Below are 121,896 nucleotides of genomic sequence, written 5' to 3'. Positions count from 1 at the left end.
ATTTCAGCCATCCAGATTGCCTTTTTGTTGTATGCTTACGTTTTAGGGCCTGTTTAGGAATGCTTAGTACATAACTACTCATGCTCATAAACGTTGTTAAGCAGCATTCGCTTGATATAATTGATAATTAATATCAAAACATTCACTTGATATAATTAGAGCAATTCCACCGTGGGCAATTGCCCAGTGGACTAGCTCTCAAATAGGGCGAGAAAGCCTGAGCAACTTGGTACAGCGTGTGCTAGAGACGGGGCCCGAGCTAGCCCGAGGGAGAGGCCCGGCAAGAGTTGCCAACCAGAGAGCTTGAAGGGCATGTGACGCAAGGCTAAAGTCTGGGCGACATCAGCCACGTGGTGGACGGGCCTGGACAGCTCTTCGCAGAGCTCGATCTTGACGTCGATATCCCGGAGACGGAGGGCGAGCTTCTCGCCGACGCCGATGACTCCACCACACTACCAGGCCTTCCCATTTCTTGATTCTCTTTCCTTTTCTTCCCAAAAAATAAACAATACAATTTCTTCAAGTTCACAGAGGGGAGAGAGAGAGAGAGATGGTGCGGATAATTCCCTTGGCATCTTCAATCAGACCCTCGCTATTCACGCTGAGGTTCGCCTGGGCTTTTCCTTCACTTCCTTCACTCCTTCACGGCAACTCGCTTGCTTCCAACTCGGCTTCAATGGTGATTTACACCGTGATGGTCCGATGACGCATGCAACGGTATAACTAGGATCCTTTAGTCCCAGAGATTAAGGTTTCTTGGTTTTGGAGTTTGATTTGTTTAATTTTCGAAGAAGAAAGTGGGTAAGAGCCCTCGGAAAGGGAAAACAATGAGGAAGAGAGGAGTGAGAGAATGGGAAGGAAGAAGAAAACAAAAATGGTAGAAGTTTCGGGAAGAGGATTAGAAAAGATAAATTAATAATATAATATTAATTTATACAAATTAAATAATATAATATTAATTATAAATTAAAAAAATATTAACAATACAATTTCACGGCAACTCGCTTCCCAAAAAATAAACAATACAATTTCTTCAAGTTCACAGAGAGGAGAGAGAGAGAGAGATGGTGCGGATAATTCCCTTGGCATCTTCAATCAGACCCTCGCTATTCACGCTGAGGTTCGCATGGGCTTTTCCTTCACTTCCTTCACTCCTTCACGGCAACTCGCTTGCTTCCAACTCGGCTTCAATGGTGATTTACACCGTGATGGTCCGATGACGCATGCAACGGTATAACTAGGATCCTTTAGTCCCAGAGATTAAGGTTTCTTGGTTTTGGAGTTTGATTTGTTTAATTTTCGAAGAAGAAAGTGGGTGAGAGCCCTCGGAAAGGGAAAACAATGAGGAAGAGAGGAGTGAGAGAATGGGAAGGAAGAAGAAAACAAAAATGGTAGAAGTTTCGGGAAGAGGATTAGAAAAGATAAATTAATAATATAATATTAATTTATACAAATTAAATAATATAATATTAATTATAAATTAAAAAAATATTAACATTTTATTGTCTATTGCCAGAGCTATTGAAGTGCAACGGTGGAGATGCAAAAGGCGGTTACTGTTCATTAAGGGCAGTTACTGTTCACTGGTGGATAGCATAGTGTATTGCCTGAGGGGAGGGTTCCCTGGAACTGCTCTTAGGGGCAGCGGCCTCTCTATCTCTTTCTCTCTATAAATATATTACATCACAACAAAACTGAAAATTGCTGCAATCAGACAAGTTCAAAGAATTGTTACAGCCATTTTCACTTGCATTGGTGATTGGATGGGAACTTGACCGAAGTTTATAACATCGACCCCTCAGCAAGATGTGGTGACACCTCATATGTCACATTATAGTTCGCATAGTAAGATATTTTCCATTTTGGGCCACGCCCTCACGGATTTGCTCTTGGGTTTCCACCCAAAACGCGTCTTATTATAGGGAGGTGGACATGTACATATAAGGCACATCACCTCCTCTCCCCCGGGCAATGTGGGATCTCACAATCCACCCCCCTTAGGCGCCCGACGCCCTCGTCAGCACATTTCCTGACGGGGAGTGGCTCTGATACTAAATTGTCACATCCCAGTTCGCATAGTAAGATATTGTCCGCTTTGGGCCACACTCTCACGGATTTGTTCTTGGGTTTCCACCCAAAACACGTCTTACTATAGGGAGATGGGCATGTACATATAAGGCACATCACCTCCTCTCCCCTAAGTACTCCATGGTTACCTTCTTCCACAATTGCTTGTAAGCGAAGACATAAACCTGGTCATGCAGTATGTTACTTGTTCCAGCTGTCGTTTTACACTTGTTTGTAGATGAGGACATATGCCTGGTTATGCAATACTTTACCAGTCCCAATTGCCGTGACCGAAGCATCATCAAAGCGTAGCCACTGACCATTGGCATAGAGAGCATTAGTTGTATAATGCCCCTTTGACGGCTCTCTCCCGTGATGAGTTATTGTAGCAACGAGTTTGTATTTTCGACCCTACATAAACAAAGCAAAAGACAAAAAATAAGCACCAACGCAAACCGCAATTGAAAACACCAAGATTTGCTACAACTAGGCCATAGGGAAAATTCATTATTTCTTATCTTCTTTTCCTCGGGTGAGGTTTAGAGTAATCATAATGTTTAGTTGTTTACAGATGTGACTGATTTCTGAAGCCCCAACTCTGATCATAAAATGACAGAAGGTGAAGTAAAGAATACACACTCTATCTACGGACAGGTCGTTCATCACGAAGAAATAAGGGTCACAGAAAAAAGTTTGATTAGATATAACAGAGCATCACCTCAGTATTTGGAGAAACAAGCAATTCGCGGCCCAACACCAATTCAAGTGGAAAATGCACAGGCTTATGCAGCGTAGTCCTTCCTTGACTTCCATAACCAAAGCGCATCAAGTGCAATATCATTATCTTTGAAAGTGTCTTTATCTTTATGGATTTGCTCGCAGTCACAATACCGGCCTCAATAGCAGCTACTCCGCTTGTCGAACCAGAACCACCAAATTTCTTGGTTCAACCACCAGTTGGGGGAGGGGGTGGCCGCTCAAAACGTACATAACATAAACACCACGTCATATTATATCCTGCCTTCGTTGCTACAGTACTACGACATTATATGTTGCCTTCGCTCGTCGCTAAAATAGTACATCGACCATTTGGACAAAATCTTTTTATGTGTACTCAGAACAAAAAGTGGCACTTCGAGTGTTATAATATATAAGTAGACAACATAATTGATATATCCTACTTTAGGGTAACATTAATTTCCTAATATTCTTCCACTTATGTTGTAACAAGTGATATCCTTTTGTTCTGAGTATTAAGATAATTATGCGGAAGGAAACTACCAGCTAAAGCGACAAACATCTTTTTTAAAGTAGAGCTTTATTATGTTCACCCCAACATTAAGGTGATGTTTTGATCACTTCAGTTTTGTCTTTTAGATTAATGAATTATAAACTGCTCTCTAATTTGGACCATCCTACAACTATTAGTGGAAAAATCAACTAATCAAAGCAGCAGAAGCACCTTTTAGAGCAAAGGAACCACTGCTCAAGTAGAAACAAAGCAACTGGCTGGCTGGGTTAGGCACATTTGGCAGAAGCACCTTCCAGATGAATTCTGCATTTGGAATTTGAATATTTTATTTGGCTTTCGAATTTCGATTTGCTTGTTTTAAAATGCATTGCACAAAATATTTGACTGCTTTCCTAATAAGGGATTACAGCCATCCATATTTGACTGCTTTCCTAATAAGGGATTACGGCCATCCAGATTGCCTTGTTGCTTCATGCTTACGTTTAAGGGCCCGTTTACAAATACTTATGCACATAAACGCATTTTACTGAAAATACACAAAAAATAATTATCACCCAAAATGTTGTGACATATTTAGTAAATGGTCAATAAAAATTTTACTAATGAACCATATATCAATGGTCAATTTTTATTTTGGACTTAATCAATGAAATATTTTTGTTAATTAGATATTGGTCAATAAGGAATGTTACATAGGTTTCAAGCCCATATAAATAGTTATAAAATTACTTTTTTGCCCCAAATTAAATCATATAAAGGTTTATGATCACCTCTCCAAAAAAATCCTCTCTTTTTTTTACGTGAAGATAACCCAAATGTCTCTCTCTCTCTCTCGTTGATATATGAATCAATACAAGCCATGAATCTGTACTTTAAAGGCCATCAATAAAAATCTCTTCGGTTGTAGCAGTGGGCACAAAAATCTCATCGTCGCCACTAAATTTATCGTTCAACTGTTATATCTCATCGATTTGCCACTCATTTCATTAATCCATGGCTAATCTCATTTATCATTGGCTAGGCAAGAGGTTGTCAATCAAGTTCATAATAACAATGAGAGATCAAGAGGGGAGAATGTTGTTGATTGAATTCACACGGAGACAAGTGATGGAGGAAGGAGAAAGAATGGAATTTTTTGTTGGATTAGAGGTTTGGGATGAAGAACGAAAGACAGATTGGTTTTCAACATGTTTTAATTGAAGCCCAAATCAAATAAATAAAAAACAGAACCAGAAAACGGACATTGCATTGCTTTGCAGTATCTAAATAAAAATGTCCAAAAAAAAAAAAAAAACAGAGTCACGAAATGAACACTGCATTGTAGTGTTTGAATCAAAATGTCAATATATATATATATATATAGAACTAGGAAACTGACACTGCATTGCAGTGTTTGAATCCAAATTTTAAAAAATAAAGATAAATAGAACTAGGAAACTGACACTGCATTGCAGTGTTTGAATCCAAATTTTAAAAAATAAAGAAATAAAAAATCCAAGAAATAGCCAATACATTGCAGTGTGTCTGAATCCAAATGTAAAAAATGAACCAGGAAACGAACATTTCATTGTTGTGGAGCCAAAAATAATTAAGAGGCGACACATAGATTTTTAGGTGAAGAGGACAAAATTACCCTTGAGACACACCGGGTTTCCTACACGCGAGCAGTGGAGAGTCAAGAGTGCCCAAAATAGGTAACAAGTTCAAATTTATCTCATCCATCCTTACTCTATATCCTCTACAAGGAAATCATTCCATAATCTTCAAAACCTTCCATATAAATTAAATTAATTAGGCTAATTAATGGATTAATTCCTAATTAATCCATTAATCACCAAATTAATCACCATTACACCCTAAAAAACATCCAAGGCCCGGCCATGCTCTATAAATAGGACTCCATTGTCTTTGAAAGACTAGTTCCACACTCTTGCACAACTCCCAAAAACTCTCAAACACTTTTCTCTCTAAATTCTAACTTTGGCATCAGAGGTTCTTCGGCCAAAGCGCGCCCCCCCCCCCCAACAAAAATTCTTCATGGGCGCGTGAGGCTCTTGGCCTTGACCTAAGGTGTTATTTGTTTTGAAGGTGCAATTTTGTCCAAGATCAAGGAGGAAGAAATTTGCATCCACAAATTGGTGTTTTCATTGAGAGTTGAAATTCACACTTGTAGAAGACTCTCGCATAAAAAGGTTTTTTCTCTATTTTCTAGTCCATTTGTATTTTTCGTACGTTCTTATTATTGAATTTTTTATTTGCAAAGATTCTTTGATAAAACGAAAAAAGAGAAATACAATGGCTAGAAATTTAGAAAACTCCATGAGTGAAAATTCCAATGTTCAAGAAATGGGACCGCGGCGATCCACGAGACTAAATGTGATCCTAGGGGGAGCGGCACCACCACCACAAGGTTCCATATGAGAACCACCGCGGTGGCCACCCGTGGCGAGGTCCATGGCACCACTACCACAGCCCGAGCCGTGCCACCAAAGCAAGCCCAGGTCCTGCCATCCAAGGCTCATGGCACCAAGGCCATGACCCAAGCCATGCCACTCCAAGCCCAATGTGTTGCCAAGTCGAGCCCTAGACTCGCACCCACGTGTGCCACATGCCGAGCAGCCCACTCCTGTGGCTCAACCTGCTTCCACCGAGCAGCCTGCTCCCGTGGCCCAGCCTGCTCTTGTAGCCCAGTCTGCCCCCGTGGCCTTCTAAGCAATCCAAATCGGTCCAAGACTAGTTCAACCGTCCCAGCTCCAAATTTCTGGACCGATGATCAAACCGAGAGCATTTTCACCATATTTTTCTGTGAATTTGACATTTCCCAGCTCAAATCTCGCTCCTGGAGTCTACCATACTTCCACTACTCAAGGAAAAACATTCCTTCCAAGCTCTTTCAATCCAAATGGCGAACAACACTTGTCTCGACAAGTCATAGAGTTGACGAGCGCCCTAGCACAGCATACGACCTTGGGGAACCAGCACTTGCAGCGCACGAAGATGCAACGTGTTCCAAACGAGGTGTCCCAAAGAAGAACAAGGGCAGACGAAGAACCTCTCCAGCAGCGTCCCGACAAGTAATCATTCGACCTGCCACAAACCGAGCGTTTGGGCAAAGTACACTCTCGATTGGGCCCTTGAGATAGCGTATACTCATGTCTTAGCACGTGGAGGAGCGTGCATTCTCGACTAGGCCCACGGACGAGCATACACTCACGATTGGGGCCACACTCCGATAATCAACATAAGCAGCCTTCCAAGCGAAGTGTTCATTCGCGGCTAAGCCCGTAAGGAGCATCCTCCAAATCACATCGGGGTAGGCATCATGACGGGCGGAAAGAAACAGTCACTCAATCCGGCTCAAGTTCAACCAGCAGCCTGCGAAATCCCTCGCCTACTAGGAATCCACCACATGCATCGCTGCCGCAGCATAGATGAGCTGAGCATGTAGAAGAGCAGCCTAAACCGGTAGGTCAAGACTGGGGCAACCGAGAGCTTTGCCACTCCTAACAAAGGCAAATTTATAAAGAAGTAGAAAGGCTCATGACCGAGCGATCACGCAATTTCCCCCGCAACGAAGGTATTGACAAAGCGCTCCAATAAGACATGACCAACATGAGCGAGTCATCTTTCAATGACAAGATCGAGCAGACGTGACTACCCCCATATAGATTGTTGGATATAAAGACTATTTTTGTTCCGACAAATGTAGCAGCTCAGCCTAATGGCACGCCGGGGGTAGACGAGTACCAAAATGACACACCAAGCCCAACTACCAAGAACCGATGGAAGGTTAAGGATTATTTCGGTTGTCCCAGTAGTCCAGCTTTCCTCAGCTGCACTCACGACAATGATTTCCATGCTCTCCAGTGCGAGAGGGTAAACCAATTCCCTGACACCCAAAAGGGTATGCTCTCCAGTGTGAGAGGATAAACCAATTGATCTCCAATGTGAGAGGGTAAACCAATTCCCTAACACCCAAAAGGGTCTGCTCTCCAATGCAAGAGGATAAACTAATTGTTCTCCAGTGCGAGAGGGTAAACCAATTCCCCGACACCCATATAGGTATGCTTTCCAGTGCGAGAGGATAAACTAATTCATCTCCAGTGCGAGAGGGTAAACCGATTCCCCGACACCCATATGGGTATACTCTCCAGTGCGAGAGGATAAACTAATTGCTCTCCAGTGCGAAAGGGTAAACCAATTCCTCGACACCCATATGGGTCTGCTCTCCAGTGCGAGAGGGTAAACTAATTCCCCGACACCCATCTGGGTAAGCTCTCCAGGACGAGAAAGCCACATGGCTTAAAGGATCGAATGCTTGAAGATCGAGTAGGAAGCTAAATGGTCAAGAGATAACAGCAATTTTTCGCACTCAAAAATTTGCTCATCCAACACTTCATCTTCAGCTGGTCCGATCTTGGCAGTTCCATCCTTGAATGCTTCATCTATGGCAAGTAAGAAATCAAACTCAAACAGTTTCCTCATTTCCTACAGGCAGCCCAAACCGTAACCCATGCCACGCCATTTCCTCAACCCATGCCGAGCTAATCCTTGGCTTCAATCAAGCCGAGCAGCACAAGCAATGGCCCCTGCCACACCACCTCATTGGCACATGTCAAGTTGACTCCTGGCCCTTGCCAGCCAATGTGCCGCACTACCCTGACGGCTGCACCGCGACAGCACTATCCAAGAAGAAGATAAGGAAAATTAAATTTTTACATCGGTGCGGCGTAGAGACGAAGCAATCAACGAAAGATGATCTTTTGCACGGGCAAGATGTAGAAGATTGCTAGAGGAGGGGGAACAAATATCCTCTAAGCTTTCTCTTTCTTGTGGGGTAGAATAAATTGTTCTCCAAAGTTGATTTAACAACCCACTTAAGGTGGACTTAAATAGGCTTTGAGAGAAATTTATTTCCCTTTCCTAGAATGATCTAATTTCATATTAAAGTGAGAATCTACATCAAAATAGGAACTAGTCCTAGAGCAAGAAGATCTCTACACTTGCTGCTCTTTCCTACAAGCAGTCCTGCAGGTTTGGGGGCATTTGTGGAGCCAAAAATAATCAAGAGGCGACACATGGATTTTTAGGTAATGAGAACAAAATTACCCTCGAGACACACCGGGTTTCCTACACGTGAGCAGTGGAGAGTCAAGAGTGCCCAAAATAGGTAACAAGTTCAAATTTATCTCATTCATCCTTACTCCATATCCTGTACAAGGAAATCATTCCATAATCTTCAAAACCTTCCATATAAATTAAATTAATTAGGCTAATTAATGGATTAATTCCTAATTAATCCATTAATCACCAAATTAATCACCATTACACCCCAAAAAAATCCAAGGGCCGGCCATGCTATATAAATAGGACTCCATTTTCTTTGAAAGACTAGTTCCACACTCTTGCAAAACTCCCAAAAACTCTCAAACACTTTTTTCTCTAAATTCTAACTTTGGCATCAAAGGTTCTTCGGCCAAAGCCCCCCCTTTCTTCGTGGGCGTGCGAGGCTCTTGGCTTTGACCTAAGGTGTTATTTGTTTTGTAGGTGCAATTTTATCCAAGATCAAGGAGGAAGAAATTTGCATCCACAATTGCAATGTATGAATCCAAATGTAAAAATCAAGAGTCGCATGATGAGTGATGGAAAAAGCAGAACTAGGAAATGGACATTACAATGCAGCGTCTGAATCCAAATGTGAAAATCAAATTCAGGAAAATAGACATTGCATTGCAAAGTCTGAATTCGTCTTGACCTATTCCAAAATATAAAAATATGAGAAAGAGTGTGTCAGTTCAAGTGGGTGATAGTTGTAGTGGTAGATTTTGTAATTATTGTTTATTTTTAAATGCATTTAAGTATCATAATACATAATTGACCTATTTATAATTAACATAAATATTGTTGATCTATTGTCAATATTGTAACTTTTTATTGATTTTATACAAAATTACCCTACATTCTAATACATATTGCGTTTGGGTAAATCCTAAGTAAAGATATATTAGGAATCCTTCGGGATCTAGAAGATCTTTCTTTTAAACTTTTTTTTTAGTACATCGATATTTTTACACTAAGGGGAGGGGGAGTTCGGCTAAGCCATAAAATGGGCAGCCTAATTTGGTATCGAATTCGCCATCCACGAGATTCGAACCTAAGACCTCTCACTTCCAAGTGAAGAGGAATACCACCAGACCGTAGGACAAAGTGACATCCTTCTTATTAAACTTTGTATTACTCGTAGAACTAGTTTCTCTCCTCCTCATTACTACAAATAAAGGTACAAGGACTGAGGAATAAGACACAGGATTCCTTAAGCCTATTCTCCATCTTTCCCTCCCTCTACCGCACCCCTCAATTGAATATAGGCCGCAACACATTATCAACACAATCTTGACGCTGCGCTAAAAAGAATTTATTCGTCTTCAATCAGGGTAAATTGTTGTTTGACTCTATGAATTATTACCACATTCAAAATTGACCTCATCAATTAATTTTTTTTGAAAAATTAACCAATTAACTATTTGAAATTAGCCAATTAAGCCCTCATAGTTAGATTCGATCATTTCATCCACGTGTTGGTCAAACAGTAATACAACTTTACTCTTAAGAGTGAATCACGTGTTGGTCACGTGCCAGTATTCAACGACATTGCTACTTTCCTAACAATGATAATGTTAGAAGTGAGAATACATGCATAAACATTGCATGAAATGTTTGATTGCTTTTTGAACAAGTAATTTCAGCCATCCAGATTGCCTTTCTGCTTAATGCTTACGTTTAAGGGCCTGTTTAGGAATGCTTATGCACTAAGTACTAAACACTGTTAAGCAGCATTCACTTGATATAATTGATAATTAATATCAAAACGTTCACTTGATATAATTAGGGGCAGCGGCCTCTCTCTCTCTCTCTCTCTATCTCTCTCTCGCTCTCTCTCTCTCTCTCTCTCTCTCTCTCTCTCTCTCTCTCTCTATATATATATATATATATATATATATACACCTCGGCAAGAGAAGTGGTGACACCTCATAAACTAAGTACTCCATGGTTACCTACTTCCACAATTGCTTGTAAGCCAAGACATAAGCCTGGTCATGCAGTATTTTACTTGTCCCAGCTGTCGTTTTACACTTGTTTGTAGATGAGGACATATGCCTGGTTATGCAATACTTTACCAGTCCCAATTGCCGTGACCGAAGCATCATCAAAGCGTAGCCACTGACCATTGGCATAGAGAGCATCAGTTGTATAATGCCCCTTTGACGGCTCTCTCCCGTGATGAGTTATTGTAGCAACGAGTTTGTATTTTCGACCCTACATAATAAAAGCAAAAGCCAAAAAATAAGCACCAAAAGTAATATTTGAAATCTGGCTACGACATTGCAATCCGCAATTGAAAACACCAAGACTTGCTACAACTAGGCCATAGGGAAAATTCAGTATTTCTTATCTTCTTTTCCTCGGGTGAGGTTTAGAGTTATCATAATGTTTAGTTGCTTACAGATGTGACTGATTTCTGAAGCCCCAACTCTGATCATAAAATGCCCGAAGGTGAAGTAAAGAATAAACACACTATGACAGCTACGGACAGGTCGTTCATCAAGAAGAAATAAGGGCCACAGATAAAAGTTTACAAAAAAAGTTTGATTAGATATAACAGAGCATCACCTCAGTATTTGGAGAAACAAGCAATTCACGGCCCAACACCAATTCAAGTGGAAAATGCACAGGCTTATGCAGCTTAGTGCTTCCTTGACTTCCATAACCAAAACGCATCAAGTGCAATATCATTATCTTTGAAAGTGTCTTCATCTTTATGGATTTGCTCGCAGTCACAATACCGGCCTGAAAAACATTAATATACACCAAAGTCAAAACAACACTTTAACTGTATGAAACCAAAGTATGTTCAAGGTTAATACTTAATACTGATACAAAGCCTAGGCTGGGGCACTTATGTGGCATCTCAGTTGCGTTACCTTTAAATTCAAACAATTTTATGCTGGGTAGAAGTATACATCAGAAATTAAAAAATCAAACTGAGAGTATACATTCCCAGCTGCTGATGTTCGATACCCCTCAAGAGTTTCTGGTGCAGAATACAACTTAAGTGCATCTTCAATGGTACGAACAGCGTCAGGGTAAATATCAACGTGGAGCAATAAATATGGCTGAACAGTAGCGGAAGCTTTATTTCCTGCTCAACAAAAACCAAATGAACACATAAACTCCAGATTGAATCAACAGTGAGTGGCAAAAAACTACAGAGCGAACCAAAATACAATTGATTCAACTCAGCTAGCAAATCGTATGCTGGCCGCTGATCTCAGAAACATTTTAAACTACATTTCCAATTATGAATTCCATTACACTTGTATACATCATCTAGACTGCCAAATACTGCATCCAACTTTTTAACTACAGAAAGAACCACGAATTCCTGCTAAAACTCATCCATCTTAGATAAATAAATCTTTTGATCAGTTCATAAGCACATAGGAATTATGGTTAAAAATCTTGAGAATAAGAAAGACATACTGTTCAAGCTGTATTTTAGTTTAAATTTTCAAACAATAAAAACGTGTTAATCAACTGTAATTGTTTACCTATTTGAATTATGAAGAAAAATTTAAGGACTCTTAGCCTCAGAATGTAAGTGTGAACGGAAAGAATTCTATAACACAAAGATGTATCTATTATCTGACAAAGCTTCCAGCAAAGCTTTATAAACTTAAAACGGTGATAATAATAAAACGCAATCGCCACACCTCTTGCCTTCACCACACTTCTCAATTGTCCTCCAAAAATAGCACTCAATTCTGAAGGAACAAAACTCTGTGTCCTGGTTACTGCAGATGTATTCTTCGGGCCAACTGTCTCCCATTCATCATCTTCTGCTGAAGATATAAGAGATGATTTGCCCCCGTTAATGCTTGGGGATTGTCCTTCAAGCTTAAGTAATTCATCATGTATCTGATCCATGATAAAGCTAAGGAACTCCTGAGCATCCTCTTGTCTGAAAAACACCAACAGTTTCAAAAGGAAACTTGAAACAAATCAAAAGTGGAATATATACATAATGGACACAGAAACATATCCCAGGCAGAAAATATTGACCAAGATCAGACACAAACCTTGGCCTGCCGGAGATGCTAGTCAGAACATCTGGAGTGAAATTTTTAAGAACGCCTTCAAACATGGCAGGGCTAAAAGGCCTACCAGTCTTGAGAACACTTGCATCTCTGTCCTTCGAACTTGAACCACTAGGCATGTCAAATTCAGACACGAACTCTGCAAATGCACTCAATGTCGGATAGCCAACCTAACAAACTCAAGTTTAAATGTGCAACATATCAGTCAAAGTGATAAGCCAGAAAGGGAACAAGGGTTAGGCAAGGTAGCTACTCATTTCTGAGATCCGTATCATTCAGTGCACATAAATTTTGTCAGCGTTATAGAAATTCTCCTCAAACCAAAAACGCAAATAATTGAACAAACAGATCATCTAAAAAATGAGGAAGGAACCTTAGGTACTTCAAGAGTTCTCAATTCCTGCAGAAGCTGAACAAAAGGAGAGCAGGATAGAAGAGCCTGCAGGGTTGCATTTAGAAAGCATAGATTTCCTGAATTGATTAGACCACGAGGCAATAAGCTTTTAGAAACTGTAACAGGCGCATTTGAAGCCTTCTGTAGTTCCCCCTTAATCTTAGAAACAGACAAATCATCAACACTGCCATTCTGCTCTCTATTCTGCAATTCCAGACTTGAAAATTGATTGGAGAGACCACCTTCGTCCTTGGATAAAGGCAAAGAGGTTAAGTTAACTTTATTAGTTGTCACCTCTTTCACACCTTTACTATGGGCAGAACAATTAACATAATTATCAGTGCATCCATTATCTGCCGGAGTTGCTGACGATACAGGTAAATTACCATCTACTGCTTTTACAGCCTTAACTTCATCCTGCTTATTAAGTGAACTTAACGGCTGAAGTTTGGTGGGCGCTTTCAAAGAACTTTTCTGTCCGCTTGATTCGCCATTAAATTGAACCGAAGATTTTGCAGTAACAAAATTTATACTACTCATCTGCTGAAGGAGATACACTTTCTTACAACTAAGACATATATAGTCGCATTAACGATTCAATAAATATTTTTCACGCATTCAAGAAGTGCATTACTCGTCCAATAAATACTTGCCACGTGATTACCAAAGTTCTCATGTGGAAGACAGACTGAATTCGATGAGACGAATCTTGAGAGACAATGATAGTCTGAGAATATGGCAGGTAGGGCTAGATCACCAACAAAGAATACTAAAAGCTGATGTTTAACCCCAAAACCCCACCCGATAAAAAAGTTTGCTTAGTGTAAGAGCCAAAGAATCTATTCTTTCACTAAATATTCACTTACACATATTCTTCTCTTAATCAGTGGAGTCAATGGCAGAGCCAGCATGGGGTCATTGGTTGTCCTTGACCCTAATAACTCCAAAAATCCAATATATATTTGTCTGTACGTTGTATTTGACCCCTATAAATAGCTGAGATAAACTAAATTACAACCTCCTCCTCCTACTTCTTCTATTTTCTTCTATCATGTTTGTCTTCCTTTTCTCTCTTCTTATATGAAATACTTTAGTTGAAAAACCTTGACAGTCTTCAACATTACTTCACAGTATCTTGCATCCACCCTCAACAAGCCTCTACAAATAATAGGTGTTGGCGACATATGTTGGCTAAACTTTCAGCATATGTTGTCAGGAATTAGCAAGTGCCTACTAGGTGCTCGACAAAATGGCCCAATGAAACTTTTTGGTTGATATTATGACCTCATTATTTGAAATCCTGTCTACGCCACTAATTGTTTGTTGCACTGTCAATCATGCATGTGGCACATCATATAAAAGAACATAACATGTTACATTGTCCGGCAATATCTTGCATAAATGATCATCTTTTTTGAGTTCTTTTTTTCTAGATTTGCATTATGTAGATTCTTCATGTCTTCCACTTGACTATTTCTTTGTTAATCACAACTTCTATAGTTCTATGCTTTATCTAATTAATTATTCTAAAACAAACATTAATGCATTGCAATTATTGTCCAACAAAAAGAAGTGAATGTTGTTGAAGGTGCATGAATTAAAAGACGTTTAATTACGAAATTGAGTGACACAAAGAATGACTTTCTGATGGCTTTTCACAAAACTTGACAACCCCAACTTATGGGGAAGGGCTTCTATAATATGGATACACTATTGTTGTGGCGTTTCGTGCCAATAATACAATGTCATGTTAAAAAAAACTCACACAATGCTATATTATTGGCACAGAACGACAAAGTGGCAATGTCTTGATGCAATGGAATTTGATCTCCTACTTGTTACTCTTCTTCGTAGACGTTGTCGAATAGTGGATAGATATGTAAATTATACTATCGTGTGCATTTTTATTAAAGCTAGGATCTGTTTTATCGATTTGGGGACCCTAGATCTGACAGTGCCCAAGATTCGAGCCAATTACCCTACTAAATGAGAGATGCTCGTATGTAACCAATTCACTATGTATCAACTATCTATTGGGCATGTGATGCCATTAAAATTATGTATTAGTTGTAAGAAAGAACCTCTCCTGCTTCATACACCATCGTTAGTCATCATTGTTAAGCTTGGGCAGAAAAGAATTACATTTAAAAAATTCAAGCTTTAATAATGAAAGGAATGCCTCTATGATTTCATAATTTTTATGCTTCTATAATTTCATACACTATTTGGGCTCATCTAAATAGCAGCTACTCCGCTTGTCGAGCCAGAACCACCAAATTTCTTGGTTCAACTTCAACCACCACCTACACCAAACTCAATCATGGGCTAAATGATATTTTTTAGGTTTTATTCTCTCCTCTTAAACCTAACTCAATTCATGCTAAATGTGTAAGCTAAAAGTTAAAAGATGAACAAAAGCCAAATTCTCCCCCGAATTTAGCCTAGAAAATGGTGTAGGCACCACCTGTTGGACCCCACCCACATGGGCATGTCTTCCAAAATTTATTGAATCCAACAGCTGAGATCAAATATAATCAAATCTAACGGTAAAAAAAAAAAATTTTAAAGACCCAAATTTAAATCCAACGGCTAAAATAATTATAAAAAAAAATTAGTAATTTTTCAATATTTATCGGAATTTAAATATTTTTAGGTTAAAATGTTCATAAAATTAAATTATAATAGTGTACATAATTTTTTTTAATTACTTTAAAAGAAAAAATTAGCCTAAATTTATTCTTTAATAATCTCAGGCTAAAAAATTTAAGCCAGAAGGGTTGAAGCAGAAAAGTTGTTTCTGGCTTAAAACTTTTAGGTTTTAGCTCAAGCGTTGGAGATGATCTTAGGGAATACCTCTCAAAACGTACATAACATAAACACCACGTCATATTATATCCTGCCTTCGTTGCTACAGTACTACGACATTATATGTTGCCTTCGTTCGTTGCTAAAGTAGTACATTGACCATTTGGACGAAATTTTTTATGTGTACTCGAATCAAAAGGTGGTACACCGTATCTTATAATATATAAGTAGACAACAAAATTGATATATCTCACTTTAGGGTAATATTAATTTTCTAATGTTCCTTCACTTATGTTATTGCATGTAATATTCTTTTTAGTTTTGAGTACATTAAAAAAATCCTAAAGTGAAGATAATTATGCGGAAGGAAACTACCAGCTATAGCGGCAAACATCTTTTTTAAAGTAGAGCTTTATTATGTTCACCCAAACAATTAAGGAGGTTTTGATCACTTCAATTTTGCCTTTTAGATTAATTAATTATACACTGCTCTCTAATTTGAAAGAAATTTTTCATTGTGATCGGAACACCGGAGGATACAACACGTGTTTTTATATAAGTGGTGGGAAATTTTATGTTTTAAGTTATTAACTTTTTAACACACATATCCCACCATTTATATAATGACACGTTATACCATTCCGTATACCGGTCACATTGAAAAATCTCACCTAATTTGAACCATCCTACAACTATTAGCGGAAAAATCAACTAATAAAAGCAGCAGAAGCACCTTTAAGGGTAAAGGAACCACTGCTCAAGTAGAAACAAAGCAACTGGCTGGCTGGGTTGGGCACATTTGGCAGAAGCACCTTTCAGATGAATTCTGCTTTTGGAATTTGAATATTTTATTTGGCTTTCGAATTTCGATTTGCTTGTTTTAAAATGCATTGCACAAAATATTTGACTGCTTTCCTAATAAGGGATTACAGCCATCCATATTTGACTGCTTTCCTAATAAAGGATTACAGCCATCCAGATTGCCTTATTGCTTCATGCTTACGTTTAAGGGCCCGTTTAATACTATAGTATTAAATACTTATGCTCATAAACGCATTTTATTGAAAATGCAAAAAAAAAAAAAATTATCAAATACCTAAAATGTTGTGACATACATTTTAATACATATTGCATTTAGATAAATCCTAAGTAGAGATATATTAAGAATCCTTCGGGATCTAGAAGATCTTTCTTATTAAACTTTTTTTTTTTTTAGTACATCTATATTTTTATAGTAAGTGGAGGGGGAATTCGGCTATGTCACATTATGAGCAGCCTAATTTGGTATCGAATTCATCATCCATGAGATTCAAACCTAAGACTTCTCACTTCAAAGTGAAGAAGAATATCATCAGACCGTAATACTGCATGGCATCTTTCTTATTAAACTTTGTATCACTTGTAAAGCAAGTTTCTCTCCTCCCCATTACTATAAATAAAGGCACAAGGACCGAAGAATAAGACATAGAATTCCTCAAGCCTATTATCCATCTCTCCCTCCCTCTGCCGCACCTCTCAATTAAATATAGGTGACAACACGTTATCAACACGCTCTTAACACTACATTAAAGAGAATTTATTCGTCTTCAATCAGGGTAAATTGTTGTTTGACACTATGAACTATTACCACATTTAAAATTGACCTCATGAATTAATTTTTGAAAAATTAACCCATAAACTATTTGAAATTAGCCAATTATTCATCGCAATTAGATTCAATAAATTTCATCCACTTTGCTATCAAACACTGACACAACTTTACTCTCAAAAGTGAGTCACGTGCTAATATTCAACGACATTGCTGATTTCCTAACAATGAGAATGTTAGAACTGAGAATACATGCCAGAACATTGCATGAAATGTTTGATTGCTTTCTGAACAAGTAATTTCAGCCATCCAGATTGCCCTTCTGCTTAATGCTTACGTTTAAGGGCCTGTTTAGGAATGCTTATGCACTAAGTACTAAACACTGTTAAGCAGCATTCACTTGATATAATTGATAATTAATATCAAAACATTCACTTGATATAATTAGGGGCAGCGGCCTCTCTATCTCTCTCTCTCTCTCTCTCTCTCTCTCTATATACATATTACATCACAACAAAACTGAAAACTGCTGCAATCAGACAAGTTCAAAGAATTATTACAGCCATTTTCACTTGCATTGGTGATCGGATGGGAACTTGACCGAAGTTTAAAACTTCGACACCTCGGCAAGAGAAGTGGTGACACCTCATAAACTAAGTACTCCATGTTTACCTTCTTCCACAATTGCTTGTAAGCGAAGACAAGCCGGGTCATGCAGTATTTTACTTGTTCCAGCTGTCGTTTTACACTTGTTTGTAGATGAGGACATATGCCTGGTTATGCAATACTTTACCAGTCCCAATTGCCGTGACCGAAGCATCATCAAAGCGTAGCCACTGACCATTGGCATAGAGAGCATCAGTTGTATAATGCCCCTTTGACGGCTCTCTCCCGTGATGAGTTATTGTAGCAACGAGTTTGTATTTTCGACCCTACATAATAAAAGCAAAAGCCAAAAAATAAGCACCAAAAGTAATATTTGAAATCTGGCTACGACATTGCAATCCGCAATTGAAAACACCAAGACTTGCTACAACTAGGCCATAGGGAAAATTCAATATTTCTTATCTTCTTTTCCTCGGGTGAGGTTTAGAGTTATCATAATGTTTAGTTGCTAACGGATTTGACTGATTTCTGAAGCCCCAACTCTGATCATAAAATGCCAGAAGGTGAAGTAAAGAATAAACACACTATGACAGCTACAGACAGGTCGTTCATCAAGAAGAAATAAGGGTCACAGATAAAAGTTTACAAAAAAAAGTTTGATTAAGATATAATAGAGCATCACCTCAGTATTTGGAGAAACAAGCAATTCACGGCCCAACACCAATTCAAGTGGAAAATGCACAGGCTTATGCAGCTTAGTGCTTCCTTGACTTCCATAACCAAAACGCTTCAAGTGCAATATCATTATCTTTGAAAGTGTCTTTATCTGTATGGATTTGGTTGCAGTCACAATACCGGCCTGCACAGCATTAATATACACCAAAGTCAAAACAACACTTTAACTGTATGAAACCAATGTATATTCAAGGTTAATACTTAATACTGATACAAAGCCTAGGCTGTGGCACTTATATAGCATCTCATTTGCATTACCTTTAAATTCAAACAATTTTACACTGGGTAGAAGTATACATCAGAAATTTTAAAAAAAATTGAAATGAGAGTATACCTTCCCAGCTGCTGATGTTCGATACCCCTCAAGAGTTTCTGGTGCAGAATACAACTTAAGTGCATCTTCAATGGTACGAACAGCGTCAGGGTAAATATCAAGGTGGAGCAATAAATATGGCTGAACAGTAGCAGAAGCTTTATTTCCTGCTCAACAAAAACCAAATGAACACATAAACTCCAGATAGAATCAACAGTGAGTGGCAAAAAACTACAGAGCGAACCAAAATACAATCGATTCAACTCAGCTAACCACATTTCCAATAATGACGTACACATCATCTAGACTGCCAAATACTGCATCTAACTTTTTAACTACAGAAAGAACCATGAATTCCTGCTAAAACTCATGCATCTTAGATAAATAAATCTGTTGATCAGTTCATAAGCCCATAGGAAATATGGTTAAAAATCTTGAGAATCAGAAAGACATACTGTTCAAGCTGTATTTAAGTTTAAATTTTCAAACAATAAAAACGTGTTAATCAACTGTAATTGTTTACCTATTTGAATTATGAAGAAAAATTTAAGGACTCTTAGCCTAAGAATGCAAGTGTGGACGGAAACAATTTAATAACACAAAGATATATCTATTATCTAACAAAGCTTCCAGCAAAGCTTTATAAACTTAAAACGGTGATAATAATAATAATAATAATAACGCAATCGCCACACCTTGTGCCTTCACCACACTTCTCGATTGTCCTCCAAAAATATCACTCAATTCTGAAGGAACAAAACTCTGTGTCCTGGTTACTGCAGATGTATTCTTCGGGCCAACTGTCTCCCATTCATCATCTTCTGCTGAAGATATAAGAGATGATTTACGCCCGTTAATGCTTGGGGATTGTCCTTCAAGCTTAAGTAATTCATCATGCATCTGATCCATGATAAAACTAAGGAACTCCTGAGCATCCTCTTGTCTAAAAAACACCAACAGTTTCAAAAGGAAACTTCAAACAAATCAAAAGCGGAATATATACATAATGGACATAGAAACATATGCCAGGCAGAAAATATTGACCAAGATCAGACACAAACCTTGGCCTGCCGGAGATGCTAGTCGGAACATCTGGAGTGAAATTTTTAAGAACGCCTTCAAACATGGCAGGGCTAAAAGGCCTACCAGTCTCGAGAACACTTGTATCTTTGTCCTTCGAACTTGAACCACTAGGCATGTCAAATTCAGACACGAACTCTGCAAATGCACTCAATGTCGGATAGCCAACCTAACAAACTCAAGTTTAAATGTCCAACATATCAGTCAAAGTGATAAGCCAGAAAGGGAACAAGGGTTAGGCAAGGTAGCTACTCATTTCTGAGATCCATATTATTCAGTGCACATAAATTTTGTCAGCGTTATAGAAATTCTCCTCAAACCAAAAACGCAAATAATTGAACAAACAGATCATCTAAAAAATGAGGAAGGAACCTTTGGTACTTCAAGAGTTCTCAATTCCTGAAGAAGCTGAACAAAAGGAGAGCAGGATAGAAGAGCCTGCAGGGTTGCATTTAGAAAGCATAGATTTCCTGAATTGATTAGACCACGAGGCAATAAGCTTTTAGAAACTGTAACAGGCGCATTTGAAGCCTTCTGTAGTTCCCCCTTAATCTTAGAAACAGACAAATCATCAACACTGCCATTCTGCTCTCTATTCTGCAATTCCAGACTTGAAAATTGATTGGAGAGAACACCTTCATCCTTGGATAAAGGCAAAGAGGTTAAGTTAACATTATCAGTTGTCACCTCTTTAACACCATTACTATGGGCAGAACAATTAACAGAATTATCAGTACATCCATTCTCTGCCGGAGTTGCTGACGATACACGTAAATTACCATCTAATGCTTTTACAGCCTTAACTTCATCCTGCTTATTAAGTGAACTTAACGGCTGAAGTTTGGTGGGCGCTTTCAAAGAACTTTTCTGTCTGCTTGATTCGCCATTAACTTGAACCGAAGGTTTTGCAGTAACAAAATTTATAGACCCAAACTGCAATACATTCTTCTCCACAGGCTTCTCAGCCTTGAGGCCCTTGACAGGTGATTGCTTTAGCAGCAATGACCTGGTCTCGTCTTCAGAGAATGACCCAAACACTAGTAACTGCAAACAAGGACTAGCAAAATTCAGCAGGTTTTAGAGCATATAAAAGAGTAAATCCGCCCCAATGATAACATTAGTATTCAAAATCACATTTTAACCTAGCAGTAAATCAGTACAAGCTGTTGGGCTACCAGATGCTAACACAGAAATGATCAAAACAACTTTAGTTCTGCATTATTACTCAAAATCAAACTCAGATTCTAGTGAGATACAACAGCTTTTTTCGAAATAGAGTCACCATTGCCATCACAATAAATTCTCAAAATTCATATGCATTTCATTATTACACTTAAAAAATGGTGGTAAAAAACACCCAAAAAGTTCACATTTATGAACAAACTAACCATACCAATAAAAGTTCCATCAAAGCATGAAGTAATTCACAGCTACAATACCCAAATTTTCGATCTTCCTAACTACTAAACTTCACAAAACCAGTGAAAAGTCATCGAAATTATCCACCTCGAACGAAAATCACAACGAAAATACAAACTTGTCAAATGTGAAAGAGAGAAAACCACCTTAGAATCACTCATTTCGTGCGCAGAACCGAATTGGAAACCCCAGAAACGCCCAAAGAAAAGCAGGAACTTTGTGTGCGAGAAGATTGAGAGCGAGGAACAAGTATGCCGAAAACGTCAGAACCGGAACCAAGAATTAGGGTTTTGTGAGGCCCTGAACGAGCAGAGGAGAAGAGAAGGAAGTCGACTGAAGACATGAAAAGAGAGGGAAATGGAGATTGGTGAAGGGAGAGAGCATCTAACGAAGAAACCCTCTTCAAGAACCTGCTCAACAAACCCTAACATCGACTGCATAGAGGAAGGGATAGAGAGGAGAGATGATTAGGTTTAGAGGATGAATTGGAGCGTTGTTTTTGTTGCTGTGATACTTAGCAAAGGATTTAATATTTAAAAAAAATTATAATTATTTATATTATAATCATTTATATTATGATATTTAGTGTATCAAATTATATTTTATTATTTTGAAAATTTTCTTGAGAACTTGTTGGGCAATAGGGGGTAGGCTGCCTATTTCCGCTTGTGCCTAATTTTATAAGAAACATTTTTATTGACGAGGCCTTTTGTTAGAAGGGAAATCAAGATTTTCATACACCGCTTTTAGTTTTTTACATATCTTGCTCACTTTTGTTTATTTATTTTTTGTTGTTTTATTTAATTTAATTAATGACTATAAATTAATAAGGGCGTGTAAGAGAAGGATAAGAGTGTGAATAAATGACACACTATAACCCGGAATGCCCACCTGGACTCTAAATCGAGTTGTGCTGGTCGACACCAAGTGGGTGACAAAGCCATAAAGTATAGTAATGTAGAAAATGTGAATAAATTTAAACCTAAAAGTGTTTAAATATAAGAGTGCGCTTGTAAATAGAAATGAACACATTTCACACATGATGTCAGAGTATAAGTAAAATACAGTAAAGTAGGATAAGAATTACACCATCAAAGATAATCTCCAATACCAAGATTTGCCAAGAATCCTCGTCGACACGAAAGTACAACACTAAAACCTGGAGGAGTGAAAAACAAGGATGAGTGGGCCTAAAATAAAGCTTTGTAAAAAAAATCTTTTCGAAAACATAATAACCCCTCGCCGTAAAACAAGTATAGTTTCCAAAATATACATATAGGGGTGCAACTCGGACGGGCTGAGCAGGTTGGACGGTCAACCCAATCCTAACTCAACTTTTACAATTCGGACTCGGGTTCGGGTTGGGTTTCATTCGGGTTCATTTGGGCTCAGGTTTAATTGGGTTAGGGTTTACTTGGGTTGGGTTTGGATTGCCCAACTTTTTCAAGTTTAATCTTGTAACAACTTAGTTTCCAAGAATTCTTAAAAAAAATTAAGCCAAGTACCATCAAAGCTAGTTAACTCTAATTTCATAAATCAATCTACTATAAAGTTGTAGGATTTAGAGGCTACGAATGTAGGCTAACAAGTCAAAGTCTCTTATTCCCTAAAAGCTTAGGTCATTATAAAGGGTAATTTATTAAAAAATTACTAGAAAGCGTGTTGGTTTTTGGACTTGGCACACTTGGGTGTAGTATGAGCATTAATTGATATGGGTTACAATCTAGTTAGATTGGGTTTGGTTAGTTGGGTTAGGTTGAGTTGGGGATGGACGGGCAAATGATCAACCCAACTCAACCCAATCAATGAACGAGTTGAAATTGGGTTGGGTTTGGACAGGTTATAACTAAAAAAAAATCCACTTGTTCGGGTTTAAAGTCGGGTTGTACATGACCAAGTTCGGATTGGGTCAACCCAAGTTGCACCCCTATATATATACTACGTATAGTAAGAAAATACTTACCGTAGCCTACAATATCTCAAGAATTTAATACGGCACAATATTTCGTAAGTAGACACATGACATCCGTAATCACATAATCTCGCATAAGCAAACATATCATATCAAGTGCTTATTGACACATGCTGACACACGAGTTCATACAAAGATTATTATATGACATCCCACATCGTCCAGGGGAGTGATCCTTATATGTATATTCTCATCTCTACCTAGCACGAGGTTTTTTGGGAACTCACGAGCAACTTCCCAGTGGGTCACCCATCATGGGATTGCTCTAACCCCCTTATCGCTTAACTTCGAAGTTCCAATAGAACCCGAAGCCAATGAGCTCCTAAAAGGCCTCGTAATTGACACATCCCGGCCCAGGGCGGATCACTTCACGGGCCCGCTCCACCACCGTAGCATGATATTGTTCGCTTTGGGCTTACCATTCCCTCACGGTTTTGTTTTTGGGAACTCATGAGCAACTTCCCAGTGGGTCACCCATCATGGGATTGCTCTAGCCCCCTTCTCGCTTAACTCCCAGTAGGTCACCCATCATGGGATTGTTCTAGCCCCCCTTCTCGCTTAACTTCGGAGTTCCTACGGAACCCGAAGCCAGTGAGCTCCCAAAAGGCATCGTGCTAGGTAGAGATGGGAATATACATATAAGGATCACTCCCCTGGGTGATGTGGGATGTCACAATCCACCCCCCTTAGGGGCTCGACGTTCTCGTCGGCACACTCGCGACCAAGGTTAGGCTTTGATACCAAATTGTCACATCCCGGCCCAGGGCGGATCACTTCCCGGGCCCGCTCTACAATCGTAGTACGATATTGTCTGCTTTGAGCTTACCATTCCCTCACGGTTTTGTTTTTAGGAATTCACGAGCAACTTTCCAGTGGGTCACCCATCATGGAATTGCTCTAGCCCCCTTCTTGCTTAATTTCGGAGTTCTCATGGAACCCGAAGCTAGTGAGCTCCCAAAATGCCTCGTGCTAGGTAGGGATGGGAATATACATTTAAGGATCACTCCTTCCCTGGGCGATGTGAGATGTTACATATTATGACATGAACAAGACTGGGTGTAACAATAATATACGCTCTAGTACTACAATTACGTGAAGACTGGAGATATGCGCAGCACATACGAGTTCTAATTACCTATAACAATCTAGGACAGGACTGACACCTACAATGGATCCAAAGTGAGCGTACGGTGCGATGTGCATATACATGTGAAAGATTGGCCCTGGCCCGAGTGAGTACTAACACCGGTGTAGCAAACAATGAGCAGATAATATAAATATAGTCACGCCACAATGATTCAATAATTCTAGTCAACATAACCTTCATCATAGCTGTAAATTTAATTACGGCATCCCATAATAGTATGCATACTTGTGCATCCCACAAGATTCGGAATAATTTCGTAAATTCCGTCATTTCGCTAATTCTTATAAACATTAGGCTGATCTAGGCATGCGTAGGAAATTCTTTTTCAATGTATAAATGGAAACTAAATAAATATATAATATTTAAAAGCAAAGATCCACTCACAGTTGCGATGTCACATCCGTTCAAGCTAGAAAGCTAGAGTCTCCGATAGTAATTGCACTTAAGCATAATATTGGGACCCATTAGTAAACTCCACTAAGACAATTAAATTTGGGAAAACGGAGTGCGAATTTGGAATCAGGACGTCGAAATACGCTAAGGAGGGTCTCGGGTAATTTTCATCAAATCACTCTTTTAAGATTTATAAAATTGTAAAATTAGGGACGGGTCGTCATAATAAATCACATCCCCTATTAGAATTTTTTTAGTAAACATGTTGAAATTTATACTACTTATTGAGGGTTTGTTTGATAATTGCTTAATTTTCACTTTTTTAACTAAATATCTTTTGAAAAACTGAATTGTTATTGGTACTTCAAAAATCTCATTTTTCACTCTTGTATTGTTTTTTTTCATAAATATCGAAAGTTTGGAATGCCAAACGCGAATTTTGAAGTATCAATAAAAATTATCTTGAAAAATATTTTCAATTTTTAATTTCAAAATAAAAATAAAAATATAACATGCAAGCTATTTTTTTTAAAATTTTTTTATTTTGAATTTCAATTTTAACTTTTTCAATTGGACTTTTCTTTGTATATGTGTTTTTTTATTTTCTTTTATAAGAGTTTTTATGTTGTTTATGCGTATGGAAAGTCCCAGTAAAATTGTTAATTCAAGTAATGTCGGTGAGCTTTCCAAAGTACTTGCGAACTTCCATCCATCGTTGAGTCCAAACAACAATTATTGAAAACAATGCTGCTTATGAATCTTTTGGTAAGTGTTCATGTATGTGTGATTAAAAAACAAGGTATGAAAAAGTACTCAATAAATCAAAAATTTTAAAATAAAAGGTACAATGCAAAAGAGCATTGGGCACTTAGCAAAGAGCATTGCACACATAGCATATATCAAGATGCTAATTTAGTTTGAATACAAATGTAGATTAAATCTGTCACATCCTAGGTTCCTAGAAACAAAATCGTGAATGCGTGGTTGAGATCTAAAACGGACAATATCATCTCGTGTCCGGATGTGACAAAATCTAATATCACGAAGTGTCTATATATTTTATGACAGTTAATTGATTAATTGATTTTTATTTTTATTGAATTTTATGAATAAGATTTTTATATAGTAATTTATAATATGACAGATTGTGATCATAAACACAAAATTTTCTAAAATGACTAAGAAAACACCTCTCAAGGAAAAGGAATATCACTAACTGCACAAGAGGACTACAGTAAGAGTTGTGCTATCAATACATCTATTTTTACATTTCACACAGACTTTTTAATTTCTAGTTGTAGAAATTTTAAATAAGTTTAAAAAAAATAATAGACAAAAATTAATAAAAATGCTTAAAAGGTAAAAAAAAGTTACGTAAATCACATTACCGTTCAGAAAAGCTTGGAACGGACACAGTAAAGAAAGACCATCCCCGACTCTCACAACTGACATAAAACGACCATGACCGACCACCACCACCACCTCCATGCTCCCCCTCCGCTCAGCGCCAGCATCCTCCTCCTCCTCCCCTCAAACCTTCACATCGAAGCTCCTCCTCCTCCTCACTCTCCTCCCCCTCTCTCTCGCTGCCTTAGCTTTCATCCTGCAATGGCGTGGCAGCATTCCCGACCCCACCACTCGCTGGTCTCCTCGCGGTTCCCACCACCTCTTCCCTGGCATGGACGCCTCTCCTCTTTCCTCCGCCGTCGTCCACTCCTCCTCCTCCGATTGCCTCAATCTCGGCCCTTCAGCTTTGCCTTCGATTCCCTACTATCAGAATTGGAAGTTTGATTCTGTATCCAATTTACGACCAAAGGTATGATTTTTTTTCTTGCTTTCATGGATTTAAGGTTGATATGGTTCTGGGTTTTGCTTGTTGTAGATTTGGGTTTAGTGGGTTTTTACTGCTGTATTTGAAAATTTGAAATTTATCAGTGGTCGTGTGGATCTGTATCTGGATTTCCCATTTGTGGATTGAAGTTTATGGCTTTGAGACTGTTTATACATGTACTGTGCACTCCATATCAAATGCTGTGCATTTTTGCTTACAAATCTAGAACGAATCTCGAAATTTAGTTAAACTCGTCTATAGGGAATTAATGGTGTGGTGAGCAAAAATGTCGTCTCATTGATCTGGGTAATGTGAACCAACTTCATCCTGCTTCTGGCAATATCCAACCTTGTTTGACTTGTTAATGCAATAAACTATGCAATATGTTTTATACTTGTGAAGGAGCAATCTTCTGCTACGAATTATAAGTATTAAACCCATGGAGTCCCTGCTCTAGATGAAACATTGACAATGGCAACTCAAGTGATTCTGCACAGCTACAGAGTGTTATGTATGGTCTAGTGTTTATGCATGAGGGGTTTGGTTGTCCAATAGATAAACATAATACGATTGTTTCATTAACGACCTGTGATTGCAGTGAGAAAATATGATAACACCACCATTTACTTATCAGACTTTATCATACCAGTATTCAGAGTAATTTGCTGGGTAGTGGAACTTGATTGTGTGAGCTACATATCATTTAAATCTTCCTGTTCTAATTGTGTTATATTTTGGGAAATATCCCCCTTCCAATCCTTTTTAACACGAGTGATGCTCTGCATATAATGTAATGTCCTGTTTCATTGTTTATAGAACTTAAAATTTTATGTAACTCAACTGTTTGGTTGGTCGGTGATGGCTTGTTAGGTAATGAGTGCTGCATACTAATATCAAGACAACACGCATTTTGGTGGAATGAATTTTTCATTTCTTATTAAGTAAGAGTTTTATGCAGATATGTTTTACTACAAGTACGTCAGCTGGTTTAGAACAGATTTTGCCGTGGATGTTTTATCACAAGGTTATTGGAGTTACTACCTTTTTCCTATTTGTGGAAGGAAAGGCTGCATCCCCTGAAGTATCAAAAGTTCTCGAGTCTATTCCTGTAAGTTAAATAATATATCGCTCTGATTGCCTAAGTTCTGTTCAGTTTGCCTTCTTCTCCCCTTTATTTTTCTTTCTGTGGTTTTGTTGTTTTGTTTATTTTATTTTTTAATTTTTTTGCAAATACATTTTTACAATGCTTAATAGAGTGAAAATTGTCGAGCATAAATTTTGTGGTACTGTGTCAGGGAGTAAAGGTGATATACAGAATTAAAGAGCTTGAGGAACAACAAGCTAAAAGGTGAGTTGATTCTGCCGCTGACACATGGTGTATGTCTTGTGCTTACTACAAATATAATCTTCTAGTATTTTTAAGACTTAAGACTCCTGGATATTTTGACTAACATAATCAACATATCTAAATGCTTGAACATCTTCTATTTGTTTATCCTTTTTCAGTAGGCTGGTAGATACACACACAGACACACACATTTATACATACACACAATCCGGCTTTGGGATGGTAGCTGCAATGTGGTACCTGGATGATTCAAATGACCCCTCTGGCCATTCCATTTTCACAGTAAAAAAGAGCAAAAACAGTTGTTTAGGGCTTAGGTTTTAACTCCTGATTTCAGGGCTACTAAGTTTGTGAAGGAGAGTTAAAATTTAAAGCATAAGCCCTAAAATCGACACCACACAAAATTATAAACCTTGTAGGGAAATGGATTGTAAACTAGACTAAATAAAAGAAACACAACGTTACTGTGCTGTTTGAACAGCAAGCACAGCTGTCCAAATGGTGGTTCTGCGGTTGTCTGCTTCTGAGAAGAATTCTACATACATTTTCGCTTAAATCACTTGTATTTTATGTTTCTTGATTTTTGGTGCCATCAGCCGGATTTGGAATGAGACTTGGCTGTCCAGTTTCTTTTACAAGCCTTGCAATTATGAGCTATTTGTGAAGCAATCTCTCAATATGGAGATGGCTATTGTCTTGGCAAGGGTATGAAAGATTCTTCTCATGTTACTGGTGCCTCTGTTGTTATTTTTACCTTATGGTGAGAGGTGTTCTTAATTTATTAATCTTTTTTGTTGCTTGGGACTTTGTGTTGCCTATAAAAATACTAGGATGCTGGAATGGACTGGATAATTCATCTTGACACCGATGAGTTACTGCACCCGGCTGGGGCCAAGGAGTATTCTTTGAGGCAGTTGCTGCTTGATGTGCCTGGGAATGTGGATATGGTTATTTTCCCGAATTATGTATGTGAAATATTTAGTTAATTTTAGGTTGTGTACATGTAAAGATGATTAAGCATGCAAGTCTTGTTACTTTTTAGGATTGGTGCCTGTTTCGGCCTTGATCCATGTTATTCGGTGATTTAACTAATTTGTTTGTATTGTGTAGGAGAGCAGTGTTGAACGGGATGATATTAAGGAACCATTTACTGAGGTGAATTTCATCTGTTGTCCATCATTATTGCTTCTTAATTGCTTCAATAAAGTTCATTAGATCTCTAAAGTTCAACAATTACGAGATTGATATTTGCTATTCTATATGGGCAGTCCACTTGGTCCGCTTGATAAGGTCTTTAACCTGCATACCATAATGAGTTTGTAACCTTATCTGTACTTTTAGATTTAACATGCTGGGAAGCAGCGGTATATTGTTGCCCTGTTGAACTATCAAGGATATGGTTGTTAGACAGTGACAAGCATATATCCCGGATTAATGGATCCGATCAAACATGTTATTCTAAACTTTTACCAAGATCTGCATCTTTTCAAATCTATACATAAAGCTAGGAAGTTAATGTGTTAGTTCGATTAAGGGCATATTGTTTAAGGGCAAGTACGTAGGTGTGAGACTAGAGTAAGTAATATTTATGATACAGATCGTGCTGCATTACGATATGGTAGTTGCGAGCAATTGGGTCGAAGACAAGGTCCTTCTGACTAGTTTGTACTGCCAGAATGAGAAATAGTACTTTAAATAAATAAATCGCAGTTGATTCTAGGAAATGCTTCACATCATCTTCATCTTTATTTTTACATTTTAATTAGTATGCATGTACTTTGACTTATGCCTTGCTGTTGTATCTATGCAATCAGGTTACCATGTTCAAGAGGAATCATGACCATGTACCAAAAGACACATACTTTGGCATGTATAAAGAGTCAGTTCATGGTAACCCAAACTACTTTTTGACTTATGGAAATGGGAAATCAGCTGCTCGAGTCCAGGATCATCTTCGTCCTAATGGTGCACACAGATGGCACAATTATATGAAAACTCCGAAGTACAGTAATTTCATATTGGAATGAGCAGTGTTTTTGGTTCAACTTATTGCTCATAGTAATCATATATATCCTAATTCCTTTTAGCGAGGTCAAATTTGAAGTGGCTGCTGTTCTGCACTACACATATGCCAGATTTTCAGACTTAACATCTAGGCGTGATCGGTGTCGCTGCTAGCCTACAAAGGAAGATGTCAAAAGATGCTTTATGTTGGATTTTGACAGAGCTGTGAGTTCAATTCTTTCTTTAGTTCTTTCTAAACTCTTTAACTACCGGTACAAGATCATCGAGCACATAATGTGATCAGTTAACTTTGTAAAGCTACCTAGTTGGTCCATGCAGAAAAAAAGTTTTGTAATTTGACTGTAAGGTGCTGAAGCTTTAAAGGGCCCAATATAGAAACTAAAGATACTTGTACAACTGGAGTGGAAGAAATTCCTGATGAGAAGGGTAATGTTGGAATAAGAAGAGATGATATTGCAAATGAATTGCAATCTACTAGGTTTGAAAAAATTTATGTCAGTTTAAAATGGTTTTACTATTTCATTCAAAGCATTCATGGGGACTATTTTGATATATATATATTCGGATTCAGTAGCGACTGCCATACATAGTTGGTAGAAATAGAATTCTTGAAAATTTAAATATATATCTATCTGTCTATTGGTAGAGAGGTTGCTTGGAAATCTAAACAGGAATTAGTTTTGTTGTTTTCCAACTCCAAGTGTAAACTTAAGGTGCTGCATATCTGGCAAAGTGGTTTTCTAACACCATTTTGCAGATTTGGCTAATATTCTACGAAATTTGTAATAGAATAGCGGAATTTCCTTTTCCCTTACATTTATTCTTTATTCTGGTGTAATAGCTGTCAGCTCTTGAACTTGTTTTTTCATTGCATCTCATCTCGCTAACTCTTTCATACACTGACAACATTTAGCATTGCAGGCATTCATAATTGCTTCAACTGCAACTAAGGAGGAAGTGCAGAAATGGTAAGGATTTCTTTACAAGTTATTACATTTATCTTGATCCTCCTTTAACTATAAAATTTGAAACGTGATGATTCAAATGCTGTAAATTAATGAGATAACCTTGGGAATTAACTTTGTTTCTTTTTCCCTTTTCAATCCTTTATTGTGAATTAAAGTTTGCGCTTGGCTTTTGTTCTAGGTTCCATGAACACATTGTATGGGATGACAAAGACGTAAAACTAAAACTTTTGAGAAAAGGCATTTTGACTCGGATATATGCTCCCATGGTAAGCTGATCAACTCATTTAAATAATGTATTTAGTAAATGATTTTCACGAAAGTATTGACAACCTCAAAACCTAGAGTTAATTATGTATTTACTTCCGCCCAGTCAACAGATACTTTCTCCCAATCTGGATTAAACTCATTCTGTAGCATTTAATCCATCACTTATTGTCATTTCAGGCCATAATACAAGGACTAAGGGAGTCGGGAGTCTTCAGCTCAGTTATTGCGTCTGCCCCAACAACTCTCTCAAAAGAAATTTTTTTGTTGACTACATCTGAATCCTTCCCATCGTTGAGGAAGATTGGTAGAAGCAGAGAGAGTAAGGCTACCGCCAGGAAGGCATTGGATATCGAAGCTGCTGAATTCAAGAAGTGGCTGTTCCACTGTTGCCCCCCCCCCCCCCCCCCCCCCCCCCCCCCAAGGAATGGACGATAACCAAGCCGGTGTGGAAGTGTAAAGTAAGGTCTCGTTTCCAAGATTGGCTCAGCTGTTCCTTCTTATTAGTGTGACCTAGTTAATATATATATATATATATATATATATATATATATATTCATATACCACGAGTGTAATAACGAAAGATTTGGCGCAAAACTGAGCGCAGCAGCATGCGAAGATTCATCTAGTGACTCCACTTAGTGAGATAAGGCTTTGTTGATGCTGCTGCTGCTGTTGTTGTATGAGTGCAGTCTATTCTTTTCAATTTTGTACAATCAAAAGTAACATTTAATTGAGAATTTGAGATTCACATGTGATGTCATATGTGTAAGCTGGTAGACAAAACCTTAACCTGCTGTAGCCGCAAGTTTGTCACAACTACAGATATTTCATGTAGATATTGAAATTCTCTACGAGGATTTGGTTCCCAATTCATTCCAACTCATAATGTTTTTCAGTTTTTTATGAAAATGGGAAATTGTAGTTAAATCTTACCGTGTGTCAAATTTTGATTGAGTAGTAATGCCATTAGGCATTGTCCGTGGCACGTTGAGACTCACACAAGTTTTGTTGGGTTTATGAAGTTCTTTACAAAAAAGGAAAGGATCTGAGTGTGGTAATTCTCATACGTTTACAAACAAGTAGATCAAACTAAGGGTTTGCCAAAGAAGGGTCATACTCCCAACCGTCAGTCACACCAGTGTTTATCCACAAGGGTACCCTGCTGCACAATAAGAACGGATGGATTAAAGGTTGAAGAAACTAATAAGTCCCCAAGAGGTCCCAGTTCGTCGTAATCGCTGCAATAATCCAATAATGACCACGCCGGCGATGACTTTTCGTATCTTCTTCCCACCAAGTACAGATCATATACACTCTGCAGGCCCCTTACAATATTTACAGTTTCTTCCCAGCTCTTCACATTCTCCTCCACGAATTGTGTGCTGGGATTGTGCATCGACTTGAGCCTAAACTCATCCATGCACGTGTCGTCGAGATGCTTCTGCATCCGATTGTTTACCGCTTGATGGATGTCCCCGTCGTTGTCGTTCTGGTCATCGCATGTGAATTTGCCTGATGTCGCATTACTTGGGACCACGATAAACCGGACAACCCTTAGGTTAACCCGAGGATGCCCAGCCATCCTCCATGCATACGTTAATGCCTCGCGGTCATCTGCCCCTCCAAAGAAAAACATGGCGAAGAGATGGTACCTTGGGGAGGAACCGCTGCCATTTCTGGACTCGCTAATTTGGGACACACTAAGCCCACGATCAACGAAAATACCCACCGTGCACGGCGAATTTTTTATCAAGTTGTTGTTGACCCCCTTCAAATTAGGGTTGGTATCCTCCATGGTTCCGTCAATGGAAAATTGATTGTGGAATGGGGTTATAATAATGTTGATGAACTTCTCGTTGGCCAGATTGCATATGTACTCATGCATGGTGTTGTAGGAAGAAAAGGCTGTGAGTGTTTGGATAGAAACGTTTTCTCTATTCTTCGCGTATTTTTCGAATCGATTTTCGGATATGATGTACTCGGGTTGCATCTGGTTGCCTTGGTTAGAGTTTTCTTTGCAAACTTCCTGCACGATGAGCATGGCCGAACCATGGTCTGTGATCTCCACAAGTTGAACGGCGAATATGCAGATTGGGGACTGTCTCGTCGGATTTGAAGCCTCGAGGAGGTCGATGATGCCGGAGACGCTGCTTGAGGTATGGGTGCAAGTAAGGATTTTTAGCTCCATCTCAGGTCCTACGCTTTGTATGTTCCTGAGTTTGTATTCTGCGGTGTTTTTGGTGGGCTTGAACACGAGGGCTAGAAAGGGTCCGACCGGAACCGTCATTAACCACATCGCAATCATCATTACTCCAAACGTTCGATTGTCCAAGACCTAGACCATATTTGCACGTAAGTAACAGACTTCAGAGGTATAGCATATGGTTCTAATAGTATAAACGGCAAATGTTCCCTTAATTGCACATTTTCTAACATGCTTTGCAAGACTGCTACCGAGGAGCTAACCTCACTTAACTTCTTTTATATATGGAAAAAAAAAAAAAAAAAAAAACTTTATGATACTCATTTATCTAGAGTGTTGATGATATCAAGTATTGTTTAATGTGTATGGTTCATATTTATATTTTTAGACGTACGCATTTGTTTAGCAACGAAACAAATAAACGAGTACAGTATTTCAAGCGATGCATGTGATGAGTCAATTTCATATTATATATTTTACTCTATTCTTAATATATTTTAGTTAATAATTTGAAGAATTTTGATACTTTGAATTGTATTTCCAATATAAGACTTTCGACTTCTTCTGAAGCAAAACATGGTCACATGGACGAATTTTGGAGTAATTCCAGTTAGAGAATGATCGTGAGTCACTTAGTTTGATCGTATCAAAATATCAGATTTTTCTACCAAGCAATGATTTTCTGGCAATAAAATAAAGGAGCGATGCGCAGTGCTGGAATAATGACGTTTTGGGCTTGAATTACATTTTTGGAGCCCAAGATGACTTTGGATGGGTTTGTGGCCTTCTGGAGATGTGTTCAAAACATCCTGATCTTCAAAATAAACTATTATGGGCCGGAATTGGAGGAGATTTGAGGCTAAAATGTGGCTGGACAGTTTCTGTGTAGTTTATCCTAACTTAATTAGGACTTTATGTTTTAATATATTTTATTATTATTTAGTTCCTTGTTGGAATAAGAGACCTTGGTTCCTAGGGTTTGTGCGGCTGGCTTTGAGGGAGATATTTAAGGTTTTAGTCAGCCCTAGTTTGAGAGACACTTACTTTTATGAAACTTTGGAGAAAGAGAGTTATTGCTAGGGTTATTGGAGATTTTCTACTTTAACGTGTTTTCATTCCTTTTATTCCAATAATATTTTCTATGATTTTCATTATGAATATGCGTAACTAATTGCTTTTGTTAGGGCGAAGCCTTAAGCCTTAAGCCTTAGTATAAATATGTAATTTTTATTTAATTGCTTATGATTGATTGCATGCGTACTTTGAATTATTGATCACCGTGATTGAAACTATCTAATTATCTTAATGCCTGATCACCATTAGGATCTTTAGAAAAGTAATTTGATGCAGTTTTGCTCGGAAGGTTCCCTAAAATTGACGCTGGCTTCTTGTGATTAATAATTGTAATTTCACTTAAGATGAACATCACGTCTTAAGGGTTGCATGATTTTTCAAAGGTTTTTCATAAAGCATAATGAGTCTTTCATGTTCAGATTTGATTCAAACATCCGGACCTGTTGCATGTTAGATATATGTTCTATGTTGGAGGTTCCAAGTAGAATATGAATTAGGAAAACCTAACCTTCAAAGTGGCATGTGTAGATCATAAGTAATTAGTAAAAATACATAAGGATTGCTAGGTGATGGTAGAACCCTAGTGCTTTTATAAATTGGTATTTAAAACTCTTTTCTTTTATCATATTTGTTTTTAATTAAAATTCGTTTTTAATGTTACTCAAGTCTAAAATCTCTTTTCTCAACTTTTAATTTTAAGTATTTAATTAGGAATTGTTTCTGCATAAATTATCCAAATAATCCTTGAGGAGAACGACCTTGCATGAGCATCTATACTGCAACATCCTTGTATTCTTGCAAGTATTTCATGTGTTTTTATCCCTACTTTTGTAGATGGTAAAAAATGCTATCAGCATGCGTGCAACGTAATCGTACGTACCTTTATGTCTTTGCCAGTGCCGAGTATTATGAGTCCCATTAAGCCTTTGGTGTTCATGAGTACCCCAAGAGCAAAACTATCCCCACGTGACATTTTGTACATCAAGCCGATGATATAATTACTCAAAATCTTCGGTATGTTAGCAAGAACGACAACCGCCACGACACGCCACAGGTTAGTATCTGCACGGCTGAACTTTGGATTTTCGTTGGTTAAAATGTAGCTAAAATTAGTTCTTAGCCCGACGGTTAAGAAGTATAGAGGCATCAGAAGGTGACTCACGAAGGTTTGGATCCTGTCAACCAGGGCCTTCTTCAGCTCTCCACTAGGAATAATGGTTCCCAGCATAAAGGGTCCCAAAATGGAGTGCGACCCAAAATTGTCACTTACGTACCCGAAAAGCACAACCACCGACAGAATGAAGCGGACTTGCTGCTCGTTGTATCCGCTGCTATCGTTGTCGGCGGTTGTATTGCGGATGAACCACGGGATAGCCGGACGTAGTACAAAAACGCATAGTAGTATGAATATCACGGCGCTCATGGCCCCGATCGATTGGTCAGTATATGCGGAAGTCATGCCCGCAAGGAGAAGAAACCAGGATAACACGTCGGAGATAACCGCCGAGGACAAGGCGAGGCGGCCGAAATCAGAGTGGAGGAGCTTTTTGTCAGCGAGGACTTGGGCAAGGTCGGTGAAGTTGGTGGAGGCCAGGGCAATGCCCCAGAAGGCGTAGCCGTTGTCGTTGGCAATTTCCTCAGCCAGTGCCCTACCATAATCATTGAAGAGTACGAAGCGATATAAAAGCCAACCCCAGATCAAGGAAACGAGACTGCCCACTACGGCAACGCTAAGAGCCTTTTTTCCAGTCCGGATTACAGGTACAAACTCAAGCTCTAAACCCATGATGAACATGTGATAGCCTAGCCCTAAGTTTGCCACGGTTTCTATGTTGACCAGGCTGAAGAAAGGGATTACGTATTGAAGAGCAAATATGATAGTACCAACGAATGCCGGACCCACCATCACGCCACCCTGTAATTAAATTATAATTTAGTCATTTTTTTTTATAAACAATAATGTTTTCGAGTTAAATTGTTCAATATAAGGAGGAGAATATCAGTAGTGATCTAAGCTGCATTAAAGTGTATAGACATTATTACTTTCCGCTACTATAGTATGCTCTATATGTGATAAATATATTCATACATATGCTGCCCATTTGTGACAGGTGTATAACACAATGAGTTCAAATTTTCAATTCTCATATGTATGGTAGCAGCCTGAAACTCGATTGTTAAAACTTAAATCTAATCCCTAATTCGCTTACAGCCTTATTAAGCTAATGTTATAATTTAAATTCAAATATCAAGTTCGAATAGCAGCCCCGAAACTGGAGAGTTCAACTTTAAAATCTAATCTCTAAATTGCTAATTAAGATACGATAATTTTGAACACATAAAATTAATACAGTAGCTAATGATGTGTCAATTTTGTATCTAAATAACTTTAATAAGAATTAAAAGAGTAAGAACATGTTTGAAAGTGCGTTAAAATAACCACAAACACGGAGATACTACAATATAAAAAAAAGAAAAAAAAGAGAGGTTTCTGACCGTATATGGTGAAAAAGTTAAAAGCTCTTATGTATTAAAAAAAAAAAACACTTGCATTTTTATTAATCATTTCATATTGCTTCTATTTTTTTCTTTTTTGTCGAACATATTGCTTGTAATAGAAGCGCTGTTGCTAAAAGCGCTTTTACGCAAAAGTACTTTTTAAATAAGGATTTCTAAACGGGTGGTGTATGCAGCATAAATAATTAAATATTAAAAAAACACAATTTTGACCTGAAAAGCCTATTGAACTTGTGTTGTAAATTTCAAATCATGAGTTCTTGGAGTTAGGCCTAGTAATTAAGAAATATGGAAAGAATATTTATCCTGCTTAATAGGAATAGCAAATTAATGAATTAATTAATAGGGACATGAACCGTTGAACTCACAAGAATATCAGAGACAATACGAGGTTGGTGCAAGGACTTGAAGAGATGATAAAGAAGGCGAGTGATGGACATGGCGGCGATCAGCTGGACAATGATCATCGGAACAGATCTGAAAAATGTACTCTGCACACGCCATATCTCTCCTGTCTTGTACACTGTCATGTTATAACATATCTCCCAAGTACCTTCCTGAAATGAAGTACCTTTTGCTATCGCTGGTGGTAGCGCATGCACGCTTGGTTGTTCTTTCATACTTGGCTGAGTAAAATTGATCGTTAAATGGCTAATAAATAATACGACGCTAACAACTCGCTTGTTCTTTCTCTTGCAGTATTGATCTAATTAAATAGAGCAAAAAAGAAAGAAAACTGTGGCAAGGTCGCTTAGTTGTAACGTAAGGTGTAGATATCAATTTATACAAGGTGTCGTCTCCAATTATTGTTATTATTTGAGGGTGTTTGTTAATCTTAATTTTTAATCTTCAGCTATAAGCGGTTAGTTGTTAGTATTAACTCAATATTGATCATATTTACATGACCAACTAATTAACCCTCTTAACATAATCAACCAACTAATTACCATCTTCAATATTTCGTCTTAGAAGCTGTTCTGTTTTCCTCTCTTTCTCTCTCTCTCTCTCTCTCTCCATATATTTCTGTCATTTGTTCTTGAACATTCTTCATTCGGAGATGATTTATATGAAATATAACGGGTGCTTGAGTTCTACACAATCTGTCAGATACCTGGAGAGTCAGATTTTATTTTTCTCTTCTTTTTCAACAGAAAATTAAAAGGACGTATGTCATCAAATTAAGTAATCAACAGCTGCATTTGTTGAAATGATGAATACCTGTTTAGATGCCAAAACAAAATCTGGCAACATCTTTGTTGAGGGATAATATTGCGAGGGTGGTTTCACAGCTAGAAAGTAAAAGCCACCAGCAGGCATCGTAAGGGAGACCTCAAACAATGTAATTGGATGCTCAAGAAATCGTTGAATTTGTTAGTTGATCATTTAACGGTGCCTGCCACTGGTGTGAGTATGCCGCGCAGTCAGCTAGTCCGATAATTTTTGACATTCAAATTTCTTCTTACATAGGCCACAAAAAGGAGAAAGATATGACACGGGTAGACCACTACAGTGAGTCATTAACGTTTCATGTCAATAATATTAGAACAAGTGATACATATCTTTAGATTATTAACATGAGACCCCATTTAATAGTGTATGATTGCCATACAAGTTACTCCCCACAAAATCATATACTTTGAGCCATACATTGATATAAGGGACTACATAAATCTACGCATCAATTCCATATTAAAGCTCCTGCAATGGGGCAAATAGATAAAAGATTGTCCCCCACATTACACGTAAACAAAACACGACTTCTCTATACAATGCCAGGTGTTTTTATAACAAATTCTTTTTGTGTCTTTCTAATAACGTAATGAGTGTTGTAAGACATATCTATCTTCGGAACAACCAAGTATCTCCCCTCGTCTCTAAAAAAAAGTCCTCCCAGCCACTTAGCACTACTATTTATTAATATTTTTCTTTACTTGAAAGTTCGATTTTCGTTAAAGAAGAATTCAAACCAAATTATTATGGCTAACTCATTGTGAGGCTTAGCTCACTCCCTCACCCCTTAGTATAGATATTATCATATAGTATAAACATAAAATTCTCCCCATTAGAAATTTACTTTGCATCGCATGTCAAGTACATGGACTCAATTAGAAACCGGAACTGATATTTACACTCCTATTTTTTTCCTCCCTCACTCCTCAATTTAATTCTATTCATTGATTTTGCTTTTACTACTCAATGGTACGGCTAGGGGCAAAAAGTCCTTAGTGCTAAAAAAGAGTGTAAAAATCATTTCCTTTTTATATATATATATTTTTTTAATGCATCGATATTTTTACACTAAATAACATACAAAGAGGAATGTTTGATTCTTAAGATTAAGAAGAAGTTTCTCCTCAAAATATATTGTGGCTGATTTACAAAATTTCATGTTTATGATAGAAACTTTTAATATTATAAATTGTTATGTAGAGATCGTCTCTAAAAAATCAATTAAAATAAGGTGGTTTAGTTAATTAACTTTAACAAATAAATAGACAGCTCACAATACATTTATTGAATCCAATCATCTGAGTTATATAGTATTGGATGGTTGTTTATTTGAAGTAGGGTTGGAAGTAGGGTTCCTAAGAGTTGGAAGCATCATGGAGTATCATGGAAGAATAGAATAATGGAAAGCTAGCTAATGCATGGATTCAAACTTTCGGCTAAAACTTAAGTGATGCTTTAGTGCATCTTAGTTTAATATCTACTTTAGGCATAATGCAAGCCTTGATGATGTTTAGTTAGGTAGAGTGGAGACCTCATCATCATTGTAAGGATTAATTAGTGGTTTAAGTTAGGTGGAGGTGTCATGGAGGGGTCTTAACTCTCCATTGTTTCCGTAGCTTTCCTCTTAGTTTTCTATAGGTTCCTCTATATATGTTTTGTTGTTCTTGTAACTAAATATGATGAATGAATGAGATACAATTCATTTCTTGAAAATCAACATGGTATCAGAGCAGGAAAAATAACCTGCTTCTGCTTCATCCGAACGTGATCAATCCTCAAGATGGCTGAAGACAATCCTCTTAGGTCAGATGCTGAAAGTTCACCGGTTCTTTCTTCCGGAAATATGTCTGAGGTGGATGTCAATCCAAATCAAAGGTTAAGCTCAGTCTTGTTAAATGAGTTTAATTACTTACCTTGGTCGAGAGCAGTGAGCCTTGCTCTAGGTGGAAGGTCCAAGCTAGGGTTCATAAATGGAAGCATCGAAGTTCCTGATGCTTCCTCACCAACATATGAAAACTGGCTTTGCAAGGATCAGCTAGTTATGTCATGGCTCCTAAATTCCATGGAGCGTAAACTAGCTGAAATATTCAGTTATTTTGAATCCATGCATTAGCTAGCTTTCCATTATTCTATTCTTCCATGATACTCCATGATGCTTCCAACTCTTAGGAACCCTACTTCCAACCCTACTTCAAATAAACAACCATCCAATATACAGCTTGATGACAAAATGATCTCATATCTATTAAATTTTTGTAGAGACATCTTTACAAAGTGATATTTAACATGAACAGATCATAAACACAAATTTTCGTGAATTAGTCAGAAAAAACTTTGACCAAGAACTTCTCATTGATTGAGTAGCCAAGTTTACTGGCACACTTACCTGCAGTTATTTTATAAAAAGCAAGATGAATCGATGATAACATTATCCACTACGAGCGGAAGAGCTCAGTTGTTATCAACTTATCATCATGGCAAGGCTTCTCATCTCCAACACAGCCTCACTCACTCTCTCTCCTCCACCCGCCCCACCCTCACGTGCTTCATTCATCCCTCCGTACGTGCCCATATCGCCGGCATCACGTCTTCCCGGCCGGCAAACCAGAGGCCTAGAGGTGGTGACACGGGCGGGGCCCACCACGAGCCAGTACGTGTTCGCATTCGTTTTGCCGCTCTCTCTGATCGCCGTCACCGTTTTCACTTCCATCAGAGTCGCCGATAAGCTCGACCGAGACTTTCTTGAAGAGGTTCGTCGAATTTCTGCAAGTCGGTTTTTTGATTTGCATGCTCTTTAATGCTTTTGAATATTTGAATTCGTGTGTTGATTCAAATGGACAAGGTTGCCAATGTATGTATATGTGAGTGCGCGCGCCTAATAAATGCTGTTATTGCATTCATATAGCATATGAATTAACTCGGAAGAGTCAAGTGCTTTCCGACAATAAAAAATGCTTCTGACTGCGTGTGTGGCAGTAGAAGCGCTTTCTAGAGCAGGTAGTGCTTTTCAAGGAACGAACATACGAGGATTTTTGATATATTTTTTTTGATATATTTATGAGCAGAAGTGCTTCCTACCCTAGCAATCCCAAACGCGCTCAATCTGTCTTGCTTTGTTCTGGATGAATGATTTCTTCAGTAGTCATAGTGTTTGTGTTCTTGATGTAGATGGCAATTAACCAAGCGATCCGGGAAACGGATGAGGAAGGCGAAGCTGACAAGTCGATAGAAGAAAAGCCTGCACTTTCCCGTACTCGCAACCGACCCAAAAGGGAAGTCTAAGCCTCATTTTCTTGCTCGGTAAAGCTTTAGTTTTGTACTCAAGATCAGCCTGCGGCCGTGCATTACGAATCTGTGAATGTTAGCATTTTATGGACAAGCTTTTGAGAACAACACCTTCTTTTCCTCGAGAATAAGAGCGAAAGGCGAGTTTGAAGGAGATCCCCGTGAATGCGTGCGCTGTGTATTTTGTGTGTAGAAAAAGAAATATGGAATGAACAACAGGCACAGAACATTTTGCTATTAGTGTTTCCAATATGAAGGCCTTTTGTTTGCCAAATGGGATTGTAGAGAAATAATCCTTTCATATTCACGTAAGATAGTTGTTGGTCTATTGATACTTCTCTTCTCAATATTAGACGACGGCCCTAATTCAAATCAATGCATTTATGCAAGGATATGATCGAATACATGAAATTAGCAATACAATTGCAGTCGCAATTTCTCTAGACAGATTATGAACATTATATATCTGGAATCTTCGACCGGTCATTAAAAAATTCAGGGTACCTCGCTCTTGCAATCTGGAACTGCTTCTCTTCTTTACCCTCACAGATGAATTTGCATATGCTGCGTCTTTAGCACCAGAAGAGTTGTTTATCTCCCACTAGGAAACGATACTTGCGTTAGTTTACAAGCAATGACCAAACTGAACGACCAGCAAGCCAACATACAGAGTCTCAACCAGGGTCTCTGAGCCAAATTGTACACTGAAGACTGAACCTCTAAATCACAACGAGACCAAAGGCGATAAAGTTGTAGAGAAACAAAGAAAGCATTCAGTAGAATCATACTGGTGAGAAATACACTTGCTGAGCAACCCGAATGACAACCTGCCAAACCAAAAAATCTAGCTTCCATAAGAGTTCACTAACCTCTCCTACTATTTAGCTGCATGCGTTTCTACGATCTTGTAGCTGAAGTAGGTTAAAAAACAGATTTTTCTTTCTGTGGTTGCATAATAATTTGAGTCCTAGACTTTCTGATATAAAAAAAATAGTAACAATAATATGACTGACAGAATAGAAAGACGCATCACCACTTATACACGGATGAAGTTTCGAAGTAAACATAGCCCATCAAAAACTACATGCAGGGCTCTCTGCTACTGAAAACTTTTCAACCCATCATCTCCGCCATTTCGGATTTGCATTATTGGCAATAACTTGAAGTTAACATGAACACTTCTTTGTATTTGATCTCTAATCCCAAAAGATGCCGAACTAAAAGCAGAACAAGCAAGAATCAGCTAACTAAAACAAATCAACTGAACATAAACTGTAACAGTATTGCGGCAAAGGTTTAAAACAAGGCTTTACGGTACAAAACTAACCTGGAATATTCATGAGACACCCAAAAAGCAAACATCATTGGCAATGACAGCTAACAAAATGCCTCACCAAAAAAAAAAAAAAAAAAAAAACCGGTGTACTTCCTCCGTAGATGCATCCTAAATGGAGTGTTCTCACCACTCTGATACAATCCATGCATTATAAGCAAATTGCAACAGAAGGAAAGTCCGAGGTAACCAGTGACTTCAGTTCCTGCCTTTATAGTTTATAGTTTCATCCTGACAGCAGCTTTGAACCCTTTGCTTTCAACTTTTTTTCTAATCCGAAAAACTTCAACCCAGACACCACCAGATCTGCGGTCTTCTTCTTCATGTGTTCAATTAATACTTCATTATACACAATCATGTTGGCTTCTGTTAAAATATTGCGCTCTTTCAAATTTGAAAATATTTTTCTTGCCTCCTCTATTGTGCCATGCTTACACATGCCAGAGATTATAGCTGAGTATACAACATCATCTGGAAGACAACCCTGCTGCAGCATCTTGTTTAGCACCTCAACCACCTTCTCAGCATTATTTGATTTACATGCATGGAGAATGGTAAGAGAATACTTGAATCCTATGGGCCCACTTGTCACGCTGGCTAAGCGGTCATGAACTAACAGCATAACTGCATCGACCTCTCCAATTTTGCAAAGCCCTCTAGCACGCGAACAGTAGGCAGCAATCGAAGGAACAAAAGACATCTCAATTATCTTATTATAACAGGCACAAGCCTCATGGATGTCACCATCTTCAACAAAACACATTATGCCAGTGCTATAAGTACAGGAGTCGGACTGCAAATCCACATCCTTCATTTCTTTAAAGAGAGACAATGCTTTCTTTATTTCCCTGGATTTTTGGAGGGCCTCCATAAGGATATTGTAGATTCCTAAACTATAATAACCATTAACTTTCAACTCTTCAAACACTTCCAAAGCCATCGTTACTCCATCCTCCTTTCCTACCATAAAGGAGAAGAATTTCGAAAGATCATCAATTACAGGAAAACCAATTTCTCCATCTGTGCAAGCATCTCGTATAACTTATCCATTCTTCTTGTCTCATTGTAGAACACCAAAATGGGATTCACCGTAGCAAAATCTGGCTGAAGACCCTCTTGAACCGTAACTCAGAAAATCTTCTAAGCCTTATCAACCCTCTTCACATTACATAAACCCTCGGTAAGAGAATTATATATCCCCAAATCTGCCCTATACCCCGAATCCACCAAATCCTTCAACAAATCACGAGCCACCCCAACCTCCTTGTCTGCCATAAACCCCTCAACCAACACCCCATAAATCGCTCTATCAATCAAGAAACCCTTTGCCTTCATCTCCCTAAACAACTCGTACCCTTTCTCCACCCTTCCACCCTTACACAACCCTGTAACCAGAGTTGCATATGCCATAGCGTCTGCCTCAACCCTATCTCTCTTCATTTCCTCCCAAACCCTCAAACACCCATCCAAGTTTCCCACCGAAAGCAAAACCTTAATCATTGCTGTGTATGCAAACACGTCCGGTTTGCACAATTTCGCCCTCATTCTCTCCAAAAGCTGCAACATTTCATCAATTCTTCCCATTTTACACATACCCTTTATTAAGATCATGAAAGTAACACTCTCCTCCACCAATCCATCACCACGCAAATCTTTGTAAACCGATAAAGCCAAATCCAAATAACCGGTTTTCACCAATGCATCCATGATCCTATTGTACAAGAAAACCCTAGGTTTAACCCCAACTTTCTTCATTTTTTTATACACATAATAAATCCTAAGACCTCTATTGGCATCAGAGTGCATTCTGATGAGAATCTCAAACTGTTTCTCGCTGGGCAGTTTGCCCTGCAAGTCCATCAGCTCGGGGACTTGGTCCGCCGACCGGAACCGGTTGGACCGGTTCAGGCAATAAGCCAAGGCATTGTATGAAGCATAAGTGTGCTTGAAACCCTTTTGCTTACCTGCCCAGTGGAAGAACTTGGAGGCTGAAACGGAGTCGACATGGACCTTGAGCACCTTGGCAACGAGGTCGGGTGTGACCCGGCGAAGCTTCCGGAGCTCCGAGACGACTGGAGGGTCGTGTCGTCGGGGTTGGGCGATGAAGTGGAGGGCAAGGAATGGCGCAGGTGTGGGTCCCACTTGGAGACATCGAAGGGTCGGGATTGAGGGGCGGTGGTGGGGTGTTTGGAATTTGGGTGAGAGACGGGGTTGGAGAAGAGGCTGCCGCGGACGGTGGGGCGGTTCTGTGCGGGCTTGCGGTGGCCGTGGAAGAAGGTAAAGTTTTGGAATTTAGGTGGTGGGGACTGAGGTGGCATTTTCAAAATTTGTTACTATTGAGGTTCCAAGTTACAACTGACTTCTATAAAATAAAAAAATATTATCGAGGAACTACTTGTATACTATACAGAGATGAAAAATTGTATTCTTGCAAAAGAAGAAAGAGCATTCGAAGAGAGAGAAAGAGAGAAGTTTAGACAGAGAAAGGTATTCTTCACTATTTTTCTTAACTAATTACAAAGGTAGTTATGAGAAGTATATACAAGATGATTACACATGTAACTAGATTGCTCTCGTTCAAATCCAGAACATATGGTATCCGTTTGCACATCAGGACGGTAAGCGGATACCATATGTTCGGATACCAATTGCGTGATGCTATAAGTGGAAAGCTGCTTTTGAACAAAGCGATACCACATGTTCGGTTACCACTTGTGTGAGCTATAAGCAGAAAGCTGCTTTTAAACAACGCAGAAAACCAAACAAGCATTCAAAAGCAGAAAATCAAACACAGCAATATCCAATCAAAAAATTTATAAACTTTGCCAGTCAATTTAGTATTGTGAGCTTATCCAGTAAACACTACACGTATCTCACTCCTTTCTGGGAAAGTAGCTGCAGGGCAACGGCCTGATAATATAACATTCAAGGAATTGTACAATGATACATGCTGCAAAAGTTGAGAGTAATCATCAAAATTCAAAACTCTCAACACCATAGATTGATCCGATAGATTCTGTTCACAAACCGGGAAGGTCGGAAGATCCATCGAATTGCATTCTGTGGAAGAACATAATTACCCGTTTCCTATCGCAGATGAGATAACAGAAATGACATGCATATAATATGTAGAGCATGCCTGCATATCTGCTTCTATTATGACCAGCTGGTGATTCAAAACACACGAACAAAAAGCAACCCCTTGTTTTTTATCACTCGCTACTCTTAGGCGAAACTGACCCTCTTTCTGTTATTTTCCCTACTCCAGTAGTTACCTGTTTGATAATCACTCCCTTGCAATCTTGAGCCTTTATAGCCTGATCTATACTGGTGAGGGTGTCCCCTCTTATAGCCACCATCGTTCCTTGCTCCCCGACCACTATTTGTTATCCCAAAATCCAAATTATTTTTCTGGTTATTATGGCTCTCCCACTGTTTCTGACCCCATTCATCTCCTCCACGATCTCTCCATTCTCTATCTTTTAGAGATTTGCTGTTTTGACTAGGACCATACTTCCAAGAATTTTCACCACGACCCAAGTTCTTTGACTCCTGGTCGCAGCCCCAAGAATTAGACACCGGATCAGCCCATCTACTACCTTTCACAGAGGCAACATCCTGACAGCCTCCTTCCCAAGGATTGACACCATTATCCCAACTCTTTGGCGCGGTGATACCGTCCTCCATCTGGTTCCATCCCCGCGACTCATTCCTTCTATCTTCCCATGCATTCTTCTCCGTCTCAGTAGTTCCATTGCCCTGAGTAATTCCACGTTCCCAAGGGTCGTCACGATTAGTTTTCCACTGGTTCCTGCCTGGAGCTTTATTTATCAAATGTCCATTACCCTGAATGTTGTCACATTCCCAAGAATTTGTATGAGTATCTGGGACAGTGTTATGTTCATCGGGAGGAACAAAATCTGAATATTTTGCCCTCTTGTTTGTTTGCTCAATCTTGCCTTGCCCTTCTCCCTCATCAGGAGCAAAGTACTCTCGATCCACTTCCTTAATGAGTGCAGGATTGATGTTAGGGTTCCAATCTATTGCATCAATATAAATATTTGGATCAGGCAGAGATGCGTCAAAGGGGAGACCATTGATGTCTGCCCAAAAGCGCTTTTTTGCATTTTGAAATGCCTCCTCTGCACCTGAGTCATTCCAATTGAGTATAATACTGCTTCCATACATATAATTCTTTGCATCTACTACCTTCCACCATGGTATAGACCCAACCAACGTGCAGTACTGCTTTTCCCAATAAGGTATACCATCCTGCCGACTCCCTATGAATGAAAAAAACAGAGTATTAAAAATTCAAGTAATATCCAAAGCCATTGGTGCTGCCGGAACTCCAACATAAGTTGTGGGCATTTCATGACAAGGAATGACTATTACAATGACGAAATTATTAAAACATACAGAATTAATGCACAAAATGTCCTGTGCCACATGACCAACAACAAATAAAAGGAAAAGGAAAACAGAAAGTAGAGCACACACATCTCTAACAACTTTAAGAAAAATCTATTTGAACAATTTCAAGAATCTAAGCAGTTTTGATAGAAACCTTACAATGCACGAGACAGAACTAGTTATGTTATGGTTTCTTCTTTTCTTCACAATGAACTATTAATGGAACCGAAAAGCCTACCACAACTCGAAATAACGAAAATTTGTATCCACAGATAACAAAGATCTAGAAATGAAATAGCCGCCTTTCGAAACAGCACGTAACACACATTACTACACAGGAGCCCAGTAAAATTTAGTGTATAATGTAGAATCTGTATCCAATTACCGGTCTTTAATCCAAACGAGTGTCATATAATAAGTTCTTTCTAGCATTGCCCTCCAATGTTATCAAACCCACCATACATTTTCAATAATTTTCTCAGTTGAACAAATAAACAATCAAAAACATCAATGTTCTCATAACTCGATATTTTCTCGGCAACCAAACATAAATCACTGTTTCATTACCGGGAAAGAAGGGTAAAAATTGAAACGATAAAAACCCACCAAGAAAAACCCACAAAAACCAACAATTTAAGAAGAACCCAATTCAATTTTAATCATAAGATACACAAAAAAAATAAAAAAAATAAAATTAATTTTACCAGAAGGAGGAGGAGGTTGAGGGTGAAATGGCAGAGGCGATGGGTCCGGAAGCTTTTCCTGACGGCAGAATCTACGGCGGGGACGATGAATCCACTTGCCCATTTGCTCAATTCCAACAACACATCCACCGAGAGGCAGAGAAATTGGATTCAAATCAAGAAAATCTAGCGTTCAGAAGTACTATTGCAGGATCTTCACCTTTTTGCAGAGAGAGAGAGAGAGATAGAGAGAGAAGATTTTATAGTTGAGAGCTGTTGAGTTCAGAGGGAGGATAATGGGCTTCAGTTGGGAAGATAGTACGCTGTAAGTCTGGCAGGCGGCGACTCAGGAGGTTTTGACAGCGGAAATGGTGGAAGTCGGTGCTCTACTCGATCCGCTATTCAGGCCCATCTTTTAGGTCCAACGGAGTCCACTGGCTGATGACCCAATTTTAGGCCCAGCCCAAATTTTGAGTTTAACAACTAGCACTGGGCCCACACAAGTGGTGGGGGAAGTTATCTATCTCACCTTAAAACGCGGGGACTTTTTTTTGTTAAATTACTTTAATGTCCCTGATTTTTTTTCTTGATATTTATTTCTTTCAATCATGCATGGAAGGTATAATAGGGAAAAAAAAACATCATGACACAAGGGAACGGGAAGCTCAATAGCAACGCATAAACTTTACAAATAGGGGCATTTCATTGATAACGATAGAAAGAGCGGTCCACATAAGCCATTAAAACCAAAATAAGAGCACTCTAACTAACACGAATAGGACCGGATCAAACATCGCTCTATTAGTTTTCTTTAATTTTTTTATTGACAAATAAAGTTTTATTAATAGATAGTATAGATGTTTGACAAAAAAATTGAAAGTATTGTGAAAACACTTTTTGGAGGAGCACCTACAATGTGCTACTTCAAGAAGTACTTAGGGCCCGATTTGAAGTGCTTATGTAAGAAATACTTACACTCATGAGCACTTTTGGCTAGAAATTCAGTTTTTCAGCCAAATATAATAAAAACACTTTTAGTTATTAAAAAACACTTTTAACACGTGCATAAATAGTCCCAAATAAGTCATTACATATTTTTTATGATTTTTATGTGATTCTATTAGAAGTGCTTTCTAAACAACATTTTTAATCAAACTAGCATTTAAAAGTTAGGAAAAAACAAAAATTAAAGTGCACAAACTCACAACATTGTAACAATAATGCTATAAAGATCAAATTTAAACAATAGAGCTATAAAAATCAAATTTAAATGTCTAATTCTTACTTAAATCAACGTGAAGTATGCCTTACAAAAGAATCTCAATGCCCATGTTTTTCTTTAAAAGAAAAATGATTAATACGAATTGCATGTATAGATTTTTCGTTAGCCTGCCTAGTCTTGTAATTCTACAGTTCTTGAGTAAAACAGGCATACAATCTATTAAGGCTTTTTAGTTAAAATTGTCTCTGAGATTTACATAACACATAACTTTGGTTCTTGAGATTTAAAATCAATAGAAGTGGTCCCTGAGATTATCCACCATCCATTATTTTGGTCATTCCGTTAATAAACTCCGTTAAGTTGAGGGTATAACACATAACTTTGGTCCCTACGATTTGCATAACAAATAATTTTGGTCCCTATGATTTGCATAACACATAACTTTTGTCCCTAAAATTGTCCACCATCCATTATTGTGGTCCTTCCATTAAAAAGCTTAGGGATCACTTAATGGAGTTTTTTAATGGAATGACCAAAATAATGGATGGTGGACAATCTCAAGGACCACTTCTCTTGATTTTAAATCTCAATGACCAAAGTTATGTGTTATGAACATCGCAGAGACCATTTTGACTAAAAAGTCATCTAGTAATTATATAGGACCATAGGAGAAGGCTTAACAGTTAAGAAGTGTTCGCCTCACTAGTTAATTTGTAAAAAAAAAAGGCATGAGAAGATTGTTAAGGTATATGCATTTACTTAGTACATTTGTCATCTAACGGTTAAACTTACAACTCAAAAAAAAAAAAATTATATATAATCATATCTGACCGTTAATATATTGAGTAAATTCATATACCATAGCCAAACCCGAGAATGTAAATATGACAAGACGACTCCTTAGAGAAATTTTTCAATCTACCCGAATCATAAAGTGGTACATCACATGTTATTGTATAATTAAAGAGATACTTGAAAAAAAAAAAAAAAAAAAAAAAAAAAAAAAAAAAAGAAGACATATTTTTTACTCATTGTATAATAACATGTGATGTACTATTTCACGTTCCAAACGCACTGAAAAATTTCCTGTCTCTTTGGGCCCTTCAACAGCTGTCCTCCCTCTCTCACACAACCTAATAATAAGTATTGTTTCCTTTGTTTTTTCCCCCACATTGGCACATTCTCTCATCTCATGCAGATTTGCACATTGTGACTCCCCCACTTCCTTCAATAATTCCTCTCTCTCTCTCTCTCTCTCTCTCTCTCTCTCTCTCAATAGTGGTGGGGTGTGTGGATTTGGGAGCAGTCTATATCCGCCTATTTTTTTTCTATGACTCTAACGCTTAGTCACAAATGTATACATTAAAGTAGTTGCGTATGGTACGTTATATTTAAGCTTTGAGTCCCACATACTTCCAACTAATTGGTACAACACTACTGTTTTGTGAGACTGACTAAGATATTACTCATCCCACAGAAAAAATAACGAACCAAAGTTCTAGTCAACAAGGAAAAGGAAATATCCAAAGCTTCCACTTCAACCAAATAAGAGAGCCTCTGGCACAAGAACGCTGTCACAATTGTGTCTTACATTAATAATACAAAAACACGTGAAGAGAAATTAATACTGCGTATGCTTGTATTATTGGAATGGAAAATTAACGTAAGAGTTTATTTGCGCCATAAGAGTATTTGAACAGAATGAAGATTCATATTCATCCCAAGAATTGAGAATGATGAAGAGTTTTCACACGTGTGTTTTAAACCTTTGTCCTGATAGTTGGTAATAATGTCACATCAACTATAGTTTGTTTATTAAGTGCTTTTCGCGCTCATTTTCTCCTTCTACACTGTACATGTAATTATTTATTTTGTTTTGAGTGATTTTCACGCTCATTTTCTCCTTTTCTTTCTTCTCTTGACTTGTAAGTGAGAGGTTTTATGTTCAATTCTCGCCAAAGGTAAAGTTGAACCATATTATTATGACAAGTCCATTGTAAGGTCTAGTCTACTCCCTCATCCCTTTAGTTTAGATATTATTGTTTGTTAAAAAAAATTAAAACAAACACGGATGTCCAAGGAAAGAGAATGATTGTGTGAAAATCATTCCCCGTAATTTTTTTTGTTTTGTTAAACGATAGATTTGTTAGATTATTAGTTAGAGAGCCGACGGGGTTCGAACCCATGCTGTGGTGCAAGAACAACACTCTTCTCTATCACTGTGGTAGATGGTCACTGGCCTAAAACAGGAACAAAAGGAAAGAAAAATAAACGGTGGCAAGATAGTTTTAGTGGTTAGCGCTTGAAACTTGTACATTATCATCTATTTAACCTCTTTATCTCTATAATCACATACAACTGTAATAAAAAAGGGGGGACCCGGTGCCGGGGAGGAGGAGGGGAGGGTTAACTTTAATCATTGAAGAAGTTTGAAATTTAAAATAAATCTGTTGTTAGATTACATATTGATTATAGTCCCTTGATGTGTCCTTAATTCAAAATAATTAATGTGTATTTTATTCAATATCTCTTATTAAATATTTAAATTTATTAATATACACATTCTAATTTATTTTTTGACCATTTTTTTTAATTTATTAATTTTATTTAACATTCTTCAAACTTAAAAGATTTAATTAATGTACCTAAATGTTAGTACTAAAATGTATTATATTGAATTAATGTATTTAAACGTTAGACCAAAATGTATTATATTAAATTAATGTACATAAATGTGTGTACCGAAATGTATGCATTGAAATGTTAGTACCGAAATGTATGTACTGAAATGTTTGTACCTAAATGTTTGTATCGGAATGTATGTACCAGAATGTGTGTACCTAAATGTATGCACCGAAATGTATTATAATTAATTTAATGTACCTAAATGAAGAAGACCAAGTATATCGAAATATATTATATAACAAAAATTAGTTTATCTAAATGTTTACAACAAAATATATTACAATGAATGAAATGAAAAATTAATACATTAAAATTAGGAAGAAAAAGAGAAATAACTAAAACATCAAAATGTAATTAATAAATGAGGTGATGAATGTATCAAGGAACTAAAATTAGATTTTTGATCTTACTTATGATTTTAATCTAAAATTTATCTTTACTACGGATTAAAATGAAATTTCCTTAAAAAAGGAAAAAACTCTCTCCACGTCAGCTAAACTGACCATAGCTAATGTGGCATAATCACTAGTTATTCTCGTAAAATATTCAGTTTGAACTTTGAAGTGCAGAATTCCACATCATACATGATGGATTGCAGTTGCATGGTATCAAAACTGACTCAAGTAAATGAAGGGGATATTTCAGTAATTTGATTCCTGGGAGACATTTGAACATGTTTTGCTGCAGCAGCTGTGAAAATGGAGGGCTGGAGAAAGATGAGAAGGCCCCATCAAAAGCGTGCTTCTCATAATTCAATACGACCCTCCCTGGCTCCCTTACTCCCTCCATGAACACATACTTAGGTCCACTGAGTGAACAGAAGAAACTCATCATCAACAAGAAGAATATACATATATATATATATATATATATATGTGTGTGTGTGTATTATGTGAATTATAGTGATTCGACGTGAAAAAATAGAGTGTCAGCTAGGGGTGCAACTTGGGTTGAACCAACCCGAACCCGCTCATATCTAACTCGACTCTAAATCCGAACAAACAAATTTTTTTTTTCTAGTTATCACCCATCTGAACCCAACCCGATTTCAACCCGTTCATTAATTAAGTTGGATTAAGTTGATCATTTAACCAACCCAACCCAACCCAATCCAATTAACCAAATCCAATTGGATTGAGCTGTGCAACATGCTTCTCGCGATGACCTTTGCACCTTCGCACCTTCATGAGAACCTACTGATATGATATACAATTTGACTTGAAAGTAATCATATTAAGTGTATTCTGCTTTTCACATCACATCACATCCTGTAAAACAACTTCCTTTATTAAATTAATATTGCAACTATTCGACCTCTCTTTGAGATCTGCTTCACAGTTTGACTTGTATGCTGCTTCCTTGTGCCGATTCAGACGAAGCAGGCTATTGAGCAAGTAAATTTGAGGGAAAGTGATTTTAAGGTCAGTTGTTTGCTAATACAAATAGGTTGATGTCTTTGTGGATGTATACATGCATGTGCGGGTGCTTTCAGAAACATAGGATTTAAAATTCGATGCTGACGCCTAATTAAAACTTGAAAAAGTTAGGCAACTCAAACTCAATCCAAATAAATTCGAACCCAATTAAATCCGAACCCTAATGAACCCGATTAAAACTCAATCCGAATCCGATCTCGAATTGTAAAAGTTGGGTTAAGATTATGTTGACCTTCCAACCCACCGAGTTGCACCCCTAGTGTCAACTGTTGATATCCGACGCCCTCCCCCTCCGTCTTTTGATTGAAAAACAAACATACCCTCTTCAGAATTTAGACTGTCTTATCAACTTGGAAATTTAACAGGACCTTCTTAGAGTCTGATTACTCAGTTTCCAAATAATAAACAATTGTTTCTCTTCCTCCTTCCCCCAACAAATTTCTTAATGAACACCCTTTCCCGTATACTTGTACCAAGTATATGAAATTATGAACTTTTGAGTGCATTCTAAGTGATCTTCCCTGCACTTTATAAAAGTGGCATTCAAATTCCTAGTTGCTGATGCTGTGATTCGTGTTCGCTAATCGAATGGCGCGATTTTCGGGAGAGGGGTGAGATTCTGTTAGATCTCAGTTTCACAATATCTGCATAGAGTTTAGTAAATTTACCCTTTTTGGTGACTGTTTCAAGCTATGATGTATGAATTCATTCGCTTAATTTAGTATTCTTTGCTTGATTGTTTGTGCAAATGGATAATTGCTTCTGCAAAACCAGCTTCATATATTCTTCCATTCAGTGTGGTGTGATGTGATCAATCTGGTTCATCAATGGCAAAGAGGAGCTGGCTCAGTATAGTAAAGAGGTTCTTTGTTTCAGACACACAATCCAAGCAAAAAAATGTAAGCATTCTGCTTGTCTGCTTTTTTTATTTATTTTTTATTTGCAGTCTGGGAAGTGATTTTCGCACACCATGTTTATTTCTTTCTGTTAAGTGTATATTTATTTATTCAATCCAAAGATTAGAGAGAAACACGAGTATGCAAAGGGAAAAAATGGTGTATGTAAATCGCTTCCTTTAAAGTTTTGAGTTTCAGTCCTCATTAATTAATTTGCTCAATTATTTTAAGGAGAAGAGAAGGAGATGGATTTTTGGAAAGCTTAAGATCAAAGGACGACCCTCACTAACAGCACCTTCACCAACATCGCCGTCGAAAGAGAGGACACGAAACGAGTCAGATGAAGAACAGAGCAAGCATGCAATGTCTGTGGCTATTGCCAGCACTGCTGCTGCAGAAGCAGCAGTTGCAGCAGCTCATGCTGCTGTTGAGGTTGTACGGCTCACCGGCACCCAACCATCTTCTTCTGACCAATGTTTGGAGGAGGAGGCAAAAGTGTTGTCAGTCACTACAGCTCAAAGAAAGGCAACTGAAAGGGTACAAGAGTTTGCTGTTGTCAAAATACAAACTGCCTTCAGAGGTTACCTTGTGAGTTTAATTTCTCTCTCTTATACAAAAATTACATGATTTTTTATCAGTTTTTGCTAAATGGTTTCTGAATCGTTCTACTATACGTCCATGTATGGTATACATCGCATTTTAAGTGATTTAGACTCGCCTATTAACTTCTCTTGAATTCTTCTGTGCATATCCAGCCATTATATTCAGCTATGTATGTCATACATTGACGTCTACAATTTTTTTTTCAGTTTGAGTTGGTATTGGTAGTTCGAGAAACATGGAAATTAATGTTACATCTTATGCGAACATTGCAGGCAAGGAAAGCTTTGAGAGCACTGAAGGGTATAGTGAAGCTACAAGCCATTATCCGAGGACGGGCTGTGAGACGCCAAGCAATGACTACGCTCAAGTGCTTGCAGTCCATAATAAACATCCAATCGCATGCCTGCGCAAGGCGACTCCAAACCATTGAAGACGCTTACTATGGTGATGAACACAATGAGTTTGAAAATTTGAGAGACAAGATAATAAGGGTAGGTCTCACAAATGGCTTTCACAATGTTAGCAAAAGAAAATGTATTCCTTTTCTCCATTTAGGGAAATCTTTGCATAATGTGATATTTGATGAAATTGTGAAATTTTTAGATGGATTCAAACAGCCAAAGAAGGTGGGATGACAGCGTTACTTCACAGAAAGAGGCAGAGGCCATGTTTCTAAGCAAGAAAGAAGCTATGCTCAAGAGAGAACGGATAAGGGAATACTCGTATAGTCATCGGGTACGCTTCTCTACTTTATAATCTTCATTTTGTTTCTCCTTTAAGATGACAAGTGATTTCCACAATCGTTTCTCCATATACCCTTGTTTATTTTTGCCTTTGGATTGAATAAATCAGAAGAAAATCAAGGGACGTAAATAAATGGGGGCATACATAAGGAGAAAAAAAGGCGTATGAAAATAATTTCACTATAAGAAATAGCTTCTCCTACTAAGTTGTCTACGAAAGTATTTTGCAGAAGTCAGCAGAATCAGAGAGAAACAAGGTGAACGGAAGATGGAGATACTGGTTGGACCAATGGGTAGACACACAACTTACTAAAAGTAAAGAGCTTGAGGACTTGGACACAGTTTTTGCTTCAAGCGCAAGGCAAAAAGAGGAATTTGGGGAAAAACAACTTAGGATGAGAAACTTTCAGAAACAAAAAATTCAGATCGAAGGAATGGATTCTCCGGTTTTTGTTCCAAGAAGACCTTCGTACCACAAAAAGCAGTGCTCGTTAGGGGATGAGAATTTGTTCGCAAGCTCTCCTGTTGTTCCAACTTACATGGCTGCAACAAAATCTGCCAAGGCAAAAACAAGGTCTCTAAGTTCCCCCAAGGTAAGGGCAGGGAATTTTGATACTTGTTCAGAAAGCTACTCGCCATGCAAGAAGAACATCTCTCTTATATCTTCTGTAGTCAGTGAAATGCCGATAAGCAGTACTACCGCACGAAGAATGGGAAAGTCCAGTAGTCTCCAGCAACGATCTCCGAGCTTGAGGGGCCTTGCAAGTCCTATAAAATCAAGGCAGACTCCGAAGGATCGAAGCTTCGACTCAGAGTGCTCAATCTCATATTGGGATAGACAAAGCACATGCAGATGATGATTTCAGTTTGCATTAGAGAAAGATAATTTGGTTAGTGTGTTGTTTGGGTTGGATTGCAGAAGTGATATTTATAAATTACAAGTGAAGCCCTCTATGAGCATTGCTTCGAGTTGTAACATGAAGAGAAATTAGCTCAGATGATCAATTCACAAATCTCAGTTGATGAAATAATCATTTGTAGTATTTGATCAATATGTTGTCAATGTTTGGTCGATACGTCATTAATGTTTGATTGATATGTCGTCAATATTTGATTTTGATCGATTTCAGAATTAAGATTTCTAAAATGATCATTTCAGTCATTTTTCAAAATATTTTCACATTTCAGGAAAGAAAAGGCAGCTATGCATATATTTGTTTTAAAAACTTTGGTGTTTGAAACTTGCAAATCACATGTTTTAGAAGCTGTCGGCTTAATGTTTATGTTCTCCTGGGCCCAAGATGGGCCAGATACAAGCAAAAGATGATGTGACGAGAATTTCACATTAGATAAGTACAATAATAATCTAAGTTTAAAAATAGATGGTTCATTTAAATTCGCACCGATGCTTTTTGTAATAAAAACCTCACACTTAAGGTCTATTGGGCACAGTATTAGGCCTAGGTGATTAAGTTAGAGACAATATCGATGTGTGGCAGCCTTAGACCCTTAGTAGTAGACGCTTATGGAGTCAGTGACACAATAGAATACTTGTCGTCCAAAGATTTCTTAGGAAAAAGAAGGGGGGCTTTTGGTTGAAATAATCCACTTTTGATTGCTGAAATGTTTCTTTTTTATCATCTCATTGTTATATCGTCATTGTATTGTCGATAAATGATCGATTTGTCGTGGATACTTAATTTCCTTTATTCAGCGGCAAATGTTAAAAATGGATCAGTTTAGTTAATTGCCCGAAAAAAGGCCTAGGAGAGCCCACGCAAATCTAAAAAGAGGGTACATGTTGGGTGTGATTTGACCACCTCAAACCCAAAGGAAAGACTACCATAACAATAAGCCCAAACCTAAACCTTTTTTTTTTTTTTTTCCTTTTGCTCTCTCTCTCTCTCTCTCTCTCTCTCTCTCTCTCTCTCTCTCTCTCTCTCTCTCGAGAGAGAGAGAGAGAGAGAGAGAGAGAGAGTCTTTCTCACCTCTCTGTGTGAGTTTTTTCATCGTTGCTTTTTTTTTTTTTTTTTCTCAGCCACAGGCCCAAGCTCTGGCAAAGGGTCGGTGGCAATCCTCTGTTTGTTTTCCTTGTTCTTTTTCATTTCTTTTTGCTTCAATTTTCCACTGCCTACTTTTCCTTTCCGCCTTGCTCTTCCACCCTTTCCCCAGCAAGGGTCGTGGATACTTAATTTCCTTAATTCAGCAGCAAATGTAAAAAATGGATCAGTTTAGTTAATTGCCCGAAAGAAGGGCTAGGAGAGCCCACGCAAATCTTAAAAAGGGGTACCTGTTGGGTGTGATTTGACCACCCTAAACCCAAAGGAAAGAGTACCATAACAATAAGCCCAAACCTAAACATATTTTTCCCCAAGGGGTCAAGGGTGTGGAATCCTAAAGAGTGATGCTGTCCTTAATACGTAAAATCCTCCCCTAATTACCATCAACTTGGCAGGCGATTCTTTACATTTTGAGTATAATTTTCTAAAGTTATATCCATCTGCTAATTCTCCAACGCAAGCCAAAACACCCTACACATCTAGAGCAAAAAGAAATAAAAATGTTCTCTGTCGTTGGCCCTTGTCATTAGCCTTGGGGTGGGCAGCAAATTTCTTGACAATCGCTATTAGTCTCTTTTCTCTCTCTCGTTTTGTTTATATAGTCGTCATTTTTTAGCCCACATACAACGTAAATACAAGGTTTTGGTCCAGTTATCTCCTTCGATATGGGGTTGAAGCTAGAAGTCATGGAAGATGTATTGCATCGGAATTAGGTTTAGCTAGTGCGACATTATGGGTTTAGCCGGCGTGGTTATATGGATGTCGGAAGTCCGGAGAATATGGAGCGACGACATGGTTTTTTACCTTTTATTTTGATTTTGTTTAGTTTCCAAGAATTGTCTTGGAGTTAAGTTTTGATTTCTCTGTTTATGAAAGTTTCTAGTTTGATTTCTCTCTATAGGAGGGTTGCTTCATATCAAATTTCAATCTACATCTCTTTTGGATCTTTGTGTGAAGGGTGGAACTATTTGATTTGCTGGATCTACTTGGTGTTCTGGGATCGTAATGGTGATGGGGTGATGCTTGTACTCCCTATCACAATATATGATTTGAGATTTTTGTTCTCACATAATCTCCGTGTAACACGTGGTTTAAAGGTTTTATTAATCTGTGTAATATTGCATTTTCCGATGAGCTTAAACAAGTACTTGATGTCTACTTATTACTTTGCAATTGATGATGCTTTATTATAATATTTTTAGATATAATTTACAAAGACCCTTTGGAGCAGAATTCTTCAATATATATGTAATGCTCTTTTTTTTTCAATGACTAAAATATCGTTTTAAAAAAATAATAACCTATCATCTATTTTTTTAAAGAAAATATCCATCTCTACTTTTTTTAATCAAGTCAACTAAACAGTTTGAAACAGTTGTTACTTTGACCATGTCATTCAGACAAAAGTGGTTAGTTAAAAAGTCTATATGAAATAAATAGAAGGCTTACCTCTTTTTTTTTTTTTTTTTTTTTTTTTTTTGGTAAACATAGAAGGCTTACTTGTAACTACAGCACGTCAACACCTACACTTATTGGCGGATCCATTTAAGGGGCAAGGAGTCAACCGACCTTTCGAATTCCGTTATGAATTTACATGGATGGCTTGGGCACTGTTTTTTTTTGAGATTGGATTTGCCCTTCATACATGTTCTTTACTTACTTGATAAAAATGTATGTCCTTCTTATTATTATTTTTAACAGAAAATGAACACATACTTTGTGTGTGAACAATTTCATTTTCTTTTTTGTTTTTAATTAAGGAGCGTGATTAGTTTTTTTTTTTTTTTTTTTTTTTTTTTAAGTATGAGACAATGATGATGAGATCCCTTAATAAGCGCATATTTTTCTTAATATTACATAATTACCATTTTACCCTCTTTATGTAAAAAAAGGGCAAAAAATTGACAATGAGGGTTCTCTTAATAGAATAGAATAGATTATCAACTTGGGCATTATATTCTGGGGGGTAGGGGGGTGAGGGGGGATAGGAAGGCAATAGAGTATATAATCATGTGAGTTTGCAAACTGCACTGACTTTGGTTCCAAGGGTTGCTACTGCTTTAGTGAGAAGAGTCTTTTCTGCTATGAATATTGTGAAAAGTCTAGTGCATAACCAAATAGGAGATTAATAGTTGAGTGATATCATGATATTTTATATTGAGAACAATGTATTTTCTTCTATTGATACTTTAGCTATAATGCAATGTTTTCAAAATATGAAAACGCGTTGTGGACAATTCAACTTTTATTGTCATTTGTTCTATAAATTATGAATGGTGCAACTATGGCTTAATTTTTAAGGTTATTATGTCTAAGAAATGTTTGTGAATTTTACATGTGACCCTCTGAATACTTTTTCTTGGATCCGCCACTGTCTATACTCTTCACTAAATCTCACTTTATTCTCTACATTCTATATTGTCTCAATTTACCACCTGCATTTTTCCTCTGTAACTCACGTTACTCTATTCCCTTTAAGGATGTCCTTATTATGCTGGTGTAGTGTGGTCTGTGACATGGCATGTTATTAGAACCCATGGGTAAAGGAGTGGGTTAAACTCAAGCAAAGTTTATTTTGTTTAGATTAAGAGAAGGGAAAAAAAAAGGCAACAACAGAGGGAAAAATTAAGAGAAGGGAAAAATAAACCCTTGTTTGAGATTAACCCACCCTTTTACTCTTGGGTCCCACTAATACGTCATGTCACTTGCCACACAACCAAAATAAGTGAAAAGACTAAATTATCCATGCCACTCAGCATAACTAACATCATACTTAGCTTTTTTAACGGAATAGAGTAAAGTGAGACACGGTGGAAAAGTGCAGGTGGTAAAGTGAGACAATAAAGAGTATAAAAGGTAAACTGAGATTTAGTGGGAGTACAATTGTCGTAGCTAAAAATAAAACTAAATAAAATATAGAGCAATCAAATATAAGATGAATTTGAATTTGACATTGTCATATTTGGTGAATCACTCAACCTAATCATGTTAGACAAGGAAAGGAAGTTGGTTTGTAATTCATAAAGTGTTGAACACTAGTTTATGCACAAAGCAATAATATAGTGTTGAATTTACTTACATTTTGGCCTCTAACTGATTAGTATCAAAGGCTATCATGTTTACAAGAGAAAGTGATGGTCTCGTACATTGGACCGTTGCAAGTCAATTTCACACAGAGGTTAATTAAGAGTGTACGCATAATACATTCATCTTCTGGAAGATCAAGACTTTCGATTCAACCTTTTCAGATTGCATATATGCACTACAATTTCATGCTTAAAAGGAATTATAATTGAATTGTCTACCACCATCCATGAATATACAATTAGAATTCGGACATCCAAGCTTTTGACATATATTTTCACGCATATTTTATAGGGTTCAGTTCATAATATATTTCAACGATCCAACCGTCTATTTTTTATGTCTTACCTCAAAGATCATATCTACCAAAAATCACTCAAATCCAAAATCATAGGACTGTTGGATTATTTAGTGTTTGTTGTAGAACTGTATTTGTCTATTTCTTAACTACAAATGAATGTCTTAATACTTTTGGATTTGTCTAATTTTTTGCAAAGATGATCTAGAAATTGTGTACTAAAATATAGACAGTTCGAATCGTTGAAATACATTATGAATTGAGCCTTACCAAAACATGTGTCAAAATTGGTTTGTCCTGTACTTCCAACATTGGCCATTGGAGTTGGACCTAACCAGTCTTAATTAGATGAAGCACGTGGAATTTTCCGAGAGCTATGTTTTATGCGGCCGACAAATGTTATTACTTAATCAAAGAACGCAAAATGGCTCGTGGGAGAAAGAGACTGTGAAAGTATTTTTGGTCCCAAAATTAACATGGTTGCTTCTTTGGCTATTAAAGTTTTTGAAAAAAACTAGTTGCTTCTTTGGCTATTAAAGTTTTTGAAAAAAACTAGTTGCTTCTTTGGCTCCACCATTGAAATTTATAGGCTTTCATCTTATATATATATATATATATATATATATATATATATATATATATATATATATATATATATTGTCATTTAAAAGAACGTTCAAAGTTGTCACTTAGTACTACGATCTAGTGGTATTATTCTTTAATTGCAAGCGATCAGATGTCTTAGGTTTGATTCTCGCCAAATGTAAATTCGAACCATATTAATATGGCTAGCCTATCGTCATACTTAGTCCATTCCCCACCCCTAATCAAATGATTCGGACTAAGCCCAAGTTATTGAAATAGTGAGAGGTATTGAGAATATGAATCATACATCGGAGAATTAAGTGATTGTACATGTGCTTATAAGGAAGGAGTTGAATTATTCTTCGCATTATCACTTAATTTTATGGCCGAACATCAACTTCTTTCAAAAGGAGCTGACCGGATCTAAAGATTTCACGCTGAAGATTGAATTCTTAGCATCCCATTACTGCATGACACACATCAGTTTTCATGAAAAGGGACGGAACATGAGGCTGCATTGTGTGACGGAGAGGGAAAGGAAGAGATCGATCTCCTAACCTATATATTCATTGACTTGATGAGCACATGGCATGATCAGAAAGAAAAGGATCACCCTATGTGTACTAGGGGGATTCATATCCTCCTTTGTTGTCTTTTTCTTTAGAAAAATTATTGGAATTTCTTGTAGGGTTGGACAACTAGCTGCAAGTATAAAGACACATGAATTTTATTCTCTGTTGTATTGCTTTCAAGAATCCAATCTTCTTCCTCTTTCTTTTTTTTTTTTTTTTTTTTTTTTTTTGGAAACAAAACGATAGCGTGATTCTATTGATGAACAAAAGAGCTACAAAAGGTGCTTATATGGATACACATATTTACCAATTTATTAATCTAGAAGTAAATTTGTACAAACAATTAAACCCCTGCAATGCCACTACATGAAAAAATGCCCACTAAAGTTACGTCACAATAGTAACATACCTATTTAATTGAACTGGACAGAAATCAAATCATCACTATATAAAGAGACCATATCAAGCCATTATTTAGGGTTTTGGGTTGTAGAATCCAATCGACTTGGACAACATTGATAAAAATAGGCTAAATTTTTTTCTTGATCCTTGTGGTGAGACACTACTTTTAAATCGACCTCTGTGGTGAAAAAAGTGTTAATCTTAACCATGTGGTGAAGTTCGTTATCAATCTTAGTCCAAATTGAAATTTCTGTCAAAATCTCATCCACATGCAGGGGTAAAAAGGTCATTCCATTCTTTTTTCTTTTCTTTTTGGTAATTCTACTTTTTTATAATCAACAAAAATAGAAGAAAAGAAAGAAGAAGAAATCCCTCCCCAATCCCTAGCCTTGTCAGCCACAACCCACCCACCACCTTCCCCCCTCTCTCTCACATAACCCTAGCCATCATGTCCACCATTATTCTTAAAATGAAACTAAATTCAATGTTTGCATAATAACTTATATTCTAACCTAAACATGGCTAGGTACTTTGTGATTTTTTAAATCTTAAATTTGAACTCTTGACTCTCTTGAAATGAGAAAGTTTGATAATATGAACCTTGTAATTTTATTGTTTATTTATTCTTTTATTGTAGCTCTAAAAGTTTATAAAATAAAAATTTATGTCCATATGATGCTTTATGATTGGTTGATGGAATCAATAAAAACGAAAATAACAATTTTGCCCCTACAAATGATAGAAGAATGAGGAAAAATCCAATTTAGACTATGATTGATAACGAATTTCACCATAGGATTACAATTAATAGCTTTTTTACCACAAAAGTCTATTTAAAAGTAGAGTATCACCACAAGGATCACGAAAAAAATTTGGCCATAAAAATAAAACTAAAATCTACTTGGACAGCGAGAACTAGACACACGTATGCTTGGTTCCTCTGTTTATTACATACACCATTATTTTAGAATTTAGGGTACATAATAAAAAAATATTAAACTGAAAATGGAAGTATTTAACTTAATTAATTTGATGTAAGTATGCATATGTCAACACAGAAAACAAACGTAGAGAGCATCCAAACTCGAGTAGTTATACGTCCATTACTCCATCTCCCACCTTCTCTCTCTCTCTCTCTCTCTCTCTCTCTCTCTCTCTAATTTGTTTATGTGAATCTCTATCCAAAGTGTTGTTTCAATGTGTCGTTAGAAACTTCTGCTGAATCTGGTTCTGCATTATTATTCTATGGGTCTCATTTCACGTGAGAAGTTAAGAAAAGAGTTCGATTAAAAATTGGGGCGATTAGTTTGGAAAACCTTTACTATAGCAAACTAACAACATAAATTTAATTACCTAAACCTAGGAAATATGCCCGCAAATTCAAAGTTGAAAATTTGAAGTTATTAATTAAGTGCTACTTGTCTCAAGCCCGGATAAAGGAGGAGAGAGAGTGCGTTATGCAGTCAATAATCGATACTCCGTTTTTCACGTCGAATCTCTATAAATTAAGTGCTAAAAAACCAAATCTAATTATTCACATGGATGTGCAAATATTCTCTATCCAGATATATACATACGCAATTTCTTGTGACTTTGATGTGGTAATGTTTTCATGAAAAGGAGACTGATGAACTGAACATGAAGCTTCATTCTGTGACAGAATTGAAAAGGAGAAGATCTAGAGAATATCAATCAATCCCTTCACAATATACTTTGACTCAATCAATGGTAACCGTAGCATCGGATGAAAAGTAGCATTGAGCACATGGGATGAGTAAGGATCACACTAGGATGCTGCTTGGCTAGGGGTCACATTCGTTTGAAGAAAAAAACAAAAAAAAACAAAAATTGTTCGGGCACGAATTTCGCATGGCAGAGTCCCTGGCTCGAGTACACAGCTCTCCGAGGAGTTGACACTTCGATTAATTGTCAGGCTCCTGCTTGTTAAGAGGCTACAAGAGGAGGATAGAGTTAGTTCTGAAAGGTGTCTTTGTGGGGCCTTAGGTGTAGGCCTTGAGGCTTGCAATCAAAACTAACTAAGTGCTTAGGCGTGCCACTGCCATCTAAATATGGCAGATGTAGAACAAGTGTGTTTAAGTCGATTACTTGCTCCCCAAGTTATTCTGACTTCTTGTTATCAAAGGATTTATCATAGATGGGTTAAGTCTACATTAAGTTCTTTTCCATGCCTTGAGACCAAGGACTTTTAGTTCATTATCTTGTATGCTTAACGGGTGGAAGTCCAGATCTGACTAAGTCATTGGTTTAATTCCTGTTTAGCCCTTTTATAACAGTAAGACCGCTAAGTGAACCAAATCTGAGAACCAATAGAACTTTGAATCATCGAATGACTAGAAATGACTTGAATACATACTGGAGAATACATCATAATACCAGATCTACTATTTGAAAGACAAGACAAAGAGAGTCGGGCAAGAGTTCACCTTCTCGGGCAAGGTTGAACGTCTTGCAACTTCTTCTTTTTGTGGTTACAGAGGGTTGTATACTAAAAAAATGGATGGATGGTAAGTAAGTTTACATGAGGGAATTGATATTACAGCATCTAGAGAGGGTAGCAAAGCTTTTACACTGGACAAAAGATGTCTTTCTAATAGAACTATTGCTAAAAAGGACTTGGAAGGTACGAACTGGCTTGAGAGCAGAGTTTGTATGCTTGTTTGATTGGTTGAGTGTCCTTGTCTCTGGGGCATCTTCCTTCTTTTATAGACGAATTAGCCCAACCATTGTGCCTTTGTATTTGCCCGAAAGTAACTTAGGGGTAGTGAGTCATCAACATTTTACTTGTATTGCCACCATAAAGTGCTTTTTGGCTGATAATAGGTTGATTTCCACCGGTTGTCACTTTTCTTATATAGCCTTTTCATTAATGAGGAGCCACCATATTGTCTTGAGATGGATGGCTGGTCTTGGTGCTAGGCCTTGGGAAAGTTCCTTCACTATAGCTCTTTTGGGCTTCCATTCCTTCAAGTCCAAAGTTCAAATATTAGCTCAAACATAAACTTTTATTTAGGGTTTGCTATTTCGCAGCAGTAATGATATTTCATTATCTTTGCAAGTCTTTTAATTGTGGTCCTATTGTTTTCCAATATATAGGAGAAGAGTGAGCTACGTATCTGTACGGCTAGTGCTTTACGTATATGTTCAAAATAAGGGAATGATTTATATACACATCATTTTTTTTTATGGGTAAATTACACTTTACCACCTCAGGTTTGAGGTCTATTGCAACCTCATACAACATCTTCAAAACATTTCATTTTCATACCTCAAGTACTATTTTATTTCAATATAATACATCTGTTATATTTTTCATCCATTGATCCATTAAGAGCTGACGTGGCTGCCACATTTGTGTCATGTGGCTGCCAAATTTTTGCCACATGGCAAAAAATAATTTTTTATACATTAAAAATATTATAATAATTTACCCTATTAAATAAAACATTGAAACCCACTCCCCTGACCCACCTTCTCCTCCTCCACTCTATTCACTTCCCTTCCCATCTAAAAAATCCACCCCACCCCCACCTCTCCCGCAACCCTCATTCACCCTACATCTTCTCCACATCGTCTTCTCCAGCAACCTCTCTATTTCACTGTGCATCTCCATCTTCCAGAGCTAGTCCACCAAAATCACTCAGATCAAGTCGTTGGGGATGACATCTCCGTCACTAGGGACGACTACATGTCATCAGGTCTATGAGTTTCGCTGGAAAAAGGCAAACTAGGACTACTGCCGCGTCAGAAAGATCAGCGAAGACGATGTCAGCATTTTATTTTGAGAATCGACACTGCTAGCATTGTATAATTTTGAGTGTTGGGTCCGACCAATTTAAAAAAAAAAAAGGTCGGAACAATCAAATCGGAAGCTTCGACTACAACACCAGCACCCCCATAAGCATCACCATCCTCACTGACTTGTGGTGGTCCAGAATAGCACACACCCGTCAGCACAAATGGTGGGAGGGAGAGAGAGCTTTGCAACAAGGAATTTAGAGTTGCTGGGTTTTGATTCAAGGTGTGTGGGAATTGTAAGGATTTGCAGAGTGTGTTGGTGGGAGGGAGGGAGGGAGGGAGGAAAGAAGAGGTTGAAGATGAGGGGTAGGTGAAGAGAGTGGATGAAAGGGAGGTGGTATGGTGGAATGGGTTTCTGGGTTTTCAGTTCTTTTTTGTTTTTTATTTTTTATTTTTTTATATAAATAGGGTAAATTATTATAATATTTTTAATGTATAAATTTTTTTTTTTTTTTTTGCCACGTGGCACATATGTGGCAGCCACGTTAGTTCTTAACGGATTAATGGATGGAAAATGTAACGGATGTATTATATTGAAATAAAATAGTACTTGAAGTATGAAAGTGAAATGTTTTAAAGATATTCTATTAGATTGTAATAGACCTCAAACCTGAGGTAGTAAAATGTAATTTACCCTTTTTTTTTATTTGCAAATCTTGTTTGTTTTAGTTCATAGAATTTCTTTACATTATTTCAATGGTCGAGCCAGAAATTTGTTAAGAAGGATGATTTTTTTTTCTTTCTTTTTTGATATAAAATATAGACTATAGAAAATAAACTTTTTTTTTTCTTTTCCTAATACTACGAAAATATCGACTTAAAAAACTATAAAATTAAAAGAATCGAACTCAGTGTTCAACAACAAAAAAGAAATAACTCATTCGTAGTACAAGTTATCGACGCAAGCTTTGATGGTAGTACACATGTTTTTATAGTACAAAGGGTACTGTAAGTTCCTTATCTATCGTGAGTTCAAATGTTTTTTTTTTTTAAGCTGAATAAACCTACCCTAATCTACTTCAACCAAAAACCCAAAACCATGTCGGTTGGTGTTCAATCCACAAACTGAAGGTTGAGAAGGGTCAATGCAACAAGGAAAAAGGAAAAAAATTAGAAGAAAATATATGTTAAGTGGGGATCAATGGGAGAAGGATAGGTTCAAATCTTCTTTCCTAAATTAAAGTGGTAATATGGTTTATATTTAAAAATAGAGAATTGTTATTAGCACTTTAAAAATCTCATTTTACACTCCAAACTTTCTATATTAGGAAAGAAAAATACACTTTGTGAGGAGTGTAGAATGAGATTTTTGGAGTGCCAATAACACTTCCCTAAAAAAAATTAAAAAGAGATTATATAAATGAGAGGAACAAAGGATTTTAGGTGAGATTGTTCATCTCCTAGTCCTTGACACAATAAAGGGTTACTGTTAATGTTTTTATTAATATTTTTTTTTGTTGATTCAGGAAAAAGGTGTGTATTGATATTGTGGTCCATGAATCTAAGAAATAGTGAGAATCCTAGATATCTCTTAATTCGAAAATCCCCTTTTTTTTTTTTTTTTTTTTTTTTTTGGTTAAAGAAAATCCAGGATTTGAATTGATGTCCTTTCATTGAGTCCTCCTAAACTGCATTGATTTATCCTAAAGATTTCATTTAAATTGGAATTTGGTTATTCAACATGTACGAGGATCCTTGTTAAGCATCCATGGCTGGATGGTTAAAGCGCCCAATGTCACATCCCGGCCCGGGACGGATCACTTCCCGGGCCCGCTCCACCACCATAGCACGATATTGTCCGCTTTGGGCTTATCATTCCCTCACGGTTTTGTTTTTGGGAACTCACGAGCAACTTCCCAGTGGGTCACCCATCATGGGATTGCTCAAGCCCCCTTCTCGCTTAACTTCGGAGTTCCTACAGAACCCGAAGCCAGTGAGCTCCCAAAAGGCCTCGTGCTAGGTAAGGATGGGAATATACATATAAGGATCACTCCCCTGGGCGATGTGGGATGTCACAATCCACCCCCCTTAGGGGCCCGACGTCCTCGTCGGCACACCACGACCAAGGTTAGGCTCTGATACCAAATTTCACATCCCGGCCCGGGGCGGAACCACTTCCCGGGCCCGCTCCACCACCGTAGCATGATATTGTCCGCTTTGGGCCCCGACCACGCCCTCACGACTTTGTTTCTGGGAACTCACACGAAAACTTCCTGATGGGTCATCCATCCTGGGATTGCTCAAGCCCCCTTCTCACTTAACTTCGGAGTTCCTACGGAACCCGAAGCTAGGAACTCCGAAGCTAGTGAGCTCCCAAAAGGCCTCGTGCTAGGTAAGGATGGGAATATACATATAAGGATCACTCCCCTGGGCGATGTGGGATGTCACACCCAACTCATAATTGGCAATTTCGTAGGTTTAATTCCTATTGGATGCATGCCAATGGGACCCTCCAATAAGTCTAGTGGAATTGGCTTTGTATCAACGAAATCTCATCATCCATACATAACAAATTAGTGTAATATATATCATAACATATGAACAGTAAAAACTGGCATTCTTATTAAGGCTAGATCTCATAGAGAAGAAAATGGATTTATGGAAAAAATAATTCAATAACAGCCTAAAACTGAAAGAATGATGAAAATAATATGTATAGTGAAAAAAAAAATAGAGAACAGAATGAGATGAATCACTTAGCCAAATCATTAAGCAATTGTAGTACCATACTCAGACAAGACATTCATGCACTACTTGATACCCAAGACAAGTTCACATATATAATTAAGTTTAGGGTTCTTTAGATTTAAGTCATTGCAACTCTTAAATTCTAGACAAAAATCCACATATAATATAACTTCTAAATAAAATCCAAATTTTAAATATGATGTAATGTTGTATAAAAGATGTCCATAAATTTGTGTTTATTTACAAAATCATGCCACCAAATCTCTTACACGTTTCTTTCAAACATTTAATTTGTTTAATATTTTTTTTAATTTTGTGTTAACTCCTCCAATCCAAAACCTAATTAGATCAAATATATGGACATATATTCTAAATTTATGTATACTAAATTACTAATACCAAAAAAAGAAGTAGGTAAATTAATTTTGTTACAAATTTAAAAAGTAGGCACATTAATTTTCATGTAATTATATAGTAGGTAAATTATTTTTATAAAATTAAATGATAGATATTGTTTTCAAAAAATTAATTTTCATAGTAGGTAAATTTTTTCATGTAAGTATACAATAGGTAAATTATTTTCATAAAATTAAACAATAGATATTGTTTTCAAAAAACTAATTTTCATAGTAGGTAAACTATTTTCATGTAATTATATTGTAGGTATAAAATTAAACAATAGATATTTTTTTTCATAAAATTAATTTTCATAGTAGGTAAATTATTTTCATTAAATTAAACAACAAATATAGGGTTTTTTATATCAGTACCCCACAAAATGTTGAATGCATCCCATATTAAAATTTAATATTAAATGACTTATGTACCCTACTATGCAATGACAATTTTGACCTTATTAGGTTAAAAAAAAAAAAATTCTATATACCCCCCAAATCACTTTTAACGTATTATTTATCTTCTTCAACTATCAAAACTCATCCGACCCATTGTTCAACAAAACCCTTACCAATGAAACTACAAACATGTTGATTGAAAAAAATTATTTTTGACGAATGAAACACGAAATCAATGTTTCGGAAGCTTCACATGAGGTAAGACTTCATATTTTTTTTATTGTTTTAGTGATTTTGACGACATCGATAATTATTTAATCTTGCTTTTGATGTGTTACTCAAGTTTCTATGTTCGTGTTCATCTTTTAGGGATCACAGGGTTTACATGAAGAATTAAACACAAAAATTACCACCAAATATTAAAAACAGATGACATGGGTTTTAATGGTGGAGTTGAAAACAACCCACATATGCTTTAAATCCCAAGTGGCATCTTTTGTCAAAATTCCAGTCAGCATTTTTTGTCCAAATTAAAAGCTTTATAAGATTTGAGAAATGTAGGGCGTATAGAAAATATGCGGGTGCATGTAGAAAATGTAAGGTGTATATTAAGAATATGGGGTGTGAGGGTATTATGGAGAAGTATGTGGGGTGTATTAAGATAATTTTTAATTGAAAAAGCAAATGTGGGGTGTATTAATTATGTGGGGTTTATTCAACAATTTGTGGGGTGTTAATATAATAAGCCTAGATATTGTTGAAAATAAACACTAAATTAGGTATATTCAAATTGAAATTTATTGTCGAAATTAAAAAAAATTCCAAATTAATTCCTTCATCTAGAACCATATTTCATGGCTACAAGACCTTGCCAAATTCAATGCACGTGATCAATTAAAACAAAATTACAAGAACTTTCCATACTGGCTTAGATGGGGTTTATTAGGGATCCAAAAAATATAAAAATGGACACACAAACTTAATTTGGTAAGTTGCTTAGTTGGATCCTAATCATTGGATTTTATTCGGATAAATATTATATGATGGGCTAGAGGCTAGAAAAAATGAGTCTGGAGGGGGAAAGTTAAATTTTCAGTATTTTTTATTGTTTTAGTGATTTTGACGATATCGATAATTATCTAATCTTTGCTTGTGATGCGTTATTCAAGCTTCTATGTTCGTGTTCATCTTTTAGGGATCACAGAGATTACATGAAGAATTAAACACAAAAAATTACCACCAAATATTAAAAACAGATGACATGGGTTTTAATGGTGGAATTGAAAACAACCCATATATGCTTTAAATCCCAAGTGGCATCTTTTGTCAAAATTAACAACACATTGACACATTACTAACACTATGTCGACATTTATTACCTAAGAAAATTAAAAAGATCTCCTTTCTTGAAAGATTACAGCTGCAGCTTTTCTTTCGCTTTTAAATGTTCTTAGTAAGACTAATTATTGAAATTAAATGTGTGCTTCAACTCCTTGCTACAGCTTTCCTTATAATCGTGTGAGAGGTCGAGAAGAGGAAAAAGAAAAACATAGATTAAAAATCCCTTTTGATGAAGTAACACAATGAAGAACTTGGCTAACTGCAGTTGACAAAATTATAACAAATAGAGATGTAATTCATATGGTCGACAGCGTATATATTATTCACTGCAATTTCTTAATAAGTTAATAGATTTGTACTTTAAATAATATGACACGGATGAAATAAAGGAAAACTCATTACCTTTTAAGCCGGACATCTTCCTCGTTTTACTGTCAGCGAGCAGTGGCTTTTCTTTGCAATACAATGATATATAACAATTTCAGTGTTTCAAATAATCCACAGTGATGGCTGTCATTTTTTTAAAACTACAAGATCTATTTGATAAAGAGAAATGCTAAGGAGGCTTTTTCAAAAGTGAGATTCTCCATAAATTCTATGTCATCTCATAGTTAACATTAATTGCCGTGTCAACACTATAAAACATTATGTAAAAAATATAAGATGACAAAATGTCCATAAATAGTCCCACTTTATAAGAGAGTTCCTTTAGCATTTCTTTGTGATAAAAACAAGTTACATTATTTTCTTATCATTAAACAAGTTATGTATATAATTATGCATTAACTTCTACCTTTCACATTTTATTTACCCTAATCTTTTAGTATACGTGTGCATATATGGGAGGCTGAGAGATGCATAAAACAAATTATAATTGTACATTCACTTCTATTTTTCACTTTTTATTTACCCTAATCGTTTACGTGTGCATGGAAGATTGAGAGATACATACAATTCTTTTACCTCAAAGAAGAGTTTGATAGTCACGACAAATAAGCAAGCTGGGAGATTTTACTTTTCCATATTTTTGTACCGCAGAGATTTTGGAAGAGACAAGAAGACATTGATTAAAGTGGAATAAAAGTGGGTTAGGGAACATGATAAGAATACTTGTTTATAATCTTAGAGGGTTTGATATCATCCCACAACAATTTTATGTGTCGTTTCCGGCTCTCTAATCACATTTTTGTTTCTTTAACTTCAATGGCATGCATGATGATGACTGATATGGACGGCTTAAAATACCTAATTAACGTGGCAATCCCACCTATTTCCTCGAGCCTAGTGGACACATCACCCACTTGCTACTTTATGATTCGGGGATTTTCATTTCCAACTAGCCAATCGAATGATCTGGATTGAACTTGGTTGTGTAATCATCTTAATGTTAAAGATACACTTAACTTATTGCACTAAGATTTAAGATACCACTGGCGTGCAGTGTAATTTGTTTTCTGTCTGGAGTTATTAGTCACTCTAAAAAGTTGTTCTGAACTCTAAATATGTAGAAGTGTAAAAGAAAAAATACACTTGCAAATAGTGCAAAATAATTATTTTAGATTCTTCATTTTAATGGAGAATATAATTTTGTCGTTGATAAACTTGCTGAGATTGGTCCAATTGAATTTTGGATGCTATGCTTTTGAAACTCCTCCTGCTGGTGTAGGACGTCTGATGCAAGAAGATATTATGGGGGTCTTTAGGCCTAGGTATTGTGTAATTTTGAATGCTTTGTTGGATTGTAGCTCTTTCATTACAAAAATGACTTTTTTAGGATGCTAATATCGTAACTTAAAGTATATATAGTAATAGATTAGTATCATCGCATTAGGTTGTACATGAAATGTGAATTAGTAGCTAGTTAAATAATTTGTGTAAGAATCACAACGTCAATGCATATGCAAAGTGGTGTGATAGTTTACAGCCCCTAAATAGGTAAATGCGTTATTAAAGACATAGGAAATATATTGGAGGAATGCATGATGGAGAAGTGTTCGGAAAAATGGTAGAGAAATATGTATATGAAATGCTACATAAAGTGAAAACTAAAACCTAAACACAATTTTAAGTTGTTTTCATTACTAAGCTTTAATTTTATTCATTGTCCATTTCTCTATCATCCGCTCTCTCCACTCTTTTCCCTCATTTATCCCAACTATTTTTCTTCAATATTTAACGTAAAATAAAAAGATTACCAAACGGACATCAAAATTATTTCATAATATAGAGATATAGTTTTCATTTCCTATGTCATGGTTAATAGTGTTTTCTTAATTATACAAAAAGTATATATCTCTATTTTTGCATACAACGGTATTTCACTTTGAGGGAAATAATATATGAGTAAGCTATAGAATGAGTCTACTAATGTAATTAAGTATCAAATTTGTCATTTGTATAAATCGAATATGAGACTTCTTAATGTAAATAAATATTACTAGATCGTAATGATAAAAACATGTATTCTCATTTTATAAAATGAATTGGTTCACCTCTGTGCCTTAAGAATGTGATTTCTCTAAACAATTTTTCAGGAACATGGACATGACAAATTGACCATGGAAAGTAATTAAGTAGGGGACCCTCTTTATAGCCGCCCTTGGACCTTTATTACGACACGTGTAGTGATTGTACTCAACATTAGTTTCCACAGCTAAATTAAGTTGAAACACGTTGCAATATTTTGCTAAAAAAGCATCGGGTGGACAAGAAAACCCCACAATGGGGTCCTCATGATATGCGCATTAGGGCTATCCCCACATTACAAATCCTTCCAGAAAGCATGCAATTATAGAGGATTAGGTTTTTCAGCACAAATCCACAAATGAGAGGACTACATCACAAAGAGTTAACACTTACCAAGCATGCCACAAGCACTAGACTTGCATTATCTTTATCAAATTATTACAGCAATCTTAATTTTTTAATCCTAACAAAGATTTGTGTTTGCTGATTAGGACACTTGCATGAGAGTGAGACCAACCTATGTGACTATGTCGTCCGAAATGTGGTTTTTTTTATCGATGTTTGTTGGCGTTTAGGCCATAATTATGTCGTTTTCATCAGTCCATTACAATACCCTCTAACAGATTCTTACCTGGTATCTTCTTCTAGCTACTAAAATGGTTTCTCTATCGATCTTTTATCCTTAAATATTTAGGGTTTGTTAAAGTTGAGATTTGCTTTTGACAAGTTCATTGGCAGCTGCCATTTTCTTGTTAGTTTATGTATGCCATTAGTTTTTATATTCTCTTGTGGGAGTCCGACACAAAAGAGTATGTTCCAAAAGGAAAATTGCCAAACCCTAAAGAAGACTTGGTTCTTTGCGAGAATTTTGACTTAATTGTAGCAGTGGTCCTTAAATTTTATCCTTAATTTAATTTTTGTCCATGAACTCTTATATTTTCTTTGTTACCCTATCAGTCATTTTCACAAAAACCATCTTTTTTTTTCTTTTTCTTTTTTCTATTAGTCATCTTCAACTTAAAACTTCAAAGAAGAAAAGAAGAAGCTAAAAAACAATGAATTTTTATAAATTAATATGTAAAACTTAAAACAAATCGAAATTTGAACTATAAAAATACAAAATGAAAATGGTTAGTGTAGACATCGAAATTTCAGTAAAACAAATGTTCACCAATGCATTAAAGTTTTGACGTGTCAAGGCATACATGGCATACGCCACGTGTTGTACAAATTGTACACATGGCGTGTGACTCAACAAAATAGGAAGAAATACCCTTGAAGGATTAAACAAGTTTTTCTTCTCATTTTGGGCAATGACAAGGCAAGTACATTTCAATCCATTGAGGATCAAAACAAGTTTTTCTTCTCATGTTGGGCAATGACAAGGTAAGCACACTTCAATCCATTACGGATCAAAGAAAGTTTTTCTCATTTGGGCAATGACAAAGCATACACATTTCAAGTTTAAAATGGTATTAAGTGGGAAATTAGGCCATAAGTTACACCACTTCAATTTCAATATTGCATTAAGTGGGAAATTAGGCCATAAGTTACACCACTTCAATTTCAATATTGCATTAAGTGGGAAATTAGGCCATAAGTTAGACCACTTCAATTTCAATATTGCATTAAGTGGGAAAATTAGGCAATGGTGCTTGGAAAGGAAAAAAATATTTTGTGGTGGTGATTCATTCTCAAAGCCTATAAATAGGCTTCTCCATCAAGGTATCAAACATCAAGGAATTCACAAATACATTTCTCTACTCCAAAATTAGAAGAGAATTCCCCAAATCCTTGAAGCTTTGAAACTCCAAAGCTTCTAACCATCCAAATTCCCAAGAATTCCGAAGGATCAAGAAAGCTCTCTTCGTTCTTCGTTAAATCCTCTTTCAAGATCAAGCCCCGACGGCCCTTGAAGAAAGTGTTCATCCGTTCATCCTAAGCATAAGCCCCCAACGGCCCTTTGGATCAACAACCTCAACAAATCCACACATCCAATCGTTCTTCAAGATTAAGCCCAAAAGCCCTTAAAGATCCGCTCATCCATCAACCTTCAAGATCAAGCCCAAAAGCCCTTGAAGAAATCCACACAACCATTATTCAAGATCAAGCCCCGACGGCCCTTGAAGAAAGTGTTCATCGTTCATCCTAAGATCAAGCCCCAACGGCCCCTTGGATCAACAGCACAAACAAATCCACACATCCAATCGTTCTTCAAGACTAAGCCCAAAAGCCCTTGAAGATCTGCTCATCCATCAACCTTCAAGATCAAGCCCAAAAGCCCCTTGAAGAAATCCATACACCCATTCTTCAAGATCAAGCCCAACGCCCCTTGAAGATCCGTTCATCAACTGTTCATCCTTAGATCAAGCCCCGACGGCCCTTTGGATCAACAACTCATCCACAAACCTACACCCTACGAAGATAGAATCAGAGGACCAAATTTGAGAGAGATCGTAACCCCAAAATCATAAACACAAAAATATTATTTTGTACACGTTATTCTGGTTTCTTGTTTCAAGGAATCTTTCGTGTTCACAAATTTGGCACGCCCAGTGGGACCATCTCTACCTCTCATCTCTATCTCCGTTCAAGATATTTAAGCACAGTCCATGGCTTCAAACAAAGAACAAGTCATGACTATCGGCACTACCTCCATTGAAAAACAGTTGGTTCAGATGAAGGAAACAATTGCAAGGCTGCTAAAGACTGCAGAGGAGAAAAACTTGCAAACCGCCGGACTCATCAACCGTCTGGAGGCGCAACATGGCGTCAAAGTGAAACCAAGCTCTCTTCCAACTAAGAAGACCGAAGAAGGCTTTAACCCAAATGCCTACGAACTCATGTCAAAGGCTAGGCATGACTTTGCTTCCTCTTCAAATCTTGGAAAGAAGGTTTCAAACACCGTCAACGACAAAGATCGTGACCTCACCAAAACTCAAAAGAAGTTGAAGGAGCATGGTTACGGAGTTGACAACAACCAAAGCACACCTCCAAAATCAATGGCATCAAGCAAGGGACAAGCCGTTCTTGCAACCACCAAGGGAAGAAGCATAAGCACTTCCGCCGCAAATGGAGCATCCATTGGTGCCACAACCACTTCTCAACATGCCGCTGCAAAGTTGGTACTGCTAAGCAAGCAAGAGCAGCATCAAAGGCGCGAGTCGGTCATCCACCTGACCTTGATGGGGGCACCAAAGCAAAGGGACTTCAAAACGCATCTTCTACACGTGACAAGCACATGTCTACGACGCGCCTTGAAGTGGGGGCATTTGTAGACATCGAAATTTCAGTAAAACAAATGTTCACCAATGCATTAAAGTTTTGACGTGTCAAGGCATACATGGCATACGCCACGTGTTGTACAAATTGTACACATGGCGTGTGACTCAACAAAATAGGAAGAAATACCCTTGAAGGATTAAACAAGTTTTTCTTCTCATTTTGGGCAATGACAAGGCAAGTACATTTCAATCCATTGAGGATCAAAACAAGTTTTTCTTCTCATGTTGGGCAATGACAAGGCAAGCACACTTCAATCCATTACGGATCAAAGCAAGTTTTTCTCATTTGGGCAATGACAAAGCATACACATTTCAAGTTTAAAATGGTATTAAGTGGGAAATTAGGCCATAAGTTACACCACTTCAATTTCAATATTGCATTAAGTGGGAAATTAGGCCATAAGTTACACCACTTCAATTTCAATATTGCATTAACTTCAATTTCAATATTGCATTAAGTGGGAAATTAGGCCATAAGTTAGACCACTTCAATTTCAATATTGCATTAAGTGGGAAAATTAGGCAATGGTGCTTGGAAAGGAAAAAAATATTTTGTGGTGGTGATTCATTCTCAAAGCCTATAAATAGGCTTCTCCATCAAGGTATCAAGCATCAACCAATTCACAAATACATTTCTCTACTCCCAAATTGGAAGAGAATTCCCCAAATCCTTGAAGCTTTGAAACTCCAAAGCTTCCAACCATCCAAATTCCCAAGAAAAGCCAACACACACCAAAACCAATTCACAAATACATTTCTCTACACACCAAAACCTTGAAGCCTTAAAGTTCTAAAGCTCTCAAGAAAATCCCGAAGGATCAAGAAGGCTTGACTGATGAAGAAAATGCAAAGTTGCGCCTTCAGGAGTTGGAAGCACTGGATGAGAAAAGGCTCGAAGCTCAACAACACTTGGAATGCTACCAAGCACGGTTATCCAAGGCATTCAACAAGAAAGTCCGCCCAAGGTCTTTCCAAGCCGGAGATCTCGTGCTAGCATCGCGTATGCCTATCATTACAACTCATAAGACAAAAAGCAAGTTCACATCAAAGTGGGATGGACCCTACGTAATACAAGAGATCTACACCAATGGCGCTTACTTAATCATGGCAGAAGACGGGTTGAAGATCGGCCCCATCAACGGCAGATTTTTGAAGCGCTACTACCCCTAAAGCAAACGCACCACGCTCCTGGCCCGCAAGAGCATAAACTGTGTACGGCAAAATCATCAAAAAAAAAAAAAAAACCATCACTCATTTGAACTACGTCATGACTTGATCCCTCCTCAACCAAGGGTACGTAGGCAACTTGAAACTTCAAAACTTCAAGTACAGTCACATCATCAAAAAAAAAAAAAAAAAAAAAAAAAGGGAAATAACACTTCTTGGTGATGTATATGTTTTATCTGTATTTAGCATAATACACTGAATAAAATAAAACATGTTCATTGATCTCCGAGAAATTACAAGTGCGTACAAAAAAAAAAAAAAAAAAAAAAAAAAAAAAAAAAAAAAAAGAGATGGAGCTTTCATAAAGGTTGTTCACGTGAAGCCCCACTACTTGGGAAAACTACAGAAGCGGGAGGCATCAAAGAAGAGGCCTCAATACTTGGTGGAACGCTAGATGAGCCAGGAAAAAGGTGCCTCTGGAAGAAAGCAGCAAGCCTTTGACGGTCACTTTGACGGTCACTTTGAATTCGACCACTGGATTCTTGCAGCTCATCAAGCTTCCTCTTCATGCCCGTCGAATAGTTATTTGCAAGCACATGCAAACTTCTATTCTCGTGCTTAAGCTGTTTGATCTCTTGCTTAAGAGTTTCCACCTCCGCCATCAATGATTCCACTTGGCGGGATCGAGCAAGTAGGCGTTGGCCCATGTTGGACACAGAGCCTGCGCACTGAACACTGAGAGTTAGGGACTCTTGAACGGCCAACTCATCGGACCGTTCTGAAAGCAGCCTGCTATCTTTTGGAGTGAGGAAGTTCCTAGCTACTATCGTAGCTGTTGTTGCGTCCTTCATCACAGAATCTTCACCTGTCAAAGGGCCATTAGAAGATAAGAAAGAAGGGCACCATACATTTACCTGACGCGGCGCACTCGGATCACTGCTGAGACTCAAATCTAAGCAAATGTTAGACGGGTTAGCCATTGTCAAAAGGTTAAAAGAGAAAGGTAGATGGAGTAAAATCAGAAAGGGCCGAAGACGATTTTCACAAACGGGCGATCTTCAAAGTGTGCATGTTGGAGGTGATCGATACCTCTATAAAAAGCCAAGGCGACGCGACCACCGATTCAAAAAATCGGATTTTCCTGCGTGAAGTTCGGCGACGCTTTCGCGGCTTTTCAGATAACGCGTTCAACTTTGTCAAAAGATCTCTGACAAAGTTGAAAACACGTGAAGGTTATCATCCCAACTACGCACCTTTGCCAACAAGCGTGGTGACAGAGCCGCACCCGTGACTACTTTTTCGAAGAGGCGCTCGCTCAGAAATCGAAGAGACGCTTGTTAAAAAATCGAAGAGACGTTTGTCGACAAGGGTAAAAGAACATAACCACCACTTGCTATTGGGAAATCCCTATATATGTCGACCTTCATCTTTTATGGCAAGGCAGACCTAAAAAAAAATGCCCAACTCTTCCTTACCTCTGAGGGCGCACTCCCAGCAAAGCCTCTCGAAATACTCAATTTTTTCTTCTTCCCCAAAGAAGATACCAGATGCCTGGAGTACAGATGACCCAGGAGGAAACGGTAGATTGAAGTATGTGGAGACAAGCACAACAAATACATGTGCTGATCCATTCGCCGCTTCTTCAAAAGCAAAGGTATCTCATATCATCAAGGTCGAAAGCAAAGGTATCTCATATCATGCTTTTTCCTTGTCTTTTCCTTTGTCCTTGTTCTTACTCGCATGGCAAAGTGAAAGAAGCAATCAGCCGGCACTTGGAGTCAGTCTTCCGATCTGGAACCGACTGCCTGGAATCTATTCCCTGGTTGCTTACCTAGCGTTGCTCTCGAGTAGTCATCTTCAACGGTTGATACACTTCCAGAGAAGGGACCACTTCTGCAAAGGGGAGCAAGTAAGGCAAGTGAAAATGATACATTAAAGCATGTGGAGACAAGCAACAACTGCATATGCTGAGCTATCCTCTAACCCTCTTTAATACGAATTGGAGAGATTGAACAAAGAAACAGAAAAAAAGAGTAAAGCTCAGACCTTCGGGGGAGACCAAAAGAATCCTGCTGCCCAGTTCAAGAGTAGCACAAAGGAAAATCAACTATTGGAGGAAACCAGAAAATCTTCCAGTCGAACTCAAGATCAAGCCTCGATGGCCCTTGAAGAAATTTCCAGCCCAGTTCAAGACTAAGCCTGTGGAAAATCAACGATTGGAGGAAACCAGAAAATCTTCCAGTCGAACTCAAGATCAAGCCTCAATGGCCCTTGAAGAAATTTCCAGCCTAATTCAAGATCAAGCCTCGACGGCCCTTGGGTTGACATCTACATTAAGGGACTTCAAAACGCATCTTCTACACGTGACAAGCACATGTCTACGACGCGCCTTGAAGTGGGGGCATTTGTAGACATCGAAATTTCAGTAAAACAAATGTTCACCAATGCATTAAAGTTTTGACGTGTCAAGGCATACATGGCATACGCCACGTGTTGTACAAATTGTACACATGGCGTGTGACTCAACAAAATAGGAAGAAATACCCTTGAAGGATTAAACAAGTTTTTCTTCTCATTTTGGGCAATGACAAGGCAAGTACATTTCAATCCATTGAGGATCAAAACAAGTTTTTCTTCTCATGTTGGGCAATGACAAGGTAAGCACACTTCAATCCATTACGGATCAAAGAAAGTTTTTCTCATTTGGGCAATGACAAAGCATACACATTTCAAGTTTAAAATGGTATTAAGTGGGAAATTAGGCCATAAGTTACACCACTTCAATTTCAATATTGCATTAAGTGGGAAATTAGGCCATAAGTTACACCACTTCAATTTCAATATTGCATTAAGTGGGAAATTAGGCCATAAGTTAGACCACTTCAATTTCAATATTGCATTAAGTGGGAAAATTAGGCAATGGTGCTTGGAAAGGAAAAAAATATTTTGTGGTGGTGATTCATTCTCAAAGCCTATAAATAGGCTTCTCCATCAAGGTATCAAACATCAAGGAATTCACAAATACATTTCTCTACTCCCAAATTGGAAGAGAACTCCCCAAATCCTTGAAGCTTTGAAACTCTAAAGCTTTCAAGCAAATCCCGAAGGATCAAGAAAGCACTCTTCGTTCTTCGTTAAATCCTCTTTCAAGATCAAGCCCCGACGGCCCTTGAAGAAAGTGTTCATCCGTTCATCCTAAGCTCAAGCCCCAACGGCCCTTTGGATCAACAACCTCAACAAATCCACACATCCAATCGTTCTTCAAGATTAAGCCCAAAAGCCCTTGAAGATCCGCTCATCCATCAACCTTCAAGATCAAGCCCAAAAGCCCTTGAAGAAATCCACACAACCATTATTCAAGATCAAGCCCCGACGGCCCTTGAAGAAAGTGTTCATCCGTTCATCAACTGTTCATCCTTAGATCAAGCCCCGACGGCCCTTTGGATCAACAACTCATCCACAATCCTACACCCTACGAAGATAGAATCAGAGGACCAAATTTGAGAGAGATCGTAACCCCAAAATCATAAACACAAAAATATTATTTTGTACACGTTATTCTGGTTTCTTGTTTCAAGGAATCTTTCGTGTTCACAAATTTGGCACGCCCAGTGGGACAATCTCTACCTCTCATCTCTGTCTCCGTTCAAGATATTTAAGCACAGTCCATGGCTTCAAACAAAGAACAAGTCATGATTATCGGCACTACCTCCATTGAAAAACAGTTGGTTCAGATGAAGGAAACAATTGCAAGGCTACTAAAGACTGCAGAGGAGAAAAACTTGCAAACCGCCGGACTCATCAACCGTCTGGAGGCGCAACATGGCGTCAAAGTGAAACCAAGCTCTCTTCCAACTAAGAAGACCGAAGAAGGCTTTAACCCAAATGCCTACGAACTCATGTCAAAGGCTAGGCATGACTTTGCTTCCTCTTCAAATCTTGGAAAGAAGGTTTCAAACACCGTCAACGACAAAGATCGTGACCTCACCAAAACTCAAAAGAAGTTGAAGGAGCATGGTTACGGAGTTGACAACAACCAAAGCACACCTCCAAAATCAATGGCATCAAGCAAGGGACAAGCCGTTCTTGCAACCACCAAGGGAAGAAGCATAAGCACTTCCGCCGCAAATGGAGCATCCATTGGTGCCACAACCACTTCTCAACATGCCGCTGCAAAGTTGGTACTGCTAAGCAAGCAAGAGCAGCATCAAATGCGCGAGTCGGTCATCCACCTGACCTTGATGGGGGCACCAAAGCATGCTATTGAGGGACACAAGATGACACCCCAAAATGGCCAATGGGGTTCTTCATCAGCACTATGGATGTCTGAAGGAAAGTCAAGTCTATTGGTTGCACAAGTCATGACCATCGGCGTCACCTCTGTTGAAGAACAACTGGCTCAAATGAGCGAAGCAATTGCAAAGCTTACACAGACTATGGAAGAGAAGGACTTGCAGATTGCCGCACTTGTCAACCAACTAGATGCGCTGCCCGACGTGAAAGTCGACCCAAATGTTGGCCTATTAAAGAAAGAAGTCGACGAAGAAGAGGAGCCTCCAGTGGAGAAAGTCGAAGAGAAGCTGAAGCTAGACCAAGCAACGGCGTTCATGGAATCTCTCTCTATCCAGCAGCTACAGGAGATAATCGCAAGTACTGTCAAGACACAGTACGAAGGAAGCTCGCATGACTCCGTACTGTACTCAAAGCCTTACTCCAAGAAGATTGATGCTTTGAAGATGCCAAGGGGTTATCAGCCCCCAAAATTCATGCAGTTCGATGGAAAAGGCAACCCGAAGCAACATGTCGCCCATTTCATTGAAACTTGCAACAATGCTGGGACAGAGGGAGACTACCTTGTCAAACAGTTCGTACGTTCGCTGAAAAGTAACGCTTTTGACTGGTACACCGACCTCGAACCCGAGTCTATCAACAGTTGGGACCAGCTAGAAAGGGAATTCCTCAACCGTTTCTACAGCACTCGTCGTACTGTAAGCATGCTAGAGCTGACCAGTACGAAACAGTGGAGGCAGTTTCAGCTCGTGCAGGCAAGGAGCGTTTTGGTGCCGTTTGCAGTTTCAGCTCGTGCAGGCAAGGAGCGTTTGGTGCCGTTTGCAGTTTCAGTAAAACAAATGTTCACCAATGCATTAAAGTTTTGACGTGTCAAGGCATACATGGCATACGCCACGTGTTGTACAAATTGTACACATGGCGTGTGACTCAACAAAATAGGAAGAAATACCCTTGAAGGATTAAACAAGTTTTTCTTCTCATTTTGGGCAATGACAAGGCAAGTACATTTCAATCCATTGAGGATCAAAACAAGTTTTTCTTCTCATTTTGGGCAATGACAAGGCAAGTACATTTCAATCCATTGAGGATCAAAACAAGTTTTTCTTCTCATGTTGGGCAATGACAAGGTAAGCACACTTCAATCCATTACGGATCAAAGAAAGTTTTTCTCATTTGGGCAATGACAAAGCATACACATTTCAAGTTTAAAATGGTATTAAGTGGGAAATTAGGCCATAAGTTACACCACTTCAATTTCAATATTGCATTAAGTGGGAAATTAGGCCATAAGTTACACCACTTCAATTTCAATATTGCATTAAGTGGGAAATTAGGCCATAAGTTAGACCACTTCAATTTCAATATTGCATTAAGTGGGAAAATTAGGCAATGGTGCTTGGAAAGGAAAAAAATATTTTGTGGTGGTGATTCATTCTCAAAGCCTATAAATAGGCTTCTCCATCAAGGTATCAAACATCAAGGAATTCACAAATACATTTCTCTACTCCCAAATTGGAAGAGAATTCCCCAAATCCTTGAAGCTTTGAAACTCCAAAGCTCTCAAGCATCCAAATTCCCAAGAATTCCGAAGGATCAAGAAAGCATTCTTCGTTCTTCGTCAAATCCTCCTTCAAGATCAAGCCCCAACGGCCCTTGAAGAACTCCCACCAACTCAAGATCAAGCCCCGACGGCCCCTTGAAGAAAGTGTTCATCATTCATCATCCGTTCATCCTAAGATCAAGCCCCAACGGCCCCTTGGATCAATAGCACAAACAAATCCACACATCCAATCGTTCTTCAAGACTAAGCCCAAAAGCCCTTGAAGATCTGCTCATCCATCAACCTTCAAGATCAAGCCCAAAAGCCCTTGAAGAAATCCACACATCCAATCGTTCTTCAAGATTAAGCCCAAAAGCCCTTGAAGATCCGCTCATCCATCAACCTTCAAGATCAAGTCCAAAAGCCCTTGAAGAAATCCACACAACCATTATTCAAGATCAAGCCCCGACGGCCCTTGAAGAAAGTGTTCATCCGTTCATCAACTGTTCATCCTTAGATCAAGCCCCGACGGCCCTTTGGATCAACAACTCATCCACAAACCTACACCCTACGAAGATAGAATCAGAGGACCAAATTTGAGAGATCGTAACCCCAAAATCATAAACACAAAAATATTATTTTGTACACGTTTTTCTTGTTTCTTGTTTCAAGGAATCTTCCGTGTTCACAAATTTGGCACGCTCGGTGGGACAATCTCTACCTCTCATCTCTGTCTCCGTTCAAGATATTCAAGCACAGTCCATGGCTTCAAACAAAGAACAAGTCATGACTATCGGCACTACCTCCATTGAAAGACAGCTGGTTCAGATGAAGGAAACAATTGCAAGGCTGATAAAGACTGCAGAGGAGAAAAACTTGCAAACCGCCGGACTCATCAACCGTTTGGAGGCACAGCATGGCGTCAAAGTGAAACCAAGCTCTCTTCCAACTAAGCAGACCGAAGAAGGCTTTAACCCAAATGCCTACGAACTCATGTCAAAGGCTAGGCATGACTTTGCTTCCTCTTCAAATCTTGGAAAGAAGGTTTCAAACACCGTCAACGACAAAGATCGTGACCTCACCAAAACTCAAAAGAAGTTGAAGGAGCAGGGTTACGGAGTTGACAACAACCAAAGCACACCTCCAAAATCAATGGCATCAAGTAAGGGACAAGCCGTTCTTGCAACCACCAAGGGAAGAAGCATAAGCACTTCCGCCATAAATGGAGCATCCATTGGTGCCACAACCACTCCTCAACATGCTGCTGCAAAGTTGATACCGCCAAGCAAGCAAGAGCAGCACCAAAGGCGCGAGTCGGTCATCAACCTAACCATGCTGGCGGCACCAAAACATGCTATTGAGGCGCACAAGATGACACCCGAAAACGGCCAATGGGGTTCTTCATCAGCACTATGGATGTCTGAAGGAAAGTCGTGTCTATTGGTTGCACAAGTCATGACCATCGGCGTCACCTCTGTTGAAGAACAACTGGCTCAAATGAGCGAAGCAATTGCAAAGCTTACACAGACTGTGGAAGAGAAGGATTTGCAGATCGCCGCACTCATCAACCAACTAGATGCGCAGCTCGACATGAAAGTCGACCCAAATGTTGGTCCATTAAAGAAAGAAGTCGACGAAGAAGAGGAGCCTCCAGTGGAGAAAGTCGAAGAGAAGCTGAAGCTAGACCAAGCAACGGCGTTCATGGAATCTCTCTCTATCCAGCAGCTACAGGAGATGATCGCAAGCACTGTCAAGACACAGTACGAAGGAAGCTCGCATGACTCCGTACTGTACTCAAAGCCTTACTCCAAGAAGATTGATGCTTTGAAGATGCCAAGGGGTTATCAGCCCCCAAAATTCATGTAGTTCGATGGAAAAGGCAACCCGAAGCAACATGTCGCCCATTTCATTGAAACTTGCAACAATGCTGGGACAGAGGGAGACTACCTTGTCAAACAGTTTGTACGTTCGCTGAAAAGTAACGCTTTTGACTGGTACACCGACCTCGAACCCGAGTCTATCAACAGTTGGGACCAGCTAGAAAGGGAATTCCTCAACCGTTTCTACAGCACTCGTCGTACTGTAAGCATGCTAGAGCTGACCAGTACGAAACAGTGGAGAGATGAACCTGTCATCAACTACATAAATAGATGGCGCTCCTTAAGTCTGGATTGTAAAGATCGGCTTTCTGAAACCTCTGCCATTGAGATGTGCGTTCAAGGCATGCAGTGGGGACTACACTACATCCTTCAAGGCATTAAACCACGAACATTTGAGGAGTTAGCCACCCGCGCCCATGATATGGAGTTAAGCATCACCCGTCATGGGAAGAAAGAACAGATCGCCGACTACAAGAATGACAAAGTTTTGGGGCCAAAGGTGGATAAGGCTGCGTGGAAACCCACCAAGGAAGCAATGACGGTCAACACAACTCCAGTCAAAACCCATACACGAGGCAAGGCGATTCAAACCGAAGCTTTTCGTGATCAAGAGATACGTAGACGCACTTTGAAGGAGCTTGAGGAGAAGACTTATCCATTCCCCGACTCTGACGTGGTTGCCATGTTGAAAGACTTGCTTGACAAAAAGGTGATCGACCTACCTGAGTGCAAACGGCCGGAAGAGATGAACCGTACTGACAGTCTAAGGTACTGTAAATTCCACCGCTTCATTGGTCATCCGACAGAAAAGTGCTTTGTGCTAAAAGATGTCATCATGAAGTTGGCTCAGAAAGGGATCATCGAGCTAGATCTTAATGATGTGGTGAAGTCAAACTATACCACCGTCACTTCTGGCTCTTTGAACTCAAAATCTTCACCTCAACCGCTGGGGGCATGCTCCAAAACCATGTCAGTCACGTCAAGTGAAGTTGAAGGATGGACTTATGTCACTCCAAAGAAAATGCACAAGAAACATAGGTCTCCTCCACAAGTTCACCAATCGGAAAGGGGGCAAAGCAGCTACCGCCAACCTTCAAAGCTACATGAAAATGTTGAGGATGATGAAATTATGACACAAAGATCGTCCGTTGCCATCACGATGCGCGATTTCTTCCCAAAAGACTTCTTCAATCACTCAGTCAAGACTCCTTGCTATGAAGATTGCAAGGAATGCCTCTCTAAGATCGTTTGACAAATTCAAAAAAACGCTCCTCGTTCGCACGAGCCTAAAAGGCGACAACCAACGCTCCTCGTTCGCACGAGCCTAAAAGGCGACAACCAAAGCTCCTCGTTCGCACGAGCCTAAAAGGTGACAACAAACGCTCCTTGCCTGCACGAGCTGAAACTGCAAACGGCACCAAAACGCTCCTGGCCCGCAAGAGCATAAACTGCGTACGGCAAAATCATCATCAAAACCATCACTCATTTGAACTACGTTATGACTTGATCTCTTCTTTGGAAGAGTACGTAGGCAACTTGAAACTTCAAAACTTCAAGTACAGTCACATCAAAATAAATAAATAAATGTTTCATTAAAAGAAAGTCAATTTTATTACAAAAGGAGAAAAAAAAAAAAAAAAAAAAAAAAAAAAAAAAAGATGGAGCTTTCATAAATGTTGTTCACGTGAAGCCCCACTACTTGGGAAAACTACAGAAGCGGGAGGCATCAAAGAAGAGGCCTCAATACTTGGTGGAACGCTAGATGAGCCAGGAAAAAGGTGCCTCTGGAAGAAAGCAGCAAGCCTTTGACGGTCACTTTGACGGTCACTTTGAATTCGACCACTGGATTCTTGCAGCTCATCAAGCTTCCTCTTCATGCCCGTCGAATAGTTATTTGCAAGCACATGCAAACTTCTATTCTCGTGCTTAAGCTGTTTGATCTCTTGCTTAAGAGTTTCCACCTCCGCCATCAATGATTCCACTTGGCGGGATCGAGCAAGTAGGCGTTGGCCCATGTTGGACACAGAGCCTGCGCACTGAACACTGAGAGTTAGGGACTCTTGAACGGCCAACTCATCGGACCGTTCTGAAAGCAGCCTGCTATCTTTTGGAGTGAGGAAGTTCCTAGCTACTATCGTAGCTGTTGTTGCGTCCTTCATCACAGAATCTTCACCTGTCAAAGGGCCATTAGAAGATAAGAAAGAAGGGCACCATACATTTACCTGACGCGGCGCACTCGGATCACTGCTGAGACTCAAATCTAAGCAAATGTTAGACGGGTTAGCCATTGTCAAAAGGTTAAAAGAGAAAGGTAGATGGAGTAAAATCAGAAAGGGCCGAAGACGATTTTCACAAACGGGCGATCTTCAAAGTGTGCATGTTGGAGGTGATCGATACCTCTATAAAAAGCCAAGGCGACGCGACCACCGATTCAAAAAATCGGATTTTCCTGCGTGAAGTTCGGCGACGCTTTCGCGGCTTTTCAGATAACGCGTTCAACTTTGTCAAAAGATCTCTGACAAAGTTGAAAACACGTGAAGGTTATCATCCCAACTACGCGCCTTTGCCAACAAGCGTGGTGACAGAGCCGCACCCGTGACTACTTTTTCGAAGAGGCGCTCGCTCAGAAATCGAAGAGACGCTTGTTAAAAAATCGAAGAGACGTTTGTCGACAAGGGTAAAAGAACATAACCACCACTTGCTATTGGGAAATCCCTATATATGTCGACCTTCATCTTTTATGGCAAGGCAGACCTAAAAAAAAATGCCCAACTCTTCCTTACCTCTGAGGGCGCACTCCCAGCAAAGCCTCTCGAAATACTTAATTTTTTCTTCTTCCCCAAAGAAGATACCAGATGCCTGGAGTACAGATGACCCAGGAGGAAACGGTAGATTGAAGTATGTGGAGACAAGCACAACAAATACATGTGCTGATCCATTCGCCGCTTCTTCAAAAGCAAAGGTATCTCATATCATCAAGGTCGAAAGCAAAGGTATCTCATATCATGCTTTTTCCTTGTCTTTTCCTTTGTCCTTGTTCTTACTCGCATGGCAAAGTGAAAGAAGCAATCAGCCAGCACTTGGAGTCAGTCTTCCGATCTGGAACCGACTGCCTGGAATCTATTCCCTGGTTGCTTACCTAGCGTTGCTCTCGAGTAGTCATCTTCAACGGTTGATACACTTCCAGAGAAGGGACCACTTCTGCAAAGGGGAGCAAGTAAGGCAAGTGAAAATGATACATTAAAGCATGTGGAGACAAGCAACAACTGCATATGCTGAGCTATCCTCTAACCCTCTTTAATACGAATTGGAGAGATTGAACAAAGAAACAGAAAAAAAGAGTAAAGCTCAGACCTTCGGGGGAGACCAAAAGAATCCTGCTGCCCAGTTCAAGAGTAGCACAAAGGAAAATCAACTATTGGAGGAAACCAGAAAATCTTCCAGTCGAACTCAAGATCAAGCCTCGATGGCCCTTGAAGAAATTTCCAGCCCAGTTCAAGACTAAGCCTGTGGAAAATCAACGATTGGAGGAAACCAGAAAATCTTCCAGTCGAACTCAAGATCAAGCCTCAATGGCCCTTGAAGAAATTTCCAGCCTAATTCAAGATCAAGCCTCGACGGCCCTTGGGTTGACATCTACATTAAGGGACTTCAAAACGCATCTTCTACACGTGACAAGCACATGTCTACGACGCGCCTTGAAGTGGGGGCATTTGTAGACATCGAAATTTCAGTAAAACAAATGTTCACCAATGCATTAAAGTTTTGACGTGTCAAGGCATACATGGCATACGCCACGTGTTGTACAAATTGTACACATGGCGTGTGACTCAACAAAATAGGAAGAAATACCCTTGAAGGATTAAACAAGTTTTTCTTCTCATTTTGGGCAATGACAAGGCAAGTACATTTCAATCCATTGAGGATCAAAACAAGTTTTTCTTCTCATGTTGGGCAATGACAAGGTAAGCACACTTCAATCCATTACGGATCAAAGAAAGTTTTTCTTCATTTGGGCAATGACAAAGCATACACATTTCAAGTTTAAAATGGTATTAAGTGGGAAATTAGGCCATAAGTTACACCACTTCAATTTCAATATTGCATTAAGTGGGAAATTAGGCCATAAGTTACACCACTTCAATTTCAATATTGCATTAAGTGGGAAATTAGGCCATAAGTTAGACCACTTCAATTTCAATATTGCATTAAGTGGGAAAATTAGGCAATGGTGCTTGGAAAGGAAAAAAATATTTTGTGGTGGTGATTCATTCTCAAAGCCTATAAATAGGCTTCTCCATCAAGGTATCAAACATCAAGGAATTCACAAATACATTTCTCTACTCCCAAATTGGAAGAGAATTCCCCAAATCCTTGAAGCTTTGAAACTCCAAAGCTCTCAAGCATCCAAATTCCCAAGAATTCCGAAGGATCAAGAAAGCATTCTTCGTTCTTCGTCAAATCCTCCTTCAAGATCAAGCCCCAACGGCCCTTGAAGAACTCCCACCAACTCAAGATCAAGCCCCGACGGCCCCTTGAAGAAAGTGTTCATCATTCATCATCCGTTCATCCTAAGATCAAGCCCCAACGGCCCCTTGGATCAATAGCACAAACAAATCCACACATCCAATCGTTCTTCAAGACTAAGCCCAAAAGCCCTTGAAGATCTGCTCATCCATCAACCTTCAAGATCAAGCCCAAAAGCCCTTGAAGAAATCCACACATCCAATCGTTCTTCAAGATTAAGCCCAAAAGCCCTTGAAGATCCGCTCATCCATCAACCTTCAAGATCAAGTCCAAAAGCCCTTGAAGAAATCCACACAACCATTATTCAAGATCAAGCCCCGACGGCCCTTGAAGAAAGTGTTCATCCGTTCATCAACTGTTCATCCTTAGATCAAGCCCCGACGGCCCTTTGGATCAACAACTCATCCACAAACCTACACCCTACGAAGATAGAATCAGAGGACCAAATTTGAGAGATCGTAACCCCAAAATCATAAACACAAAAATATTATTTTGTACACGTTCTTCCCCAAAGAAGATACCAGATGCCTGGAGTACAGATGACCCAGGAGGAAACGGTAGATTGAAGTATGTGGAGACAAGCACAACAAATACATGTGCTGATCCATTCGCCGCTTCTTCAAAAGCAAAGGTATCTCATATCATCAAGGTCGAAAGCAAAGGTATCTCATATCATGCTTTTTCCTTGTCTTTTCCTTTGTCCTTGTTCTTACTCGCATGGCAAAGTGAAAGAAGCAATCAGCCGGCACTTGGAGTCAGTCTTCCGATCTGGAACCGACTGCCTGGAATCTATTCCCTGGTTGCTTACCTAGCGTTGCTCTCGAGTAGTCATCTTCAACGGTTGATACACTTCCAGAGAAGGGACCACTTCTGCAAAGGGGAGCAAGTAAGGCAAGTGAAAATGATACATTAAAGCATGTGGAGACAAGCAACAACTGCATATGCTGAGCTATCCTCTAACCCTCTTTAATACGAATTGGAGAGATTGAACAAAGAAACAGAAAAAAAGAGTAAAGCTCAGACCTTCGGGGGAGACCAAAAGAATCCTGCTGCCCAGTTCAAGAGTAGCACAAAGGAAAATCAACTATTGGAGGAAACCAGAAAATCTTCCAGTCGAACTCAAGATCAAGCCTCGATGGCCCTTGAAGAAATTTCCAGCCCAGTTCAAGACTAAGCCTGTGGAAAATCAACGATTGGAGGAAACCAGAAAATCTTCCAGTCGAACTCAAGATCAAGCCTCAATGGCCCTTGAAGAAATTTCCAGCCTAATTCAAGATCAAGCCTCGACGGCCCTTGGGTTGACATCTACATTAAGGGACTTCAAAACGCATCTTCTACACGTGACAAGCACATGTCTACGACGCGCCTTGAAGTGGGGGCATTTGTAGACATCGAAATTTCAGTAAAACAAATGTTCACCAATGCATTAAAGTTTTGACGTGTCAAGGCATACATGGCATACGCCACGTGTTGTACAAATTGTACACATGGCGTGTGACTCAACAAAATAGGAAGAAATACCCTTGAAGGATTAAACAAGTTTTTCTTCTCATTTTGGGCAATGACAAGGCAAGTACATTTCAATCCATTGAGGATCAAAACAAGTTTTTCTTCTCATGTTGGGCAATGACAAGGTAAGCACACTTCAATCCATTACGGATCAAAGAAAGTTTTTCTCATTTGGGCAATGACAAAGCATACACATTTCAAGTTTAAAATGGTATTAAGTGGGAAATTAGGCCATAAGTTACACCACTTCAATTTCAATATTGCATTAAGTGGGAAATTAGGCCATAAGTTACACCACTTCAATTTCAATATTGCATTAAGTGGGAAATTAGGCCATAAGTTAGACCACTTCAATTTCAATATTGCATTAAGTGGGAAAATTAGGCAATGGTGCTTGGAAAGGAAAAAAATATTTTGTGGTGGTGATTCATTCTCAAAGCCTATAAATAGGCTTCTCCATCAAGGTATCAAACATCAACCAATTCACAAATACATTTCTCTACTCCCAAATTGGAAGAGAATTCCCCAAATCCTTGAAGCTTTGAAACTCCAAAGCTTCCAACCATCCAAATTCCCAAGAAAAGCCAACACACACCAAAACCAATTCACAAATACATTTCTCTACACACCAAAACCTTGAAGCCTTAAAGTTCTAAAGCTCTCAAGAAAATCCCGAAGGATCAAGAAAGCACTCTTCGTTTCTTCGTTAAATCCTCTTTCAAGATCAAGCCCCGACGGCCCTTGAAGAAAGTGTTCATCCGTTCATCCTAAGCATAAGCCCCCAACGGCCCTTTGGATCAACAACCTCAACAAATCCACACATCCAATCGTTCTTCAAGATTAAGCCCAAAAGCCCTTGAAGATCCGCTCATCCATCAACCTTCAAGATCAAGCCCAAAAGCCCTTGAAGAAATCCACACAACCATTATTCAAGATCAAGCCCCGACGGCCCTTGAAGAAAGTGTTCATCGTTCATCCTAAGATCAAGCCCCAACGGCCCCTTGGATCAACAGCACAAACAAATCCACACATCCAATCGTTCTTCAAGACTAAGCCCAAAAGCCCTTGAAGATCTGCTCATCCATCAACCTTCAAGATCAAGCCCAAAAGCCCCTTGAAGAAATCCATACACCCATTCTTCAAGATCAAGCCCAACGCCCCTTGAAGATCCGTTCATCAACTGTTCATCCTTAGATCAAGCCCCGACGGCCCTTTGGATCAACAACTCATCCACAAACCTACACCCTACGAAGATAGAATCAGAGGACCAAATTTGAGAGAGATCGTAACCCCAAAATCATAAACACAAAAATATTATTTTGTACACGTTATTTTGGTTTCTTGTTTCAAAGGAATCTTTCGTGTTCACAAATTTGGCACGCCCAGTGGGACCATCTCTACCTCTCATCTCTATCTCCGTTCAAGATATTTAAGCACAGTCCATGGCTTCAAACAAAGAACAAGTCATGACTATCGGCACTACCTCCATTGAAAAACAGTTGGTTCAGATGAAGGAAACAATTGCAAGGCTGCTAAAGACTGCAGAGGAGAAAAACTTGCAAACCGCCGGACTCATCAACCGTCTGGAGGCGCAACATGGCGTCAAAGTGAAACCAAGCTCTCTTCCAACTAAGAAGACCGAAGAAGGCTTTAACCCAAATGCCTACGAACTCATGTCAAAGGCTAGGCATGACTTTGCTTCCTCTTCAAATCTTGGAAAGAAGGTTTCAAACACCGTCAACGACAAAGATCGTGACCTCACCAAAACTCAAAAGAAGTTGAAGGAGCATGGTTACGGAGTTGACAACAACCAAAGCACACCTCCAAAATCAATGGCATCAAGCAAGGGACAAGCCGTTCTTGCAACCACCAAGGGAAGAAGCATAAGCACTTCCGCCGCAAATGGAGCATCCATTGGTGCCACAACCACTTCTCAACATGCCGCTGCAAAGTTGGTACTGCTAAGCAAGCAAGAGCAGCATCAAAGGCGCGAGTCGGTCATCCACCTGACCTTGATGGGGGCACCAAAGCATGCTATTGAGGCACACAAGATGACACCCCAAAATGGCCAATGGGGTTCTTCATCAGCACTATGGATGTCTGAAGGAAAGTCATGTCTATTGGTTGCACAAGTCATGACCATCGGCGTCACCTCTGTTGAAGAACAACTGGCTCAAATGAGCGAAGCAATTGCAAAGCTTACACAGACTGTGGAAGAGAAGGACTTGCAGATTGCCGCACTTGTCAACCAACTAGATGCGCTACCCGACGTGAAAGTCGACCCAAATGTTGGCCTATTAAAGAAAGAAGTCGACGAAGAAGAGGAGCCTCCAGTGGAGAAAGTCGAAGAGAAGCTGAAGCTAGACCAAGCAACGGCGTTCATGGAATCTCTCTCTATCCAGCAGCTACAGGAGATGATCGCAAGTACTGTCAAGACACAGTACGAAGGAAGCTCGCATGACTCCGTACTGTACTCAAAGCCTTACTCCAAGAAGATTGATGCTTTGAAGATGCCAAGGGGTTATCAGCCCCCAAAATTCATGCAGTTCGATGGAAAAGGCAACCCGAAGCAACATGTCGCCCATTTCATTGAAACTTGCAACAATGCTGGGACAGAGGGAGACTACCTTGTCAAACAGTTCGTACGTTCGCTGAAAAGTAACGCTTTTGACTGGTACACCGACCTCGAACCCGAGTCTATCAACAGTTGGGACCAGCTAGAAAGGGAATTCCTCAACCGTTTCTACAGCACTCGTCGTACTGTAAGCATGCTAGAGCTGACCAATACGAAACAGTGGAGAGATGAACCTGTCATCAACTACATAAATAGATGGCGCTCCTTAAGTCTGGATTGTAAAGATCGGCTTTCTGAAATCTCTGCCATTGAGATGTGCGTTCAAGGTATGCAGTGGGGACTACACTACATCCTTCAAGGCATTAAACCACGAACATTTGAGGAGTTAGCCACCCGCGCCCATGATATGGAGTTAAGCATCACCCGTCATGAGAAGAAAGAACAGATCGCCGACTATAAGAATGACAAAGTTTTGGGGCCCAAGGTGGATAAGGCTGCGTGGAAACCCACCAAGGAAGCAATGACGGTCAACACAACTCCAGTCAAAACCCATACACGAGGCAAGGCGATTCAAACCGAAGCTTTTCGTGATCAAGAGATACGTAGACGCACTTTGAAGGAGCTTGAGGAGAAGACATATCCATTCCCCGACTCTGACGTGGTTGCCATGTTGAAAGACTTGCTTGACAAAAAGGTGATCGACCTACCTGAGTGCAAACGGCCAGAAGAGATGAACCGTACTGACAGTCCAAGGTACTGTAAATTCCACCGCTTCATTGGTCATCCGACGGAAAAGTGCTTTGTGCTAAAAGATTTCATCATGAAGTTAGCTCAGAAAGGGATCATCGAGCTAGATCTTAATGATGTGGTGAAGTCAAACTATACCACCGTCACTTCTGGCTCTTTGAACTCAAAATCTTCACCTCAACCGCTGGGGGCATGCTCCAAAACCATGTCAGTCACGTCAAGTGAAGTTGAAGGATGGACTTATGTCACTCCAAAGAAAATGCACAAGAAACATAGGTCTCCTCCACAAGTTCACCAATCGGAAAGGGGGCAAAGCAGCTACCGTCAACCTTCAAAGCTACATGAAAGTGTTGAGGATGAGGAAGTTATGACACAAAGATCGTCCGTTGCCATCACAATGCGCGATTTCTTCCCCAAAGACTTCTTCAATCACTCAGTCAAGACTCCTTGCTATGAAGATTGCAAGGAATGCCTCTCTAAGATCGTTTGACAAATTCAAAAACGCTCCTCGTTCGCACGAGCCTAAAAGGCGACAACCGACGCTCCTCGTTCGCACGAGCCTAAAAGGCGACAACCAAAGCTCCTTGTCCGCACGAGCATAAAAGGCGACAACAAATGCTCCTTGCCTGCATGAGCTGAAACTGCAAACGGCACCAAAAGCTCCTTGTCTGCACGAGTTGAAACTGCAAACAACAACCAAAGCTCCTCGTTCGCACGAGCCTAAAAGGTGACAACAAACGCTCCTGGCCCGCAAGAGCATAAACTGTGTACGGCAAAATCATCAAAAAAAAAAAAAAAACCATCACTCATTTGAACTACGTCATGACTTGATCCCTCCTCAACCAAGGGTACGTAGGCAACTTGAAACTTCAAAACTTCAAGTACAGTCACATCATCAAAAAAAAAAAAAAAAAAAAAAAGGGAAATAACACTTCTTGGTGATGTATATGTTTTATCTGTATTTAGCATAATACACTGAATAAAATAAAACATGTTCATTGATCTCCGAGAAATTACAAGTGCGTACAAAAAAAAAAAAAAAAAAAAAAAAAAAAAAAAAAAAAAAAGAGATGGAGCTTTCATAAAGGTTGTTCACGTGAAGCCCCACTACTTGGGAAAACTACAGAAGCGGGAGGCATCAAAGAAGAGGCCTCAATACTTGGTGGAACGCTAGATGAGCCAGGAAAAAGGTGCCTCTGGAAGAAAGCAGCAAGCCTTTGACGGTCACTTTGACGGTCACTTTGAATTCGACCACTGGATTCTTGCAGCTCATCAAGCTTCCTCTTCATGCCCGTCGAATAGTTATTTGCAAGCACATGCAAACTTCTATTCTCGTGCTTAAGCTGTTTGATCTCTTGCTTAAGAGTTTCCACCTCCGCCATCAATGATTCCACTTGGCGGGATCGAGCAAGTAGGCGTTGGCCCATGTTGGACACAGAGCCTGCGCACTGAACACTGAGAGTTAGGGACTCTTGAACGGCCAACTCATCGGACCGTTCTGAAAGCAGCCTGCTATCTTTTGGAGTGAGGAAGTTCCTAGCTACTATCGTAGCTGTTGTTGCGTCCTTCATCACAGAATCTTCACCTGTCAAAGGGCCATTAGAAGATAAGAAAGAAGGGCACCATACATTTACCTGACGCGGCGCACTCGGATCACTGCTGAGACTCAAATCTAAGCAAATGTTAGACGGGTTAGCCATTGTCAAAAGGTTAAAAGAGAAAGGTAGATGGAGTAAAATCAGAAAGGGCCGAAGACGATTTTCACAAACGGGCGATCTTCAAAGTGTGCATGTTGGAGGTGATCGATACCTCTATAAAAAGCCAAGGCGACGCGACCACCGATTCAAAAAATCGGATTTTCCTGCGTGAAGTTCGGCGACGCTTTCGCGGCTTTTCAGATAACGCGTTCAACTTTGTCAAAAGATCTCTGACAAAGTTGAAAACACGTGAAGGTTATCATCCCAACTACGCGCCTTTGCCAACAAGCGTGGTGACAGAGCCGCACCCGTGACTACTTTTTCGAAGAGGCGCTCGCTCAGAAATCGAAGAGACGCTTGTTAAAAAATCGAAGAGACGTTTGTCGACAAGGGTAAAAGAACATAACCACCACTTGCTATTGGGAAATCCCTATATATGTCGACCTTCATCTTTTATGGCAAGGCAGACCTAAAAAAAAATGCCCAACTCTTCCTTACCTCTGAGGGCGCACTCCCAGCAAAGCCTCTCGAAATACTCAATTTTTTCTTCTTCCCCAAAGAAGATACCAGATGCCTGGAGTACAGATGACCCAGGAGGAAACGGTAGATTGAAGTATGTGGAGACAAGCACAACAAATACATGTGCTGATCCATTCGCCGCTTCTTCAAAAGCAAAGGTATCTCATATCATCAAGGTCGAAAGCAAAGGTATCTCATATCATGCTTTTTCCTTGTCTTTTCCTTTGTCCTTGTTCTTACTCGCATGGCAAAGTGAAAGAAGCAATCAGCCGGCACTTGGAGTCAGTCTTCCGATCTGGAACCGACTGCCTGGAATCTATTCCCTGGTTGCTTACCTAGCGTTGCTCTCGAGTAGTCATCTTCAACGGTTGATACACTTCCAGAGAAGGGACCACTTCTGCAAAGGGGAGCAAGTAAGGCAAGTGAAAATGATACATTAAAGCATGTGGAGACAAGCAACAACTGCATATGCTGAGCTATCCTCTAACCCTCTTTAATACGAATTGGAGAGATTGAACAAAGAAACAGAAAAAAAGAGTAAAGCTCAGACCTTCGGGGGAGACCAAAAGAATCCTGCTGCCCAGTTCAAGAGTAGCACAAAGGAAAATCAACTATTGGAGGAAACCAGAAAATCTTCCAGTCGAACTCAAGATCAAGCCTCGATGGCCCTTGAAGAAATTTCCAGCCCAGTTCAAGACTAAGCCTGTGGAAAATCAACGATTGGAGGAAACCAGAAAATCTTCCAGTCGAACTCAAGATCAAGCCTCAATGGCCCTTGAAGAAATTTCCAGCCTAATTCAAGATCAAGCCTCGACGGCCCTTGGGTTGACATCTACATTAAGGGACTTCAAAACGCATCTTCTACACGTGACAAGCACATGTCTACGACGCGCCTTGAAGTGGGGGCATTTGTAGACATCGAAATTTCAGTAAAACAAATGTTCACCAATGCATTAAAGTTTTGACGTGTCAAGGCATACATGGCATACGCCACGTGTTGTACAAATTGTACACATGGCGTGTGACTCAACAAAATAGGAAGAAATACCCTTGAAGGATTAAACAAGTTTTTCTTCTCATTTTGGGCAATGACAAGGCAAGTACATTTCAATCCATTGAGGATCAAAACAAGTTTTTCTTCTCATGTTGGGCAATGACAAGGTAAGCACACTTCAATCCATTACGGATCAAAGAAAGTTTTTCTCATTTGGGCAATGACAAAGCATACACATTTCAAGTTTAAAATGGTATTAAGTGGGAAATTAGGCCATAAGTTACACCACTTCAATTTCAATATTGCATTAAGTGGGAAATTAGGCCATAAGTTACACCACTTCAATTTCAATATTGCATGAAGTTCAATTTCAATATTGCATTAAGTGGGAAATTAGGCCATAAGTTAGACCACTTCAATTTCAATATTGCATTAAGTGGGAAAATTAGGCAATGGTGCTTGGAAAGGAAAAAAATATTTTGTGGTGGTGATTCATTCTCAAAGCCTATAAATAGGCTTCTCCATCAAGGTATCAAGCATCAAGGAATTCACAAATACATTTCTCTACTCCAAAATTAGAAGAGAATTCCCCAAATCCTTGAAGCTTTGAAACTCCAAAGCTTCCAACCATCCAAATTCCCAAGAATTCCGAAGGATCAAGAAAGCTCTCTTCGTTCTTCGTTAAACCATTATTCAAGATCAAGCCCCGACGGCCCTTGAAGAAAGTGTTCATCCGTTCATCCTAAGCATAAGCCCCCAACGGCCCTTTGGATCAACAACCTCAACAAATCCACACATCCAATCGTTCTTCAAGATTAAGCCCAAAAGCCCTTGAAGATCCGCTCATCCATCAACCTTCAAGATCAAGCCCAAAAGCCCTTGAAGAAATCCACACAACCATTATTCAAGATCAAGCCCCGACGGCCCTTGAAGAAAGTGTTCATCGTTCATCCTAAGATCAAGCCCCAACGGCCCCTTGGATCAACAGCACAAACAAATCCACACATCCAATCGTTCTTTAAGACTAAGCCCAAAAGCCCTTGAAGATCTGCTCATCCATCATTCTTCAAGATCAAGCCCAAAAGCCCTTGAAGAAATCCACACAACCATTATTCAAGATCAAGCCCCGACGGCCCTTGAAGAAAGTGTTCATCGTTCATCCTAAGATCAAGCCCCAACGGCCCCTTGGATCAACAGCACAAACAAATCCACACATCCAATCGTTCTTTAAGACTAAGCCCAAAAGCCCTTGAAGATCTGCTCATCCATCATTCTTCAAGATCAAGCCCAAAAGCCCTTGAAGAAATCCACACAACCATTATTCAAGATCAAGCCCCGACGGCCCTTGAAGAAAGTGTTCATCGTTCATCCTAAGATCAAGCCCCAACGGCCCCTTGGATCAACAGCACAAACAAATCCACACATCCAATCGTTCTTCAAGACTAAGCCCAAAAGCCCTTGAAGATCTGCTCATCCATCAACCTTCAAGATCAAACCCAAAAGCCCCTTGAAGAAATCCATACACCCATTCTTCAAGATCAAGCCCAACGCCCCTTGACGATCCGTTCATCAACTGTTCATCCTTAGATCAAGCCCCGACGGCCCTTTGGATTAACAACTCATCCACAAACCTACACCCTACGAAGATAGAATCAGAGGACCAAATTTGAGAGAGATCGTAACCCCAAAATCATAAACACAAAAATATTATTTTGTACACGTTTTTCTTGTTTCTTGTTTCAAGGAATCTTCCGTGTTCACAAATTTGGCACGCTCGGTGGGACAATCTCTACCTCTCATCTCTGTCTCCGTTCAAGATATTCAAGCACAGTCCATGGCTTCAAACAAAGAACAAGTCATGACTATCGGCACTACCTCCATTGAAAGACAGCTGGTTCAGATGAAGGAAACAATTGCAAGGCTGATAAAGACTGCAGAGGAGAAAAACTTGCAAACCGCCGGACTCATCAACCGTTTGGAGGCACAGCATGGCGTCAAAGTGAAACCAAGCTCTCTTCCAACTAAGAAGACCGAAGAAGGCTTTAACCCAAATGCCTACGAACTCATGTCAAAGGCTAGGCATGACTTTGCTTCCTCTTCAAATCTTGGAAAGAAGGTTTCAAACACCGTCAACGACAAAGATCGTGACCTCACCAAAACTCAAAAGAAGTTGAAGGAGCAGGGTTACGGAGTTGACAACAACCAAAGCACACCTCCAAAATCAATGGCATCAAGTAAGGGACAAGCCGTTCTTGCAACCACCAAGGGAAGAAGCATAAGCACTTCCGCCATAAATGGAGCATCCATTGGTGCCACAACCACTCCTCAACATGCTGCTGCAAAGTTGATACCGCCAAGCAAGCAAGAGCAGCACCAAAGGCGCGAGTCGGTCATCAACCTAACCATGCTGGCGGCACCAAAACATGCTATTGAGGCGCACAAGATGACACCCGAAAACGGCCAATGGGGTTCTTCATCAGCACTATGGATGTCTGAAGGAAAGTCGTGTCTATTGGTTGCACAAGTCATGACCATCGGCGTCACCTCTGTTGAAGAACAACTGGCTCAAATGAGCGAAGCAATTGCAAAGCTTACACAGACTGTGGAAGAGAAGGATTTGCAGATCGCCGCACTCATCAACCAACTAGATGCGCAGCTCGACATGAAAGTCGACCCAAATGTTGGTCCATTAAAGAAAGAAGTCGACGAAGAAGAGGAGCCTCCAGTGGAGAAAGTCGAAGAGAAGCTGAAGCTAGACCAAGCAACGGCGTTCATGGAATCTCTCTCTATCCAGCAGCTACAGGAGATGATCGCAAGCACTGTCAAGACACAGTACGAAGGAAGCTCGCATGACTCCGTACTGTACTCAAAGCCTTACTCCAAGAAGATTGATGCTTTGAAGATGCCAAGGGGTTATCAGCCCCCAAAATTCATGCAGTTCGATGGAAAAGGCAACCCGAAGCAACATGTCGCCCATTTCATTGAAACTTGCAACAATGCTGGGACAGAGGGAGACTACCTTGTCAAACAGTTTGTACGTTCGCTGAAAAGTAACGCTTTTGACTGGTACACCGACCTCGAACCCGAGTCTATCAACAGTTGGGACCAGCTAGAAAGGGAATTCCTCAACCGTTTCTACAGCACTCGTCGTACTGTAAGCATGCTAGAGCTGACCAGTACGAAACAATGGAGAGATGAACCTGTCATCAACTACATAAATAGATGGCGCTCCTTAAGTCTGGATTGTAAAGATCGGCTTTCTGAAACCTCTGCCATTGAGATGTGCGTTCAAGGCATGCAGTGGGGACTACACTACATCCTTCAAGGCATTAAACCACGAACATTTGAGGAGTTAGCCACCCGCGCCCATGATATGGAGTTAAGCATCACCCGTCATGGGAAGAAAGAACAGATCGCCGACTACAAGAATGACAAAGTTTTGGGGCCAAAGGTGGATAAGGCTGCGTGGAAACCCACCAAGGAAGCAATGACGGTCAACACAACTCCAGTCAAAACCCATACACGAGGCAAGGCGATTCAAACCGAAGCTTTTCGTGATCAAGAGATACGTAGACGCACTTTGAAGGAGCTTGAGGAGAAGACTTATCCATTCCCCGACTCTGACGTGGTTGCCATGTTGAAAGACTTGCTTGACAAAAAGGTGATCGACCTACCTGAGTGCAAACGGCCGGAAGAGATGAACCGTACTGACAGTCTAAGGTACTGTAAATTCCACCGCTTCATTGGTCATCCGACAGAAAAGTGCTTTGTGCTAAAAGATGTCATCATGAAGTTGGCTCAGAAAGGGATCATCGAGCTAGATCTTAATGATGTGGTGAAGTCAAACTATACCACCGTCACTTCTGGCTCTTTGAACTCAAAATCTTCACCTCAACCGCTGGGGGCATGCTCCAAAACCATGTCAGTCACGTCAAGTGAAGTTGAAGGATGGACTTATGTCACTCCAAAGAAAATGCACAAGAAACATAGGTCTCCTCCACAAGTTCACCAATCGGAAAGGGGGCAAAGCAGCTACCGCCAACCTTCAAAGCTACATGAAAATGTTGAGGATGATGAAATTATGACACAAAGATCGTCCGTTGCCATCACGATGCGCGATTTCTTCCCAAAAGACTTCTTCAATCAATCAGTCAAGACTCCTTGCTATGAAGATTGCAAGGAATGCCTCTCTAAGATCGTTTGACAAATTCAAAAAAACGCTCCTCGTTCGCACGAGCCTAAAAGGCGACAACCAACGCTCCTCGTTCGCACGAGCCTAAAAGGCGACAACCAAAGCTCCTCGTTCGCACGAGCCTAAAAGGTGACAACAAACGCTCCTTGCCTGCACGAGCTGAAACTGCAAACGGCACCAAAACGCTCCTGGCCCGCAAGAGCATAAACTGCGTACGGCAAAATCATCATCAAAACCATCACTCATTTGAACTACGTTATGACTTGATCTCTTCTTTGGAAGAGTACGTAGGCAACTTGAAACTTCAAAACTTCAAGTACAGTCACATCAAAATAAATAAATAAATGTTTCATTAAAAGAAAGTCAATTTTATTACAAAAGGAGAAAAAAAAAAAAAAAAAAAAAAAAAAAAAAAAAAAAGATGGAGCTTTCACAAAGGATGTTCACGTGAAGCCCCATTACTTGGCAAAACTCTAGAAACGGAAGGCATCGGAGCAGAAGGCATCGGAGCGGGAGGCATTGAAGCTAGAGCATTCCAGGCCTCAATACTGGGTAGAACGCTGGATGACCCAGGAAAAATGTGCCTCTGGAGGAAAGCCGCAAACCTTTGACGGTCACTTTGGATTCGACCTTCAGATTCTTGCAGCTCATCAAGTTTCCTCTTCATGCCCGTCGAATAGTTGTTTGCAAGCACGTGCAAACTTCTATTCTCATACTTAAGCAGTTTGATCTCCTGCTTAAGATTTTCAACCTCTGCCATCAACGATTCAACCTGACGGGAGCAAGCAAGCAGGCGTTGGCCCATGTTGGACACAGAGCCTGCACACTGAACACTAAGAGCGAGGGACTCTTGAACGGCCAACAAATCGGACCGTCCTGAAAGCAGCCTACTATCTTTAAGAGTGAGGAGATTCCTAGCTACTATCGTAGCTGTTGTCGCATCCGTCATCATGGAGTCTTCACATGTAAGAGGGCCATTAGAAGATAAAAAAGAAGGGTGCCATACGTTACCTTGACGCGGCGCGCCCGTATCACTGCTGAGACTCAAGTCTAAGCTAAGGTTCGATGGGTTTGCCATTTTTTTTCAAAAGTGTTCAAAGAGAAGGGGTGGATGGAGTTAAATTTCAAAAGGCCGGAGACGATTTTCACAAACGGGCGATCTTCAAAGTGTGCATGTTGGAGGTGATCGATACCTCTATTAAAAGGAAAGGCGACACGACCACCGATTCAAAAAAAAAAAAAAAAACCGGAATTTCCTGCGTAAATTTCGGCGACACTCTCTCGGTTTTTCAGAAAACGCGTTCAACTTTGTCAAAAAGATATCTGACAAAGTTGAAAACACGTGGAGGCCATCATCGCAACTACACATCTTTTGCCGACAAGCGCAAAGTTCGGCCACGCTTTCTCTGCTTTTCAGAAAACGCGTGCAATTTTGCCAAAAGTGGCGCTCGTTCAGAAATCGAAGAGGCGTCGTTCAGAAATCGAAGAGGTGTCGTTCAGAAATCAAAGAGGCGTCGTTCAGATATCGAAGAGACGTTTGTCGACAAGGGTAAAAGAACAGTACCACCACTTGCTATTGAGAAATCCCTATATGTCGACCTTCATCTTTTATGGCAAGGCAGACCTGCAAAAAATGCCCAATTCTTCCTCACCTCTGAGGGCGCACTCCCAGCAAAGCCTCTCGAAATACTCAATTTTTTTCTTCTTCCCCAAAGATGATACCAGATGCCTGGAGTACAGATGACCCATGAGGAAACGATAAATCGAAGCATGTGGAGACAAGCACAACAAATATATGTGCTGATTCATTCGCTGCTTCTTCAAAAGCAAAAGTATCTCATATCATCAAGGGCGAAAGCAAAGGTATCTCATATCATGCTTTTTCCCTGTCTTTTCCTTTGCCCTTGTTCTCACCTGCCAAGACAAGGACAGAGAAAGCAATATGTCGGAACCTCCACTCAAACTTGCGCTGCCACCAAGAAGTGAGGGTCCATTCAAATGCAAGGTTTGCATTCAACTCCTGCATCAGAGGACAAATACTACAAGAGAAGATGCTAAACCTGCATAAGTAAATACCACTTCTGCAAATGGAGCAAGTAAGGCAAGTGAAAATGATACATCGAAGCATGTGGAGACAAGCAACAACTGCATATGCTGAGCTATCCTCTAACCCTCTTCAATACGAATTGGAGAGATTGAACAAAGAAACAGAAAAAAAGGAGTAAAGCTCAGACCTTCGGGGGAGACCAAAAGAATCCTGCTGCCCAATTCAAGAGTAGCACAAAGGAAAATCAACGATTGGAGGAAACCAGAAAATCTTCTAGTCGAACTCAAGATCAAGCCTCGATGGCCCTTGAAGAAATTTCCGACTACCTGGAATCTATTCCCTGGTTGCTTACCTAGCGTTGCTCTCGAGTAGTCATCTTCAACGGTTGATACACTTCCAGAGAAGGGACCACATCTGCTTGGAGAACAACTAAGATGAGTGACAATGAAACATCAATCTTGTGGATAGTCAGCAAACGCAACAACTGCACATGCTGAGTTATCCTCTAACCCTCTTCAATACGAATTGGAAAGATTGAACAAAGAAACAGGTCATCACCTCCACCTCGTGCTTGTCTGCCATGTGTCTGAATCCTGAAACCGCTCATGGTCCTATTTTCACTCAAGATCAAGCCTCGATGGCCCTTGAAGAAATCACAATCCCGATTCAAAATCAAGTGTTCTCCACCCTTGAATCAAATTCAACTCCAGATAAAAGGAGTAAGCTCAGACCTTCGGGGGAGACCAAAAGAATTTGCTGCCCAGTTCAAGAGTAGCACAAAGGAAAATCAACGATTGGAGGAAACCAGAAAATCTTCCAGTCGAACTCAAGATCAAGCCTCGATGGCCCTTGAAGAAATATCCTGCTGCCCAGTTCAAGAGTAGCACAAAGGAAAATCAACGATTGGAGGAAACCAGAAAATCTTCCAGTCGAACTCAAGATCAAGCCTCGATGGCCCTTGAAGAAATATCATGCTGCCCAGTTCAAGAGTAGCACAAAGGAAAATCAACGATTAGAGGAAACCAGAAAATCTTCCAGTCGAACTCAAGATCAAGCCTCGATGGCCCTTGAAGAAATCCTGCTGCCCAGTTCAAGAGTAGCACAAAGGAAAATCAACGATTGGAGGAAACCAGAAAATCTTCCAGTCGAACTCAAGATCAAGCCCCGACGGCCCTTGAAGAAATCCTGCTGCCCAGTTCAAGAGTAGCACAAAGGAAAATCAACGATTGGAGGAAACCAGAAAATCTTCCAGTCGAACTCAAGATCAAGCCTCGACGGCCCTTGAAGAAATCCTGCTGCCCAGTTCAAGAGTAGCAGAAAGGAAAATCAACGATTGGAGGAAACCAGAAAATCTTCCAGTCGAACTCAAGATCAAGCCTCGATGGCCCTTGAAGAAATTTCCTGCCCAGTTCAAGAGTAGCACAAAGGAAAATCAACGATTGGAGGAAACCAGAAAATCTTCCAGTCGAACTCAAGATCAAGCCTCGATGGCCCTTGAAGAAATTTCCAGCCCAGTTCAAGACTAAGCCTGTGGAAAATCAACGATTTGAGGAAACCAGAAAATCTTCCAGTCAAACTCAAGATCAAGCCTCAATGGCCCTTGAAGAAATTTCCAGCCTAATTCAAGATCAAGCCTCGACGGCCCTTGGGTTGACATCTACATTAAGGGACTTCAAAACGCATCTTCTACACGTGACAAGCACATGTCTACGACGCGCCTTGAAGTGGGGGCATTTGTAGACATCGAAATTTCAGTAAAACAAATGTTCACCAATGCATTAAAGTTTTGACGTGTCAAGGCATACATGGCATACGCCACGTGTTGTACAAATTGTACACATGGCGTGTGACTCAACAAAATAGGAAGAAATACCCTTGAAGGATTAAACAAGTTTTTCTTCTCATTTTGGGCAATGACAAGGCAAGTACATTTCAATCCATTGAGGATCAAAACAAGTTTTTCTTCTCATGTTGGGCAATGACAAGGCAAGCACACTTCAATCCATTACGGATCAAAGCAAGTTTTTCTCATTTGGGCAATGACAAAGCATACACATTTCAAGTTTAAAATGGTATTAAGTGGGAAATTAGGCCATAAGTTACACCACTTCAATTTCAATATTGCATTAAGTGGGAAATTAGGCCATAAGTTACACCACTTCAATTTCAATATTGCATTAACTTCAATTTCAATATTGCATTAAGTGGGAAATTAGGCCATAAGTTAGACCACTTCAATTTCAATATTGCATTAAGTGGGAAAATTAGGCAATGGTGCTTGGAAAGGAAAAAAATATTTTGTGGTGGTGATTCATTCTCAAAGCCTATAAATAGGCTTCTCCATCAAGGTATCAAGCATCAAGGAATTCACAAATACATTTCTCTACTCCAAAATTAGAAGAGAATTCCCCAAATCCTTGAAGCTTTGAAACTCCAAAGCTTCCAACCATCCAAATTCCCAAGAATTCCGAAGGATCAAGAAAGCTCTCTTCGTTCTTCGTTAAACCATTATTCAAGATCAAGCCCCGACGGCCCTTGAAGAAAGTGTTCATCCGTTCATCCTAAGCATAAGCCCCCAACGGCCCTTTGGATCAACAACCTCAACAAATCCACACATCCAATCGTTCTTCAAGATTAAGCCCAAAAGCCCTTGAAGATCCGCTCATCCATCAACCTTCAAGATCAAGCCCAAAAGCCCTTGAAGAAATCCACACAACCATTATTCAAGATCAAGCCCCGACGGCCCTTGAAGAAAGTGTTCATCGTTCATCCTAAGATCAAGCCCCAACGGCCCCTTGGATCAACAGCACAAACAAATCCACACATCCAATCGTTCTTTAAGACTAAGCCCAAAAGCCCTTGAAGATCTGCTCATCCATCATTCTTCAAGATCAAGCCCAAAAGCCCTTGAAGAAATCCACACAACCATTATTCAAGATCAAGCCCCGACGGCCCTTGAAGAAAGTGTTCATCGTTCATCCTAAGATCAAGCCCCAACGGCCCCTTGGATCAACAGCACAAACAAATCCACACATCCAATCGTTCTTCAAGACTAAGCCCAAAAGCCCTTGAAGATCTGCTCATCCATCAACCTTCAAGATCAAACCCAAAAGCCCCTTGAAGAAATCCATACACCCATTCTTCAAGATCAAGCCCAACGCCCCTTGACGATCCGTTCATCAACTGTTCATCCTTAGATCAAGCCCCGACGGCCCTTTGGATTAACAACTCATCCACAAACCTACACCCTACGAAGATAGAATCAGAGGACCAAATTTGAGAGAGATCGTAACCCCAAAATCATAAACACAAAAATATTATTTTGTACACGTTTTTCTTGTTTCTTGTTTCAAGGAATCTTCCGTGTTCACAAATTTGGCACGCTCGGTGGGACAATCTCTACCTCTCATCTCTGTCTCCGTTCAAGATATTCAAGCACAGTCCATGGCTTCAAACAAAGAACAAGTCATGACTATCGGCACTACCTCCATTGAAAGACAGCTGGTTCAGATGAAGGAAACAATTGCAAGGCTGATAAAGACTGCAGAGGAGAAAAACTTGCAAACCGCCGGACTCATCAACCGTTTGGAGGCACAGCATGGCGTCAAAGTGAAACCAAGCTCTCTTCCAACTAAGAAGACCGAAGAAGGCTTTAACCCAAATGCCTACGAACTCATGTCAAAGGCTAGGCATGACTTTGCTTCCTCTTCAAATCTTGGAAAGAAGGTTTCAAACACCGTCAACGACAAAGATCGTGACCTCACCAAAACTCAAAAGAAGTTGAAGGAGCAGGGTTACGGAGTTGACAACAACCAAAGCACACCTCCAAAATCAATGGCATCAAGTAAGGGACAAGCCGTTCTTGCAACCACCAAGGGAAGAAGCATAAGCACTTCCGCCATAAATGGAGCATCCATTGGTGCCACAACCACTCCTCAACATGCTGCTGCAAAGTTGATACCGCCAAGCAAGCAAGAGCAGCACCAAAGGCGCGAGTCGGTCATCAACCTAACCATGCTGGCGGCACCAAAACATGCTATTGAGGCGCACAAGATGACACCCGAAAACGGCCAATGGGGTTCTTCATCAGCACTATGGATGTCTGAAGGAAAGTCGTGTCTATTGGTTGCACAAGTCATGACCATCGGCGTCACCTCTGTTGAAGAACAACTGGCTCAAATGAGCGAAGCAATTGCAAAGCTTACACAGACTGTGGAAGAGAAGGATTTGCAGATCGCCGCACTCATCAACCAACTAGATGCGCAGCTCGACATGAAAGTCGACCCAAATGTTGGTCCATTAAAGAAAGAAGTCGACGAAGAAGAGGAGCCTCCAGTGGAGAAAGTCGAAGAGAAGCTGAAGCTAGACCAAGCAACGGCGTTCATGGAATCTCTCTCTATCCAGCAGCTACAGGAGATGATCGCAAGCACTGTCAAGACACAGTACGAAGGAAGCTCGCATGACTCCGTACTGTACTCAAAGCCTTACTCCAAGAAGATTGATGCTTTGAAGATGCCAAGGGGTTATCAGCCCCCAAAATTCATGCAGTTCGATGGAAAAGGCAACCCGAAGCAACATGTCGCCCATTTCATTGAAACTTGCAACAATGCTGGGACAGAGGGAGACTACCTTGTCAAACAGTTCGTACGTTCGCTGAAAAGTAACGCTTTTGACTGGTACACCGACCTCGAACCCGAGTCTATCAACAGTTGGGACCAGCTAGAAAGGGAATTCCTCAACCGTTTCTACAGCACTCGTCGTACTGTAAGCATGCTAGAGCTGACCAGTACGAAACAGTGGAGAGATGAACCTGTCATCAACTACATAAATAGATGGCGCTCCTTAAGTCTGGATTGTAAAGATCGGCTTTCTGAAACCTCTGCCATTGAGATGTGCGTTCAAGGCATGCAGTGGGGACTACACTACATCCTTCAAGGCATTAAACCACGAACATTTGAGGAGTTAGCCACCCGCGCCCATGATATGGAGTTAAGCATCACCCGTCATGAGAAGAAAGAACAGATCGCCGACTATAAGAATGACAAAGTTTTGGGGCCCAAGGTGGATAAGGCTGCGTGGAAACCCACCAAGGAAGCAATGACGGTCAACACAACTCCAGTCAAAACCCATACACGAGGCAAGGCGATTCAAACCGAAGCTTTTCGTGATCAAGAGATACGTAGACGCACTTTGAAGGAGCTTGAGGAGAAGACTTATCCATTCCCCGACTCTGACGTGGTTGCCATGTTGAAAGACTTGCTTGACAAAAAGGTGATCGACCTACCTGAGTGCAAACGACCAGAAGAGATGAACCGTACTGACAGTCCAAGGTACTGTAAATTCCACCGCTTCATTGGTCATCCGACGGAAAAGTGCTTTGTGCTAAAAGATCTCATCATGAAGTTAGCTCAGAAAGGGATCATCGAGCTAGATCTTAATGATGTGGTAAAGTCAAACTATACCACCGTCACTTCTGGCTCTTTGAACTCAAAATCTTCACCTCAACCGCTGGGGGCATGCTCCAAAACCATGTCAGTCACGTCAAGTGAAGTTGAAGGATGGACTTATGTCACTCCAAAGAAAATGCACAAGAAACATAGGTCTTCTCCACAAGTTCACCAATCGGAAAGGGGGCAAAGCAGCTACCGTCAACCTTCAAAGCTACATGAAAGTGTTGAGGATGAGGAAGTTATGACACAAAGATCTTCCGTTGCCATCACAATGCGCGATTTCTTCCCCAAAGACTTCTTCAATCACTCAGTCAAGACTCCTTGCTATGAAGATTGCAAGGAATGCCTCTCTAAGATCGTTTGACAAATTCAAAAACGCTCCTCGTTCGCACGAGCCTAAAAGGCGACAACCGACGCTCCTCGTTCGCACGAGCCTAAAAGGCGACAACCAAAGCTCCTTGTCCGCACGAGCATAAAAGGCGACAACAAATGCTCCTTGCCTGCATGAGCTGAAACTGCAAACGGCACCAAAAGCTCCTTGTCTGCACGAGTTGAAACTGCAAACAACAACCAAAGCTCCTCGTTCGCACGAGCCTAAAAGGTGACAACAAACGCTCCTGGCCCGCAAGAGCATAAACTGTGTACGGCAAAATCATCAAAAAAAAAAAAAAACCATCACTCATTTGAACTACGTCATGACTTGATCCCTCCTCAACCAAGGGTACGTAGGCAACTTGAAACTTCAAAACTTCAAGTACAGTCACATCATCAAAAAAAAAAAAAAAAAAAAAAAGGGAAATAACACTTCTTGGTGATGTATATGTTTTATCTGTATTTAGCATAATACACTGAATAAAATAAAACATGTTCATTGATCTCCGAGAAATTACAAGTGCGTACAAAAAAAAAAAAAAAAAAAAAAAAAAAAAAAAAAAAAAGAGATGGAGCTTTCATAAAGGTTGTTCACGTGAAGCCCCACTACTTGGGAAAACTACAGAAGCGGGAGGCATCAAAGAAGAGGCCTCAATACTTGGTGGAACGCTAGATGAGCCAGGAAAAAGGTGCCTCTGGAAGAAAGCAGCAAGCCTTTGACGGTCACTTTGACGGTCACTTTGAATTCGACTACCTGGAATCTATTCCCTGGTTGCTTACCTAGCGTTGCTCTCGAGTAGTCATCTTCAACGGTTGATACACTTCCAGAGAAGGGACCACATCTGCTTGGAGAACAACTAAGACGAGTGACAATGAAACATCAATCTTGTGGATAGTCAGCAAACGCAACAACTGCACATGCTGAGTTATCCTCTAACCCTCTTCAATACGAATTGGAAAGATTGAACAAAGAAACAGGTCATCACCTCCACCTCGTGCTTGTCTGCCATGTGTCTGAATCCTGAAACCGCTCATGGTCCTATTTTCACTCAAGATCAAGCCTCGATGGCCCTTGAAGAAATCACAATCCCGATTCAAAATCAAGTGTTCTCCACCCTTGAATCAAATTCAACTCCAGATAAAAGGAGTAAGCTCAGACCTTCGGGGGAGACCAAAAGAATTTGCTGCCTAGTTCAAGAGTAGCACAAAGGAAAATCAACAATTGGAGGAAACCAGAAAATCTTCCAGTCGAACTCAAGATCAAGCCTCGATGGCCCTTGAAGAAATATCCTGCTGCCCAGTTCAAGAGTAGCACAAAGGAAAATCAACGATTAGAGGAAACCAGAAAATCTTCCAGTCGAACTCAAGATCAAGCCTCGATGGCCCTTGAAGAAATCCTGCTGCCCAGTTCAAGAGTAGCACAAAGGAAAATCAACGATTGGAGGAAACCAGAAAATCTTCCAGTCGAACTCAAGATCAAGCCCCGACGGCCCTTGAAGAAATCCTGCTGCCCAGTTCAAGAGTAGCACAAAGGAAAATCAACGATTGGAGGAAACCAGAAAATCTTCCAGTCGAACTCAAGATCAAGCCTCGACGGCCCTTGAAGAAATCCTGCTGCCCAGTTCAAGAGTAGCAGAAAGGAAAATCAACGATTGGAGGAAACCAGAAAATCTTCCAGTCGAACTCAAGATCAAGCCTCGATGGCCCTTGAAGAAATTTCCTGCCCAGTTCAAGAGTAGCACAAAGGAAAATCAACGATTGGAGGAAACCAGAAAATCTTCCAGTCGAACTCAAGATCAAGCCTCGATGGCCCTTGAAGAAATTTCCAGCCCAGTTCAAGACTAAGCCTGTGGAAAATCAACGATTTGAGGAAACCAGAAAATCTTCCAGTCAAACTCAAGATCAAGCCTCAATGGCCCTTGAAGAAATTTCCAGCCTAATTCAAGATCAAGCCTCGACGGCCCTTGGGTTGACATCTACATTAAGGGACTTCAAAACGCATCTTCTACACGTGACAAGCACATGTCTACGACGCGCCTTGAAGTGGGGGCATTTGTAGACATCGAAATTTCAGTAAAACAAATGTTCACCAATGCATTAAAGTTTTGACGTGTCAAGGCATACATGGCATACGCCACGTGTTGTACAAATTGTACACATGGCGTGTGACTCAACAAAATAGGAAGAAATACCCTTGAAGGATTAAACAAGTTTTTCTTCTCATTTTGGGCAATGACAAGGCAAGCACACTTCAATCCATTACGGATCAAAGCAAGTTTTTCTCATTTGGGCAATGACAAAGCATACACATTTCAAGTTTAAAATGGTATTAAGTGGGAAATTAGGCCATAAGTTACACCACTTCAATTTCAATATTGCATTAAGTGGGAAATTAGGCCATAAGTTACACCACTTCAATTTCAATATTGCATTAAGTGGGAAATTAGGCCATAAGTTAGACCACTTCAATTTCAATATTGCATTAAGTGGGAAAATTAGGCAATGGTGCTTGGAAAGGAAAAAAATATTTTGTGGTGGTGATTCATTCTCAAAGCCTATAAATAGGCTTCTCCATCAAGGTATCAAACATCAACCAATTCACAAATACATTTCTCTACTCCCAAATTGGAAGAGAACTCCCCAAATCCTTGAAGCTTTGAAACTCTAAAGCTTTCAAGCAAATCCCGAAGGTTCAAGAAAGCTCTCTTCGTTCTTCGTTAAATCTTCTTTCAAGATCAAGCCCCAACGGCCCTTGAAGAAAGTGTTCATCCGTTCATCCTAAGCATAAGCCCCCAACGGCCCTTTGGATCAACAACCTCAACAAATCCACATATCCAATCGTTCTTCAAGATTAAGCCCAAAAGCCCTTGAAGATCCGATCATCCATCAACCTTCAAGATCAAGCCCAAAAACCCCTTGAAGAAATCCACACAACCATTATTCAAGATCAAGCCCCGACGGCCCTTGAAGAAAGTGTTCATCGTTCATCCTAAGATCAAGCCCCAACGGCCCCTTGGATCAACAGCACAAACAAATCCACACATCCAATCGTTCTTCAAGACTAAGCCCAAAAGCCCTTGAAGATCTGCTCATCCATCAACCTTCAAGATCAAGCCCAAAAGCCCTTGAAGAAATCCACACATCCAATCGTTCTTCAAGATTAAGCCCAAAAGCCCTTGAAGATCCGCTCATCCATCAACCTTCAAGATCAAACCCAAAAGCCCTTGAAGAAATCCACACAACCATTATTCAAGATCAAGCCCCGACGGCCCTTGAAGAAAGTGTTCATCCGTTCATCCTAAGCATAAGCCCCCAACGGCCCTTTGGATCAACAACCTCAACAAATCCACACATCCAATCGTTCTTCAAGATTAAGCCCAAAAGCCCTTAAAGATCCGCTCATCCATCAACCTTCAAGATCAAGCCCAAAAGCCCTTGGAGAAATCCACACAACCATTATTCAAGATCAAGCCCCGACGGCCCTTGAAGAAAGTGTTCATCGTTCATCCTAAGATCAAGCCCCAACGGCCCCTTGGATCAACAGCACAAACAAATCCACACATCCAATCGTTCTTCAAGACTAAGCCCAAAAGCCCTTGAAGATCTGCTCATCCATCAACCTTCAAGATCAAGCCCAAAAGCCCCTTGAAGAAATCCATACACCCATTCTTCAAGATCAAGCCCAACGCCCCTTGAAGATCCGTTCATCAACTGTTCATCCTTAGATCAAGCCCCGACGGCCCTTTGGATCAACAACTCATCCACAAACCTACACCCTACGAAGATAGAATCAGAGGACCAAATTTGAGAGAGATCGTAACCCCAAAATCATAAACACAAAAATATTATTTTGTACACGTTATTCTGGTTTCTTGTTTCAAGGAATCTTCCGTGTTCACAAATTTGGCACGCCCAGTGGGACCATCTCTACCTCTCATCTCTATCTCCGTTCAAGATATTTAAGCACAGTCCATGGCTTCAAACAAAGAACAAGTCATGACTATCGGCACTACCTCCATTGAAAAACAGTTGGTTCAGATGAAGGAAACAATTGCAAGGCTGCTAAAGACTGCAGAGGAGAAAAACTTGCAAACCGCCGGACTCATCAACCGTCTGGAGGCGCAACATGGCGTCAAAGTGAAACCAAGCTCTCTTCCAACTAAGAAGACCGAAGAAGGCTTTAACCCAAATGCCTACGAACTCATGTCAAAGGCTAGGCATGACTTTGCTTCCTCTTCAAATCTTGGAAAGAAGGTTTCAAACACCGTCAACGACAAAGATCGTGACCTCACCAAAACTCAAAAGAAGTTGAAGGAGCATGGTTACGGAGTTGACAACAACCAAAGCACACCTCCAAAATCAATGGCATCAAGCAAGGGACAAGCCGTTCTTGCAACCACCAAGGGAAGAAGCATAAGCACTTCCGCCGCAAATGGAGCATCCATTGGTGCCACAACCACTTCTCAACATGCCGCTGCAAAGTTGGTACTGCTAAGCAAGCAAGAGCAGCATCAAAGGCGCGAGTCGGTCATCCACCTGACCTTGATGGGGGCACCAAAGCATGCTATTGAGGCACACAAGATGACACCCCAAAATGGCCAATGGGGTTCTTCATCAGCACTATGGATGTCTGAAGGAAAGTCATGTCTATTGGTTGCACAAGTCATGACCATCGGCGTCACCTCTGTTGAAGAACAACTGGCTCAAATGAGCGAAGCAATTGCAAAGCTTACACAGACTGTGGAAGAGAAGGACTTGCAGATTGCCGCACTTGTCAACCAACTAGATGCGCTACCCGACGTGAAAGTCGACCCAAATGTTGGCCTATTAAAGAAAGAAGTCGACGAAGAAGAGGAGCCTCCAGTGGAGAAAGTCGAAGAGAAGCTGAAGCTAGACCAAGCAACGGCGTTCATGGAATCTCTCTCTATCCAGCAGCTACAGGAGATGATCGCAAGTACTGTCAAGACACAGTACGAAGGAAGCTCGCATGACTCCGTACTGTACTCAAAGCCTTACTCCAAGAAGATTGATGCTTTGAAGATGCCAAGGGGTTATCAGCCCCCAAAATTCATGCAGTTCGATGGAAAAGGCAACCCGAAGCAACATGTCGCCCATTTCATTGAAACTTGCAACAATGCTGGGACAGAGGGAGACTACCTTGTCAAACAGTTCGTACGTTCGCTGAAAAGTAACGCTTTTGACTGGTACACCGACCTCGAACCCGAGTCTATCAACAGTTGGGACCAGCTAGAAAGGGAATTCCTCAACCGTTTCTACAGCACTCGTCGTACTGTAAGCATGCTAGAGCTGACCAATACGAAACAGTGGAGAGATGAACCTGTCATCAACTACATAAATAGATGGCGCTCCTTAAGTCTGGATTGTAAAGATCGGCTTTCTGAAATCTCTGCCATTGAGATGTGCGTTCAAGGTATGCAGTGGGGACTACACTACATCCTTCAAGGCATTAAACCACGAACATTTGAGGAGTTAGCCACCCGCGCCCATGATATGGAGTTAAGCATCACCCGTCATGAGAAGAAAGAACAGATCGCCGACTATAAGAATGACAAAGTTTTGGGGCCCAAGGTGGATAAGGCTGCGTGGAAACCCACCAAGGAAGCAATGACGGTCAACACAACTCCAGTCAAAACCCATACACGAGGCAAGGCGATTCAAACCGAAGCTTTTCGTGATCAAGAGATACGTAGACGCACTTTGAAGGAGCTTGAGGAGAAGACATATCCATTCCCCGACTCTGACGTGGTTGCCATGTTGAAAGACTTGCTTGACAAAAAGGTGATCGACCTACCTGAGTGCAAACGGCCAGAAGAGATGAACCGTACTGACAGTCCAAGGTACTGTAAATTCCACCGCTTCATTGGTCATCCGACGGAAAAGTGCTTTGTGCTAAAAGATTTCATCATGAAGTTAGCTCAGAAAGGGATCATCGAGCTAGATCTTAATGATGTGGTGAAGTCAAACTATACCACCGTCACTTCTGGCTCTTTGAACTCAAAATCTTCACCTCAACCGCTGGGGGCATGCTCCAAAACCATGTCAGTCACGTCAAGTGAAGTTGAAGGATGGACTTATGTCACTCCAAAGAAAATGCACAAGAAACATAGGTCTCCTCCACAAGTTCACCAATCGGAAAGGGGGCAAAGCAGCTACCGTCAACCTTCAAAGCTACATGAAAGTGTTGAGGATGAGGAAGTTATGACACAAAGATCGTCCGTTGCCATCACAATGCGCGATTTCTTCCCCAAAGACTTCTTCAATCACTCAGTCAAGACTCCTTGCTATGAAGATTGCAAGGAATGCCTCTCTAAGATCGTTTGACAAATTCAAAAACGCTCCTCGTTCGCACGAGCCTAAAAGGCGACAACCGACGCTCCTCGTTCGCACGAGCCTAAAAGGCGACAACCAAAGCTCCTTGTCCGCACGAGCATAAAAGGCGACAACAAATGCTCCTTGCCTGCATGAGCTGAAACTGCAAACGGCACCAAAAGCTCCTTGTCTGCACGAGTTGAAACTGCAAACAACAACCAAAGCTCCTCGTTCGCACGAGCCTAAAAGGTGACAACAAACGCTCCTGGCCCGCAAGAGCATAAACTGTGTACGGCAAAATCATCAAAAAAAAAAAAAAAACCATCACTCATTTGAACTACGTCATGACTTGATCCCTCCTCAACCAAGGGTACGTAGGCAACTTGAAACTTCAAAACTTCAAGTACAGTCACATCATCAAAAAAAAAAAAAAAAAAAAAAGGGAAATAACACTTCTTGGTGATGTATATGTTTTATCTGTATTTAGCATAATACACTGAATAAAATAAAACATGTTCATTGATCTCCGAGAAATTACAAGTGCGTACAAAAAAAAAAAAAAAAAAAAAAAAAAAAAAAAAAAAAAAGAGATGGAGCTTTCATAAAGGTTGTTCACGTGAAGCCCCACTACTTGGGAAAACTACAGAAGCGGGAGGCATCAAAGAAGAGGCCTCAATACTTGGTGGAACGCTAGATGAGCCAGGAAAAAGGTGCCTCTGGAAGAAAGCAGCAAGCCTTTGACGGTCACTTTGACGGTCACTTTGAATTCGACCACTGGATTCTTGCAGCTCATCAAGCTTCCTCTTCATGCCCGTCGAATAGTTATTTGCAAGCACATGCAAACTTCTATTCTCGTGCTTAAGCTGTTTGATCTCTTGCTTAAGAGTTTCCACCTCCGCCATCAATGATTCCACTTGGCGGGATCGAGCAAGTAGGCGTTGGCCCATGTTGGACACAGAGCCTGCGCACTGAACACTGAGAGTTAGGGACTCTTGAACGGCCAACTCATCGGACCGTTCTGAAAGCAGCCTGCTATCTTTTGGAGTGAGGAAGTTCCTAGCTACTATCGTAGCTGTTGTTGCGTCCTTCATCACAGAATCTTCACCTGTCAAAGGGCCATTAGAAGATAAGAAAGAAGGGCACCATACATTTACCTGACGCGGCGCACTCGGATCACTGCTGAGACTCAAATCTAAGCAAATGTTAGACGGGTTAGCCATTGTCAAAAGGTTAAAAGAGAAAGGTAGATGGAGTAAAATCAGAAAGGGCCGAAGACGATTTTCACAAACGGGCGATCTTCAAAGTGTGCATGTTGGAGGTGATCGATACCTCTATAAAAAGCCAAGGCGACGCGACCACCGATTCAAAAAATCGGATTTTCCTGCGTGAAGTTCGGCGACGCTTTCGCGGCTTTTCAGATAACGCGTTCAACTTTGTCAAAAGATCTCTGACAAAGTTGAAAACACGTGAAGGTTATCATCCCAACTACGCGCCTTTGCCAACAAGCGTGGTGACAGAGCCGCACCCGTGACTACTTTTTCGAAGAGGCGCTCGCTCAGAAATCGAAGAGACGCTTGTTAAAAAATCGAAGAGACGTTTGTCGACAAGGGTAAAAGAACATAACCACCACTTGCTATTGGGAAATCCCTATATATGTCGACCTTCATCTTTTATGGCAAGGCAGACCTAAAAAAAAATGCCCAACTCTTCCTTACCTCTGAGGGCGCACTCCCAGCAAAGCCTCTCGAAATACTCAATTTTTTCTTCTTCCCCAAAGAAGATACCAGATGCCTGGAGTACAGATGACCCAGGAGGAAACGGTAGATTGAAGTATGTGGAGACAAGCACAACAAATACATGTGCTGATCCATTCGCCGCTTCTTCAAAAGCAAAGGTATCTCATATCATCAAGGTCGAAAGCAAAGGTATCTCATATCATGCTTTTTCCTTGTCTTTTCCTTTGTCCTTGTTCTTACTCGCATGGCAAAGTGAAAGAAGCAATCAGCCGGCACTTGGAGTCAGTCTTCCGATCTGGAACCGACTGCCTGGAATCTATTCCCTGGTTGCTTACCTAGCGTTGCTCTCGAGTAGTCATCTTCAACGGTTGATACACTTCCAGAGAAGGGACCACTTCTGCAAAGGGGAGCAAGTAAGGCAAGTGAAAATGATACATTAAAGCATGTGGAGACAAGCAACAACTGCATATGCTGAGCTATCCTCTAACCCTCTTTAATACGAATTGGAGAGATTGAACAAAGAAACAGAAAAAAAGAGTAAAGCTCAGACCTTCGGGGGAGACCAAAAGAATCCTGCTGCCCAGTTCAAGAGTAGCACAAAGGAAAATCAACTATTGGAGGAAACCAGAAAATCTTCCAGTCGAACTCAAGATCAAGCCTCGATGGCCCTTGAAGAAATTTCCAGCCCAGTTCAAGACTAAGCCTGTGGAAAATCAACGATTGGAGGAAACCAGAAAATCTTCCAGTCGAACTCAAGATCAAGCCTCAATGGCCCTTGAAGAAATTTCCAGCCTAATTCAAGATCAAGCCTCGACGGCCCTTGGGTTGACATCTACATTAAGGGACTTCAAAACGCATCTTCTACACGTGACAAGCACATGTCTACGACGCGCCTTGAAGTGGGGGCATTTGTAGACATCGAAATTTCAGTAAAACAAATGTTCACCAATGCATTAAAGTTTTGACGTGTCAAGGCATACATGGCATACACCACGTGTTGTACAAATTGTACACATGGCGTGTGACTCAACAAAATAGGAAGAAATACCCTTGAAGGATTAAACAAGTTTTTCTTCTCATTTTGGGCAATGACAAGGCAAGTACATTTCAATCCATTGAGGATCAAAACAAGTTTTTCTTCTCATGTTGGGCAATGACAAGGTAAGCACACTTCAATCCATTACGGATCAAAGAAAGTTTTTCTCATTTGGGCAATGACAAAGCATACACATTTCAAGTTTAAAATGGTATTAAGTGGGAAATTAGGCCATAAGTTACACCACTTCAATTTCAATATTGCATTAAGTGGGAAATTAGGCCATAAGTTACACCACTTCAATTTCAATATTGCATTAAGTGGGAAATTAGGCCATAAGTTAGACCACTTCAATTTCAATATTGCATTAAGTGGGAAAATTAGGCAATGGTGCTTGGAAAGGAAAAAAATATTTTGTGGTGGTGATTCATTCTCAAAGCCTATAAATAGGCTTCTCCATCAAGGTATCAAACATCAAGGAATTCACAAATACATTTCTCTACTCCAAAATTAGAAGAGAATTCCCCAAATCCTTGAAGCTTTGAAACTCCAAAGCTTCTAACCATCCAAATTCCCAAGAATTCCGAAGGATCAAGAAAGCTCTCTTCGTTCTTCGTTAAATCCTCTTTCAAGATCAAGCCCCGACGGCCCTTGAAGAAAGTGTTCATCCGTTCATCCTAAGCATAAGCCCCCAACGGCCCTTTGGATCAACAACCTCAACAAATCCACACATCCAATCGTTCTTCAAGATTAAGCCCAAAAGCCCTTAAAGATCCGCTCATCCATCAACCTTCAAGATCAAGCCCAAAAGCCCTTGAAGAAATCCACACAACCATTATTCAAGATCAAGCCCCGACGGCCCTTGAAGAAAGTGTTCATCGTTCATCCTAAGATCAAGCCCCAACGGCCCCTTGGATCAACAGCACAAACAAATCCACACATCCAATCGTTCTTCAAGACTAAGCCCAAAAGCCCTTGAAGATCTGCTCATCCATCAACCTTCAAGATCAAGCCCAAAAGCCCCTTGAAGAAATCCATACACCCATTCTTCAAGATCAAGCCCAACGCCCCTTGAAGATCCGTTCATCAACTGTTCATCCTTAGATCAAGCCCCGACGGCCCTTTGGATCAACAACTCATCCACAAACCTACACCCTACGAAGATAGAATCAGAGGACCAAATTTGAGAGAGATCGTAACCCCAAAATCATAAACACAAAAATATTATTTTGTACACGTTATTCTGGTTTCTTGTTTCAAGGAATCTTCCGTGTTCACAGTTAGATTTAGCAACTTGTACATATTATGCAATGCAACTTCACAGTCCATGTATGGTAGCTTTAGGGTTTGGTAATTTTTATTTTGAAAAATACTCTTTTGTGTCAGACTCCCACAAGAAAATATTAATACTAAAACTTCTAAGGAAAAAAATAATTCTAATGGCATACATAAATTAATAACAAAATGGCAGCTGCCAATGAACTTGTCAAAAGCAAACCTTAACTTTAAAAAACCCTAAATATTTAATGATAAAAGATCGATAGAGAGAAACCCTTTTAGTAGCTAGAAGAAGATACCAACAGAGATTCTTTAAAGGGTTTTGTAATGTACTAATCAAAACGACATAATCATGACCTAAACGCACAAACGTCGATAAAACCACATTTCGGATGACATGGTCACTTAGATTGATCTCATTTAATGTAGATTATTGTAGAATATTACTTTCAGCAAAATAAAACTATTAAAAAAAATTCTTCTTTAGGGTCTGGTATTTTGTTTTTGGAGAACATTTAGGTTTGACACACTATGTCAAACTCTTACAACCGTGGATGCAAGATTTTAATATTGCAAACAATCAAATCTTCTTTAGAGTTTTGTATTTTGTTTTTGAAAAAATTATTCTGTGTCTGGCAAACTGTCAAAACTCTCACAAGAGCAGATGAAAAATTCTAGGCTTAATCATAGCAATGGTTCATGAACTTTACATCTAGTTTAATTTAGACCTTGAATTCATAGTAATTTTTTTAGTCCTCGAACTTAACACTGTATTGTACCATGGTTCTTTTCACTAACACCATGAGGAACATCAACCCACATCACTAAAAATGTGTTTAAAAATGAGAAATGAGAAAGGAAAAAAAAAAAAAAAAAAAAACTAAAAAAAATCAGATTTTTTTTTTTTTTTTTTTTTTTTTGTGTGTAAGAAT

At 39.6% G+C, this 121,896-nt stretch overlaps 6 protein-coding genes and 2 pseudogenes across 14 annotated transcripts; 3 read left to right on the top strand and 5 right to left on the bottom strand.

The window, feature by feature from the left end:
• Nucleotides 1-2,181: 2,181 nt before the first annotated feature.
• On the bottom strand, nucleotides 2,182-13,477 carry LOC137748077 (ubiquitin carboxyl-terminal hydrolase 24). 3 transcript variants are annotated; one of them, XM_088680557.1, is made up of 6 exons: nucleotides 12,848-13,477; nucleotides 12,457-12,644; nucleotides 12,091-12,338; nucleotides 11,374-11,519; nucleotides 2,786-2,962; nucleotides 2,182-2,478 (listed from the first exon to the last, which is right to left on the bottom strand). In XM_088680557.1, the coding sequence occupies exons 1-6, from the start codon at nucleotides 13,406-13,408 to the stop codon at nucleotides 2,290-2,292; spliced, it is 1,509 nt and encodes a 502-aa protein (XP_088536683.1). In that variant the 5' UTR covers nucleotides 13,409-13,477; the 3' UTR covers nucleotides 2,182-2,289. The 3 variants fall into 3 exon arrangements, with proteins under 3 accessions (XP_088536683.1, XP_068344272.1, XP_088536686.1); XM_068488171.2 differs by lacking the exons at nucleotides 2,182-2,478; nucleotides 2,786-2,962 and adding exons at nucleotides 10,130-10,636; nucleotides 10,991-11,167; XM_088680560.1 differs by lacking the exons at nucleotides 2,182-2,478; nucleotides 2,786-2,962 and adding exons at nucleotides 10,649-10,852; nucleotides 10,991-11,167.
• A 4,033-nt stretch (nucleotides 13,478-17,510) lies between these two features.
• On the bottom strand, nucleotides 17,511-21,942 carry LOC137747097 (ubiquitin carboxyl-terminal hydrolase 24-like). Of its 2 annotated transcripts, none has more exons than XM_068487108.2 (7): nucleotides 21,561-21,942; nucleotides 20,368-21,039; nucleotides 19,977-20,164; nucleotides 19,611-19,888; nucleotides 18,937-19,082; nucleotides 18,550-18,726; nucleotides 17,511-18,193 (listed from the first exon to the last, which is right to left on the bottom strand). In XM_068487108.2, exons 1-7 carry the CDS (start codon nucleotides 21,573-21,575, stop codon nucleotides 18,005-18,007), a joined length of 1,665 nt encoding a protein of 554 aa, XP_068343209.1. In that variant the 5' UTR covers nucleotides 21,576-21,942; the 3' UTR covers nucleotides 17,511-18,004. The 2 variants fall into 2 exon arrangements, with proteins under 2 accessions (XP_068343209.1, XP_068343210.1); XM_068487109.2 differs by having other exon boundaries at nucleotides 19,611-19,858.
• A 4,395-nt stretch (nucleotides 21,943-26,337) lies between these two features.
• LOC137747099 (glycosyltransferase-like At2g41451) lies at nucleotides 26,338-31,800 on the top strand (annotated as a pseudogene). The gene is made up of 11 exons (XR_015966875.1): nucleotides 26,338-26,742; nucleotides 27,716-27,865; nucleotides 28,053-28,105; nucleotides 28,702-28,810; nucleotides 28,936-29,070; nucleotides 29,216-29,260; nucleotides 29,920-30,107; nucleotides 30,193-30,334; nucleotides 31,052-31,098; nucleotides 31,277-31,364; nucleotides 31,543-31,800. The product of XR_015966875.1 is annotated as a glycosyltransferase-like At2g41451 (transcript).
• Nucleotides 31,801-32,368: 568 nt separating this feature from the next.
• On the bottom strand, nucleotides 32,369-37,626 carry LOC137747086 (cation/H(+) antiporter 15-like). The gene is made up of 3 exons (XM_068487096.2): nucleotides 37,528-37,626; nucleotides 35,523-36,557; nucleotides 32,369-33,700 (listed from the first exon to the last, which is right to left on the bottom strand). The coding sequence occupies exons 1-3, from the start codon at nucleotides 37,624-37,626 to the stop codon at nucleotides 32,492-32,494; spliced, it is 2,343 nt and encodes a 780-aa protein (XP_068343197.1). The 3' UTR covers nucleotides 32,369-32,491.
• A 3,192-nt stretch (nucleotides 37,627-40,818) lies between these two features.
• LOC137748918 (uncharacterized) lies at nucleotides 40,819-42,002 on the top strand. The gene is made up of 2 exons (XM_068489110.2): nucleotides 40,819-41,139; nucleotides 41,558-42,002. Exons 1-2 carry the CDS (start codon nucleotides 40,864-40,866, stop codon nucleotides 41,669-41,671), a joined length of 390 nt encoding a protein of 129 aa, XP_068345211.1. The 5' UTR covers nucleotides 40,819-40,863; the 3' UTR covers nucleotides 41,672-42,002.
• Nucleotides 42,003-42,444: 442 nt separating this feature from the next.
• LOC137748346 (pentatricopeptide repeat-containing protein At4g20740 pseudogene) lies at nucleotides 42,445-45,410 on the bottom strand (annotated as a pseudogene). Its single transcript, XR_015953689.1, has 3 exons — nucleotides 43,002-45,410; nucleotides 42,708-42,891; nucleotides 42,445-42,501 (listed from the first exon to the last, which is right to left on the bottom strand). The product of XR_015953689.1 is annotated as a pentatricopeptide repeat-containing protein At4g20740 pseudogene (transcript).
• A 396-nt stretch (nucleotides 45,411-45,806) lies between these two features.
• LOC137748347 (uncharacterized) lies at nucleotides 45,807-48,430 on the bottom strand. The gene is made up of 2 exons (XM_068488491.2): nucleotides 48,125-48,430; nucleotides 45,807-47,290 (listed from the first exon to the last, which is right to left on the bottom strand). Exons 1-2 carry the CDS (start codon nucleotides 48,225-48,227, stop codon nucleotides 46,233-46,235), a joined length of 1,161 nt encoding a protein of 386 aa, XP_068344592.1. The 5' UTR covers nucleotides 48,228-48,430; the 3' UTR covers nucleotides 45,807-46,232.
• A 5,098-nt stretch (nucleotides 48,431-53,528) lies between these two features.
• Nucleotides 53,529-56,740, top strand: IQD11 (IQ-domain 11). Of its 4 annotated transcripts, none has more exons than XM_068488695.2 (6): nucleotides 53,529-54,057; nucleotides 54,221-54,345; nucleotides 54,574-54,930; nucleotides 55,218-55,436; nucleotides 55,549-55,680; nucleotides 55,919-56,740. In XM_068488695.2, the coding sequence occupies exons 2-6, from the start codon at nucleotides 54,274-54,276 to the stop codon at nucleotides 56,543-56,545; spliced, it is 1,407 nt and encodes a 468-aa protein (XP_068344796.1). In that variant the 5' UTR covers nucleotides 53,529-54,057; nucleotides 54,221-54,273; the 3' UTR covers nucleotides 56,546-56,740. The 4 variants fall into 4 exon arrangements, with proteins under 4 accessions (XP_068344796.1, XP_088536632.1, XP_088536637.1 ...); XM_088680506.1 differs by having other exon boundaries at nucleotides 53,748-54,057; nucleotides 54,243-54,345; XM_088680511.1 differs by having other exon boundaries at nucleotides 53,774-54,057; nucleotides 54,580-54,930.
• Nucleotides 56,741-121,896: the final 65,156 nt, after the last annotated feature.

The sequence above is a fragment of the Pyrus communis genome, chromosome 2 (assembly GCF_041283825.1).
Source record: "Pyrus communis isolate YQ-2024b chromosome 2, ASM4128382v1, whole genome shotgun sequence".
In the NCBI taxonomy this organism is placed as follows: Eukaryota; Viridiplantae; Streptophyta; class Magnoliopsida; order Rosales; family Rosaceae; genus Pyrus; species Pyrus communis.
This window is presented reverse-complemented; position numbering and strand designations above follow the sequence as displayed.

Coding starts and splice junctions, on each gene's coding strand:
- LOC137748077 (XM_088680557.1), bottom strand. CDS start 13,408: ATGAGTAGTATAAATTTTGTTACTGCAAAATCTTCGGTTCAATTTAAT. Junction 2,963..11,373: donor GAACATCAGCAGCTGGGAAT/GTATACTCTCAG, acceptor GCTGCTATTGAG/GCCGGTATTGTGACTGCGAG. Junction 2,479..2,785: donor TTGTTTCTCCAAATACTGAG/GTGATGCTCTGT, acceptor TTGTTTATGTAG/GGTCGAAAATACAAACTCGT.
- LOC137747097 (XM_068487108.2), bottom strand. Junction 20,165..20,367: donor GAACTCTTGAAGTACCAAAG/GTTCCTTCCTCA, acceptor TGAGTTTGTTAG/GTTGGCTATCCGACATTGAG. Junction 19,889..19,976: donor AGCATCTCCGGCAGGCCAAG/GTTTGTGTCTGA, acceptor ATTTGTTTGAAG/TTTCCTTTTGAAACTGTTGG.
- LOC137747086 (XM_068487096.2), bottom strand. CDS start 37,626: ATGATCATTGTCCAGCTGATCGCCGCCATGTCCATCACTCGCCTTCTT. Junction 36,558..37,527: donor GTATTGTCTCTGATATTCTT/GTGAGTTCAACG, acceptor ATTTAATTACAG/GGTGGCGTGATGGTGGGTCC. Junction 33,701..35,522: donor GCACTGGCAAAGACATAAAG/GTACGTACGATT, acceptor AATATGGTCTAG/GTCTTGGACAATCGAACGTT.
- LOC137748918 (XM_068489110.2), top strand. CDS start 40,864: ATGGCAAGGCTTCTCATCTCCAACACAGCCTCACTCACTCTCTCTCCT. Junction 41,140..41,557: donor ACCGAGACTTTCTTGAAGAG/GTTCGTCGAATT, acceptor TTCTTGATGTAG/ATGGCAATTAACCAAGCGAT.
- LOC137748347 (XM_068488491.2), bottom strand. CDS start 48,227: ATGGGCAAGTGGATTCATCGTCCCCGCCGTAGATTCTGCCGTCAGGAA. Junction 47,291..48,124: donor TCAACCTCCTCCTCCTTCTG/GTAAAATTAATT, acceptor TTTCATTCATAG/GGAGTCGGCAGGATGGTATA.
- IQD11 (XM_068488695.2), top strand. CDS start 54,274: ATGGCAAAGAGGAGCTGGCTCAGTATAGTAAAGAGGTTCTTTGTTTCA. Junction 54,346..54,573: donor CACAATCCAAGCAAAAAAAT/GTAAGCATTCTG, acceptor AATTATTTTAAG/GAGAAGAGAAGGAGATGGAT. Junction 55,437..55,548: donor TGAGAGACAAGATAATAAGG/GTAGGTCTCACA, acceptor TGAAATTTTTAG/ATGGATTCAAACAGCCAAAG.